At 45.4% G+C, this 129,552-nt stretch overlaps 2 protein-coding genes across 9 annotated transcripts; one reads left to right on the plus strand and one right to left on the minus strand.

The window, feature by feature from the left end:
• Nucleotides 1-18,814: 18,814 nt before the first annotated feature.
• TSC22D3 (TSC22 domain family member 3) lies at nucleotides 18,815-83,005 on the minus strand. 8 transcript variants are annotated; one of them, XM_063660762.1, is made up of 6 exons: nucleotides 82,954-82,983; nucleotides 82,608-82,746; nucleotides 81,975-82,102; nucleotides 80,731-81,156; nucleotides 21,503-21,554; nucleotides 18,815-20,353 (listed from the first exon to the last, which is right to left on the minus strand). In XM_063660762.1, exons 4-6 carry the CDS (start codon nucleotides 81,048-81,050, stop codon nucleotides 20,123-20,125), a joined length of 603 nt encoding a protein of 200 aa, XP_063516832.1. In that variant the 5' UTR covers nucleotides 81,051-81,156; nucleotides 81,975-82,102; nucleotides 82,608-82,746; nucleotides 82,954-82,983; the 3' UTR covers nucleotides 18,815-20,122. The 8 variants fall into 8 exon arrangements, with proteins under 8 accessions (XP_063516832.1, XP_054328105.1, XP_054328103.1 ...); XM_054472130.1 differs by lacking the exon at nucleotides 81,975-82,102 and having other exon boundaries at nucleotides 80,731-81,142; nucleotides 82,954-83,005; XM_054472128.1 differs by lacking the exon at nucleotides 81,975-82,102 and having other exon boundaries at nucleotides 82,954-83,005.
• Nucleotides 83,006-83,410: 405 nt separating this feature from the next.
• On the plus strand, nucleotides 83,411-101,942 carry NCBP2L (nuclear cap binding protein subunit 2 like). Its single transcript, XM_054472851.1, has 2 exons — nucleotides 83,411-83,536; nucleotides 100,246-101,942. Exon 2 carries the CDS (start codon nucleotides 100,318-100,320, stop codon nucleotides 100,777-100,779), a length of 462 nt encoding a protein of 153 aa, XP_054328826.1. The 5' UTR covers nucleotides 83,411-83,536; nucleotides 100,246-100,317; the 3' UTR covers nucleotides 100,780-101,942.
• Nucleotides 101,943-129,552: the final 27,610 nt, after the last annotated feature.

The raw sequence follows: 129,552 nt of genomic DNA on the forward strand, positions 1-129,552 counted from the left end.
TATTTATGTTCTTTTACATTTGTTAAAGATATGTTTTATATTCCAGAATGTGGTCTATCTTGGTGAATGCTCCACGTGATCTTGACAGGAGTGTGCATTCTGCTGTTGTTGGATGAGGCAGTGTAAAGATTTCTATCAGCTGATGGTGTTGTTGAGTTCAACTATGTCTTTACTGATTATTTGCCTGCTGGATCTGTCCATTTCTGATAGAGGGGTGTTGAAGTCTCCAACTATAATAACGAATTTATCTATTTCTTCTTGCAGTTCTCTCAATTTTTACCTCACATATTTTGACCCTCTTTTGTCAGACATGTACACATTAAGGATTATTACGTCTTCTTGGAAAATTGACCCCTTTATCATTATGTAATTCCTTTCTTTATCCCTAATAACTTTCCTTGCTATGAAGTTTGTTCTGTCTGAAAATAATATAGGTACTCCCACTTTCTTTTGACTAGTGTTAGCACGGTACATCTTTCTCCATCCCTTTACTTTTAATATATATGTGTCTTTATAAGGTAAAGCGGGTTTCTTGTAGACAATATATATTTGGGTCTTGGTTTGTGATATACTCTAACAATCTCTCTCTTTTAATTGATGTATTTAGACCAATGATGTTTAAAGTGATTATTGATATAGTTGGATTAATATTTACCACATTTGTTACTGTTTTCTATTTGTTGCCCTTTATCTTTGTTCCTATTTTTGTCTTCCATGCTTTTTCTGACTTTTATGGTTTTAATTAAGCATTTTTATGATTCCATTTTCTCTCCTTTCTTGGCACATCAGTTACACTTTTTTAAAACAGTTTTTAGTGGTTGCCTTAGAGTATGCAATGTTGGGTTAACGACTAATCAAGTCCATTTTCAAATAACACTATACCACTTCAAAGTACTGCAAATATCTTATAATAACTGCATAATCCCAATTCTTCCCTCCTATTCCTTGTATTATTGCTGTTATCCATTTAACTTCTTATATATATAACAGAAGTTAATAATAGAATATGTATATTCTATTAATGTCTTCATATATATAATAGAACTTCATGAACTTCTTTATATATACAATAGAACTTCTATTGTATATAAAATAAAATACATTGTTAGTATTATTATTTTTAACAAACTATTAGATCAATTAAGAATAAGAAAAATAAGAGTATCTTGCTCTACGGACTGAGCTAGCCAGGCACTATGGAATACTACACACTCATAAAAGAGTATGAAATGATGTCCTTTGCAGCAACATGGATGCAGCTGGAGGCCATTATCCTAAGTTAATTAATGCAGAAGCAAAAAATCAAATACCACATGTTCTCACTTATTAGTGGGAGCTAAATATTGGGTACACACAGACATAAAGATGAAAATAACAGACACTAGAAACTCCAAAAGCAGGTTGGGAAGAAGAGGGACAAGGATTGAAAAACAAACTATTGGGTACTTTGTTCTTTACTGGGGTGATAGGTTCAACAGAAGCTGTACTCCCTGAATCTAAAATACAATTTATTAAAAATAATAAGAAAAATAATTTTTTAAAATTTTACCTTCACTTATTCCATTTCTGATCTATATTATTTTCTTGTCTCTGAGGAACTTATTTTAACATTTCTTGCAAGGCAGGTCTACTGGCTACAAATTCCCTCAATGTTTGTTTAAATCTTTATTTTTCCTTTACTTTTGAAAAAAATATTTCACAGGGTACACAATTCTAGGTTAGTTTTTTTTTTTTTTTTTTTTTTGGTCCTCTCAACACTTTAAATATTTCATTCTACTCTCTTTTTCCTAGCTTGGTTTTTGGGAAGTCAGATGTAATTCTTTTATTTATTTTTATTTATTTTTATTTTTTTGAGACAGAGTCTCACTCCGTCGCTCAGGCTGGAGTGCAGTGGCGCACGATCTCGGCTCACTGCAAGCTCTGCCTCCCGGGTTCACGCCATTCTCCTGCCTCAGCCTCCCGAGTAGCTGGGACTACAGGCGCCCGCCACCACACCCTGCTAATTTTTTGTATTTTTAGTAGAGATGGGGTTTCACTGTGTTAGCCAGGAAGGTCTCAATCTCCTGACCTCATGATCTGCCTGCCTTGGCCTCCCAAAGCGCTGGGATTACAGGCGTGAGCCACCGCGCCCGGCCCAGATGTAATTTTTATCTTTGCTTCTCTATAGGTAAGGTGTTTTTTCCACATCTGGCTTCTTTCAGATTTTTTTTCTCTAACTTTGATTTTCTGAAGTTTGAATAAGATATGCTCAGGTGTAGTTTTTTGTGGGGGTTGGGGGTATTTATCTTGCTTGTTATTCTCTGAGGTTCCTGAATCTGTGGTTTGGTGTCTGACGTTAATTTGGGGAAATTCTCAGTCATTCCTTTCTTTCTTCTCATTCAGGTAGTGGCATTACATGTATGTTATATTTTTTGTAGTTATTCCACAGTTCTTGCATATTCTGTTCTCTTTTTTTGTTTTCAGTTTTTTCCTCTGCTTTTCAGATTTGGAAGTTTCTCTTTCTTTCTTTCCTTTCTTTCTTTCTTTCTTTTTCTTTCTTTCTTTCTTTTCTTTCTTTCTTTCCTTCTTTCTTTCTTTCTTTCTTTCCTTCTTTCTTTCTTTCTTCTCTTTTTTTTATGAGATGGAGTTTAGCTCTTGTTGCCCAGGTTGGAGTGCAATGGTGCGATCTCGGCTCACCACAACCTCCTCCTCCCAAGTTCAAGCGATTCTCCTTCCTCAGCCTCCCGAGTAGCTGGGATTCCAGGCATGCACCACCACGCCCGGCTGACTTTGTATTTTTAGTAGAGACAGGGTTTCACCATGTTGGTCAGGCTGGTCTCTAACTCCCGACCTCAGATGATCCACCTGACTCGGCCTCCCAAAGTGCTAGGATTACAGTGATGAGCCACCTGGCACCCGGCCCAGATTTGGACATTTTGAATGACAATCTTCAACTTCAGGGATTCTTCCTCGGTTGGTCTAGTGCAGTGGTTCATGCCTATAATCTCAGCACTTTGGGAGGCTGAGATGGGTAGATCACTTGAGGCCAGGAGTTTGAGACCAGCCTGGGCAACATAGCAAGACCCCATCTCTACAAAAATATATATATATAAAATAGCTGGGCATGCTGGTGTGTGCCTGTGGTCCCAGGTACTCCCGGGAGGTCCAGGCTGCAGTGAACCATAATCAAACCGCTGCACTCCATCCTGGGCGACAGAGTGAGACCCTGTCTGAAAAAAAAGAGATTTTTCCTCAGCCATGTCTAGTCTACTAATGAGCCAATCAAAGGCATTCTTTATTTCTGTTACTGTGTTTTTGATTTTTAGCATTTTTTTATTCTTTCTTAGAATTTTCATCTCTCTGCTTATGTTATCCATCTTTTTAAAAAATTTTTCTTTTTTCTTTTTTTTTCCTTACCAGCAGCTAAACCAATATCCATCTATCTTTGCATGTTGTCTCCTTTTTCCATTAAATCCTTTAGCATATTGGTCATAGTTTTTAAACATCCCTAGTCTGATAATTCCAACATCCCTGCCATATCAGACTTTTGTTGTTGTTGTTTGTTTGTTTGCTTGTTTTTATTTTTGATACAAAGTCTCACTCTGTTACCCAGGCTGGAGTGCCGTGGTGCGATCTCGGCTCACTGCAACCTTCGCCTCCCGGGTTCAAGTGATTCTCCTGCCTCAGCCTCCTGAGTAGCTGGGATTATAGGCCCGTGCCACCACACCTGGCTAATTTTTGTATTTTTTAGTAGAGACGAGATTCACCATGTTGACCAGGCTGGTCTCGAACTCCTGACCTCAAAAGATCCACCCACCTTGGCTTCTGAAAGTGCTAGGATTACAGGCGTGAGCCACCACACCCAGCCCAGACTCCCAGACTCTAGTTGTTATGCTTGTTCAATCTCTTCAAACTATATATTTTTTGTCTTTAAGTATAGCTTGTAATTTTTTTTTTTTTTTTTTGAGATGGAGTCTCGCTCTGTTGCCCAGGTTGGAGTGCAGTGGCCACAATCTTAGCTCATTGCAACCTCTGCCTCCCAGGTTCAAACGATTCTCCTGCCTCAGCCTCCCGAGCAACTGGGATTACAGGTACGCACCAGCATGCTCTGCAAATTTTTGTATTTTTAGTAGAGACAGGGTTTTGCCATGTTGGCCAGGCTGGTCTCAAGCTCCTGACCTCAAGTGATCTGCCCACCTCAGCTTCCCAAAGTGTTGGGATTACAGGCGTGAGCCACTGCACCCGGCCATAATTTTTTGTTGATGAGTGGAAATGATGTACTGGGTAAAAGGAACTGCTGTAAATATTTGGGTTGGTGCAAAAGTAATTGCGGTTTTGACCATTACTTTTAATGGAAAAAAACCACAATTACTTTTGCACCAGTTTAATAGTTCTCTAGTGATGTGGTGGTGAGGTGTGTGAGGAGGAGAAGTGCTCTGTAGTCCTATGATTCGTTCTTAGTCTTTTAGTTAGCCTGTGCCCCTAGGCAGTGAACTTCACCAGTGCTTCTCAATCTCTATCCTCCTTAGGTGGGACAAGATGGCTAGAGAAGGCTGAATTTGTGTATTCCCTTTCCTAACATGGAAGGCTAGGGGAAGCAGCAGTTGGAGATTTCCTTCCCCTGGGTTGGTTAGGCTCTGAGAAAACCCCAAGTTAGGCTTAGTTTTTCCTAAGAGCAGGCTTTTTTTTTAGACAGAGTCTTACTCTGTTACCCAGCATGGAGTGCAGTGGCACCATCATGGCTCACTGCAGCCTTGACCTCCTGTGCTCAAGTGATCCTCCCATTTCTCAGCCTCCTGGGTAGCTGGGACTACAGGTGCACATCACCACATCTGGCTTTTTATTTATGTGTTTATTTATTTGTATTTTTTGCAGAGATGAGGTTTCGCCATGTTGCCTGGGCTGGTCTCGAACTCCTGAGCTCAAACTGTCTACCTGCCTTGGCCCCCCAAAGTGCTGGGGCTACAGGCGTGAGCCACTGTGCCCAGCCTGGGCAGCCCTTTTTAAGAACAGAATGCTCTGGCATATTTCAAAATAGTTCCCTTTCCCCTCCCTCTGCAGGTAGCATGATATTTCTACCTGATACTCACTGTAAGGACATGTAGAGCTTATGGAAGTAAAACTCACAAAAGTGTGGCACCTCCCTTCTCCCCACCATAACTGGTTCCCCCTGGAGTTTTTAACTCTCAGGCTTGTTCACACTGAGCCTCCAGGAATTTGTCAGTTATAATTCAAATTTTCTCTCTGGCACTGTTTCCCACAGAGATTTCTGTTCTTGAAAGTTGTGATTCTCTATGTCAGCCTTTCTCTCTAATTTTTGAGGTAGCAGTTTGCCCTGTGATTCCACTTCTCTGACAGATCTAAGAAAGGTTGTTAATCTTTCAGTTTGTTCAGCTTTTTACTTGTTGTTGGGATGGAGTGGCAACTGCTAACCTCCTTACATGCTGGGCCTGAAACCAGAAGTCTCTCCGTTTTTGGTTTTGTTTTGTTTTGTTTATTCACTTTGTCTCCCTAACTGTACTATAAACTCTGCAGGAACAGGAACCTTGTTTGTCTTATTCGTCCTATAAACTCAATGTCTAGTGCCATGCCTGGCACATGGTAGGTGCTTAATATATGTTCAGAGAAAAAAGGAAGATATTGAGAGTCAGAAGACCTGGACTGTGATCTCACGTGAGTTCCTTCCTCTCTCCCAGCCTCAGCTTCCTTACTATCTGATGTTATTCTTGTTTGTTTCTCTATTGTCTGTCTGCCTCCCTCCACTAGAATGTAACTTCCATGAGATTGGGAACCTCATCTGTCAAAGACCCTGCCATATAATAGGTTCTCTATAAATATTTGTTGAATGAACAAATGAATGAGTGAATGACTTAATCTACAAAAGGAAGGGGTTGACTTTGATAATTTGATGGCAGGGATTTCTGGTAACTTTCCCCTTCCCTACTCAAATGGGTTACCTGTCTGGGCTAGTTTTAAGTACTCCTAAGAGAGATTAATGCCTTTCTGGGAGAGGAACTCAAATAGATCACATGGATTAGAATGATCAGCAGTATATGGAAAATCAACTTGCCAAACTTTGGAACTCAGCAGCTTTTCTTCGTGTTATCCAGGAGAGCACAGGCTGTGCTCCAACATGTGTGTGTGACAACAATTTGAATCTCAGTGTTCAGCCCTTTGAAACCACATAGACTTATGTAATGTGACCCAATCCCTTGGTTTTGCAAAGAAGGGGGGTGTACAACTGGGAGAAGAGAATGCAGTTATTTACCAGTTTCTTCCTAAGAGCAAAAAACAGAATGTTCAGCATTTGTGGGAGGGGCAAGAGTTGTGTTCTGCCTGAGTAATTCTTGCTCACTGGATGGGCAGGGTCAGGTGACAAACGTCCATATCTCTGCCTGGCACCAGCGTGAGCCCTGCCCAGAGGCAGGAAAAAAATGTTTTAAGTCCTAGTTTCCCCAGCGGTTTGTAACAATGCCCTGGTGTCCCATTTCACAGGCTCAATGGGGGAGATTGAAGGTAATCAAGCTATAGGACCTTCAAAAACAACTCGAGGTAGAAGAGTTCAATTGGGAGCCCCCAAGACTGAAGGAGTTCTAAAGGGCCCCTTGCCTTTTGCTAAAGGCAAACAACAACAGCAACAACAACAACAACAACAAAACATATGCTTTGACCTTCTACAGAGAAGACACTGCCAAGATGATATTGATGCCTTTGGAGGGAGAAGGAGAAATAACTTATGGGGAATGATCTGGCCCTCAGTGATACTCAGCTGTCTATGTCATTCTCTGTAAGGTTAGCAACTGCTCTTCAGCAAGGTTGAACACTGTTGAAATGGATCCTGTAATCCTACATTTGAGGAAATGGGTGTTACTGAATAATTTTTATCCACAAAAAAAATCTTTTAGCTCTGCAAAAAGCTACAATCCCATAAAAAATAATTCCCTCAAATTAACATCTACTCAACAGAGCCTGTCTGTCCTGAATGTGAGACTGCAGGGTAGAAGAAAGTGTGATTGGTGGGAAGTGGTTTACTTCCCACCCAGTTCCAGTTCCACCCGCCCTCTCCCAATTCCAAGATTTGAAGATTCTGTGCTGATGTTCCTTTTATAGCCATTAAAAACTAAGAGGATCTTTTCTAGAATTTTGACTTTGGATATCAGGGCCGCAGATTTTGACCTGAGGCTGCCTATTTTAGGGATCACTATCCCCTTTGCCTCCATAAAGACATTTAAGAGGATAGTCTGGGCTCCCAGTTTCTGCAATTTCTTTAGTAAGAGGCCTCTTGGGTCATTTCCTGAGATCCCCCTTGCCTGGGCCATTCTGGCAAAACAGCTCTGTGGCAGCAGGGACACTCCCCCAATCCTCAGGGATTTGCTCTTTTCACTGTGTTCCCAAAGCATACGGCCACACCTGTCAGCCAGCTCTGACCTGCTTGAGTAGGCATAGCCCTCTGTGTAGAAGTCAGTGGTCACAGAGCCTGAGAAGCTCTTTCCTGTGCTGTCTTCCTCATTTCTTCTTCTCCCTCCTTTTCATCTCTCAATATATCCAAACACCCGAAGAAGTAACTGCTAGTTGCCTACTCCAATGTCTGTTCTTCCCTTCCTTAATAACAGAAACCTGAATCTGTTTGGGGCTAGCAATGTACTCAGTTCAAGAAAGCCCTTCTTTTAGTTAGGAGTGGGCACACTAGATTCTGGCTAATGAGCTATAAGCAGAAGTGTTGTGCAGTATGTCTGGGAAGCTTTCTTAAAAGGGAGGAGCCATCTTTCTTCCTCTTCCTCCTTTCTGTGGCCTAGATTGTGGATACAATGACTGGAGCTTGAGCAGCCATCTCAGACAATGAGGCAATATGCTAAATACGGTGGGCAGCAACTAGGAAGAAGTTTGGGTCTGTGGTGACTTTATAGAGCTGCCCTATCAACACTGGACTGTGTACCTTCAGACTTCTCTGATGGGAGAGATGAATAAACTATCTTTTTAAAGCAACTGTTATTATTTTTTCTGTTATTACAGCCAGGGCTAATCCTAACTCATACTATACCACCCCCACCCCGAGAATGAGACTATGGCTTGACAAACAGATCCAGATAATGGTCTAGGTTTTTATGGGTTAAAATATGGATATAGGGAAAAGTAAGCATTTGGAATGTCTTAGGTATGGAGGGAGGGATCCCTAGTCAAGAGGCACAGGAATACTAGTAGACTGTAGGCAATTTCCCTTCATAGTACAATTTCCCTTCATAGTAAGCCCCATGAAGACCAGTACATGTCTCTCAGATTTACCACAGTATCCCCAGTGCTTAGCCTGGTGCCTGGCACATAGGATAGGCTAAATTAAAAATTATTAACAGAGGCTGAGTGTGGTGGCTCACACCTGTAATCCCAGCACTTTGGGAGGCCGAGGCGGGCAGATCACTTGAGGTCAGGAGTTTGAGACCAGTCTGGCCAACATGGTGAAACCCTGTCTCTACTAAAAATACAAAAATTAGCCCAGCATGGTGGTGCACACCTGTAATCCCAGCTACTCGGGAGGCTGAGACACGAGGATCACTTGAACCCAGGAGGCGGAGGTTGCAGTGAGCCAAGACCGCACCAATGCACTCCAGCCTGGGTGACAGAACGAGACTCTGTCTAATTGACAGAATAAACAGTTCAATGTTTTCATAATGGGAATAATCAACAGGCCACCAGTTTACTTACGTGATATGAAAGAATTTGGGAAAGCTTTCCCACCCCACTGTCCCTACCCAAAAATGTCTTCCCCAATCCATGACTACTATAGCATGTGAACCTCCCAGAAATTTTTCTTTTCCTTCCTTCCTTCCTTCCTTCCTTCCTTCCTTTCTTTCTTCTTCCTTCCTTCCTTCTTTCGTGTTTGGTTGGTTTTTTTTTTGAGACGGAGTCTTGCTCTACCACCCAGGCTGGAGTGCAGCGGCACGATCTTGGCTCACTGCCACCTCCACCTTCCAGGATCAAGCGATTCTCCTGCCTCAGCCTCCCAATTAGCTGGGATTACAGGCAACTGCCACCACGCCAGGCTCATTTTTTGTATTTTTAATAGAGACAGGGTTTCACCATGTTAGTCAGGAAGGTCTCGATCTCCTGACCTCGTGATTCGCCCGCCTTGGTCTCCTAAAGTGCTGGGATCACATGCATGAGCCACCGCACCTGGCCTATTTCTTTTTTTTTTTTTTTTTTTTTTTTTGAGACGGAGTCTCACTCTGTCGCCCAGGCTGGAGTACAGTGGCACGATCTCAGCTTACTGCAAGCTCCGCCTCCCGGGTTCAAGCGATTCTTCTGCTCCAGCCTCCTGAGTAGCTGAGATTACAGGCGCCTGCCACCACACCCAGCTAATTTTTGTATTTTTAGTAGAGATGTGGTTTCACAATGTTGGCCAGGCTGGTCTCGAACTCCTGACCTCAGGTGATCCACCCACCTCGGCCTCCCAGTATGCTAGTGTTATAAGCATGAGCCACCACGCCTGGCCCCAGAAATTTATTTTTTGATCAGCAAGTATCAGGCACTGTGTTCAGCTCTGAGGATATAGTGTTGAGCCAAATTGGTAGGGGTCCTGCCCACAGGGATATTCCAGAGCGGTGAGGCAGAAACAGCAAAAATTTGTGAACAAATCATTAGAATCTGGGATAAATGCAACAAAACAAAGGTAATGGAGAAAACTTATTTAGACAGAGTGACAGGCAAAGATGTCTCAGAGAAAAGGAGAGCCCAAGGATTGGAACAAGCAGCCAAGCAAAGTCAGGGGAGGGTGCTGGTGGAAGGTTCTGGGCTGACGGAACCAGACACACAAAGGCTCTGAGGAGTATTTGAGGAATGAAAGCAGCTCAGTGGGCTGGAACTTGGTAAGTGCAGGGAATTGACACGGGAAAAGCCTGGAGAGGTCAGTGGAGGCCAGATCACGCAGGCACTTGTAGGCCATGGGAAGGAGTTTGGACTTTACTAAGTACAATGATAAGCCACCGACAAGCCTAAAGCAAGAGAATGCCATGATCTGATTTTGCATTAAGAAGGAGGTCACTCTAGCTGCCATGTGGAATTGGACAGGGTCCAGTGTGGAGGTAGGGAGACCAACGAGGCTTTTGCCTTTGTGTGAAAGATGAGGGTGACTTAGATCAGGGAGTGGGAAGGGGGCTAGAGAGAAGTGGAGGGATTCGAGGTGTGTTGTGGAAGTTGAGTGGACCAGACTGGGTAATGGATTGGATGTAGGAGCTAAGGGTTGGGTGAGGAATCAGAGTTTCTGGTTTGAGCAGCTATGTAGGTGGTGGTGCCAAACACCAAGGTGGGATACGCTGGGGGAGGTGGGAGTCAGGACTTTGATTTTGGTCATGCAGATATTGACATACTTGTGACACAAACAAATGGAGCTGTCAAGGAGACAGTTGAATATTGGAGTCTGGAGCTCAGGTGAATGCTTAGGACTGGAGATACAAATTTGGGAGTCATTAGCATGGCAAATGTTACTTAAGACCTTGGGAGTAAATGGAACTGACCAGGGAGAGAGTACGGAGAGGACAGAGCTGAGCTCAGAGACACTCCAAATAGGGGAAGAGAAGCCTGCAAAGGTTACTTAGAAGGGGCCTTAGGATTATTTATATGTTGCCCATCTCCAATAGAATGTTCTGGAGTTTGAGGACGCTGATAAATAGCACCTCTTTTCTTCCACCTGAAATCAGAATCAATCAAGACACACACACACACACACACACACACACACACACACACACACACACACACACACAAGCCAGACAGGAAACAAAAATATTACCTTTAGCAATCATAAAGCTATTTGGAGAAAAAGGAGTAGGGGTGCAGCCGAACAGACTTGCTAATATGCACTTCTGTCCAGTTAGAGAGACTTAGCCATACTGTCCCTGCCATAGGTGGACAAGCACACACCTCCCCAGCAGGGGATGAGCCTGCCCCACTAAAGTTACTGCAGGGCTGTAAGAGCAGACCAGAACACAGAATACGTGTGCTCTGCAGGCTGAGAGAAACTACAAGGTCTGGCGAGAGTAGGGGGCAACTCTCAGTGTGCTCTGTTCTGCCTTGCCAACTCCCCATTCTGTCTTTCATCTGCTCTCACCATTGGAAAACATGAAATAAGCTTCGGAAGCACAGAGGCCACGTATGACCTGGTCATTGTTTCACCCCTGTGCCTCACAGGGTACCTGACACACAATAGGTGCCAATGTTTGTTGAATGAATGAATGAACAGATGTGGATGTCAAGACTAGAATAATCCTCACATATCATTCAGGAATCACCTATGCCCAGGCCTCAATCCCAGACCAATTTTTATCAACATTTCTGAGGATGAGGTTCAGCATTCAGGATTGCTCTAAGCTCTCCCCAGGTGATTTCAATGTGCGGCTAAGGTGAAGAACTATTATCGCAGGGCCCTGGTCCAACCCCTCATTTTACAGCAAAGTTATTTGTAGAGGGTGTAACGTCAGAGGGCTTGTCCTGGCCCTGCTGCTGACTGTGTGTGGGGCTGGGACTTGCCTATTTCTCTGTCTGGCCCTCATTGCTCTCAGGTGGGAAGTGAGGGGGTGGGGACAGATGATCTCTAGAGCCCTGTCCAACTCTAATGGTGTATTACTCTCTATTCTGATCCCAGATGTGAACTTAACTCACTAGGACATCAATTGTGCCTCAAGATGCCTTTGCACAGTGGTTAGCTTAGTTTTGCGCTTGAGGTGACAGAGTTCTGGATTGCAGTGGACAGCAAAGTAGAGATGTTTGGAAGAGTTCAGGACCTACAGACTCAGTCTTTGGTGGTTAATTTGTCCTGTTTTTTCCTTACGTGGTGGCAGCAAGTTGACCAGTGGAACAGCAAAGAAACAACAGAGGAGCCCAGCTGAGGAAGCTGCAGTGAGCTAGGGCTGCCCTCTTTGCTCCTGCTCCTCCTCTTCTAGCTCTTGTCTTCCCCTGCCCACCTCCCTCCCAGTCATCTCTTTCTCTTTCCTTTCCTGCCCTCTCCATGTATCTGCATCAATCACAAGTCTTTCAAAGGCAAACCTATTGTTTCTTCCTACCCATGGAATCCACCCACCTCCCTAGTTTGGCACCCCAGAGCTTGTAAGTGTGTTGTCACAATGTGAGCAATCAGAAGTGGCTCATGAAATGAAAAAGGGGGGAAGCTAGGTGCAGTGGCTCATGCCTATAATCCCAGCACTTTGGGATCCACCAAGGCAGGTGGATCATCTGAGGTCAGGAGTTCAAGACCAGCCTGGCCAACATGGTGAAGCCCTTTCTCTATTAAAAATATAAAAATTAGCTGGGCGTGGTGGTGCAGGCCTGTAATCCCAGCTATTGGGGAGGCTGAGGGAAGAGAATGGCTTGAACCTGGGAGGCAGAGGTTGCAGTGAGCTGAGATTGTGCCACTGCACACCAGTCTGGGCGACAGAATGAGACTGTGTTTCAAAGAAAGGAAGAAGGAAGGAAGGAAAGAAAGACAGAAAGAAAGAAAAGGAAGGAAGGAAGGAAGGAAAGAAAGACAGAAAGAAAGAAAGAAAAGGAAGGAAGGATGGAAGGAAGGAAGGAAGGAAGGATGGAAGGAAGGAAGGAAGGAAAGGAAGGAGGCAGGGGTGATAGTTCATGCCTGTAATTCCAGCACTTTGGGAGGCCAAGGCGGACGGATCAGGAGGTCAGTTCGAGACCAGCCTGACCAACATGGTGAAACCCTGTCTCTACTAAAAATACAAAAATTAGCCAGGCGTGGTGGTGCACGCCTGTAATCCCAGCTACTCAGGAGGCTGAGGCAGGAGAATCGCTTGAACCTGGGAGGCAGAGGTTGCAGTGAGCCGATCACACCACTGCACTCCAGCCTAGGTTACAGAGCAAGACTCTGTCGAAAGAAGAAAGAAGAAAGGAAGGAAGGAAAGAAGGAAGGAAGGAAGGAAGAAAGGAAGGAAGGAAGGAAAAGAAGGGGAAATAAAAAGGGAAGAAGTAAGGCTGTAGGTGATTCTCTTCCTCTCCAAAATTGCATGGAGTTTTGTGGGTGCTGGGCCATGTATCCATCTTTAAAAGTGGCTATTTCCTCAGCCTTCTTCAAACAGGGTAACTGGATAAGAGCTAGATATGATGATGAATAGAATTTGGGGGCTAGAAGCAGAGCTGAGGCCTAGAGCAAAGAGGTAACGTGTACTAGTCTCACAGCCAGAGGACTCCTCCTGGCCCCAGTACTCACTAAGCACTTGACTTAGAAACGATCGTGTGTAGCCACCTTGTTTTGCAGATTGGAAAACCGAGGTCTAGAGATGCCAATGACTTGTCCAAGGTCATGTAGTTTGCTAGCCAAAGACTAGGACTACAGCCCAGAACTCCTGACTGCCTTTTCCTGGAATACTTCTGCTCCCTCAGCCTTCCTCAAAGTGACAGTCAGTTTAATTTTATAAGATGGCGGGGCTTGTGGTAAGGACTCTGAAGAGAAAATGTCAAAAGAATAGACCAAATGATGGAAACAGGAGATTATCAAGCCTCAGCGTTCTCTCCGACTTTCCCTAGCCCTTTTGCCAGCTCCACAGCCTGCCTGTCTTCCTACTCCCTGGAACGTAAGGCCGCCCTGGGGACAGCCTCCCCGGGTCGGCTCTGGAGCTCCTGCTCGTCCTCCTCTGTAGCCACTTCTCTGGGGCATCTGTCCGCACATATGTCTTCAGCTCCCATGACACACAGACATGCCTGCATCTCGAGCTCTAGCCCTCGACTTCACCTTCACATTTGTCTTTCTATAGGATATTTCCATATGTAAATATGCCTCGCTCAGCCAGAAATCAAAATTGGAATTCATCTTCCCTATGCAAAGCTACAGACTTTTCCTACCCCCCTGTTTCTTTCAGTGCTTCCATAGTCCACCAATCCTCCTGACTCAAAACTTCCATGTCACCAGAGGCTGGGGGAGGAGGAAATGGGGTTGGGGGGCGGCTAGTGTTTAATGGGTATACAGTGCCAGTTTGGGATGATGACAAAGTTCTTGAGAAGGATGGTGGTGATGGTTACACAACAATGTGACCATTATTAATGGCATTGGACTGTACATTTGTAACAGGTGAAAATGGTAAATTCTATGTTATGTCTATTTCACCACAATTAAAAAAACAAAAACAAAAACCCAAACCCAAAACTCATGTCATCCTTGACTTGTGGCTACCTTGCTGTCTTCTCCCCAGCTTACTTTGCCACCAAGTCATTCTGATTTTTCACCTAGTGGAGATTCCTCAAACTTTCCCATACTCCAGCACCACTAGGGATTTGTTAGAGTTATCAATTCCCCAGTCCTACTCGGCTCTTTGGTGTAGGGGTGGAGCATGGGATCTACATTTTAAACTTCCCAACAAACTTGATGTGGGTGGACTGCAGACTGCACTTGGAGAAATAAATACTGCCTCTCAGTGTCTTTCGGCTTCTACTTCCCTTCCTCTTCCTTCTACTACCCCTATCCTTGCCCCAGCTGGCCCTCATCACCTCACACCTGGATTACAGCAACAGCTGGCCCATCACTAGCGTTTCCCTATTCTAGCCTCTCCAGCTGCCAGGACCCATCTTCTACAAATATCTTTTGCATCACATCACTTCCCTGCTCAGAAGCCTACCATGGCTCCCTGAGACCTCTTAGATTCTATCTAAAGTCACTTGGCTGGGAGCCAGCCAAGTGAGCCTCCCACCCTCCCACTTACCTTCTTCTCTGTTCACTGCCACCCCTCCCGTGCTCATTAGTCATTTATTTTCCTTATGTTAGTCCCTCTGCTAGTTTGGGGTGGACTTTCTTCTACCTCCCCCTTCCCACCATGAGCCCTGGAACACTTCTGGTTACGTTGGAGGAACTATGAAAACTGTTCAGATTCTCTATCCTTCTTCTCAGTGCATTAATCTTGCCTCCCCCCAATGTGGGCTTTGCCATTCACCAGCTGTATGACTTTGGGCAAGTTGCTTAACCTCTCTGTGCCGTAGTGTTTTCATGTTCTCATGTGTAGAATGGTGATCTCAATAGGGCATACCTCATATGTCTGTGGACAGGATTAAGAGTCAACAGATGTAAAAAGTCTTATGACGGTTTCTAGCATAAAGTAAGTGCCATGTAAGTGTTAGCTATTATTAGTAATTAGTATGATCACCTCCTCTTTCAGCCAGCTCATCTCTGGAAACCATGTCTGCTTGGAATACCTAACTGATCGAGTTCTCTGTTAAACCTTGCCTGATCTTGTGGAGGTGGTTAAGTATTAAGTGTTTGGGTTTCAACAAGCTCCTGTACATGAGATAACCTGAGGAACTGGGCTGTCTACAAAGCTGTAATTATGTCCATTAATTTCTAACCAACTAGGAGGAGAGGTGCTGAGAGTTGAAAGCAAGATTTTCCAGAATAAATAAGATTGATGATGTGGATGATGTGAGGGCAACTTTGCAATACTTTTTTTTTTCTTTTCGAGACAGAGTTTCGCTCTTGTTGCCCAGGCTGGAGTGCAATGGCGTCATCTTGACTCACTGCAACCTCCGCCTCCTGGGTTCAAGCAATTCTCCTGCCTCAGCCTCCCGAGTAGCTGGGATTGCAGGCATGCACTACCGCGCTCAGCTAATTTTGTATTTTTAGTAGAGATGGGGTTTCACCATGTTGGCCAGGCTGGTCTTGAACTCGTGACCTCAGATTATCTGCCTGCCTTGGCCTCCCAAAGTGCTGGGATTGCAGGAGTGAGCCACCACACCCAGCCAACTTCACAATACCTTAGGGGACAGTGGATCATGCACCTTTTTTCCTATGGTCTTTCTGGAGTCCTTCTGCTGATACTCCAGGTCCCAGAGGCCCTGCCCCTGGCTTCCTTGTCTGAGCCCTTCTGGAACACCCTCCTCTGTGGCCATCCCCAGCTTGAGATCCTCACACTTTGTGTCCCAAGCAGTCCTTTTCTGGAAATAACCCATCACCCACATTTCTGTTCTAGTCTACTTTTTCTTTAAATTGACAGACACAACTAAAATTGTATGCATTTGTGATGTTTTGAAATATATACACATTGTGGAATGGCTCAATCTAGCTAATTAATATATGCATTGTTATTTTAGCTTTCAAATCCATGTCTTTGATTTTGTAGTGAATATAATTAATTCCTTTAAGGCCCACTGAATTCACAGTCAGTGTTTGTAATTATGTGTCCCGCCGCTGCCCCCCTGCCCCGCCCCCCTGCGTCTCTCTCTCTCTCTCTCTCTATGAATACCAAAAGTTCAAGTACTATAGAGTTGGGGGAGGTTTGAGAATATTTTCGACATAAAAAAAGGGCCCATATTGTCACTAAGGTTGGGAACCACTGCCCCATGGGACATGTGGGAGCCATGGGAGTAGCACTAAGTTCTCTGGCTCTCAGTTTTCTCGTCTGTCAAATGGAGGTAAATCATAACTGCCTCTTTTTCTAAGGGCAGGAAACAGAATGTTCTGTACTCAGAAGCGGGGCCAGGGAGCAGTGCTCTTGTGATCCTTGCTGCTATGCTGGGAAGCCTCCATGAGGATGAGATGAGAGAATAGATGGGAGGGCACATGCAGAGGTGGCAAATGCAGGCAGGGGATGCGTACTGCTTCAAGCCTCATTATTATTTTCCTCGTTCTGGGTCCAGCTGGACCAGCTGAGCCCAGAAGCCTAAAACCCATGGAAGTCTTTCCAGGAACAATGTGTTCTTTTGCCTTTCTGCACCCTTAGTTGCTTTTCTGTGGAGAAACAACAACAGAAAGCTGCTCCTGTATGTGACTAAGAAACATCTACAAACTTCCTCTTATCTAGCCTAGTAACTGCTGTGGCCTCAGAAGTTGCAGTGTTTGTCTCTGTTTAGTCAGCGTTGCCTAGGAAACAAAGTTGTTCTCTCTTTACCACTATGTGACTGTGGGGCCAGTTTTTTCCCCTTTCTTGTAGAGAAAGGCTTGATGACCAGAGAGGTTTGGGGCGTTGTTGGGCTATTTTCTAGGTTTCCTTTTTTCATCTGCTTTTTCTCATTCAGCTGCAAGTCTGGCATGGGAAGTCTAAAGAAGATGAACCAAATAGCCACAAAGTCTCTGAGCTAATTTTGAAAGGGGGGCGGGATTTGGGAGTAAGTGGGGATTGGGAGAGCTGGTCAGGGTGAGGAATGGCTGCCAGGGGGCTTTGAATGCACTCTTTTGAAGTTTGTATCTGTACCAGCAGCTGTAGAATCTGCATGCCATGAACCAGTTGGCAGGTATACATAATGAACCTGGCATTATGAATAGCAAGGTTGGGAGCAGGTGGGGAAATTGGGATTTGAGAGGCCAGCAAGCAGGAGTTTGCAAGGTTTTGAAGGGTTTTGGTGATTAGAAAAGAACAGGTCAGCTGGGTGCAGTGGCGCATGCCTATAATCCCTGCACTCTGGAGGGCCAAGGCAGGCAGGTTGCTTGAGTCCAGGAGCTCGAGACCAGCCTGGGCAACATGGCGAAACCTCCATCTCTACTAAAAATGCAAAAAAATATATATATATTCAGGAGTGGTGGTGCACACCTGTAGCCCCAGCTACTCAGGAGGCTGAGGTGAGGATCATCTGAGCCCAGGGAGTTGAGACTGCAGTGAGCTTTGATGGCCCCACTGCATTCCAGCCTGGGCAACAAGAGTGAGACCCTGTCTCAAAGAAACCAAACCAAACCAAACCAAACAAAACAAAACCCAAAATGTCAACATGTATGACCTTTACAGAGGAAGAAGCATGTCATTTTGATTACATTTAGGCAGTGGTTGATGTAAGGGGCAGGGGGCAAGACACCTTGAGGTTTGTGGCTCAGGAAAATCAGGGAGTTCTGTTTCCCTAATTTCAAGTGGGAAAAGGATAGGTATATATGCTACCAGAAGCTGAGATGGAATGGAGTCACTTGAAGAGAGGTGATAGTTTCCCTTGGGAACATAGTGGGCTTAGAACACAGCTCAGGGTCCAGAGGAAGTTCAGGTTAGGGCGTGGTAAAGGAGACACTAAGCACTCATCAACAACCATTCAGAGAAATGCTAGGACTCTGGATGCTGGGGACATGGAGCTGGGAAAGGGTGATGGGTGATAATGAACCCCAAAGAGAGGTGGAGGAAGGACTCTGGAGCCAGGAGCCTTAGACTTGGCCCTACCCACATGGTTGGTGGGTTTGGTGAGAGAACTTTCAGCAGTGTCCCTGAGAACTTTCAGCAGGGACTGAGGACATCTTTCCTTGGCTGGAAGTAGGGGGAAGAGCAAAGGAAAGGGGGGTGGTTTTGCTACCTCATACAGTCTCCCTCCTTCTGTTACTAGAGCCTTCTTAGCTCCTTTGCCAAGTCAAGTGTCACATGTGGATTGGTATTAAGGAGGATGCATTAAGTGACCCCAGTGATGTTTTCAGAAGAGAGAAGAGGCCCACGCCTGTTGATTTGGTTCCGCTCTTCTTGCTCCCTCCTATGTATACCCTGCCTGTTTCTTTTGGGCCTTCCTGGGGGTATCTTTCCTCCCAAATCACCCCCTCAAGCTATGATTGTGTGTTATGAGTCACCTTGCCACTCACTCCGCAGCTCTCATATGAAAGTGGAGCAGGAGAGAGAGGAAGGATCTGGGCTTGAGTCCTAATTCCCATAATAGCCATGTGACTTTGGGCAAGTCACTTAAACTTACTGAGTCTCAGTTTCTTTATCCAGACAGTGAGGGCAAACAGCATGTCCTTCATATGAGTATTGTGCAGATGACACGAGATCATGGCTGCAGCATAGGCCTGGCACTGACAGGGTGCTCAAGGGATATTCAGGGGGTCAGCAAAACAGCCCCTACCGAGTGAGGGGCCTCTCCCACCCAGTCAGATTATACTCAGTCAGACACCAAGTTTATTTTTAGAAAAACAGAGCAAAGTTTATTGAAATTTCAAGCTACATTTGAAAAATCAAAATCCAAATCCTGGAACCATACATCAGGATAAGGTGTCAAAAAGTGGAAAGTGTTCACCCTCACAAAACCCGCTACAGACAAGCTTTCTGGGCACACCTCCCAGGCTCCATTGGATCAAAGCCATTCCCTTGTTCATCCCTCATCCACAGTAGGACACCATCCTTCTGTTCACTTGAAAGTTTTCCACAATAATTACAAAACAAAACAAAACAAAACAAAAAATGTTTTCAAATGACACTGTGAAGCCCAAACTGATCTTCTGTCAACCCCATTCTATGTAGTCAGCACCAGTGAATGGTGGGTTTGGCATTCAAAACAGGACTTCACGTTTCAGTGGACAGCTGGGGAAAGGGTTGCAGCAGCAAGGCATCCGTGGCCGCATTCAGAAGCTGGCCCCCCTCCTTGCCTTTACTCTCGAGTCTTACTTAACCTAAAGGACAAACTGGGTCAACTTGGTAAATGAACACAGTCAAAGACTTAGCCATAAGAGGTAAGGGACCAGTCAATACTCCCAAGGCTGGTTAGGCCCTTCAACATGTAGGTGGATGTGTATATGTATACATCGCTACACTAAGATACAGATCTAGCCCTATGGGTATATATACGCATTTATGGCTATATAGAAAAACTATGCCAATACTAACCAAACAGAACTTTGTAAGCGGTCATCCCAAAGCTGTAATCCCACACTGGGCTGTGCACAAAGCCATGCATTATACCATATTAACCAACAGAAGGCTGACTTGGCTCAATCTCTCCCATCTGTGTCCCCTGCCTTCACGAAACAGGGGAGAAAAGAGAGGTTGCCTCTGCTTAAAACACAAGTGGCTTCTTCATAGGAACAATCGTTGTCAGGTGAAGCTGTTGAAGATGTCCATGGAGATGAGAAACAGACCCCTTAAACTTTCTGGAGCAAACTGGTGTCACACCTCAAACTACCCTTCTCCTTTGCCAGTTGCAGCTAAGTTGCCCAGGCCCTGGGAGCCCCCAGGGCGCAGTAGCATTAGAGGCTCACTGGCTTGGTGTTACTAGGCCCCATGCAACTCAGCCTCCAGAGACCTGCTCTTGTCAGGGGTCTGTCGCTGGAGTGGACCCAGGTGGCCATGTCCTTAGGACATCTCTTGGCACCAGCTATGCTAGGTGTAAAGTTCTCCTCGTGAGATGACGCTTGGGGAGCCAAAAACAAACTGGAAAGAACTAGGTAAAACAAGTTTAGTGGCTCTGCCCACCCTGAGGACAGAGCCACTTACACCGCAGAACCACCAGGGGCCTCGGGCACTTGTGGGGATTCGGGAGCTGGCTCTTCAGGGCTCAGACAGGACTGGAACTTCTCCAGCTGCTCTGGGCTCGCCAGGGTCTTCAACAGGGTGTTCTCACGCTCTAGCTGGGAGTTCTTCTCCACCAGCTCTCGGATCTGCTCCTTCAGGATCTCCACCTCCTCTCTCACAGCATACATCAGATGATTCTTCACCAGATCCTGCCAATGAGGGAATCATAACAAAGCCATTCCTTAGCCATCGTGGCCCCTCTGCAGCACCTTTGCTCTGTCATTGGTGTGCCTGTGCTGTCCTTAATGCCAGGGCCCTCCAGCCTTCCCTCAGTGAACTGGTCTGGCAAGTCCAATTCCTCATTCACCTTTCTCTGAAGCACTTAAACCCTCATTCAGGAGAGCTACATGATTTGGCTCATGCTGGAGTTGAGAGCCCAGCTTTGAACTAGATAGGTTCTCCCCTGCAAGTTTCTAATGACTTTCAAAGTTGGCTGCTGAGGGGCCTTTGGGGTGACACTTCTGCTGTTTGCCAGTGGTTTGCTATGTCCCCCTTTTTACATAAGCCCCTGCTGCTGCTGATCCAGATCTGGGGGAAGGGGAGACCTGCAATGCATCCCATACTGTTTGTCTGCTGTACAAATCTTAACCAAGAGAATAAAATTGGCTATTTTGGAGTCTCCTCCCCTCCATATGACCCAGCACATTGAATTGCAGCTGTCCTGCAGCCGGCCAGTTAGCACACAGGACATTGGCCTTGGGGAAAGGTACAGAACTGCGGCATCCTCTCTGAATTTGATGACTGCACTGGGGGCAGGGAAGGTGTCCTTAAGCTCCAGGGCACAATTAAGTGGCTCCCAACCGCTGAAGCCCTAACCCTCTGCAGCCATTGTGGCTGCTCCTTGGAGTATGACCTCTACCTGGTAAGGAGAGGGACAGGGGTGGGGTGCTTCGCTTCCTGTTTCCACCCAACTCCTGACCCCAGTCCAGGATCTGCAGAGGCACTGCAGTGCTGTTGCATCCAATGAGCTCTGCCCCTTGCCAGCTGCACGATGCACACAAATGCAAGAGTCTGAGCTCCCTGCCCAACAACAGGCCCAGGAGAGAGTCAGAGCCTGCGGCAAAGACCTGATATGGAGGAGGGAGAAAGAAAGGAGGGAGCCCAGGAAGGGAAGACTGGAAATGCCCTAAAAGGTGCCACTCTAATCAGACTCCACCTCCAGTGGAGATAGGAGGCAGGCTGTCGGCTTCCTCAGGGTTTTGGCTAAGGGCTTTTTCACCCATTCGCTCAATCCTGCCCAGAGTTACATAAGCAGCAGCTAAGTCAGGGGATGAGAATGACGCAGTGATGCCACTCACCATGGCCTGTTCGATCTTGTTGTCTATGGCCACCACGCTGGCTCCGGAGGCACTGCCAAGACAAAAAGCAAGGCGACCCATTACCCACTCGGTTCTACTTTTGAGTACATGGCAGTTGTGGCCAAAGTCCTCCATCTGCCTGGGCTCTTCCTCTCTCTTTCTCGCCTCCCTGGCCCAGAGTTCCGGACAGTTTGTCCCCAGATGCAGGAAGCTGCATCTCCTCATCCAGGCCGGCTCAGCGCTGCCGCCGCCGCCCCGAGTTCCAACCGATCGGAGCTGCTTGCGAGTCCTGGGGCGCGCAGGCCACCGTGGCCTGCTCGGGCAATATGCAAACAATGGGGTTGTGCGACCCGGGGAGTCCCCCACCGCCGGCCTACAAGGTCCCAGGCAAACCTACCCGGCTCTGAAGCTAGCTAGGAATTCCTTCTCGGCTGGTAAGCTTCCGGCCTTCTCCCAAGCGGCGCACGGCGCTCGGCCAGCCCCCTGCCCAGCCCTGTCTGGCCCCTGCCCGCCGCCCCTCTGCCTCCGGCTGCCTCTGCGGCTGCAGCAGCTGGTTTTCACGGCGCAGCGGCCGCAGGGACGCTTCGACGACGGATCCCAGAGCGGCGGTGACCCCCCCCTTCCTGCGTCCCGTCCCCCCCGCCCCTTCCCAGGATGCTGCACCGCAGGGAACGGGGACCGGCGGCACACAGCTCGCTCAGAGATCGGGCTCCTAGCCCAGCTCCGGCCGGCGCCCCGGCTCGGTAGGCGCCGGAGCTGGGGCCAGCGGTTACCTGTTGTCCAGCTTAACGGAAACCACATCCCCTCCAAGCAGAGAAGAGAAGAAGGAGATGGAGAAATTGTGCAGCTGGTAGACCGCCACCTCCATGGGGGTCTGATACATTTCGGTGTTCATGGCTCGGGCTGCTAGGAAGCTCTGGCCGGGTTTCGTGCGGGGCTGGGCGGCTGGGCGGCTGCTGGCAGGCTGCGCTGGGCTGGGCTCTGCGCTGGAGTCCGGCCCTGAGGCTAGGAGCGGGGCGAAGGCTGCAGAACGAACCCAAAGCCAAGCGGGCGCTCCAGCTGGAGTTGAAGGGAAGTGACTCGAGGGGTGTCACCTCGTATGTCACAAACTCCACGGCCGCCAGTCCAACCCAGACTCGGAGATATTTTGGCTCCTGCTTCTTTATATAGGAGGAGCCGGCTGCGTCACATGGCGTCAGGGGCCATGCAAATGAGTCCTGTACCGGGCTTTGTGGCCCAGTTAAACCACATCCCCTCCCTGAACCTTAGGCTGGGACTGTAAACAGTTCAGCGCTTTCTTGTACCAACTGGCATCTCCAAAGAAGGCTCTGGAGATCGATAAAAACCAAACTGGAGCTGATTTCTAGAGAAATAAGAAATACAAATGCCCTAACAAGAGGCAGAGGGCATTCAGTAGAGAACAGCGCTGGTTTGAAAAGCTCTTCTTCAGGTGGCAGCCACCATGCCCCCATGGCTTTGCATGCTCTCCTATGTCATACTCCCTGAACACCCGCCCTCACCATCACGGCCTCACCTTCTTCCCAGTCACTGCCCTCTCAGTCTCTCCCCTGCACACATATTTTGTCACCTGCACATTCACTCTCTAATCAACCCAGCTTTCCCCTCACCAGCCAGCTGCCTGCCGACCTGCCCTGAACCCCAGCACTCATCCACTTGCCCCTTCCTCTGAATGTTCAGGTGTGGGAGTACTTGTCTGTGGACTGGCACATGCACAGATCTGTGACATGCATGTAATGCATGCACAGGTCCATGCAAATCTACAGATGCATATGTATGGCGGAGAGGGTGTCTGGGAGCTGAGGTGAGTGGATGAACATGTATGGGAGAGCAGCTAGGTGGGTGGCAGAGGAGGTGAGGAGGAGACAGCATATTGGAGTGAGCACTGGAGTGACCACAAGATGCCAGCCCTTTTCTCTTTAGTCTCCACATTCTACTCTTTGAAGAAAATACATTCAACATTATCCAGGATCCCGTGTCTCTATTTTTTAGAAACACAACTTTGTTACTTTTCTTTAAAACAGCGAATGACAATAACACTCCAAACCAAAGGTATACATTTATATAAACGATCCCAGGAAAACACCTGCCCTGTGATGGGCCCAGCCATGCACAGCATTAGAGGGTACTTCAGGAAAAACAGACTCCAAACCATAAACAAGATGAGGTCATTGTTCCATAATAAAAGTTACACGTTTCCATTAAAATATATTTTCTTTATATTCAGCCTCAAGCTGAGGGGAAAAAAAAAAGGCACCAGAGACTTGAGGTCCTTTTCTTCTGCTCCTTCCTAAGTGAGGCCACCTGGTGGACAAAAGCAGAATTGCCACCAGAAGGAGCAAGAGCGGCAGGGACAGGTGATGCAACCGCGAATATTATTTACACCAACTCAGGACCAAAGGAGAACATTGGGTTCCACCACATATACAATAGTTTGGATGAAGTTAAGGCCAGTACCCATGAATCAGTGCTCCACAGGCTGTGGTCCAAAGAAAGATCCTAATGCAATCATGCTATTGGAAAAGTACTGGGGCCTCTTATCAGCAAAGAAGGTAATTATTATTTGCTTCAGGACATTTACCTTAACCAGGTGCCTGGCACTAACACCCTGGCCAAGGCCCCAGCCAAACGCAGTCTGAAGGCCTTGATTTCCTCCCGGCTTCCAGGGCAGTTATGCCACTGAACAGCCAACATTTTTGGCTATGGTGTGGTGCTCTATTGGTGGATTCCAGTGGTGATAATATGTGTACAAGAGCCATTATATTGCAAAGTGCTGACCAAAAGAACTAAGTAAACCTGCTACACTAGCCCGGGATGGTGTTTTTCTTCATCTCACTTTAGGTGGGAGACAATAGTGATCTCAGGACATTCTGTTAACTTTAAGACACAACCTCTCTGAACACGGTGTTTGCACTAAGACGTGTAGTAGACAGAACAAAGTGCAGACTATACTTATGGGTCATCAAGAACATTCACTAAAAAAAAAAAAAAAAACCTCTTAAATCAGGAGCTTAACTGGTATCGGAATTCCCTGATATATTAATATTAATTTGCCCTCCGCACCACATAGTTTTCTTGGTCCAGAAAGTCTCCGAGCTGACCTTTCATTGGCTTGTTAATTTTTCCTCAACTATTGCTTTCCCCTCCCCCCGAGATTCCAAGGAAGATGATGAGAAGAAAAGGGGAGAGAGAAATAAGCTGGGCTGGCAGGGGAAAAACACCACCAGGAAAACAGGGCACAGGACAGAAGTAAAAACAGCTCCTTCAACAGGGACTCCCTTATGTGGAGACAGAGGCAGAGAAATCCAGGTGGCATGGGAAGGGAAGGCAAAAGGGTTAAGGTTCCCAGCAAAACTGCATTTGAATTGATCATTAATTTGTCTACGGCCATACCACTCTGAACACACCTGATCTCGTCTGAGTTGTTCATTAGTTATACTTCAATTATAAAAGCAAACTGAGTCTGAGACTCACTGACAATAATAGTTACTATTAATAGAGCATCAGCTATGGGAGACACTGTGCTGGCTGCACCACCAACCCCAAGGTTTAGGCACTGTCACTATCATTTTACAGATGAAGAAACCAAGGGTCTGAGAGGCTACCTTGCCCAAGGCGGCAAAGGTAATAAATTACAGAGCTAGAACTGCAGCCCAGGGTCTTCCTGACCCAGAGATCAAATTTGTTCCCACTGCCCTGATCAGTGGGGCAGGGAATAGGTTTGTTGAATGGTTAGAGGCTTGAATGAGTGAGTTGAGGAAGTTGGTAGGGGGTTTGGAGGTGCCAGAGTGGTAAGGAGGAAGAAAGGGTGAGAAGCAGCAGCCCTACTATTAGAGAGGTCCAGAGACTGCCTTTGAGTTCTGCGAGCCTTGGCTTTTCTGACACGTGAGGCAAAGGAGAGCTGCAATGGGTGACTGGAACAATATCCAACTGTCCAAATGAGCTTTATGAGACGGCCATGCTCACCCACATCATTCCAAAGGGCAGCCAAGCAATCCTCAAAGAAAGCTATCTGTTTGGGAAATAGGAGACATTAATCTAACAGGGTGGCTTCCAGAATGGAACATGTAGGAGAGTGTACAATATTCAAAATCAAGTATGGAGTCTTGGCAGCACAATCACAATCCAGTCAAACTTTGAGTTCCTGGAGCCCCACTCACCGGCACTCTTAATTAACTCCTTTTTCCCCCTATTCCAGCTGTGCTCAGCTTTTAGGAAAATGAAGTCAATAAGAAAACAAGTTCGTATCAAAGATTTAGTTAAAAAAAAAAAAAAAGACTTGGAAAGGAGGTCCCAGGTTCAGCCCAGACTCAGACAAGCTCTCATCCTCTCTACATCTCTGGTTCTGCTGAGTGAGATGTGATCACCCTGAGACCTTATGATCCTCCATTAGGAAAGAATGAATGGATCCCAGGGTCCACTGGCTCCCTAAGGGAAGAATATGGACTTAAATGTCTCTGTAGAAAGATTTTCTGGCCAGGCGCAGCGGCTTATGCCTGTAATCTCAGCACTTTGGGAGGCTGAGGTGGGCAGATCACCTGAGGTCAGGAGTTCGAGACCAGCCTGGCCAACATGGTGAAACCCTGTTTCTATTAAAAATACAAAAAATTAGCTGGGCATGGTGGCGCATGCCTGTAATCCCAGCTACTCGGGAGGCTGAGGCAGAAGAATCGCTTGAACCCGCGAGGCAGAGGTTGCAGTGAGCCGAGATTGTGGCATTGCACTCCACCTTGGGCAACAAGAACAAAACTCTTGTCTAAAGAAAAAAAAGAAAAGAAAAGAAAAAAGATTTTCCAACAACAAGGGCAGGGGAGATAAGGGTGGGTAGGAAGGGTGGGGGTGGGGGAAGGAGGAGGAACCCAAAGAGTTTTCTGCTTAACCCTCAGTACACCAGAAAATTTCTCCACCCAGAATAGCTATGCCAAACCTTTCAGTGAGTGGAAGTTTGTGCTGTACCTATGCATGATCTGATCCAATACTGAGACTCTCAGGGTCCTTGTGTCCCGTGGAAGTGGGCCCCAAACACGAAACAGTGGCCTAGGCATTCAATGGCCCAGCTACCCCAACATTCATAAATGTTGCCAAATTCTCTTTCTGACATCCCACAACTCACAATGTAGGCTGGACCTAGAGCCAACAGGGCAACAGCGCCTTACTGAGGAGCCAAGCCCTTTGCTGGCTCTCAGTTGTAGTCTTAAAGGGACATAGTAACAAAACAGACATGGCTGACCCTACCTTTCTCAGGGGCGACCTTCTAGATGGAGGGTGGCATAATGAGGACAGGGCCAATTCCCTTCATTTCAGGAGGCTTTGGAAACCAGCATATTCCCTTTGAGCTGAAAGAAGTGCCACAGCATTTCCCATTCATCTTTTCCCCTTCAAAAGCCAGACTGGACTCTCTAGGACAAGAGCCCTTCCTACGTCAGGTTCCCATGGGACAGTAGAACAGAGACTGGGCAAAGTCTGGGCGGCATAACCCTGGGCAGGATCTCAGAGCGTTGGACAGCACATTCAGGGTGGGTGCGGTAGGTTGGGGGTGGTGATGAGGGGGAACATCTCACTTCCCTTTTTGTCACACTTGAAGCACTGTGTACCACACAGCCAGAAGGAAACTATTTATAGGCAAGTCTTCCTTATTTTCTACAGGGAATGTTCCACCCAAAGATTCGGCAATGTTGCCAGCAAAACACAGGGTCCTGTGTCAGGAGAAGCGGAAAAAGACATGATGCGAGAGGTGCGGGAGAAGCCACAAAGCAAACACTGGGTTAGGAGCTGGAAAAGGAAATACAAAAAGGATATTGAGCGCTAGAGCGTTAACACAGTGTTAATGGGATGGTTGAAAAACATCCCTCCCCACTTACTCCTCCACTGAGGGCCCCTTCCATCTGAAGTACTGTCTAGTTCTAATTACTTACTTGTCCCTTTTTCTGAAGAGGCTGGAGGAATAAGGAGGCTGAAATGCCATGGTTTAATTTGTCCTTGCTTCTCGCTTATCTTCTCTCTTCCCTTCTGGTTCCACTCCAGTGTGGGAGTCTATAGACAGGAAGGCCACTGCCACTTACATAGTTACTTTGGTTTCATGGAAAATCCCCAAAGTCCAGAAGGAGGGAAGCAAGAAGGAAAGACAGAGAAAGAGAAAGTGCCTTGTTCTCTGTGGATCATGTGAACTGCCCTGCATGGCCAGGGCCCAGAGCTCCGAATTTCAGGGGCAGGAAAATGGGGAGAAGAATGCAGATGCAGATGCAGAAGGCGATGATGAGTGGGAGGGAGCCCAAGGAGAATCTTGGTGGAGAGATGGACACTGTCTTGGAAAAGCAGCTCTAGCGATTGATTTGGGGCAAACTCTGGCACCGAATGATGGCAGGAGCAATGAATTGCGCCTTTCAGCTTCCTCCCGTCCAAAGTCCCATGTGAGCATCACAAACAATCTGTGAGTGACATTAGGGATGATGGGCGCAACCAAACCTTGTTTTAACAAGGCATTCTACCCCTCCTGCCCTCACTCAGAGAAGTAAAAAAACTGCTCTTGTCAAATCACCTTCATCACCTTAACTTTGGTGGCTCACCATGCTGGTGGGTGGTTTGTTCTGCCATGTCAGCAGGACTGGAAGTATTGGCGACTTATCCAGGAATGCAGCTTAGCTCAGTGGATCTTAAATTTCATGAACCTTGTGTCAATATTTATGCTTGTCTCCCTTCCCCTTATGCCTTGCAGCTGGGAAAATTTACCTCCATAATTTTTCCAAGCCCCCCTCTTATTTTCCACCCTCCCCATTGTCCATCTACAAGTAGGAAATAGATATCCCTGAAAAAGGCGGTTGGTAAAACTAACCTTCGTAAATGGAGTGACTGTCCTCCTTTCCCCTGCCCATGCTTTTAATTTAATTTAAATCAGTTCAATTCAAAGTTGAATGCTTATTCAAAGCACAAGGCACATTTCAAGGAAATTAAAAAAAGTAAATTGGCAGTACAAATCCAAAATTGTGCTTCCTTCCAGAATATTCTAGGTCTGTGGCCAATTCAGAAGTCTCCCTACTGGTTAGACCTTAGTGAAATGTTTGCTTCAGAAAAAAGCCTCGGGCTTGGGGGTGCTTGGGTTGGGGGGTGGCCTGGGGTTGGGAAGGACCGTGTCACTACCATCTGGGGCATCATTTCATGGGGCAGAATGAGGCGTGCTTTTCTTCTCCCCACCCTGCCCCTCAACTGGTGCCCACCTAGATACGATAATGCAGCAGCACGAAACCTGGGGTTTCTGTGGGATCTACCACTCCTTTAACATTGTGGCTGACAGTGCCAGGAAAGGTCTCTCACCCTGATTCCCTTCCTTAACTACAGGGCTTTGTAAAGCAAGGGAACAAGGCACAGGTATTTGCTTTCTGAGTTGCCAGTCCCTTTCTTCCAAGAAGGGGATCTTTATTTAGCGTGGGCTCACCTCTCCCTGCCAACTTCTTGATCTTCGTCCTTTAGCCAGCTCCTCTCAGCCTTACACTTATCCCACCTCTTTCAGAGGCGGGTGCCAAGGTTCCTTGCCCTCTCCTACAGACCGGCAAGCATCTTCAGGTAGGCAAACAGGCTCTCTTGTCACAGCCCACCCTCTGGAAATCCCAGTGTCCTGCAGCCTTCCCATGGGCTGAGCAAGAAAGCAGCAAGACTATGGCCACTCTCCACATTTATGTGTCTGCACCAGCCCTCCACCAGCCTATCCAGGCCAGCGGGACACTGGCAAGGCCTCGCTCCATCCACTCTGCTCCATGGAACAGTTCCAAGAGCCGAAATTCCAAGCCATTTTCTCTGGCAGTTGCCAGGGTTACTTTGAGTAGCATGTGAAGGACTTGGGGGCTATTGGCAATGCTTGGAAGACAGCAACCAGGAGGATCTTGTTGGGGATGGGGGTGCAGCAGACGAGGGGCTTGTGAAGAGGGCAGGAGCACCTGCCTCCATTGTGGGCCTCGCTATAGAATGGGTGATCTTTGAAGTGGCACAGGTTCTCTTGGGAACAAAAGGATGGTTAATAATGCTGGGCTCTTTAGTTCCTTGGCTGTGATGGGTAAGCACTGTGAGCCTCCTAGGGCCCTCGCTTACCTCACAGCAGAGCTATTCACCATGAGCTCATTTGAGGTAGCTCCTTGATTCTCAGTTGTGGGACTCTATCACATGTGAAGAGGGGCTCTGCAGATTGCAAAGGGCCTCTGGCTCTCCAGTCATCACCACCCGCTGCCTCCCACCTTCCAGGATGGATAGAAGACAGCTTAGCTGGGGTGGGGGCAGTGGTAGGAGGAGGCAGGGGGCACACTATTGCCAGAACAGAAAGAAAAGGAGAAACAGGGCCAGCTTCTCCCTGGGGAGGGCCCCCAACCGTGGGAACAGCACCAGGGATCTCAAAGGAGTGTTGGAAGGGCTTAAGGAAGGTCTCCTGGCCTGGTTTGAGGATCACTGACAAGGAATACACACAACTTCTCAGGAAGAAAGAGTAGCATGGAAGCACATGCATTTGTGCAAACACCCTCTCCAGCCTTTCACACAGTCTAATAATTCACAGATAGCCAGGCAGAGAGGGGCATCCGCCCCGCTTCCCTGATGTTGTCACCTTCCCCATGACCCCAAAGGGGCAGTAAGGCCACAAGACATAGCAAGATAGCAAGGCAGGACACTCTAGCCCATGCCAGAATGTCAAAAGTCATGGCCTCTGCGCTCTCTGACATCCAGAGCTAGCTGTGTGCTGTGCAAGGGTGACAGGTGACAGGGTCTTAGGGGAAGCCTGAGGTGGTATTCAGGTGGACACGGGGGAACCAATTTGAAGCCTCATACTGCATACTGGGAACAGGAAGTCCTGGCATTGCCAGAAGCACAGTTTTCAAAGATATCAATCATGCATTATAATGGGCTCTTTTAAATGAAGGAGAAATAAAAACAAGTACCATTTGTGCACAATCAATCATATGGACGCCTAAGAAATGATTCCCACAGGCTCCTCTTGAGGACAGTTCTAACTAGAGCCAGTCATGGCATAGAGGCCCTCTGTGACCTGAGAAGTGTGATCTGAAGGGTGGTGAGAAAAAAAAAATCCCTCTCAGTCAGAGCTGTTTTCCAGATCGCTACCGTGGTCCTTACAAATGCCACCATGAGAATCACGCCTTTGGGTCCCAATGATCTCCCCTGGAGTTCTTCATTTATACTTTGAGGAATGAGAACAGCTTCTTTTCCAATGCAAAAAGCCCTGGGAAGGTGCCACATTTGACACTATCAGTTCAAATACTTCACTATGAACTAAATTATATTACTACTTTCAACAGAGTAGTCAGTGGCCAATCAGCGTCAGCAGACAATTGGACACACAGCAGGTAAACCTTGATGGTGGGCTGCAGTGGGCCTAAGGGAGATCGTGGAAAATGCAGGCATCCTGGGCTGCAGCCCTAGCATGTCTAGTGGAATAGGCGTGGGGCGGGAGAAGGGTATTTCTCAGGTGTTTTGGACGCAGCTCTTTTGACATCAGTCCACGGAATTGCTTTTAGGAACTGCTGGCCTAAAGGTAAGAGCCAAGAAACGGTCTATCTGAAGAGCCCCTATGGTGCCAGGGGCACTGAGACCCATTTCGTGTGACACATTCGGACGAGGCTTGGTAAATTCTAGGCCTGCTGTCTGTTCTGCCCTTTCTTTCCCTCTCATTCCTGAAAGTTCGACCAGAATGTGAGTGAGATCTACTATTAGAGAGGTGATCCTGAACATGCTCTGATTTATATTCAAATCTTTGGCAATTTTTGCCTCTCTGTTAAGAGGAACAGATGCCTTTTAAGATACTTCACAGCGGTGAGTGGAAACTCTGAGCCTGGCAGGTCAGGGACATGTGGCGGGGGAGGGGTGGGCATCGTTATGGCAAAGAGAGAACCCAGCATAGAGAAGGGGAAGGGACTGATTTTTCTCTAACAGCACAGTTTGGTCAATGAACCAGCCCAACCTCCCTTCTACAGGAACCAGCTCTTCTCCAGCCCTGTGGCTGTCACTGCCCGGTCAAACCTGGGTCAATTCCCAGGTGAGCTGAAGGGGTGTGACTCATTCCCCCCTCAAAAACCTGCTTGCCAGGATCTCTGCAAACATGCCTGTCCCCACCCTGATCCAAGCCTGGAACTCACCCCTGCCTACCATCCTCACCCCATCCCATTGCTTGTGAGCCCCTCCCTGGCAACAAGGCCATCTCCCCTGCTCACTGACTCCCCTCTCCAAGGGGGAGCAGGAGGGGAATTTACTGTTGTCTGTGGTATGCATCCGGCCTGTCTTTTGGCCTTATTTTATTTTATTTTATTTTATTTTATTTTTATGTTTAATTTACATTGTTTGCTAGGTTTGGGGCTTAAATAAACAAAAGCTATGCTTCTCCCCAAGGCCTAGACTTCCTGGTTGCCTGCCAGCAACAGAGTGACTCTTTTAACCTCTTCTCTTGCTCCTTGAGACATTCAATGTTGGGGGTGGGGTTGAAAGAAAAAGATATTTAGGGTCAAAAACCTGGAAATTCTTAGTGCCAGCCTAAAATACCATCCCCGGCCCTTGCCGGCATTATGAATGTTAAGCACTGAAGCCACCTTACCAAGGACAGGCTTCTTTTAAAGCCCGCAGCAAGATTGTAAAAATAAAGCACAAAAATGGAAAATTCTAAGTATTTGCATTGATTTCTTTTCTTTCTTTTGTCTTCTTTTTTTTAATCTACTCTACAGATGTCTTTGTACCACCAAGCAAAGACAGAAGTGCCCGGGTCTCTGTGGATGGGACCTCTGTGGCACGAGCAACCTTAAAGACCTATAGACACCAGAGCATGGTGGGCCTGACCAAGAAGGCTTCTTGCCAAAGCTCATACACCTTAAAAAATAAAAGGAACACTAGCCCCTATGTCCTAGGGATAGAGCTCTAACAGCAAACTAACGAATCCTGGTCAACAGTTCTGACATCCTGTATTTGCTAAAACTAATAATACCATGGAGTTTGTTGACAGAGTTGCAGAAGAGCTAAAGTAAATATGGAAACCGAGGAACAGCCAAGTATAGACAGTTACTAGCTCAGCAGTTGAGAGGACGAGAGTTTCACAGATACTCCTTGGACATCTTGGGGCACCGGGGACTCAGCACGATTGGGAGATAACCCAGAAGGCATCTGTCATGTCACTGGGTGATTTATCTCCAACAATAGGCTGCTGCAATGATGGGTTTGGCCTACAGAGCTGGTACTGAGCTCTCAGACAGACAGTAATGAGATCAAAAATTGAGAGGGACTCCCTTGATGCATTTGTGAAGGGAGTTATGCCCCAAGAAATGTCACTTTAGCTCCCATTTTAAACGAACGTGTTCAAGTGGAAAGAAAATATGTCAGAAGGCCAGAGTTCTTTTTCTACCTTGGCCACTAGCCAGCTGGGGACTTCATGGAAGACCTCTAAATTCTCTATGCTGCTAGATCCGCATCCCTGAAATGGGAGTAATGCCACACAAGGTATGTATGTTTTATGGATACCTTAATGTCTGGAAACATAAATATATCATTTTATTTTATTTTTTACAGATTAAAGATGTCTTTGATGACTTTATAAATATTTACCTATGGACTTTATGGACACCCTGTAGGTAGCATAGCGGAGCTCTTTGGAGAGCGAAAAAAAGGGCTACGTGAATGTGATAAACTCTATGATAAATAGAAACTCTGGTTCCCAAACACCGCTGGCAAAATGGCTCCCCAAGTGAACAGCCCTTTTCACACTGTTTCAAATTTGTCTTTCTAACCTTCTGTCCGGTTTCAATGTTTGTTCTCATGGTTTCACATATACTGCTATGGGGAGGGGGTAGTTCGAGAAGTTGTTGTTAAAATGGAGTCTATATTTAGATTATTCTCCTGAAGGTCCTAGCAATGTTTCCCTGTATGTAGAACTTCTAACTTGCACAACGTTTTGACTCGAAGAATCACTGTGATAGTACAATCAGTAATCAGTAAGACCTCTATTCTTTCTAGCACGACTGAAGGCACAGTCAGAAAGGACCACGACTGAAAATGGGCCATGCAAGGTCTCAAGTGAGCACTGATTGGCTTTCTAGACTAGAATATAAACCTTGTGAGGGCAGGGGCTTATCTTATTTACTACTGTACACCTAAGGCTTGGACTGGTGCCTGGCACACAGTACAAATGCAGTAAATACATGCTTAGTAAGAAAAAAAAAAAAGTTTGTCTATGTGTTAGGACTTTTGCTAATGGCCTCGTGGAGAACTATAGGCACATTCATGAATTAGTCTTCTGTTAACACTTTAATTTGGGGACAATCATTGTCTGAGAGAAACTGTGCAGTTACAAGCACAAAAGACCTGTGAAAATCAAACTTACTTGGGAAACCCAAACATAGTTTAATTGAGTAAGTGGCCGCTAATGACCTGGAAGCACGGCTCAACCACTTAAATAAAAGGGATAATTCACTCATGTGTGTGCTCCTGGTTCTCCACTAATGCTAGGACTTTGGTCAGTTTCCATCTTTAGCTAAAGGGGCTGGGTCAGTTGGGAACAGGTCACCCACAGTGAGCAGTAGAGGGTGATAAAGCCCAGGAGCAGGGTGGCCAAGTCTCAGCTGGCACCAATATCAAAGAGGGATTTAGGGCTAGGAGGCCTGACGCTCTGAGTGAGTGGCAGCCATATAGCTGGAATGATGGGAGTGGGGGTAGGACAAAAACCAACTGGACTAAAAATACTCACTAAGATAAAGGAAATTCTCACCATTAATGTTACCCTTGGGTTTGAAGTCTTGAGGTGCCCTGTTAAAATGGAAAATCTTTCTCAGAAGGGGAATTGTTTAGTTTTTCTCAGGGAAGGGATGTGATGACCTGCCTCAGCTTGGTCAGACTAGTGGGAGGTGCTTCTGGGAGAAGTAACCCAGGCTGGCTAAGTATAGACTGGTGGGGTGCTGCCTAGGGTGGGGCATCACAATGGGTCCTGCTTATCTGGTGGCCTTAGGATTTCAGGGGACAGGCAAATGTGGCCAAATATTGAAGACTCGCTGGCAAGAAACCAAACTGCCTCTGAGTGGGCAGCTTTAAGAGGAGTGGAGTTTAGGGCAAAGGAGATTGTTTTCTCCTTCTGTTCTTGGTAAATGAAAGCAAGCTGTTATGAAGATGTCGTGAGGAGCAGCAAGGCTGCCTTGGGCATATTGGGGATGTTAATCTTCAGCGCTTCCTGCCTGGGAGACCCCGTTTGCTTGCTCATCAAAACATCCTCCCTGGGTGCATCCTCCCCCAGCTCTACTGCCTCATTTATACGGTGGCATAGCTGAGAAATTAACCCCCAGAAGAGTCTGTGGCTGCTGGGGGTTGATGGATTCTCCTTCCCTGGGGTAATTTCTTTTTACCAAGAGCCTGCTGCAAACCCAAAGGAATGAGTCTAGTGGGAGAAATTTCAGGCAGAAGGGCAGGACGCTGGAGGAGCTTTCTTTGACCATTTTCTGCTACTTTCTGCTGGCAGTGGCCTTCTCTGCCTGTGAACCAGGCAGCCCTGGCAGCAGACACAATACTGACACTAGAGCTGGCGAGGGAAGCCCTTGCCCCTCATCACCACTCCTTCTTGCCCTTGTAAAATTCTGGAAAATCCTCAGCCCTGGAGCTCCCTCTAGTTTGACCAGGTGATAGCCAACTGCCTGACACCAGGCAGAGCTGGGCCCATAGAGGGAGGCAGGGGAGTGGGGCTGGGCATCTTCCCCCTCCACCCCCGGGGCCCTGTTGTGAGGTGTTGACAGCTGGGAGAGGACCTGAAACCAGTTAGCCTGGGGCTCCCAGCCAGCAGTGTATTTTCATCTTGTTTTGACTGGGACCGTCCTCCCCTGTGTAAACACATCCATGTCAGGGGGAAGAAAATGTAGAACAGCTTAAAATAAGTGGGCGGAATGCCTCCCACTCATGAATCACCAGTGCAGGGAATACCCCGCAGGTGGGCCTTGCTTTAAGCAAACCCGACGTTATGAAAATTTTAAGTTAACAAGAGGGCAGGGATGGACAGCTGTTAGGACTTGACCTACCTCTGGGAGATCTCAAAGCCTCATTGGGTCCAAATAATATCAGCAGCTCCCATGTACTGATTGCTTAGTGGGCACTATGCTAAAGACATTAGATACATTAACCTTTTGAATCTTGTCAACGCTGTTAGGAGTTGGGTATTATCTTATCATTAGACCCATTTTGTGGATGAGGAAACTGAGGCTCAGAGAGGTTAAATAACTTGCCTGGGGTTACACAGCAAGCAAATGGCAGAGATCAGATGAAACTCCCTGGTGTGTGATTTTAAAGCACTGGGCTGCCTCTAGCTGGAGTTGTGCTTTGTTTTGAGGAGGGTTCCAGGCCCAGCTGCACTCCAGGCAGCAACTGGAACCTGTACTAGTGTTCCTTCCCACTGAACTCCCTTCATACAGCTGCAGAGGAATTTGAAAAGAGTCCTTATCAGGGTCAGGGTGGGGAAGGCCTTGGGTGGGGGCTGTTTCTTTCAATTGACTAAAGGATTCCCAAGGCAATTAATTCTCTGGAAGAGTAAGCCCCCCTGGAATGCCAGGATGGGATGGGTCATCTCCATTTCAATTCAGGGACTGGCAGATTGTTTATGGGCAGCTGCTTGACCATTCTCAGGACAGGCCACTCAGTAACTGCAAATAAGTACAAACTACCAGACATCAGGCTGGGGAGGGGACAAAAGACCAGTATAATCCAGTATAAGCAAAAACCAAATGTAAACACATATTTTGAAACAAAATGTCACCAATCACGGTCTGTGCAGGGCTGGCCCCCAGGGTAAACTGTGAAGTAGGAGTCTGTCTTCAGAACCTTCCTGCTTCCTTTTCGGGTACCTTCCTCCTGCCTGTTCCTTTATGCCACCTGTGCCCTCCTGCTGCCTGGAGTTTCATGGGGCCTATAGCTTCAGGGGTGCAGCAGGGGACCTGCCTTCCTTAGCAATGCCCTCTTTAAGAGAGACTCCCCAGTCTCCTTCACAAAAATCAAATGTAAATGGCCTTCGGGCCAGCCCTAAAGGACAAATCGAAGAAATTTGTTTGTGTAAATTGTAGATAATGGCTTAACAGGTTTTTCTCAGTCAGATCACAGGGGCTTTAATCCAAAGATTTCAGTCAATGCTATAATTTTAGTCATACGTGGGGGGTGGTGGGGAAAGAACAAGCTGGAGAGATGCAGCATTGAGGGAAAGATTGCTTATCAGTGATGTTCAAATCTTGCCAAGTTGGCCACAATTGACTGTGACTCTAGGTAAGGCTGGCTGCATGAATGTACAGGGATGAATACTACGCTCTTACGCTTGTGCCATATTCTTTCCAGAGCACGGTGGAAAGAGCACTGGAATAGTAGTCAGGAAACCTGGGTTCTGGCCTGAGTTTGCCCCTGACTACCAGAACACAACAACCTTGAAAAGTTCCAGAACCATTCATTCCGGGCCCATTTCCCCTAACTGTAAAACGAGAGGGTTGAGGCTGCAAAATTATATTTATTTAGGTGCTTTTTTGATGAATGATACCTCTATTTAGACTGGGAGCTATATCCAAAGTTTCCTACAACAGTGTCTGGCATATAGTATGTGCTCAATAAATGGATTATGTTGAGTGAAATGAATGAATGAATGGCAAAAGTGACTTCTAAGGTGGCTGCTCAGTTCTGATAGTCTCAGTCTCGATCTCCTCAGATGCAGCTATTTGCAACCATGCTTCTTGAGTCAAGAGGCATTGGCCAAGAGCTGGGTGAGGTCTTCAGGCCCTTGTCCTCAGGACCAGATCATGTCTGCCCCCATGGGGTACAGGGGCAGCCTGCGCTGGGGATAAGCAGATCTGAGACAAAGGCAGCAAGCAAGAGCTTCCAAGAGGTGCGGAAGGCTTGCAGGATGCTAGATGGGGGTGGGGGGAGGGAGACGGCTGTAGGAAGGGCAGGGTAGGTCAGGAGGAGGAGCCACGGGAGTAACTTTTACAACATTTTCTGTAAAACGGGAAACCTATATAACAGAGACCTGACGGGTGTCTGGGCTGAGGTAGGGAAAAGTGCCGAGTCGCATGGTGACTCAAGGTCAGGAGCTGGAATGGGGCCCAGAGCTCTCAAGCCTCTGCTCACCCGCTTGGGACTGGCCCTTGGCTCCAGGCCAGCTCCCTGAATAGTTCCCCCAACCCCCACCCTGCCCCTCCAGGATTTCAGCTTCTTAGGCCAATCTGCTTCCTTGTTCAGCCACTGCCTCCACTGCCCTCCCCTCCCCTCCCTCTGCCAAGGCTACATGGAAGCCCTCCCCCAAACTCCCTCCAAGGACTCAGCACTGGGGCCCAGTACAGTCACCCATTAGAGCTCTCCAAGGCCAGGCCAGCTTCTGGGCAGACTGGCTCCCCTTCCCAGTGTTGCCCACATTCACACTCTGACATAACTCCTCCCCTCCTTATGCAAAAGGAAGGAGGCTTTGCCAGCGCTACCTTCCTCCCCTCCAAACACACCCCCGCCCTACTCCAGCCTCCTCCATCACCCAGGCCTCTAGGGACACTCCCAGACATTATTCTCAGGTGCCAAGATGTTCTCCCTTTCCCTCCCTACTCTTTCCTTGAGCAGCACCCTTTCACATTATAACAGGGGCTACAGTTCCAATCCGAATGAGTGAATCTTCAGGGGTGAAATTTTAAGTATTAGTGAGTTGGGAGAGAGAGAGATTTACGGGGCAGAATTCCTTCCCAGTATTCTTGACATAACACTATGGAGATAGTTACCTACTCTAGATACTCATTAGGCCAATTCTGGACTTTGCTGCCCTGGGAGTCGGAAGGCTAAAGTTCTGGTCCCATCTCTGCCATTAAAATAGTCCGTGTAGGCTGAGTGTGGTGGCTCACACCTGTAATCTCAGAACTTTGGGAAGCCAAGGTGGGAGGATCGCTTGAGGCCAGGAGGTCGAGACCAGCCTGGGCAACATGACGAAATGCCTTCTGTACAAAAGAATTTTTAAAAATTAGCCAGGCGTGGTGGTGCACACCTGTAGTCCCAGCTACTCCCGGCCAAGGTGGGAGGATTCCTCGAGCCCAGGAAGTCGAGGATGCAGTGAGCTGTGATTACACCACTGCACTCCAGCCTGGGTGATAGAGTGAGACCCTGTCTCAAAAAAAAAAAAAAAAAAAAAAAAAATTCTCTGTGTAACCTTGAGCAAATCACTGCATCTCTCTGCATCTGAATTTCATCTGTCAAGTGGGGGTAATTACCCCTGCCCTACCCACCTTGGCAGGGCTGTTATGAAAATTAGAGACAATGTGTGCATGTGTGCATGCACAAGTGCACAGGCATGCATAACACAGAGAGAGAGCATGCGCACTTTCTACATGGCAAGACCCTGGACAAATATTAGGGATTATTATCCCCATTCCCACCTCCACTGCAATGTGCTTGAAGTACTCATTCAGGTTACTTGGTAGAGCTCGCTTCACACACAAAAAAAATGCCAGTGAACCTTAGGCCTGCCCCTTTCTTCTCTCCCAATTTCTGTCCCTCCCACAAGGCTTGGCCCTTAGCTACCTTTGGCCTCCTGCACACCTCCACCTTGCTTTAAGAACATCTCCCGCCCCACCCTCATCCCCCTCACCACCCATCCTGTCCCCTCAAGCCTTCCTCCACCAGCTGAGGGCTTCTTGCCATGCTCTCTCCTTCTCTTGCTGCTGTGCCGAATGACCCCATTTTCCCAGCCCTGACCTCGGGCCCTCTCCATCAAAGCTTTAAAGAGGAAGGGACTCTGGGGGGTAATGACTGAACTTGACAATTTTCTACAGGGGGGTAATGACTGAACTTGACAATTTTCTACAGAGACTGAGCACAATGCGGAACACCCAGCATGTGCTCCAAAAACACACCATTGTTTGGTTACTTGTGCTGGGGAAGATGTTTGGGGTGGAGTCTGCTTTGGGGCCCCTGAAATCTTGCCAGACAGACAACTGCCTGCCCCACCTCTAGGTTCGGCAGGCACTGCCTGTCTGCTCTTCCCACCCATTTTTCCCTTCACCTCTCAACCCGGAGAATGGGCTGGGCTGTTTCATCTCTAGGACCTGCATATTAGAATGTGATTTCAGTCCTCCCTGGCCTAGTGCCACTGAGTTTCTCTGGTCTCACCACTTTTCCCCCAGGGATGAGAAGCTAAGGAGCAGTCTGGGGCACCCTCTAAATTTCCCAGCACAAACAATCAGCTCCCTCTGCAGGGCCACACCCAAGAGTCCTCTCACCTGAAGAAACCTGGGCTTCCCTTCCCAGAATTGAGGGTTTTTGGGCTTTGACCTAGGGGCTGGAAAATCGGGCCCACCATAGTACAGTGTGTATCTAACAGCTCTGCTCCTATACACAGTGATGACATTCTCCTTGGCTGGAACGTCTCTTGCTCTGAAAAATACTGGCGAGAGTGTGTCTCCCAAATTGTGGGGGCAAAGCCCTTGCTTTCATCCAAATATTCCCTCCAGGTTGCATTTCAACCCTCCTCTTTGCAAAGAAGGAAATCATAAGCAAAAGGTGACCTTGCTAGATCTTGCCAGGGAACTGGTGACAGGGTGGCAATGCATGGCCTCATTTTTTGGCCCCTGCCACCTGTCTGTCTCCCTCCCTCTGTCTGTTGCTGGGGTCCCATGTTGGCAGGCAAGTTGGGAGGAGGTGGGACTCTCTGGAGAGGCCATCTGGGGAAGCTGGTCCTGTAATGGAGGTGAAAAAGGTGGTCTTGGGGGACCAAGGCTCAGGCAGGTGAACGTGAAGACTCTGAAGCAAGTGAGGGAAGAGGGAAGTGGGAGGTTGGCAAGAAAGATCATAAATTGTCACATTTTTTTTTTACCAGTAATGGTAAGAGTAATAACAATAATAATAGCTACTACTTATCGAGAGTTTATTATATACCAGGCACTGTGCCAAACACTTTTCACGCATTATTTTATCTATTGTTCACAACTCTACGTAAAAAAAAAAAAAAAAATTGCAGATGACAGATGAGGAAGCAGAACCTCATAGAGGTTGTAACCAGCCCAAGGTCACACAGCTAGAGCTGGGATTTGAGGATCCAGTTGACTCTAGAACCCACACTCTTCTCCCTTACCCGACCCTCACTGTCCTTGCCACAAGCATGGGTCCTGTTGCTGAAGGGCTCACCAGGCACCATCCACCACAGTTTGGCCTCTCAAGGCCCTTGGAGCCTCAGTTACTTGAAACTGTTGCGGTTTTTTTTTTCCACTCCATTTTTTCTCCCTAAGAGGCCAACATTCCAATGAGGGATTTGCTTAATAGCATCCAACGGATGGGGCAGGAGCCACACAAGAGTACTGGGCTCTGAATCAGGAGAAAGACCAACTTTGCCCCCTGGTCCTGCCATAAAATTGTCCTGTGACCCAAGGCAGGTTGAATCCCCTCCCAGGGCCTTGGTTTCCACACCTGTTCAGATGCTATTCTTGGTCCTGGGCAGGGATCAGTGATGTATAAAATTCAAGAGTATCAAAGACTTAGTGATGGGCCCTTGACCTCACTCTCCCCAGTGGAAGAAGGCCTGGCAATTTGAAAGCATTTCAGCTCCCCACCTTCCACTTGAATATCATGAGTTTGCTGTAGCATTCACCACCACCCTCAGCATTTGATTCCAGGACCAAGTAAGACCTCCATGCCAGGCGATGGCTCCTCACTGGCATGCCCTCCAACCAAGCCCTCTCTCACTGAACATGTGTTAATGTCCTTTCCAATCACTCCTCTGAGATGACCTTGCCTTGCTTTTTCTTTCCCCTTCTCCTCTTCCCCTCAGCACCCGCCCCCCGCCCCAGCTGACTATTGCTCTCAGAATGCCATTCTTCTTCACTCCTGACACAAGTAGCTGACCCATACGAACCACTTGGCTTCTTCCCTGAATGCACAATTCTCCCCTTTAGCTTACTTGGCATCCTCTGGCTTCTTTTTGTTGTGTTTTGTTTTTTTACATATTCAAAGAGATGAAAGGAACTCTGAAGATGAACTAGTTCAATTCCCTCCTTTTTTGGGGTGAGGAAACTGAAATTTGGGTAGAGCCAATGACTTGCCCAAGGTCACACAGACAGGTAGGGACAGAGCCAATACTCCAACCAGGCCCGTGTAATTCCAGAGCCTCTGCTCTTTTACTCTGCTCCTTTGCCCTTTAGGCCTTGGCTCGCCAGCCACCATCACCATCCCCTTCTCCAAGTGTACCTCTTTTCCATGACACACCTCTGAGCACTGATTCTATTCTCTAATTGTTTGCTATGTGTATATCTAGTTTTCCCAACAACAAAGCAGCCTGAGTGGTAAGGGGCTATCTCATTCCTCTCACTTGAATGAGGTACAGAGGAGGGAAGTGACCTGCCTAAGGTCACACAGCTCATTAGTGATAGAATAGGGAACAGGATCTTGGTCTCCAAGCCTCCACTTGGGGCCATTCCCACTACACCACAATGCAGTACACCTCTCATTCTCTCCTCATTTTCCCCTTCTGTGCTGTCGCGGAATTTTACAATCTTGTCCCTTTCGCTCTTCTTTATATTCTTCTCCTCATTCCTAACGTCTGCATTTTTCTTAACAAGCCTGCTGGATTTTAGAACTGGAAGGGACCTCTACCTATCACTTAACAGACAAGAAAACTGAGACCAGGAGAGGGAAAACAGAGTGCCTGAAATCACACAGCTAATTAGTGGCACACCTGGGATGCAAGGCCAAGTCACCAGCTCCTAGTTCAGAGCTCTTGAACCATCCTCTTTCGGTCTGTGCTCGATTTTTATGGCCTTTCTTGCTTGAAAAGCCCCCTTCCAGGCATGATCAGATCCAGCAAGATCTGAGAATGCTTGGGCCCAGGGTCATACAATGTCCCTGGGGAAAAGTAGAAGGAGCTGAGAGGCCCGGAACCATCCACATCCTCTCACATCCCACCCCGGGAAGCCCAATTTGGCCTTGCTGAGGGCGGTGACTATCAAGTATGTGTTGAGATAAAGTCATAGCCTCTCCAATTCTCAGTTCATGGCCTAGACAGTGGCGTCAAAGCCCAAATGGGCTGCAAAACGAGGTCAGTTAACTGTCCTCTCAATGGAAAAATCTTGTAAAATCAATAGCACTTATAACGTCAACAGACCCAGAGACCTTTCCTTTGTTTGTTTTTTCCTCCTGGGCTGGTCTCTCTCACCCACCCTGCTGTGAAGGCACAGACAACACAGGAATCCAGCAAGGGAAGTTGCAAAGGCCAGACCACGGCTCCCAGGGCCCCTGGACCAGTGGGGGACAAGGGGCATGCTGAGGTATAAATGACTTGTGAAGATCCTGGCCAAGTCCCTCCTTATTCCCCCAGGCAATATTATTCAGATTCAAGGCCCTCCCTGGCAACTAGCACCTGGTTGGAAATAACCAGGAGCTACTCAAAACTCCAGTAGAGATTCTGGAAGCTCAACCCTGTCCCAGCTTTGCCACACAGGGGTTTCGCTAAGTAAGAGAACAACCAGAAAGCCAATTAGACACCACCATGGGGCCTTCCTGCACTGGGTAGTGTCTGAGGCTCTCAGACCGGAGTGGATGTTGGCCCTTTTCCCAGACATCCTCCCCACTACACACCATGGGTGTATTCTACCTTCCCTCCATGCACAAAGAGGGTGGCTGCCTCCATGCTGTTTTTTTTCTTTTTTCAAACAGGCTTCTTCCTGCTCCCAAACTGGTCCTACTGCACAACCTGTACTTTCTCCCATTAAATGAAGTCCTTCATATGAAAGTACTGTGAGTTGATTCCAACCTGGATTTATTTGACAAAAATTTATTGAGCCCCTACTTTGTGTCAGACACTGGTGGCTTCTCTCAACAGTGTTTTGTGCTATCAAAGACCATTGCACCCCATGAGTTCCCATTGAGAAAACAGGGCCAGATCAATGGCAGATTTTCTCTGCTACCAGGCAGAGAAAGCTCAGCAAAGAGATGTGAATTTAGGTCCTGGGAGTAAGTGGGTGCCAAGGTGCCCGGGTCCTTGGACACTGGGATATTGATGCATGGGTGCCTGGGGTGGTGAGCTGGGAGATGCCCTTTCCATATGAACTCCTAAGACCAGGGACAAACACTACATCCCAGATAAGTTGTCCTGGCTGGCTGCAAGAGACAGAAGTGAGGACAATTCCAGGGCTTTCCATAGCTAAGAAACAACTGTGTCCTCTGGTCTTGGTCCTAGCAGCAGGGATCACTGCCTGTTGGCCTCCCAAGCAAGTCAAGGGACAGGCATTTTGGGAGAAGCAGCCCCCTCTTTTCTGATATGTCCCCTGGGCACCTGAGTTTGGTTCCCTTGCTGGTCAAGACGCATCTAAAGCATTTAAAGGTGATTAGGTAGCTCTTCAGCAGAGAGTTTTCCTGGTTAAACACCCCATCCCTACCTCTTGAATGCATGAACAAAATTTTGCAGCTCATCTTCTCCTAGGCAAGGTCTTGGCCCTGTGCCTGCTCCCCCAACCCTGCCCTCTGGGTGATCTTTCTCAAGGACGCCAAGGGAGTTGGTGGCAGAGGCTGGGAGCACAGCCCAGGTTTCCTGGATCCTGGCCTGGCACTCTTGCCACCAGATCCCACTGCCGCTCCCTCTCCTCTCTTGCCCTTTGTGCCCAATCTGCACCCCCTGGAGGCACATGCCCCACACCCCACTAGTTTTCACGGGCAAGATGTTTCTATTCAACACCAGTTGGCAGTTCAGCCATATGGGGCATAAGGAGTCTGGCCTTCTGCTGCCCATGGGGCCAGACCTGGGTGAAGGGAGGGGGAGAACAGGCTACTCTGCTGGTCTGGGACCAGCAGAGCTGGGTCCTTAAGGCAGTAATTTTTACCAGGGGCTCTAAGTGTGGCCCATGAGCTTGGTTTCCCAGAGCTAGGGCCAGGTCACTGTGGGGTCTCCCCACCCCCAGCCTTGTTGCCATGACACATGGTTCTACAAGTGCTGAGTGGCATTGTCAGAGCCGGATGCAAACGGCACGCAGCAGGGGCTAGCTGTGAGCCAGTTGGCCAGCTGACATTTCAGGGTCCAAAGAGCTTGTGTGTACTGGACAAGCTGTTTATTGTGGTCTTGGCACTGCCCGGCCCTTCAGACAGCAACAAATGCTCCCAAACTGGGAAAGGAGAGGAAATAAGGAACCAGTCGTAGCCAGAGAAGACCTGGACTCTCTTCCCTTACACCATTTGCTCCCTGCAGCTGACATGCTGCCGGTGCCAACCATCGGAAGTGCCCTTGCGAGGGAACTGGAGGGGGCAAGCCCCACAAACCTCCATTCGTGAAGACCTACATCACAAATCGCGGAAATGCCCGCCTCAGCATCCTCCTGACTGCCCGGCGCTCAGAAGCTGCTGCTGAGGGAAGGTGGAGCAATGGGTATATGGACTAGGAATGAGGAATCTTGATGTCACGAGGTTAACTGGCACTTCCATGCTGCAGGCTCCACACACACACACACACGCACACACACATGCACACACAGGCACGTGCACACACACACATGCACCCTTTCAGGGAGATGGTCATAAACGGGCTGTGATAAAAATGGTCCTTTCCAGTCCTGGCCTGATCCTTCCAGATATACTCAAGGTTGACCACACACACGCTGGGGAAAATGTGGCAAGGGCATGCGTGTTGGAGCATAGGTGAGGTTCACAGGTGAGAAAAAGAAGACCCCACACGAGGGAAGCCAGGAAGCCAGAGTTTGGAGAAGTTGTGTGGTAGGTGGAGCTTCCCAGAAGACATTTATTTAGCCCCATGCCCAAGGGCCAGTCTAGTCTGTCCCATGGCCTGAGGGGAAGCCCTACCTGGGAGGGACAAAATCAGGGATAATGCGTTCAGCTCTGCCTCAGGCTCTTGACTTCTGCACCTCGTTCCACCCAGGTTTGTAACTGCCAGGGCTGGACACACATAATTATTGAAGTGTCTTCTTAGTGTCCTGCTTGGGGTCTTTGATCTGTCTATGGTTGATCACATAGTCAGTCCTATCACCCCAGTGGTGTGTGATCGACACGCTTGATCATCACACATACACTGGGCAATGGGAATGAATACCGGCAGCTAACAGTCATTGAGCACCTGCTTTGTGCCAAATGTGGCTCAAAGCACTTCATATACAGTATATATGTTATCTTAATCAACTTTCTCCAGACTCAGGAGGTCAGTATTGTTTGTACCACTTCCAGTTTGCAGAGGGGAAATCTGAGGCTCAGAGAGGCAAAGTAACTTACCCAAAGTCATACCGGGTAGAGAAAGTGGCTGACTAGGGATTCAAATTGAGGTCTGGCTGGCTCCAAAGCCTGAGCTCATTATGCTTCAGGGCCACTTGTGACTAAGCATATGAGCGTGCCCATTTGTAGAAGAAGCCTCAGGGAAGGAAAAAATAGTAAGAGAGATCGTGCTGGGCGTGGTGGCTCATGTCCGTAATCCCAGCACTTTGGGAGGCCGAGGCGGGGGGATCACGAGGTCAAGAGATCGAGACCATCATGGCCAACATGGTGAAACCCCGTCTCTACTAACAATACAAAAATTAGCTGGGCCTGGTGGCACACGCCTGTAGTCCCAGCTGCTCGGGAGGCTGAGGCAGGAGAATCGCTTGAACCCGGGAGGCGGAGGTTGCAGTGAGCCAAGATCGTGCCACTGCACTCCAGCCTGGCGACAGAGCAAGACTCAGTCTAAAAAAAAAAAAAGAGAGAGAGAGAGAGAAGATCCAAGAGCTTGGCTGAGGTTGAAGAATGATGACGGTGAAAGAGTGGGTGTACAAGAGAGGGAGGATGGGCAGCAGAGTGCCCAGCAGATGCGAGAAGCTAAGATTATCTAAGTTTGTGGCCTCTTGGTAACCCCCATAGCAACCAAAACTGGTGTCTGCCATTTCACTGGTATTCATTCAGTCAAACTCTGCTAAAGAATGAATAAGCTCAACATGGCAACCTTGGGAAATACACACAGACCAAGTTACTGCCTCCCACTTGGTAAGACCCAAGCTTTAAAGTGAGTTTCCCCAGGGTCCGGATCACCAGACATTACTTAAGCCCCTAGCACATGACAGGCATTGGGAGTAGGGAGATGAACATCACAAGGATCCTGCCCTTGAGGTGTGGCCAGGCTGGCAGGGGAGATGTTAGGTTTGCCTAAGCCATCTCCAGGGGTCTACTGAGGTGTGGGCTATGGTTGGGGAAGAGAATGAAGCCCCTAAACCTCCTCAGGGATGGGGCTGTTGCCTTCAGCTCCCAGAACTCAGCACTGCCACTAACAGAACTAGGCAGCCCCACTGGCATCTTTCTCCATGGGGTTGCTTCTACAAACGCAGCTCAGAGCTGCCTTTTGGGGCTATGCTGGCCACTTTAGCTGGCAAATTGGGAGCTTGAAATGAGTGAGGACTGGGAGAAGGGGTGAAGCCACCGTAGATCCCCCTTTCCCTTTCTTTCTTAGTGTCTGGCAGTGAAGCCCCCTCAACCACACCCCAGCAAGGGGAGAACAACTTTCCTTAGAGCTCTCCCCCACTCCCACACTGTCTCCTCCCACTCTGGGAAGCCCAAGGCTTAGAGAAATGAATCCAAGTAATTAACTAATTAATGAATATGGATGGCAAAGTTGCTGAGGTTGCTGGAAAACACCCTGTTGCCGCCAACACACACAGCCCAGCCAGGTACCCGCCTCCCACCATGGGCGAAAGGAGGCTAAGGAGAAACTATGGGACTGTATCTTCCTAAGGCTCTAGCTGCAGCAGAAGCATCCACAACGCAGCAGCCCCTTGCTCAGTGCCTGGAGACCAGCTCATGGGTAACACATCCCTTTGCAAGAACGGCCTCCTCCAATCCAGCTGGGGCAGCAATCTGCTCAGTTGCTCAGCATCAAGGGTACTCTCTGTGGTCCAAGGAAGTCTGTCTGTAGGGCTAGCCCAGTGCAAAGTGCAAGGCTGCAGAAGATGGATGGATGGAGATAGGAAAAGGGGATAGAAAAGGAGAAGGAGAGAGTGAGAGGCACACACAGCTGGCAAGAGCCCATCTCCAGCTGTTGGGCGGGCTGTTTCCTTTGATAAAGCACTTGGCAGTACTCCCAGTTCTGTAGTTTCTGGCCTGCGAAAGCACACCCGGAGCACGAGCCTGCCTGTGGGAGGACTTCAGCCTTGCTTTGTTTTCTTTCTTTCCTTTTTTTAAGCTTTAGAAAAGGCCCCTCCCCTCCCAAGGAACCTTGTCCCTCCCCCAACACCTCGGCAAAGTGAAGTTGCACCAGCAGGTGATGTGGGCTGGGCTTCCGGGTGCCTTCACAGAAAGTCAGTACCACAGAGCCATGTTAAAGGGCCTGGGACGGGTGTGCAGTTAAGTCTCAGCATATACTTTCAGGCACATGTATTTGAGAGAGAGAGAGAGAGAGAGAGAGAGAGAGAGTGTGTGTGTGTGTGTGTGTGTGTGTGTGTGTCTGTGTGTGTGTGTCTGTGTGTGTGTGTGTGTGTGTGTGTGTGTGTACGCGCATGCGCGTGTGTGGTGTTCAGGAAGGGAGGAGGGAGCGGAGGAGGGAGGGAGAGAGAGAGAAAGAGAGAGGGAGAGAGACTGAGTTGTGTGTGTCTGAGAGGCTCTGCTTGTTTGTTGTGGCTGATGCTGCCTTCTGTGTGGCACATCACCACTGTTCTCCCCGCCGAGGCTCCTTTCAGCTCACTAATGCTTCCCTGGAAGGCCTGGGAAATAGAGGGAGTCCCCGTGTCACATGATCACGCAGAACAACAAGCCTCTCTGCTCCCTGGTCTTCTGGCTTTGTGGAAGTCCGTCTCTCCCCCTTCCCCCTCCTTCATAAAAGGAGCAAGGGAACTTGAAGGCATCCAAGGTCCCTTGCAGGGACCAGAGCCTGCAATGTGGCAAGTCTGCCTGCCCCTCCCTGTATTTACAGTCCAATGACCCAACGCCCCCAGACCCCAGACAGTTTAACCAGTCCCCGCAGGGCCTCCCTGCGAGTTTCCCAGATTCCTGAGGAGAACCTGATCCCGCCCTGGGATCAGTATGGGCTCTTCACATCATCCCCGAGAGAACCCTGCTCCTCGGGAGCCTGGAGAGCAGCGCCCGTTCCCACAGGCAGCCAGCCCCACAGCACCTGTGGTTGGGAGGCGACCTCCCAGAGTCAGTGGTGAGGCCGCCCAGGGAGAGGGCCCTGTGGCCGGGTGGGAAACACGAGCAGAAGCGACAGAACTTCCCTTTGCCAGCCCAGGCTGCCAGGATAGCCCTGGACACTGCCCCTTCTGACCCACTGCCCCACCACGCCCATCCAAGGCTGGAGCCAGAGTGGCCTTGGCCCTGAGTGACGGGAGAAGCCAGTTCAGAAGAAGCAAATGCGGCACAACGACATACACAGCCTGGGAACTTTGCACCAGCTTCCACACTGGAAGGCCTCAAACGTCCCTTGTTCCAAACAACCCCCCATACCCCCAACAAAAGTATTTACCTCACGAAGAAAGGGAGGGCGCTAGACTCACAGAACAGACAGCAGAGCCAGAAGGGCGATCATCTAGTCTGACCCTTTCATCTTACATATGGGGAAACTGAGGCCCACAGTGAGGAAGAAACTTTGCTGGCTAGCAGAAGAAGTGGCAGTAGAAGTCAAGGTACTTCCCCAAACACTTCCAGGTCCTAGCCATGGTTGAAAGAAGATATACCAACCTGAGGCCCAAGCAGGTATTTCGGGCCCCAGAAACAGTAGTCCTGGCTCCAGAGTTGGATTTGTGAGCTGAGGATGGCCAGGATGCTTGTGTGGTGCAGGGAGCACTCTAGACCCCTTTACTTGTCAATAGACATGCCTGTTGACACTGCTGGGCCAGGTGGGCATCACATGTAGGGCTCGATGTCAAGCCTGAGCTGGATTGAAGACCTTTGCTCTTCCCTGCCCTCATTCTTTCTAGAGTGCTCTTCCTACCCAGGGCTCAAGCTCTGGAAGGGAGGGGAAGCATGGCCCCAGTTTTTCCACTGGTTGTGGGTGAGGGGGGAATCAACAGGGGAACAAACCCAGGTCTGCAGCCTTTACCACTCCTTTGGGATTCAGATCCCACCTTGCTCCTTCCCAGTCCAGATTTAGTAATACTCCAGTTGAGGCCCAAGTGTGTAGCCCGAAATGAGTGCAAGAGAAGTGGGTGGGTGGGAGTGCCCACCAGCTTTGAGAAGGTGATAAGCCATGGGAAACTTTCTTAACATTTAAGCCTGCTCCGTGGCCAGACTGTAGGTAGATGGCAAGGTTCACTAAGCTGACCCAGGTATGCCCAGGCCAAAATTAAATCAATCAGGTTGATCGATTTAATACATGCTCAAGCCATGGGCCAGGGCTGAAGCTGAAGCCACTGGTACTGCTGCCCTGCCCTCTCTGACATGGCCAACCTTCCAATACTGCCAGCCGCTAACCCTTCACTATAGCCAGTGTGGAAATAGCACACTATGTTCCGAGATAGGGTGACCTGGATATCTGGGAGAAAATCCATTAAAATGAAGAGCTCAGGCTGGGTGCAGTGGCTCACACCTGTAATCCCAGCATTTTGGGAGGTTGAGGCGGGCGGATTGCTTGAGCCCAGGAGGCAGAGGTTGCAGTGAGCCGAGACCATGCCACTGCACTCCAGCCTGGGTGACACAGTGAGACTCCGTTTCAAAAAAATTAAAATTAAAATTAAAAAAAAGCTCAGCATTAAAGAAAACGGTGCCTACTACTTTCCATACTTACACACATGCTGTGAAACCTATTCTAACCACTTTTATTCTTGTTCTTGTTGATGACTGTGATACACATGAAACACTTAGAACAAGGTCTTCTTTGGCCTTCCACACATGAAATTCTGCACCAAGGTTCCAGACAGTTGCAACTGCCACCTAATTTCTCCTAAAGCCAGAGCCCATCATTTTATAGGATATTTTGGTTTGTGCTATTTTGCTCCTGTGGATGTATTCCTTTATAATTGTTCTTGAATGATTTTTTCCATGTATATCCCATCTCTCTAACTTGACCCAAAGCTTCTGAAGGGTGGGAAGCAGGCTTTTGGTGTTCTTTTTTTGCTCCCCTCCTCCCTTCTCCTGTGGCACCCAGTACAGTTGTGTGGGCAAGAAGATGGTCTCAATGGTGCTTTTTCAACTCAGTAATAACAATTGGGGAGGCCAGTATAATTTCTGAATTCATCTGCAAAGTGCATCCAGTGATGACGGAAATCTGCAGCTGGATGTATCCGTTGCAGCAAAGAAAGAGCTATTCTTGAAGGGAGGGCCACCCAAAGCCAGCATGTGAGTTGACTTAACCACCCCCTCCCTGTCCCATCTTGATGAAATAACAAATAAGTAGTTGGGACAAGGGTGGGGTGCCTCACATCAAGCAGCCATTAAGCCTAGGAGCTGGATATTCCATTCCATCCCAGCATCCTCTCCTCTGTTTCATCCATCTCTTTGGCAACAGGATTTTAGGCTGATTTCTAGGTTCCTTTCCAGAAGTGGCAGTCTCCCTGAATCTGGCCACTTGACTACATCAGATCCAAAGAGAGTTACTGATAGGAAATCATTTGAAACTGGATATCATGTTTGTTCATTAATGTGTATTAGCATATACCTTGTTTATGGGTTTACCTATGAGAAGATACAAGGGGACTGATTTTGGTGGTGGACACACATTTATGGATGGGAGCCGTGAATAATTAGGAATATTTTACCTAAAATACCCTTCAAATCAGAACTGTCTCTAGTTTGTACTTCTCTCCTGCTTTGCAAGTAGCTTTACAGACTGAGTAGCTTGAAATTTTAAATTTCTAACATGAAGAATACAAAAGTAGCCTGAGACCTATATTGTAGCTAAAGACTGAGAATTTAGCTAATATCTTGAAAGAGAGAACCACTTACTATTAACCAAGTCATTAATTAGGGTCATGTTTGCACTTCAATTGTCAGCTCCAAACATCTGTTTGTCTAAACCAAGGTCACTTTAGTTTATTACAGTTATAGCCACTGGTGAGATAATCTGCTTAGATTTCACAAGTATGTGTGAATTGCCTACCTCAGCCCTTATTTTCACAGAATAAGAGTTCTCTTGAAGGCACAGGGTCAGACTAAAGATAATAAATGATTTTCCTTCTCAATAGAACTAAAAACAAGGCTTTAATTAATTCACCAAAATTCTAGGATTGAATATCTATATTACATTTCTTGACGATGTTAATCTGTCCAAGGGTGACCCACAGGATTCCCATTGATCCAAGAACAATCTTTAGGCAGACATTTCATTGGCTTGGAGATTGTTTCCCAATCATTGAGCCCTGCAATTCTCACTGGCGGAGTCACCCCCGCTTTGTTGGAAGAGACTACAGGTGGCCTGGGAGAGGGGGCACCTCTCTCTGTATCTTGTGAAACAGAGAAAGGAGGGACACATGGTACAAAATGTCTCCCTAAGAAGGAAGAAGCAGAGGCAAAGAACTAAGGAGGTCTGGGAGTGCAGAAAAGGGAAGAGGGGCCAAGATGGTTCTCCCAGGCAGGCCCAAGATTGAGGACAGTCCAGACATATACATTCTCACTAGACAGACAAGACAGACAGACACACACACACAGACATATACACACTCATGCATGCACACACAGGCAGGCACACATACCTCCTTCACATATGACTTCGTCATCCTGACTCTCCAGGAGTACTACTTCCATATACAGGATTTGACTCAGATGGAGTCACACACAGAACACCAACCCTCCCGGATGCTATACTTCCAGCTGTCCCTTCACAAACACAGGTAGGCCCCCATAAGTATATTTACCACACATTTTTCCATACCTTTTTGCATACAGCATAACACATGTTTTTTTACCTACACCCTCATCACTCCTCAAGTCCCTTCCACCCACTCAAGTCCTGACATATGTACGGAGTTACACATTCACACATTCATGTGTGTCCTCCTTCCCAACAAAGGCAAAAGGAGTCTGCGCTCAATACATTCTTTCTTCTTTCTTACTTGGTGGATTACATTTGAAGGAGTGACTGGACAGCTAGGTGAACTGGATAAATACTTTTTCCAATGGTTCCTAGCATGATGGAAAAGTCCATCAAGGACATTTGAAATCCCTCACACAGTTCACTCCCTTGGCCTATAGACAAGACACCAGTGGTAACCTTTAGTGACTGCCAAAAGCTTCTAAGATTCTCTTAGTCCTGCTATGCTAGCTGACCTTTGCAAGGAATCTTGGGTATTCCAAACTAAGAACATTTAGTATAAGAAACAAAACAAAAACAAAATCTTTCCCTGATGGCAATATGAAAGTATCTGTCCAAATTAGCAGGCCTGGCCTGCGGCAAGACGGTGGAGAAAGAAAAGTTGATGTGAAAGCCCACTCTGCTGTGTGTCCTCTTGCAGCTTGCTTAGTCCCCCTTATCACACACGCCCTGGGACCGCATCTTGTCCCCTGCCAGGCTTACTCTGTTCTGGCCAAAGGCGCCTAGAACTGGGAAAAGGACTTTTGGATTTGACTAGAAGGAAGTCATGGGGAAGCTTAGAAAGAGAAGTGGGTCTGCCAGATCTAAGCAGAATGTAGTGTGACATCTAAGTGGTGGGCACTGTGATCTACGCAGTGCAGTGTGCACAGAAAACCTAGCGACCAGTGAGTTTTTACCCAGTCCCGCCAGCCTGCCCATTAAAAAGTTCAAATGTGGCTCGGCTGAAAAGCAATCAGATCTGTTATTGACACTGTTTCATTCTGAATAGCACAGAGGACTAAAGGCTTTCTTTACTTAGTTCATTAGTTAGCTAACAAGCATTTTTCAAGCACCTACTGTGCATGGAGCACTGTCCCAGACACTCGGCTGTTGCCGTTGCTGCTCTGCTATTGAATTTCTAAATACAGGCTGTTGCCAGACATCCAATTTTCTGAGTGCTTGCTCTGACAGGGAACAATGACTAATGAACCAAACATCAGGGAGGGCCCTCTGATCTCCAGCACAGAACATGCCCATAAAGGCAGATTCTAATTTGTTCAGCAAGCAGCTGCCAATTCTGGGATCTTAATTACCTGGAGCAGTTTATGTGGGTGAATCCCCTTGGGAGAGAAACCCTGAACCCTGTCTTTCTCATACCCTATCATACCCCAGGCCCTATAAGTTGCTTTAACTCCCAGCCACTGCATATGAGTCCAAGGTCCAGGCCACAGCAGTTCACCAGACAGGCATTCCAGGCACTGCCCACGGCCTTCTTCACACCCATGCACACACACCCCCGCACACACCCCTTCACACACATGCACACACATGGAGGGAGCTGTATGTAAATAGTGGAAAACTCAATGGGCTGCAAGTCAGGAGACAGGGGTTTCAAATCCAACTCTGTTTCTCCTTCTCAGTGCGACCTTGGGCAAGACTTTTCTGTCTCTGGGCTTCTATTTCCACTTCTGGAAAATGAGGGGCTGGACTAGATGATGTCTATGAGCCTTTCCAATTCTAGCACTTGAAATTCTGCTCCTCAGAATGAAATGAGGCTCAAGTGAGCTGTGTGACAAGATCAGATTTGTGGAGTGGGGATGAGATAAGGTAGGGCCAGTGGTCAGCTCAGAAGCCCCAGAAGCCACCATCATGGAAAAGGAAAAATCGCTGCCTCCCTGGGTCAGCCCTTCCCAAAGTTCCATACTGCTTCTGAAATGGTTCACAAATAAGGCTGCTGGATCTGGGGCACGGTGGGATCTTCCTCCCTTCTGCCTCATCTCCCTCCCCTTTCATTCCTTTTATAACCCTTGTTCCAACTCTTGTTCCCTTTAACCAGCCCATCAGCTCACACTGACTAGTTCTCTTAGCAAACTCTTCAGAAAGGCCAGCGATTAAATGGTCTCAAGAGTCTCCTGAGTCTGTAAAATGTAAATAACAGCCCCTGCCCTGGTGGCCTTCACAGGCTTTCCAGAGGATCAAATAAGATAGAGTCTGTGAAAGTGCTTTAGAAATTGTCAAGTGCTATGCAAATGCGAGGGATTATTATTAATGATGGGTGGGAAGGCAGCCACATGATGTGAGAAGCAGAGTGCCAATCTGCCTGCTTTGCTTACCATCTTAACTGGGTAAAGGCATTGGCATTGCCACCCTATAGCCAGCTTGTAGTAGGGACAGTTATTTGCTTAGGATCCTCCCCCACTGGACCCCGTCTGCTAGCAGAGGGCAGAGCCAGAGGGAAGAGGAGAAAAGGACAGGACAGGTCAGGCGCGGTGGCTCACGCCTGTGATCCCAGCACTTTGGGAGGCCGAAGCAGGTGTATCACCTGAGGTCAGGAGTTCAAGACCAGCCTGGCCAACATGGTGAAACCCCGTCTCTACTAAAAATACACACACACACACACACACACACACACACAAATTAGCCGGGCGTAGTGGTAGGCACCTGTAATCCCAGCTACTCGGGAGCTGAGGCAGGAGATTGATTGAACCTGGGAGGCAGATGTTGCAGTGAGCTGAGATCACACCATTGCACTCCAGCCTGGGCGACAGAGCGAGACTCCGTCTCAAAAAAAGAAAAGAAAAGGACAGGAGGACAGGAGGCGGTTAATTCTGATATGGAGAGAGAAAGGCCTAGAGTAGTGATTTTTTTTTTTTTAGAAACAGTGTCTTGCCAAGTTGCTCAAACTGATCTTGAACTTCTGGCTTCAAGTGACCCTCCCACTTTGGCCTACCAAAGCACTGGGATTACAGGCATGAGCCACCATGCTTGGCAGATTTAAAATAGAATCTCACATAGAAAATCCAATTTATAAAACAGACAAAAGCAGAGCTACTCAGGGTGAAGTTGGGGTGATGGGCATGGGGTCCCACTGGCTGAATCCTCCACTTGTCCTTGAGATCACTCCAGTGGCACACACTGTAATTGGGAGTGTTGAGCAGGAGCCCTTGCTTAACACCTGGTTCTCCCAAGCATCTCCAGGGGGCAGCCACAGCCTCGACACTGGAGGAGTTGGGGTGCAGGGCACAGAGAAGGAGGGAGAGAATGCTATAGAAAGGCAGACAGAGTTACCTACTCAGCAGCTTCATTGAGTCTCCCCACAACAGGCCTACATCCTCCGGTTACCCTAGAATGGGGTTGCAGCTTTAGCAATTGGTACTGGAAGGCGTATTAAAAATGTGGATCCAAGAGGGGCATGGTGGCATGCGCCCGAAGTCCCAGCTATTTGGGAGGCTGAGGCAGGAGGATTGCTTGAGCCCAGGAGTTCGATGCTATTGTATGCTATGACTGCACCTGTGAATAGCCACTGTACTCCAGCCTGGGCAACATAGCAACATAATAATAAAAATGTGGATTCAGAAACGGGTTAAACAAAGCTGTGGGCCAAGTGGACGTGAGCAATACTCCTGCTTTCTCGCTTAGTTTTCTTTTTTTGGTGGTGTGGCGGAGTGGGGAGCAGTTGCTCCCTAGGGTGAGTCTGCTGAAGCAGCACCTTCCACCTGTGGTCCCACCATGCATAAGCATCCCTGCCATGGTGAGAAGGCAGAGGCTAAAAGGAATTGGCCAGACATCTTCAGGTGGGCTCAGTGGCCAGACAGGTAGAAACCTGACACCAGCTCAGAAGCTGAGCAGAGGAGGAATGCTGGAAGTGGCGGGCAAGAAGGCAAAGCAAGGACGGCGAGCAAAACTGCAGACCCAGCATCACAGGCAAGGGGCATTGGGCCTGACCAGGATTAGAGCCCAGAAACAGGAGACAGAACAAGGAGAGAGAGCTGGGGAGATGGGAGAGGGGGCGGCTGAGAACAGCTCCCTCATGAAGCACTTGCCCCATTTTCCCATCCTCCCCACCCAAGGAGGCTCAACAACAGGGCACATCTGACTAAGCAGAAACTGATCAGATACTGCAGGTAGGTACTCATTGCAGGCTCCAAGCTGGATAGGGGTATGCATGCCCAAGACTTTCACATAGCCAGGAGATGGGTAGTAGCTGACTCCCTGAGGCAGACAGCACAGTGTCAGGGATTTTGTTAAAGTCATGGAAACTGGGAGGATAGAATCATAATTCTAAGGTCACCTTAGAGTAAATTATGCTGGCATTCTAGAAACATCTGCTGCTGGTATTTCTATATTATTAAAGCCGTTTACAAAAGCCCAGCATCTTTCTCTAGGAGATTCTTATTCCACATGTGTCTTCCCCTGATTCCTTTTCCACATGTGATGGCCTAGAGCTACTTCTCAAATTACCCTGAGGTAGCTGCTCCAGAGACATGTTTGCTGTGCCAAGGCTGAGCAGGAAATGGGTAACCCAGAGCAGAGGATCAGCAGCAAAAGCCATTTGTGCTCGAAGGAAACAGGAGCATTTGGAATTCCGGTGTGCTTGGGTGGAGGGGAAGAGGTCGTTATGTTGACCCAGACAGTCTTTGTCCCCGTTCTTCTGCAAAGGAGCAATGGGACCATCTCGGAAAATGTGCTGGATGACAGAATCACTTGGCGAGGGGTTACTTCCCCTGCGTAAGCTGTGTGAGTACAGACACCGGGAAGGAGGTGGGGAGAGAGGCTCCTGAGGGGCCTAGAGGGGAACAGAACTCAAGGAGGAAAGAAGAGCAAATGAGCCAAAAATAGCTTTTCAACAGACCATTCGGAAGGACTGTAACCCTTACTCTGTAAGTGGTTGGAGTTCCTCCCTTTAACCGAGAATGGTTTTGCTATTACAAGTAATTGCCTCATGCGTGTGTTCTCAGATATTTAAAAAGTCAACTGAGTCAGGTATGCACGAGGGAGGATTTCCAGTTTCTTCCCTACATCTTCCATAAGTGCCTGCCTGGCTGGTCAGGGGAGGGACCAGAGGCCTAGGTAGAATTCAGCTACTGCTCTGCAGGCTAAACTGGGGACTTCACCTAGACAAGATTTTCTCAGTTCCCTCTACTTAAGTCAACCAGATTTTCAGGGATGGCCCTACACATAGATGGACAGGGTGGCTGCCTGCGTGGTATGATTTGAGGGGATAAAGGTCAAAGGCACCATGACCCAAAAGCTCAACTCTACTTGCCCTGGGCTGAACCTGAAATCCTCACTTTGCTTACTCCTTTTGAAGGCCCAGGTTTAAATAAAATTGCAACTTGGGAAGGGGAGCACATTCAGCTACTACAAGCTGTCTACACCTCAGCTGGAGTCATCATATCACATTCGCATTAGCAGAAAGTAAGGCCTCAAGGCCATGGTTAAGAGGCAGGAGATCAGGAAAGTTTTGGAACATGAGCTATCATCCTATAGTTGAGAGTCCTAAGCACCGGCGGGGGGTAGCATGAAGAGCTTGTGCTAGAAGGGAGAAGGAGCGAGAAAACGGAGTGTGAAAAACAAAGCCTACACTGTTCACCATCTGTTTTCTGAGGGATGAGCTTGATTCCTCTATCCAAGCTGAAAGTGGTTCTGATTTGGCAGCTAGATTTACAACAAGGGAGACACAATCTCCTCTCCAGACTGAGGCATTTACCCAGAATTCATACTAACCTCTTCCCATGTAATACAGGGACCTTGTGCTGGTGAGGAGGAACCAGGTCTGGAGCCTGGGTGGGATTCGCTTTCCCTACTCAACTTCAAAGCCTGGCATGACCCACCCCTTGCTTTCAGAGGAGGGGAATGGTGAAAACAGTCATTAGTTCTTTGTTATGGGTGGTGAGTTGGGGGGTGATCTGCCTCCTTGGCCAAGCTTCCTGCCCTGGAGACAAAGAACAAGGAAGGGAAGCACAAAGAGCTATGCCTGGAGGTGTGGACTTTCTCATAGCCTGTCTCAAACAATGAGTGGGTGCTCCCAAAGAAGGCTGGTTTTGATTTTTCAGCTGGAGTCCCTTTGCATTGGAGAGGTTAGGAGCCACCTGGATGGATGAGAGCCCTAAAGATGGAGCACTACTGCCCAGTTTAGATTCCCCACGGACACCACTGGAGCCTAATGAGGTTGCCAAGGGAGCTGGCCCGGCAGACTTGCAGAGGAGAAGGGGCATGAAGAAAAGACTCCGTCCTAGGCTTAGCAAGAGATCCCATATCCAAGATACGCACAGCAGGCCAGAATGTAAAAATCAATTCACAAAGACAGCAAGAATTAAGTCTAGACAGAAACCAACTGAGTGAACTTGTTGGTCTCTGTGGGCTGCAGGAACCAGAGAAGCCCCATCCACTCAGGTTGCCACTAGCTTCAGCCATGGTGACATGGCATCAGCTGCAAGCCTACTGTGGCTGGCTCAAGGGCCTGGGACTTGTCCCCTGGGCCTCTAACTGCCAGGCCAGGAGCAATACAAGCCTCTCCTATCCTTCCCTTTACCTACTGCCTGGCCACTGGCAGGGTGCATCTGGCTAGCTCAGCTCTGTTTTCTTCAGTGCTTGCTGAGCCAGAGAGGAGAGAGGAGGGAGGATGGACTCAGGGAAGGGAGGAAGGGCCCGGATACTGGCCTCCTGAGGTAGCATAGATTCCCCATGAATACACTGCTGACTATGATAGGTAGCATAGATTCCCCATGAATACACTGCTGACTATGATAGGTAGCAGTGCTGCCTCTTCCAATTCTAGCACGTCTGGGAGTCATTTCTCAGCTCACACTTCCCTCCTGTGACAGATACATAAATCCTTGGCTGAAGAGGCTGCCGTGCCCCTTCCTGTCTCAGATGTGATTTTCCTCAGATGAATTGCGCCACCTCTTTCAGACTCACATGGGGTCAGACGATCAGACCAGGCACTGTGATACAGCCATCAGGTTATAGTTAGGAAGAAGAAGGGAACTATCGATTTCCTGGTAACTCCTTGGATCTGTCTCCCCAAGTCAAACTAGGTACCATTACGCAGGCCCCTTAGGTCTTTATGGACAAATCCACAGAATCCACAACCATATGACATATTCCAAAGGCACACAGAAATGACTTCGGTATGCTTGAAAATCAACTCCCAAGTATTTCTAGGTGGCTTTTCCATTTTGTGAAATAGCAGTGGCAATGCTTGGTCTCAACTTAGCTTCTCCCTACATCCAGTTTCTTCTAGTTTCTGTATACTCCAGGGGTGCAAGCTTATTTTCATATCAGCCCAAATAATTAAGAAGGCAGATCTGCTGAAAAAAGTTAGACCCATGGTGCAATTTCTTTCTTCCTTTTTTTTTTTTTTTTTTTGAGACGGAGTCTCACTCTGTTGCCTAGGCTGGAGTGCAGTAGTGCGATCTTGGCTCACTGCAACCTCCGCCTCCCAGGTTCAAGTGATTCTCCTGTCTCAGCCTCCCAAGTAGCTGGGATTACAGAAGCGTGCCACCACGCCTAGCTAATTTTTTTTTTTTTTGCATTTTTAGTAGAGACGGGGATTTCACTATGTTGGTCATGCTGGTCTCGAACTCTTGACCTCATGATCCACCCGCTTTGGCCTCTCAAATGCTGGGATTACAAGCGTGAGCCACCACGCCTGGCCCACCATGGTGCAATTTCAAAGCTAGCTAGACATGATGTTTCTCCTACATTATCTCTTATTTTGGATTATCCATGCCACATGTCCTATGTTACCCTAGCCATGTGAAACTCAGCCATACTTGGATTTGGAATCCATTTGTGAGTGGGTAATTTATTTTTGAAAAAACTTTCTTTATGCACTACTTGGGCTGGTATCAAAGTGATCCTGCACCCCAGAGTTCCCAGAAACTAGCTAGAAGGTCGGTGGGGGGCAGCCTGGAATTTTGTGATTGCTATAGATAATCCACAAAATGGATAATGAATATAGGAATAATCAAAACTCTACCCAGATACAAGAATGGGGCTATGTGGGTAGGCAGCTAACAGCAGAGGCTGCAATGAGTCGCTAGCACACAATTTACTATCATTAAGGAACAAGCATGATCCTGGATGCTCCAAATAGGAAAGAAGCTTGTAGGAACTATGAGGTCATCTTCCTTCTCTATTCCATGGTCATTGGCCACTGACGAAATCTTACACAGCTACAGTTTCCTGTAAAACAGCTAGCTCAGGGGGTTAGGGCAGGTGATTGCGTCCTCTGCAGTTCAGTTAACCCATTTATGACAGAGATTGCAAATTTTTTTTCGTGAAAAATCAGACCTTGGCGATAACCTTGAGCAGTAGGATATAAATAACTCCCACAAGCTGAGCGTTCCAATAATGGAACACCAGGCATAAACGGGTTAATTTTGCTCCTTTCCTAACCTGCTATCTTGCAAATGTGTGTCACTGATCAGAGGATGGATTTGGGTGACTGGCTAAGGGCAAAGGTTTTCATGCCACAATCTCAGCTGTTATAGACAGAATGAAATCTCTGGTGGATAACTTGGACATTATATAAAAGATGGAGGAATGAAAGTTAGTTCAAAGTTTTTTCTTTAAAAAAAATGGATTTAGCTAATTTGGAAAGTAAGACCAACAAGGGACGGGATAACTACAATTTAAGCATATTAAATTTATTAAGCATAGGAAAGCTGGAGGACAGAATTAGGAGGAATAATGTCAGAGAGCAGAAGTTGTTAAACACTGGAATGTATGACCAAAGGACTTGTGGTATTTCCTTTCTTGGAGGTGTTTGAAGATCAACTGTCTCTGCTTGAGGCTTTTGCTAAAAACTGTTCAAGGGACTGGCCAACATAGGAAAGACACACAAGGCTCCTGAGGTGTAACCCAGACAGAAGGCAGGAGACCAGACCCAGAACCTTCATCGTCTTTTTGCTTCTCTCCAGGGCTCGCCTTCGTGAAATCCACAAGGTGAGCCCTGGGAGGAAGCAGGACTAATAATCATGTTTTGTATCACAGGGAATGGAAAGAAGTGGACCAAACATATTTACACACAGCCTATCATAAACTCCTGGTAGAAGTGGGAACTCTCTTGTATAGTCTGATTTTGTACACATTTCCCACCAAATCTTATCCGAATCTGTCAGGAAATCAGAGCAAGTCCATGTGAAATTGCCACAGTGACATATTTCCTGTCCTTCTACTGTGACTTTGTGCATTCAGAGAAATATTGTAACCTCTTGACTTGCTTCCTGGAAATACCTCCCTTAATTTGGGTTGAATAAAGCCCGTGAACAATGCCAAGAAGAAATCAATGGAGGCTGGTGAGGACAGACCCACCAATTCTCCAGTGCCTATTTCCCCATGTCTGCCAGGAAAGTGGTAGAGACAGTGCCTTCAACCAAGGGAAAGGCCTGCTGCTAATCTGGAGTGTTGAGTGTCATGGGGCAGAGCAGGACACCGGGGACATAAAAATAGCAGGTTGCTCTTACACTTGGAAGAAGGCTGTCAGAGGGGGACTTCAAGCTAGGTATACATGGAAAAGACCATCTCAAACCATACTGTATGGCTCCTGTTACATATCCTCTGGCCCCTCTTGTCACATGTCACACATCTGCTAACACACAGTGTAGCAGCATGTTCTTGACTCCAGTTACTTGTCTACCACTATCAAGATTTTTTGTCATATCTGAGTATTGTTATTTACTTAATATTTACTGTAAATTAACTTTAAGCAGATTCCCTTTTTAAGAAATTGCCTCATCCTTAGAAATAACATTTTTTGAGATCATGGAGTGTATGTGTTAGCTGTATATTCCCCCAATACATGTTAAATAAATAAATAGCTATAAAAACAGAAAAACAAAGTTAGTCCACGTACCACCTAAAATCATCTTGCACACCACCAGTGTATGTTTACCACATTTGGGGAAACAGTGCTCTCTGTATAGTGCACACAGATGGTCCCCACCGCCAACAAGCACTGCTTTATTTCCTTCTCCAATGTAAAGCCGGCCGGGCTTTAGACTGCTGCTAATGGCCAGGATACGGTCCTGAGCCTGCCTCCCTCCCTCCTTCCTCTCAGGGCCAGGGCACCGGCCGTTATTATTTTTCTCCTTTCAGGTGACAGCCCCAGCCAAGGCTGGGGTTTGCAACAGAACACAGGGCCCTTATTCCTGGTCAAGTGTTCCTTCCCTTGAGCTATTTCCCTTGCCGAGAATTCCACACTAGACTTCACTCAAGTCGGCCAGTGCCCTCTGTGGAGTGGACTTCCTCTGCTTTAGCCCCAGGGGCTGCATCAGCTGGAGTGCCCCATGCCCACATCAGTAACCTGCCTGTCCACGCGGAGCTCACATAGGCCCCTTGGAGCATGTGGTGCCCCCAGCTGGGAACTTGTTCTTCCCGGGGAAGCCAGGGGCCACTCCCCTCCTTCTAGAGTCTGCTCCCCAGTGTTCAGGAGACAAAAGAGCCCTTCAGTGGGAACAGGAAAGGAGGGACCAAAGCATTCTGTGGGCAAGATGTGTGCTGATTTTGACTAAACAGACAGACAGTCTAACAATCAGGGCCAACCAACAAGGCAAGTGGCTTGTATGTAGATTGCCTTTGAGCTGAGGCAGCGTGTCCACCCTCTGGGAGTGCTTTAGAAAAGATTCTTGTAGCAGCTGGGAAGTTAACATTCTTCTGTGGCTTACAACTTATTTTGTTGTTGTTGTTTAACAGATAATCATCCCTAATCCCTACGCCACTCCCCGGTCTAATGTGGGAGTTCACAGGGTCTCTGGATACAGAGTCCTTAAAGGAGTGGAACTGCTCTGAGGGAGGCAGGGCTGAGGCCAGGAGCTCCACCCACCCAGCCCACAGGTCTCCCCTGAACATCCATCACCCACTTGGAGATGCCTTCTATTTAGGAGGAACTTAGCTTGAAAATTCTCTGATGAGGAGATACAAGCCAGGTGATGAACAAAACCCTACAAACTTTAAAAGAAACATATAGATTCTTATTTGCAACCTTGTTTCCAGATGTAGCCCATATTTGGTGAGGGCTGTGGCACAATCTACCTCTCCTCTTTTTGTCCTCCACACACTCTCCCCCTCCCCTTCCCTCCCTCATATTCACCCTTGCCTCTGCTCTCCTACCCCAAACGCTCTTCCCTTTCCCCCTTTCCCCTCCCCTTCCCACAGCCCCTAAGGCACCAAGGAGGACCCTAAGGGTTCTTTGAAAACCATTGTCCTGAGGGAATTCTAAGAGCCCCTCTCTTAGGAATCTATAATTGATTAAGATTAACTTCCAGCCTGGGCAACATGGTGAAACTCTGTGTCTACAAAAAATACACACAAAAAAATTAGCCAAGTGTTGTGATGCACAGTCCCAGCTACTGGGGAGGCTGCTTGAGCCCGGGAGGTGGAGGCTGCAGTGATCTGAGATTGCACCACTGCGCTCCAGCCTGGGCGACAAAGCAAGACCCTGTCTCAAACAAACCAAACAACAACAAAAGATTAACTGAGTGGCCAGAAGTCACCCAATAAATTATTGTTGAAAGAATGAACAGAGCCAAGAAGAAGGAGGGCTAGCAGGGAGGGAGGAGACTGTGCAGTAGTGAGCACACTAGGCCTGTGGGCAGGTGTCTGGACAGGGGGAGGGAGGTTCTTCGTCTACTCACTCTCACCATCACACTTTGCCCAGCACTGTAGACACTGGTGGTTATGTGGTTGGCGGAGCACATTGTAGATGATCTGTGATATAGGGAGCCCTGAGATATTATGCCTGGCCTGGAAAGGCACTCTCTGGTTAATGGAACGTCACCTGCTATGGCTTAAGAGACTCTCACCATGTAACACAGAGAGGGATGACTGATTTTGATGGAATTTTAATGCCGTAAAATGTACCAGATATCAGCACCCACCAAGCAGATTGGCTTTTGGTAGCTCATATGTGCATTATTTGGGGGAGAGTAGCTGTATATAGCAGCAGTCAGATTCTCAAAGGGACCTGCACTGAGTCATGCAACAGTAGGCCTGGTGAGAGTGGGGATTTACCAAGAAAGGAGGTTTTCAGAAAGAGGGCCAGACCAGTCTCTCTTTGTAGATTCACTTTTTAGATCTGGACATCACTATCTGAAAATCCCTCACAATTCAATAGAGAATTTCTGCAAACACACACGTAAAGAACTCAAGAAATGCATTGTGCATTCAGTGCTGGCATTTTGGGGCACATGGGATCACTGGGAGACATGTGGTTAAGGAGCTTATTAACAACTGCACATTAATGACACCTCCAAACACCCAGATTCTTGTTACTAATCCGTTCCAAGCCCATCATCCTTGATTTTTTTTTTTCTTTTTTTGACATGGAGTCTCACTCTGTTGCACAGGCTGTGGAGTGCAGTGGCGCAATCTCGGCTCACTGCAACCTCTGCCTCCGGGGTTCAAGTGATTATCTTGCCTCAGCCTCCCGAGTAGCTGGGATTACAGGTACAGGCCACCACGCCTGGCTAGTTGTTGCATTTTCTTTTTTAGTAGAGACAGGTTTCATCAAACTCCTGACCTCAGGTGGTCCACCCGCCTTGGCCTCCTAAAGTGCTGGGATTACAGATGTGAGCCACTGTGCCCGGGCCATCCTTGAGTTTTGAAAATCGACCTTAATGTTCTGTTCAGCCAGGACCCCCTCTTGGAGTTATGACTCTTATCCAGGTACTACCTTCTCATTCTCTTTTTTTTTTTTTTTTTGTCTTATGTGAACTCCCTCTCCCTGCACAACGCCATTCTGACATTCTGGGGTTCAGTGACTTATTCATCCAAGTTTCCATGCATCCCATTCTCACATATCAAGACTTTAGAAACATAGTCTTCCAGAATATCTGCGTTGAAAGAGACCCTAGAGACCATCTTGTCTCTCCCCTCTCCCATTTTGTAAGTAGGCAAAGAAGCCCACAGAAGGGCAGGAGTTACTTACTCAAGCTCAAGCATCAGATTGGTGGCAAAGTCTGGACTCGAACCCAAATCTTCTGGATCCAAATCTGACCCACTTTCTACCACCTCGAGCTGTAGCTCCTCCAGGAACTGTGCCTCCTCCCCAAGCTCTGGGTCCTCCCCGAGTTGGGGTTCCTCCACGAGCTGGGGCTCCTCCAGCCTTTCCACCTTCATCTCACAGCTGCCCAAGCCTTGATTACCTGGCTGGGGATGCTTCTCTCCTTTCTTTTAGTACAGTGCGCTCTCACGCTCTGGCTCTCTCCTCTCTTGCTTGCGTTCTCTCCCTTTCTCTGTAGCTGCCGGGCTAGGGTGGGACAACTGGAAACTCTAGGCTTAGAAGAAAAAGTGCTCAAGGAGCCTCAGGGCCAGCCTGGGCTGGCTCGGCTGTGGGGGCGGGAGGAAATTCACTGTCCTGAGTGTCTTCAGGAGCTCCCAGGTCCTGAGGGAAGGCTGGAGCTCCTGGGGCAAGCGCTGCCCTCGGGATCTTCTGCCGAGACCGGGCCAGCTTCCTAAACTAACTCCCAGACTGAAGGGGAGGGCCGGATCCTCCGGGAGAGCCCAGACGGCGGCTCTGCCAGCCAGCCCCTGTGGTTGGAACTTTCAAAAAGACCAATGTTTCAGCAACTGATTTCTTTTCCAACCCGAACAGCAGGCCTTTCTGTCCCCCTTGCATGACTGTGGCTGTGGCATGCAGCCCCAGCCTAAGCAGAAGCAGGATTCCAGGGCTGGGGCTTCATAACACCCAAACCATTGGTCAATTCTATTAAATAAAATCAAATTTTAAAAAATCACCATTTTTGGCATCAGGTGTACCCAAAGCTGGTCTCTTGGCATGGAGATGTTGTGTACCTACTGGGATGGGATGCTGCACAGCCGTCTAGAGATGAGAAGTCGGAAGATCATTGGATCAGAAAATCAGGAGACATGGTTTCCCTTTGCAGCTGGTCACTAATTGGCTGTTTGGTTTGGGGCAGGTACACACCCCACATTGGGCCTCAGTTTCCTCATCTGTAATGGGAAAGGGTCAGGCAAATGGCTGAGAAAACTCCTACCAGTTCTGAGCCTCTGCGTCTCCAGCTAAGGTGCATGTGGAGGTACAAGGTGTGGTCACCAACCCTGAAAAGGGAGAGGCTCAGGAGCTTGAAGAGAACGTCCCCAGGCCCACTGTCCTCTGAGATCTTCCCCAGTTGCTAGCAATGCCAGTAGGGCAACTTTGTGCTTTCTGTGGGTTTTGATCTCTGGTAAAAATTTCAAAGTTTTCCACAGCTCCCTGCTCTCCCCTTCCTGAAGAAGGGAAACCAGAAGTGTTCTCAGTCATTTATACCTGCGTGTGAATGAAGAAAGTTGAGACAGCAAGCCTTGACAGGGAGAAAGCTTGCCAGGCTGGGTTTCAGGTGTCATCTGGCTCTGAGCAGAAGAGGGTATGTGAGTGACAGAGCAAGAAGAGGACTGGTGAGAGAAGGATTTCGTGAGAGAGGGAGGCAAGGCCAGCCAGATAAGGTTTTGTTCTGGTACCACATTTGACTTGGCTAATGCTAATAAAGAGACACTCAGTGCTTTCTAGGAGCGTCCTCTCACTTCACTTTCCCAACCACATCACCACCAATTTCTAGTAGTGGAAACTGAGGTCTAGAGAGATTGTCACTTGCCAAGGTCACGGTCTGTCAGTGGTATCTATTAGACGCAAAGCATCTGTGCTTCATGATCACATACTGGCTAATGTCCTCTGCTCCTTGGTGGCCTCTCCAGGGCCTTGTGAGGGCAGAGAAGCCCATCCTAGCTCCCCACAAGGGCTAGAACTTCCTGCCCCTCTGAAAGAGGGACAGGGAAAAACATAGTGGGACCCTATCTCTCTAGGATCCTGGCTCCCCAGGACTGGGCTCCTGCTCAAAGGCCCTGTGGCACACCTTGCAGCTAATACTAGAATATACCAGGAAAGCCTCCCACATTTAAAGAGGAGACGGAGGACGTAGAATTCTGGAGACATGGCCACTGCTGGGGGTCAATTTCAAGTGCAATTTTCACGCATTAGTTCTTTCTTCTCTTCACTGACCTCCATCCTATACACCTGGCAAGTGATGAGCTCTTCACAGTCTTCCTGATCCTGATTTTCAGCTGATGAGCCATTATGACCTTTGGAGAGTCACTCGCCTAAATCAAGGCTGCCTGATTTTGGCAGTGAGAAAATTTCTCTGCTCCTAATCTGACAGGGCTTCAATGAGCCGGAGGAGCTTCAAAATCCACATCTTAGGGCATTAGCAGTGACTGGGTTCATTTTGCCTTTCTGCTACTGATTTTTGGGCAAGAACCACTCACAGCGGGGCACTTGCAGTGCCCCATGTCTTTACATAATGAATTTTCTTTTGTGGATTTTCTAATTCTGGGTGAAGTCCCCTTAGCCTGTGTTCTCCTGACTTCCTGCACTTTTCCTTCATTACCATCAATTGTAATGATGTTGCTATTTGTGTAATTACTATTTGATGTCTGTCTCCACCACCAAATTGTAAGTTTCCTGTGGCAGGGATCCTACATGGTTTGTTGTTTGCCACTGTACCCTTTGTATTCAATTTGTATCCCCTATGTCTAATCTTGTTTGTGTGCATGAAGAGGAAAACATTCTCCTCTGCAACAAGTACTTGGGGTGGGCGGCCTTACTCCAATGCCCCCAGCAGAGGAGTGTGCTCTAAAATTGTTAAAATGTAGAAGATGGGGGGCCCCCTTGAGACTAATTTATCCAGGAGACAAGAGAGCTGAAGGATGATAGAAGGGGCCCTACCAGCTCCTCAGTCCATTCTCCCACACTATTCCAGTTACAGGAGAATGTATGCTAGTTTTACTGACTTATCTCCAACGGAAATTTCATTGACATTTTTATTATAAAAGTATTTTCATGAAAACACCTTCACCTTTCACACATACACTTTCTTTTTTCTTATAAGCACCTGGTCTTGACCCCTTTGCTTTCCCCACCTGTCTGTCCACTTCTGACCATGGTCCTTATAAAACCAAGACTCTCACACTTTTATCCAATTCTTTATCGCTACTGTCATCAGCTTCCCCATATGTATAAATTACATACAACATCCCTTGGTAATTTTGTCCAGATCCTCTGAATGCTTGTAGTCAGGAAGTTCTTTCTGCTATCTAATCTCAATTCTTCATGCTACAATGTAGGCCTGTTTCCTCTTGTTCTCTTCCCAGCGTGGTTGGGAAACAGCTAGTCACCATCTCTGAGTTGTGACTTTTCTTATATTTGCTTTAAAAAAAAAAAAAAAAAAAAAAAACCTGCACATGTACTTTTTTTTTTTTTTTTTTTTTTTTTTTTTTTTTTTTTTTTTTCTGAGATGGAGTCTTGCTCTTGTTGCCCAGGCTGGAGTGCAATGGCACGATCTCGGATCACTGCAACCTCCGCCTCCCCGGTTCAAGCGATTCTCCTGCCTCAGCCTCCTGAGTATCTGGGATTACAAGTGCCCACCACCACACCCAGCTAATTTTTGTATTTTTAGTAGAGACGGGGTTTCTCCATGTTGGTCAGGCTGGTCTCGAACTCCTGACCTCGTGATCCACCCGCCTTGGCCTCCCAAAGTGCTGGGATTACAGGCGTGAGCGACTGTGCCCGACCCGTACTTTTCTTATATTTGAAGACTGACCTCTCTTCTTGCTCTCTACCACCTTCCACCCCACCCTTAAACTTCTTGTAGATCAATAATCTTAGTTCCTTTAGCTTTGCACCACAGGTCCCTAGAGTCTCGTGTTTGCCTCCTGTTGGCTAAACAAGTCCTGTTGGCCTTTTCCTGACACTTCACAATCAGATTCCCTTGGATCACACTGGGCTGTTAGCTATCACCTGCCTTGCCATTGTGGAGGGCAGGTGATACTCACCATTTGAGACACGGGCTACCTCAACACTTTCTGGGGCCCCTTGATCAATTTATTTGTCATTCCCAGAAGAAAGTCTAGCCTCCCTCCCCTTCTGCATTCAGGCTGTTTTTCAGCCTGGACAAATATCTGATATTTGCAGCCCAGAAAATTTACACCTTGGGCCCCAGAAAGGAGTGCAGCCTGAAGCTCTGTGCCCCACTGCCTCTGTACAATGAGAAGCATTCCTAACTCAGAAGGAAGCCCGCAAAGGGAAAAGAAAACCCAGACAACCCCCCATTTCTTTTTCCTTTACAGTAAATAATTTACAAAAACAAATTTTCCTTCCCACAGGCTATACCCACTTTATCACTGGTCCCCAGGGCTAGCCTTTACACATTTCCATACTGTCATGGACTATTTTTAGCAAAGGATGACATTAAATACTAGTTACCCCATGAGCTTCAAACTCATCTCTTCCTCTTGTCAGAAAATTGTCAGTCCTCCCCTTTGGGACCTGCTGGCTACTCATGGCCTAGAGATATTTCCAGGGGTGTGAGAACTACCTACATGGTATGGCTTCAGTGGTTCCTCAGAAAGTCTTCTATCTGAAAATATCACCTTCGGCCTGGGTCTGATTATTAGAATTTCAGTGCTAGAGACTCATTTCTTTAGCTCAAATATAACTTCTCCAGGAAGGCTTTTGTGACCTTTTGTTAAACTCTTTGACAGAAGTCTATTCCTTTTGTCTCTTGGCATCTAGTTTGTAACTATACTTCATTAGCGTGACTATCTGGTTAATGCCTGTCTCCCCCACTCCGTTGACTGTTCTATGACAGCTTTCGTGTGTTTCCCATTATATCCCCAGTACCTGCCACCGAGTCTGGCACCTGAAAGTGTGCAATGAATATTTGTTATTGACTGATGCTATTCATGAACTTAAACATGAATTCTCCAGAGTACTGGTGGGAAAGGATGTGGGCACAGGTGTGTCCAAGACACTAACCTGGGGAGAGGGTCCCAGAGAGTGAGGATGGAACGTTGACCATGAACAACACCTTTCTTCCCCAGTTTACCTGAGACTGCTTTCTTTTGCCACCCTGGTTCTGTCTCCCTTCCTGTCAGCTTGAAGCTTCTTACCTTTCTCAACCCTACCCTGAGGTTTCATTTATAGGGTATCTGGGAAATGGGTTTGACCAAGGTGCAAACAAGGTTAAAATGCCACCCTGCAGGGCCATCAGCAACTTTTTTTTCCAGAGAGACTTGGGTGGATTATCTATATATTCTCGTGGTAGCACCTTGACACACCCCTGCTTCTGTTACCCACCTCAGAAGGGACCTCGTGGAGACTGAAGCCAGAGATGCACAGATAGGAAGCCACAGCCCCCAGGCTCCTCTGGTGCCCACCCTCGACTGCACCCCTTGGTTCTACCCTGCTCAACTCTTCTTGTTCTGCTGGGCTTTCTCCAGGATAAGGGGGAGGTGCCTCCCTATTCCCAGGCCCTGAAGGCCTCTGCCTCCCCAGGGCTAGACTAGGTTCCCAAGGAGAGGGTACTAGGGTCCGGCTTGCCCTATGTCAGAGAGGGGCAATGAGGGGAGGGCCAGAGTGGGCCTTTCTCTCTTGATCCTGAATCAATGGTGACTCCAGGTTCCAGCCCGGAAGGAATCAAAAGTGTCCCCACCCCAGGCCATCCCCTTCCTACTCAAGAGCCCTGCTGGACTAGCGAGGTTCTCCTCCCCTCTCCCAATCTGAAAGCCCTGCTGCTTTCCATCGTGCCAAAGCCAACCCATTCTTTCAGGCTCTGCTGGAAGCTGCCGCCATAAAGAGACTCTCCCTTCCTAGTTTGCTTTGGCACCATCCAAACTCTAGACCTGCGGACCCCGGGAGCAGTAAGCTTGAGGCCTTTCCTTTAAGGAGCAGGAGGCTGGACCCGGTTTGCAAAGGCCTGCGGTCATGCCAGTGCTTTGTTCCCCACTGGCCTTGGGTGCAGCTGCTCCACTCCTTCCTGCTATACCCTCAGCTCCTCAGGGCCCTGGTCCTAGCCTCTGACGTCTCCTGTGTCCTCTACAGTGATTAGCAGGATAGGCATTCAATAAATCCTTAGTCGGTACTCAATACATAGCAGGCCCTTGGTCAATAAATGATGGATTGATTAATTGAAGTGCTTGGTCGCTTTGGTACAAGGCCGAATGAGGTGCTGCCATCATTCATCTCTCTGTGCACCTGGGCAGGCAGATTATGTTGCCTTAAAACTGAGCAGTTCTTTTTCTTATTATTTATTATTTCTTTGTTTTGTTTTCTTTGTTTCTTTTTCTTTTTTACTGCTACAGCCTATGAACCAAAAAGGCAGAGGGGATAGGGAGAAGAAAGGGGCTGGAAGCCTGGGAGGAGTCCCACAAAGGAAAATTCTGCATCTCCATCTCAGGTCCCCTAATTTTCACTGGATTTTGTGATCTGGGGGACTAGGGATGCCAAGCTCTTCTGAGCCCTGAGATGGTAGTCTTGAGCTTGTCCAAGAACTTATGAGTCAGCTTTGGATACAAACCATGCCTGCTGGTAATTCCCACACCACCTTTTTGACTTTGTATCCCTGTTTCTCCTCTCTTTCTTGGAGTGGAGAGCAGTGTCCCCACCTACTCACGGCCTGTGAGCCATTTACCTGATGGCAACACATGTGAGACAGGCTGGGGAAAAGACAAAGGAAGAGAAGAAGAGGAGCAATTGGTTCAGTCGCAAACCTTGAGCTAGTGGAATATTAGATTGATGGGGGTATTCTGTGCTGTAGATAGTCACATTTGTTATTAGAGAAACCTGTCATAGAATCTGGCAATACTGACTTCACTGGGGGCTCAGTTCCACTAAGCCGGTAATGTAATTTTCTGAATAGGCCAGGCAGAGAGCTAAGAATCACTGTGAATTCAGGTCAACCTGAGGACTTTGAGACTTCATGGAGCATGGACTGGGAATTGGCTCTTGAAAGGCCTTCCTTTAAACAGCTCCTCCACCTTCCGGTAAACCCCCTCCAGCTTCCGGTAAACCCTTTCACCTGGTGTCAGTCAGCCTGGAGTTTCCGCCCTCCCCAACAACTCCCCCCACCCCAACCCACCCAATAGTTTCTGAACCAACAAGCAGATACAAAAGGAAGAGGGACTTCTGCGACCTGTTCTGGGGCCTATCCATGCACCACACAGTTTCTTTAGCAGTGCATTATCAGATGATAGTAGGTTCCTCCCTGCCACCTCCAAAATGCTTCAAGCCAAACCAAGTCCACTCCAGCTTGCCTGTCTGCTTACATTTACTGCTGAGTGTGGAGGCTGAGTGTGGGACCGGGTCAGGCTTTGCAGCCTGGCATTTGCTTCTGAGCAGACTGCTTGCCTGACACTGGGGAGAGTAGGCTTTTCCTTGGGAAGTATGATGAGCTTGACTTGGACCCCCAGCAGGCTTCCAAATGCCTGCCCCCAGGGAAGCTTACCACTGAGCAAGCAGAAGTGTGATGCCTCAGTAACCTGGCTCTGTTACATAAGACATGCTAGTTATGAGTCAGGGCCCTCAGGCTGGCCTAGGCCCAGCCTAGTCTGGAAGTGAGGCTAAACAGCAGCACCGAAGGAGGGGTGTCTTGGGAGTGGGGTAAGCCAGGAAGGAGCTGCTGGAGTCGCTTCCTTTCCTCTCACTTCTCACCCCCTTCTTCCTTAGGGATAGCTCTAGCCAATCACCAGCCTAGATAGCATGGAGCGGGAATCCTGGCCAGACCCCTAAGCTGTGAACAGCTGCTCTCCATCTCCCCTGAAGAGAAGATTAGAAGAAGTGGGTTGAATACTCAAGCCTATTCTGTGAGTAAAGTCTTCCTTCGAGGAAGGATGGGGAAGGTCCCTGTGTGCTCTGTCCATAGGCAGGGGCCCGATTTCTGGCTGGACCTATTTGAGGAAAGTGGCTCCCAGGAGAGGAGGGCCAATGGTGAGCCTGGATCATCAGTGATCCAGCCTGCTTCCAGCTCTTGTTTTCCCTTGGGCTAGTGTCTGCACAATGGGAAGCTTCCCATTCAGTCTTCTGTGCTGGCTGGGATCTTAATGCCTCTTATGCAGTTTCCAGAAGGGCCACAGCTACTTTGGGGCAGGAATTTTCAGCTGGAAGGTACAAGTGAACTTGCCTTGCCTACTGATAAAATTCCCTCCTGCCTGGAATAGAATCGAGAAAAGCTTGCTTTCTGCTCTCACAGATCGCATCTTAGCCCCACTCCAACTCTAGTTAAGCTGGATTTCAGCATGGTAGACAGTGGCCTCCAAAAGACATTTTCCCTGACCTGACTCTTCATCAAACCTAGCTTGCCCTGAAACTGGGATCTAGCCTTCTGGCCTTCATGGGGCTCCTCCTAGCCCATGGGATTCGATGGAGGGCCTTTTCTGCCAAAGCTGTGGTGCTACAGCAATGCCCTAACCCTTGTCCCATTATTGCAGACTTTGGGACAGCACAGTATGTTCTGGGCCATTATTGCTCTCTTTATTTAAAAGGAAATTTCATCTTTCTGACCCCTGTGGTCATGGACTGCTCTCCCTTGAGTTCACTGAGCACACAAAATACCCCATCAAATGAACCCATGTTTTAATCTCAACTTAGCACATTGGTTTCTCCAGGGCTCAAAAGGCTATTGCACGACACCAACCAATTTGTTATATAAACCCAGCCAGCCATGGCAGATTATGGCTTTACAGTTATCTCTAGGGATGGCTTACATAAGAAGAAGAGAAAGTTCAGGTAGGAGCAGAATCACGATGAGCAAACAGCGCAACAGCCACCACCAGGTGCAGACATGGCCAACCTCATTCCTCCCAACCAACCCACCCACCAGGTGGGGGCAAGAACTCTGCAGGGTTCCATCACCCAGGATGCCTAGAGGTCTTGGCAGTCTTGGCTAGATACATCCATCTCCATTTTACCCAGACTCCCTGGTCTTCAGGACCTGATCTGGAAAGGAGCCAACCCTCTACCCGGAATGGAGAGCTTGTTGGATTATCTGCAAGTGCAAATATAAGAGGAGTGTTAACCTTCTCTTCAGGCAGGGAAGAAAACTAAGGTCACCCTGGAAAGCATTATTTACTGAGGTGTGGACTCAGTAAATAATAGTCCACTCCTGGCAAAAACTGAGGAGTAGATGAAATTCAAGCTCTGTACTTCCCACCTTTCTTTAAGAGCATGAACTTTCCAAACAGATCTTTTGAACTCTCATGCTGTCCAGGCCCTGTGCTATAACAGCCCAAGCTAGGCCTTCCATGGGCTCCAGCCCCATCTCTCTACCTCTCTCCTCCAAAGTTGGCTTTGCCACATTTCAGTCCCATAAGACCCTATTCCCAGTTGGCTATCACCATGACCGGAGGTCTGATAAACAAATTCATACAAAGTAGTTAATGGCAAGTAATGGTGTCACATGTTACTCTTTAAAAAGGTACACTAGACCTTGGCCATTCATGAGAGATACACACTAAAACTTTTGCCAGTCTCCAACTCATGGATGCAATCTCTAAAGCATGCTATTTCCCCCATAAAAAGTCTATTCCCAGGCAGCACCATCACTTTGCGAAACTTTGTAGCTTTCTCTTCATTGTAATCACTAGCACCAGCAGCTGGCTTAGAGAGGGAGCATTCTCCTCAAGGAATGCCCTGAGACATTTGCTCATTTTATGACAGGTTCCTACATATGTGTGGACTATGAGCAGTAGACCACAAAATTGTGTTGAAAAGTAGGCGCTGGACAATGCCACTCCTAGGTATACACCCCAAAGAATTAAAAGCAGGGACTTGAACAGATACTTGTGCACCAGTGTTCATAGCAGCATTCTTCATAATAGCCAAAAGAGGGCAACAACCTAAGTGTCCACTGAAAGATGAATGGATAAGCAAAAGAGGTATATCCGTACAATGGAATTCTGTTCAGCCATAAAAAGAATGAAGTACTGATACGTGCTACAACATGGATGAACTTTAAAACATGTTGAGTGAAAGAAGCCAGACACAAAATATTGTATGATTCCATTTATATGAAATATCTAAATAGGCAAATCCATAGAGACAGAAAGTAGAATAGGGGTTACCAGGGGGTAGTGGGAGGGGAAAATAGGGAAACGGTGAGTTATTCTTTAATGGGTACAGAGTTTTTGTTTGGGATGATAACAAAATTTTCAGAATGATAATGGTTGCACAACATTGTTAATGTACCTAATGCTACTGAATCATACACTTAGAAATGGTTAAAATGGCAAATTTTATGTTATATCTATTTTACCACTATATATATATGTACTATGTACAATATATACATATAATACATCTCTCTCTTTCTCTTTCACACACACACAAACACACACACACACACACACACACTAGTAGATGTGGGGTAGGGCAGCAGGCTCACTCATTGGTGAAAGGACTGGTCCCCACATACTAACCTGCTTGCACATGTGATTCACATCTGTGCCTCAGCAAAAAGACAGTTTCTTACCAGTTGAGTTCTCATGAAGTACCCAAACCATGAATGTTAAGTTTGCAAATGCATTTGTGCTTTTAATGGAGAATGTCCCTTAATCCAAGAATGCCTATTCTTTGTCAGACCACTAGGCACTCAGGAAATAGTTATTTTAAATTACTTTGGGCTATGAAAGGACTTTTGAAGCTTGATACCAAAAGCAAAAATCACAAAGGCAAAGAATGACAGGCTTAACCACACAGAAACCCAAAACCGCTCTACAGCAAGTAACTCCATCCTCAAAATCAAATGGTAAATTAGTTGACAATGGGTTGCAATCTCTAATACAGGGTTTCTCACAGTGTGGTCTACATACCAGCGGTGCTCTGGGAGAGGAATTTTAGATGGTACATGGACAGAGAACTGAATCTTAAATAGTATGAACACAGGCACTGCAGCAGGCAGCCACTCAAATCATGCCGAGAGTGTGGCCACCACCTCAGAAGCCAGGTCCAGGAATATACATTATGAAATTACTTGTTCTGAGACTCACTTAGAGAAGCACAAATAATTTTTTGCACAAATTTTTCTTGTAAACCTGATCTCTGAATCTATATCCTTCCCCTTTGTTACTATATTAATAGGGGATATTAAATGAATTAGCACACATAAAGCAATTAGAAATGTTTGCTATTTTTATCATTTTCTGAGCATTTATGTATGGGAACCAGTTGGGGCCAGGTCAGAAGCTTAAAGGTGGAATCCTAGGGTTTTTAGAGCTGGAAGGGAAATCGGATTCAGAGTATTTCAGACCACACTAGCCAGGTATGCTCTGGGGTCAAAGGTAGAACAGAGCTGATTAAGAGGTTTTGGGTAAAATCTTAGAAAAAAATTTGAGGTTACAGCAACAACAATCACAACAAATACTGCCAAAGCTCCCATTACAGGTTGTTATACTTTACAGGTCAGAAAAATTAAGGAAGGCTCTTCAAATGTCAACTTGGGAAGCTTTTTCATATGCTACGTTTGAATTGGAAACTTCTGCTGTTTGCCCAGAATATTCTATCTCCCTCCTAAGTTTTCCAGTATAAGAAACATATTCAAATGACAAGGGGGAAGTCCCCTAACAACAGGGTGACCAACCATCCCAGTTTCCCTAGGACTGTTCTAGTTTGAGTACAGGCAGTCCAATGTCCCAGGACAGGGATGGTTGGTTTCCCTACCTAATAAGGACATTTTGACCATTTGGAAAGGTTCTGAGCTCACATTTACCTCTGCTTCATAGACAATTCTTAAGTGTTCCAAGAATTTCTTTAGCATTAGTTTAGTTACTGAGTGTTCTTAACAATTCTTTCTTCATAGACAATTCAGGCTCTGCTCTTCATTGTGAGGCATTGGGCAAGATACTTAATTTTTTCCAAGCCTCAATTTCCTTCTTTATAAAATGAAAATGGGTGATAATAGTACCCATTTGGTCGGGTGCAGTGGCTCATGCCTGTAATCCCAGCACTTTGGGAGGCTGAGGCTGGTGGATCATTTGAGATCAGGAGTTCGAGACCAGCCTGACTAATATGGTGAAACCCCGTCTCTGAAAAATACAAAAATTAGCCGAGTGTGGTGGCGTGCGCCTGTAGTCCCAGCTACTGAGGAGGCTGAGACAGGGGAATTGCTTGAACCCAGGAGGTGGAGACTGCAGTGAGCTGAGATCGTGCCACTGCACTCCAGAGCCTGGGCGACAGAGCAAGACTCCGTCTCAAAATAAATAAATAAATAAATAAATAAACAAACCCATTCCAAAGAGTTGATGTAAATATTAAATGAGATTATGCAGATACATTGTGAATGTTCAAGAAGTGTTAGTTATTAATCTATTATGGTTATTAGTTACATAATACAAGATTGAAGGGATGGTGTTTAAAATACACTTCTTCCCCAACCCAATTGTTTACAGGTACCATTTACATACCAACAGGCTGCATGCCCATTCTCACTGATTCGTATGTATATACACAGCACTATCAGGACTTCCATCAGGCTATGAGAGTTACTGCATGTGGTTAAAACGGAAGGAAAACAACTTTTAAACATTAATAAGGATTTTCTAGCACAGCATAAAGTTGTAAAATCTTTACAAGGGACCACGTCAATATTTAAGTAGTCATCCAACTAAAGAAACCTTTATTGAATATTGGCTGTATAACTAAAAGCCAAGGGAAAACCAAGCAAGTAAAACACAGCCCTGCCCTCAAATTGCTTATACTCTTGTGTTCCAAGGAAACCAAGAACGAAGCTGGGAGCCAGGGACAGGTCAAAGCAGACAAACCAGATGTAAATCAAGAATGTGCCCTGCCCTTCTTCCTAAAAATATAGGAGCCCTCTTGGCAGAGGAATGGACTGCAGGAGGAGGGGTGGGAGACTAGCTTCTCCAGCAGGAGAGGCCTTGAAAGTTGACAAAGGAAAAAAGCAGCCAACAGGAACCTGAAATGTCAAATCATTAAATTGAATAGAAGTAAAAACGATGGCTGAAGTATGATGATAGAAACCCAGGGAATTTAATGAAGTAACAAGGGATATGTTCACTTAGGAGAAGGCTGTCTACCCCAGATATTGGAGAAGCCCCATGACCAGCAATAATGGTCTTCTAGTTTGCTAATGAGCGTGTCATACTGGGCAAAACCTAAACCGAATTCAGAATCCCCAGTCTCTAAGGTCCCAATTGTCAAGGAAGACAAGAGGTGATCAGTGGCTCATGCCTGTGATCCTGGCACTTTGGGAGGCTGAGGTGGGCGGATCGCTTGAGCCCAGGAGTTCGAGACCAGCCTGCGCAACATGGCAAGATCCCATCTCTATTAAAAAAAATACAAAAATTAGCTGGGCATGGTGGTGTGTGCCTGTAGTCCCAGCTACTTGGGAGGCTGAAGTGGGAGGATCGATGGAGCCCGGGAGTTTGAGGCTGCAGTGAGCTGTGATCATGCAACTGCACTCCAGCCTGGGTGACAGAGTGAGACTCTGTCTCAGGAAAAAAAATAAAAATAAAAATAAATAAAAGCAAGAGAATGCTTTGTCCTCTTAGAACTATAAGACTGTTACCACAGGACCCTGTTACTCCCCAGCCTTAGCGAAGGCTGAGAGCTTGCTGGTTAGCTCCTCATTGGTTTTGAACGCTGAGAGAGTTGCTCTGATCGAAGGAGGCAGGGTGCTCACATAAACCTTTCCTACAATTTGCGCTTCTCCCTCAACCAATACCTATAACGCCACCCCCCTACATCTCCACCCTGTAGCATTTCCAGGCTTTGCCGAAAACCAAGAGTCAATAAACTCGTATTAGTGGAGTAGATGACAAAGGAGGTATTCCCTTTCCACAAACCCAAACAACCAGGATGCTCCCGAGGTGTGGCAGAAGTAAACACTTTGATCTCAGGCTTTTAGCCTCACACTTCCCTCACCCAGGTTTGACCCTCCTAGGCCCAGAACCAGAGGAAGCACCCCCTCTCACACTTTCCTAAAGCCTGGAGTGGCAGTTTCTCTCCCAGTTGAACAAATGCAAATGCTACAAGCGCTCTTTCCAGGTTTTTCTACTACCCCTCCCCCACTGCCACTCTCCAACAGAGACAGGTGGGATCCTTAGGAGCCTGTTAGGGCTTTCGCTCGGCAGGATTTCAGCGTCTGTGGGCTGAATACACTTGTAGTAATCTTTCACTAGAAATGAAGATTCCCTCGAAACCTTTCTGCTAGCAGCCTGGTTTATTTTATTTTATTATTTTTAAAAATCCAGCCTGGTTTATTTTAGACAATGAGATAATTTGATGCCTAAAGTGAAATAATAGATGAGAAAGGGCTTCAATGGTGTCAAAAATGCCCGAGGAATACGACTTGTTATAATAACACTAACGAGGTTAGCGGCCCTGCTTGTCTTGCCCAGAATCACTGGGGCTGGGCTGAGGGGGAGGCGATGGTGGATTTGTCTTGGGGCAAGGGAGGCAAAACTGCTCTCAGCATTAAGTGAGAATAGCGCCTGCCTTTCTCGATTACTTTTTAAATTTCCTATTTGAGCCTGCTTGCATTCCAAATATTTTGTAGGTGCTCAGAATTTCTTATCACTTTGGGCACATCACCTGCCTACAACCTAGAATCTCAGAGCTAAAAGGAACCTTAGAGAGACTAGAGAGGTCAGGCGACTTGCTCAGGCTCATACAAACAGGTGAAGCCATAACTTGTACCACAACCCAGGTCTCCCACAGTGGCGATGTCTTTCTCTTACATAACCTGTGTTGTTGAGCAAGAATAAATCCTCCCTTATACATTCACACACACATGCTGGTGCCCTATCCTGATGGCGCTAAGGACACTAAATCCATGGCTGGGTTTCCTGATGTTGTCTGCCCTGCCTCTAAATTGCCTCAGTTGTTCCCAGAGACTGGTTCTTGCCAAAGTGTCTCAAACTGAAGGACAGCAGCTGCCTTGGGTCTTCCCATTGTGTTTTTTCCCTCCCTTGTTCTCTCCTTGCCTCCCCAGCAGGATTTCTAGAAAGCTTGACCGGTACTCCAATACACGCCTGCAACGACATGGATTCATCCGCCCTCCTGCCACACATAGTTCTTGAGGCACTCAAGATGTCCTAGGGTGGTCTCTGGGGTTGCGCTTAGCTTACATTTGAAATTTAAGGCTGTGATCCATGGAGGAGGCGAATCCCTCCCATCCAGAGGCTCAAGAAATTCTCACAAGTCTCTGATTTTTAAAAATTTCCCCCTCCCCATCTCCCTCTCCCACCACCAGCAGTTTAATTTGTCTTGACATTTTGCTTGCCCTCACTGTCAGTCAGGGGCACTCAGTAATTTTAAAGCCCTTGTAGTTTCAATCTGATTTTGCACATTTGAGATGGGCTTTTGAGAAGGGTAGAACTTGGAACTCAAGAAGACCCCATGGCAGAATCTCCAAAGGGGCTATGGAAATGTATGCTTTTGAGGAGGGGATACTTTCAGCTACCTCCAAACCATCTGGGGTCTGCCCACCTTCTAGGCCCCAACGTCCCCATCAGAAAGCCTTTGCAGGCACCTTTCAGAATAGGGCTTGCACCTGCCAGGCCTCTCCTCAGCTCCGCGGTACTCCAGGCAACCTCAAGGTCCAGTCACTGCAGCCTGAGTCAGACCTCCCCAGTACCCCTCCTGAACTTCCTAGTTGCCCCTTTTGCCAGAGGCGAGGGTGCAGCAGAGGCTGGTGGGAGCAAGGACCGAGTTGCCGCCGTGTGCCGAGCCACCCACCTGTGGAAGAAGAGCAGGATGGAGAGCATGGTCTGGTCGATGTTGCGGTTGCAGATGCCCTCGTTGATCAGGTAGCAGGGGTCCCGCAGCACCGGCTCTAGCGAATCCTGCCGCATTATGCTGTTGAGCTTGTCGGTATTGAGGTTCTCAAAGACCAGCTTTTCCTGCAGCTGCCGAAAGTTGCTCACTGTAGGGCTGCCCGGGTTGTTGTTCTCCCCGCTGCTGCCTCGCTGGAGCCCGCTCCGATGGGCCAGGTCCAGGCAGCAGTTGCAGCAGTCGAGGCCGACAGGTGAGCGACAGTCGAGCTTGGACTGGGCCATCTTCTCAGGCTCGGAGGTCGCCTGGCCTGCGAGGTCAGGGGCGGCTGGCAGGTGCGCGCCCACCGGGCTGGCCTGAGGGGACTCCAGGGTGCCTGGAAAAGACAAGCTGTGAGGAAAAGAGTTGGAAATTAGCGCCTAAAGCCAGCCACCCTCGGCTCGGCCCCCTTCTGGCTGTACTGCTCCGGGTGCGAATAGAAACAGCTGGACAAACAGCTCCGAGCGGATCCTTCGGGCTCACTTCCTCCTCTTCCTCCTTCTCCTCCCCCTCCTCTTGAGGCCGGGGCCGCCCCCCTGAGGTGCCACACGCGGCCCCAGCGCAGTCCCAAGTTTCCCAAGTGTGAGCGGGGATTGGGGCGGACCTGTGGAGGCAGGAAGGGCGGGCAGCAGGGCAGAGGGAGAGCCAGGGCGCGCCCTTGCTCCCTCCCTCCTTGGCTCCCTCCCTCCCCGGTTTGCAGGCTCTCAGGCTCTCGGGCTCCCCTGGGCTGTGACGGCTGAGCGGTGGCAGGAGCTGAGAGCGAGTGAGCTAGTGAGCGGTCTGCACGCCCGGGAGTCAGCACTGGGATATGACAGCATGTAAATTACCCTAGAGGGGACGGCGGAGGACGCTCCTCCGCCGCTTCTCCGGCTGGCGGGTGGGGGCCCTGAGCGGGCTGGATCCTGCCCCTCCACCCCTCGCCCCACCCCTCCCGCACCCTTGTGCCCTGGCATCCACGCTGCCGCTCGCACCCTCGCCCGCACTCCTGGGAGCCGGCCCGGCTCTCACTCTCTCGGCGAGCCGGACGCTTCGGTTCAGGCTCTTTCAGCGCTCATGGCGCATCCTCCGCCAGAAATACTCACGCAGCCCACCCGGGCTGCCGTGCCCCCTTAGTGGCCCTGTCTCGCGGGGCTCGAGCTTGGCGTGAGGGCAAATGTCTCTAGTCTCACCTCGAATGGGTCCCCCTACAGAAGAGACGACGCCCTCGAGAGTCCCAAGTGTTGTAGCCTTAAACTGCCGCCCTCCAAAACCCCCCTTTTCCTGGGGGGGGGGGGCCGTGCAAGGAGAGCGGTTGCCCCTGCAGAGAGTCAGAGAGTGCCAGGCACACATTAGGAGTACCCAATAAATGCCGTAAGCAAAACTCACAGAAGCACGCTCAAACTCTCCTCAGTTTCTGTCTCTTTCTTCTTACTTAACGATATCGTCACCTCCTTTCCCCAGCTCGCTGTGTCCTCTCTTCCCTGAACCCCTCAGAGGCAGTCTCTGTCCCGGCTTCCCTCTGCCCCTTCACCGTCTCTCCTCAATCCTCCCCTTCCTTCTCTCTGCTCTTCTGCTTCCACTCATTCCACTATTTCCCTTATTTTTTCTCTTTTCTTTACCCATTTCCTCTACTTTCTCCCCCATTTCCATTCTTTTACCTTTCTTTCCTTATTTCTTTTCTCCTTTTCTCTATTTCCTCATTTCCCCTTTCTCCCCTTTCCTCTTTTTCTCTCATTTTTCTCCCACCCCCCCGCCATTTCCCTTATTTTATTTTCCCCTCATTTCTTACTTCAGCACCCCGTCTTTTTCCTCACTTCACTTACCTTCTCCTATTTCTCCAAATTTGTTCTCCTTCTCCTTTTCTGAACCTCACCTGCCACCTTAGTTGATCTCGGTCTGTCGTTACCCTTTCAATAGATGTAGCGATTCCACGTTCACAGGCCTGAGGGGTGTGCCCCAGCTCTGTAAGATGGAGGGATATTCTGGGTGGGCAAGTGGTGGGTTTCCAGGGTGTTTCAGGACTCAGAGACTTAGAATACTTTAAATGTGTAGGATTAAATAATTATTAGTGTCTGAAAAAACTAAACTTTTCATGACGTTCAGTTTTCACGTAAAACTGACTTACATTTCAGTCAGTACTCCCCACCCCCCATCGGCCCCTTCACTCACAAGTCCGGCCTTTGAAATAGAGCGGCATATACTGCCATCTAGTGTCCAAGACATTGAACGTTCTCTGCCTGCGTCACAGAAGTTCGGAGAGGCACCAGAGGTGCCCCCTGGTGGAATCCACAGTGCATTGGTTCTAAGAGTAGCAGGGAAGAAGTGTAGGAGGCGGAGCTGCTACACTAAGAGAGCTCTGTGGCCAAGCTAATAGGCAGGAACACGCTCCTACACTAAGAGAGCTCCAGCTAATAGGCAGGAACACGCTCCTACACTAAGAGAGCTCCAGCTAATAGGCAGGAACACCAATTAGGGCCAGAGCCGCCCTTTTTTCTAGTGGAGCTTCACTTGGCCTGAGTCCCTGTGGATTGGACTTCCATAGATTTGAAACTTCCTCCAGGTACCACAAGCATCAGGCCTGTGATTAAGAGCAAAGAGCGGCCAACTATTGTAACTCTTATTCCCAAGGCCCCGCGGGTCCTATATGTGCCCTGCAACTTGGGGAAAATGGAGGTGGGGTTGTGGTCTCTATGCTGTAGCAGCCGGAAAGCCAAAAACAAGCTGTACCTCTCGCTCTTGACAGGATCCCAAGGCCAGAGGTGAAAGAGGTGCTGGGGGTCACTGACCATACCTGCAAAACTGAGAGTATGGTCCTTTTGTTCTGACAGACTGCTGAGGAGTCTCTATTTCTCCTCTCAACAGCAAACCCTTTAGATGTATTAATTTCCCTTTTTCTTCTTCTTCGCTATTTTTTTTTGAATGTTCTTGGGTAAAAGCCAGAGAAGGTAGTAGAATATGAAATTTCATCTGCATTGTGTAGACTTACAGTCTACTAAATTGTTTTTTAATTACAGTGTTTATGTTTTTCCTCTTGTTTATAATTATTTCATGTTAAACATTATAGCAAAATATATCAGACCCATAAATGTTTATTTAAGTTGTGTTTTGTGAACTGCTGGGACTTTTGTTTCTATATTTGCCTGAGTCCTCTTATCTTTGTGCATAACCTTGGGATGAGGCCCTGGTAGAAGTATTTCCTTCTTGGCATTTGGCACCATTAAACTCAAGATTCTGTCCCCTTGACATTTCCCTTGTTGTAGTCCTTGGTCTCAAGCAGTATTGTTAATAATTCAGTATAGCTTTCCATACTATATCCAGGCTGATCAAGAGTAAATATAATTGAGATATAAAAAAACTACATAGTTCAGAGATAGAGTTCAGGAGCTGGTATGTATTTGCATGCAAGTCCAGCTTGTATTGACATATTGCACACCTCCTCGGGAGAAGGCTGACTGGGCAGGGCCACCTTGGCTCCCTTCTGTGAAGCCTTGCTTTGCTGACATATATTGCATTGGATAGAGAGACTCCAAGCAGCAAAACGTTTTGCATAAACTCAGAAAGCAGAGGGGGGGCCCCCAATTCCAGACAGAGCTGGTAGCTTTCTGGGTGGAGCAGAAAGAGGTATAAGGGGCATCTCTTTCTCAGATGAACTCATTCAACAGTCACTGTGTGCTTGTCCTGTGTCAGGTATAGTGTAAGTGGGGATTCAGAGGTAAACAAAACAGGCCAAGCTCCCAAAGACTTCATGGTCTAGCTGCAGAAACAGAGTTGCAGACAGACAAAAACAGTACAAATACTAAGTGGTAATGGAGGCCTGGTGTGTGTGGGGGGAATAGGGGGTGGCATGTCTTGGGTGTGGAGGAGGGGTTAGCTCTGGCAGAAGAGAAGGACAATCTAGGTAGAGAGACTAGAGATTCTAGTGAACAGAGGCTTGGGGCTGAGAACAGTGTATATGCTGATATCCGGGTGTGGATTACAAAGCAGTTCAGTGTTACTGGAGAATAAAATGTGAGACATGGAAGCTGGTATAGTTGTAGAAGTGCTTGTTATCAATGTAATAAATAACAATATATAGAAGCAACTCTCATAACCATGGCAACTTGAAAGTAATGATAATTGTAAACATATTTAAAGATACCTGTAGTAACAGTAATGTGACATAAAATTGTGATTTCTATTGGGGACAAAGTCACAGGTACTGCTAACACTATTGTGATCTGTTCTCTGCATTTGTAGTTGAAGGAAATCTAAATTTTAGTTAGAGGTTGGTGAAAACAAAGATGTAATATTTTTCCATCTAAGTTAATTTATCCCCTGAATATTTATTTATTTATTTTTTTAGAATGAGTCTTGCTTTTGTTGCCCAGGCCAGGCAATGGCACGATTTTAACTCACTGCAGCCTCCGCCTCCCAGGTTCAAGCAATTCTCCTGCCTCAGCCTCCCAAGTAGCTTGGATTACGGGCATGTGCCACCACACAGGGATAATTTTGTATTTTTAGTAGAGACAGGGTTTCGCCACATTGGCCAGGCTGGTTTGGAACCCCTGACCTCAGGTGATCCACCCGCCTCGGCCTCCTAAAGTGTTGGGATTACAGGCGTGAGCCACCGTTCCCAGCCTATCCCCTGAAATTTTTTTTTTTTTTTTTTTTTTTTTTTGAGATGGAGTCTCGCTCTGTCGCCCAGGCTGGAGTGCAGTGGTGCGATCTCGGCTCACTGCAAGCTCCACCTCCCGGGTTCACGCCATTCTCCTGCCTCAGTCTCCTGAGTAGCTGGGACTACAGGTGCCCGCCACCACGCCTGGCTAATTTTTTTGTATTTTTAGTAGAGACAGGGTTTCACCATGTTAGCCAGGATGGTCTCGATCTCCTGACATCGTGATCCGCCCGTCTCGGCCTCCCAAAGTGTTGGGATTACAGGCGTGAGCCACCGCGCCCAGCCTCCCCTGAATTTTTAGGGGTCCCTGTTCTTTTTTTTTTTTTTTTTTTTCCATCTAAGAAGTGAATATTTTATTATGTTGCATGCTATTTTATATTCTGTATTCTCCACTAGCCCTAAAGTCATTGGAACTTTGACTTCAGGTTTCGTATGTTTCTTTTTTTTTTTTTCTTTTATTATTATTATTATTATTATTATACTTTAGGTTTTATGGTACATGTGCCCAATGTGCAGGTAAGTTACATATGTATACATGTGCCATGCTGGTGCACTGCACCCACCAACTCGTCATCTCGCATTAGGTATATCTCCCAATGCTATCCCTCCCCCCTCCCCCCACCCCACAACAGTCCCCAGAGTGTGATGTTCCCCTTCCTGTGTCCATGTGTTCTCATTGTTCAATTCCCACCTATGAGTGAGAATATGCGGTGTTTGGTTTTTTGTTCTTGCGATAGTTTACTGAGAATGATGATTTCCAATTTCATCCATGTCCCTACAAAGGACGTGAACTCATCATTTTTTATGGCTGCATAGTATTCCATGGTGTATATGTGCCACATTTTCTTAATCCAGTCTATCATTGTTGGACATTTGGGTTGGTTCCAAGTCTTTGCTATTGTGAATAATGCCGCAATAAACATACGTGTGCATGTGTCTTTATAGCAGCATGATTTATAGTCCTTTGGGTATATACCCAGTAATGGGATGGCTGGGTCGAATGGAATTTGTAGTTCTAGATCCCTGAGGAATCGCCACACTGACTTCCACAAGGGTTGAACTAGTTTACAGTCCCACCAACAGTGGGGGTCCCTGTTCTAAGGCCAGGTGCTGTGGCCCATGCCTATAATCCCAGCACTTTGAGAGGCCGGGACGGGCGGATCCCTTGAGGCCAGGATTTCAAGACCAGCCTGGGCCACATGGCAAACACTATCTCTACAAAAGTACAAAAATTCCCTGGGCATGCTAGCGTGCATCTGTAGTCCCAGCTACGCAACGAGGATCACCAGAGCCCAGGTAGGTTGAGGCTGCAGTGAGCCATTATTGCTCCACTGCACTCCAGCCTGGGAGAAGAGTTCTAGACCAACCTCCTTATATATATTAATAACAATATTAGATGAATGAGTCTTTACTATATGCCAAGCACTGTGCTAAAAGCTTTATAGCCATTTTCTACTGATTCATCATCACAAGTCTGTGAGGCAGCCTTGTTTTCATAGCTCTCGGAGACACGGAATTGTTTTCAAAGGTTACACAGTTGGCAAGGGGCAGAAATGGGACTTGACCCTGAGTCAGTGTCACTTAAGCCCCACCCAAACTTCAGGCCTTGGATCTGCACCAGGATGGCTACATTAGAATCACCTGGGAAGTTCACTTTTTTTTTTTTTTGACAGAGTCTTGCTTGGTCACCAAGGCTGGAGTGCAGTGGCACAATCTCGGCTCACTGCAACCTCTGCCTCCCGGGTTCGAGCGATTCTTGTGCTTCAGCCTCCTGAGTAGCTGGGATTACAGACACACGCCGCCACGCAGGGCTCATTTTTGTATTTTTAGTAGAGACGGGGTTGCTCCATGTTGCCCAGGCTGGTCTTGAACTCCTGAGCTTAAGATCCACCCCTCTTGGCCTCCCGAAGTTCTGGGATTACAGGAGCCACCAAGCTCAGCCTTATTATTATTATTATTATTATTATTATTATTATTATTATTATTGAGACAGGGTCTTGCTCTGTTGCCCAGAGCTGGAGTGCAGTGGTACAATCTCAGCTCACTACAGTCTCGACCTCCTGGGCTCCAGGGGTCCTCCCGCCTCAGCCTTCTGAGTAGCTGGGACTGCAAGGGTATGCTACCACTCCCAGCTAAATTTTGTGGAGACGAGGTCTTGCCATTTTGCCCAGGCTGGTCTCAAACTCCTGGCTCAAGCAATCTGCCTGCCTTGGGTTTCCCGTAGTGCTGGGATTACAAGCATGAGCCATGAAGGCTGGCTTTTTTTTTTTTTTTTTTTGGACAGTGTTTGGCTCTGCCACCCAGGCTGAGGTGCAGTGGCACGATCCTGGCTCATTGCAGCCTCGGCCTGCCTGCCTCAAGGGGTCCTCCCAACTCAGCCTTCTGAGTAGCTGGGACTACAGGCGTGCAATCTTTCCTCACTACTACCTCCGCCTCCTGGGTTCAAGCGATCCTCTCATCTCAGTGTCCCGAGTAGCTGGGACTACAGGTGAGTACCACTACGCCCGGCTAATTTTTTTAAATTTTTTTATTTTTGTAGAGATGGGGCTTTACCATGTTGCTCAGGCAGGTTTTGAACTCCTGAGCTCAAGCAATCCACCCGCCTTGGCCTCCCAAGGTGCTGGGATTACAGGCGTGAGCCACCACACCCATCCTGGGATCCAGCTATCATTTGTGTATCTATCTATCTATCTCTCTCTCTCTCTCTCTATATATATATATATATATATATATATATTTCTTTTTTTTTTTTCTTTGAGACAGAGTCTCGCTGTGTCTAATTCTGGTATTTTTAGTAGAGACGGGGTTTCACCATTTGGCCAGGCTGGTCTCAAACTCCTGACCTGAGGTGATCTGCCCACCTTGGCTTCCCAAAGTGCTGGGATTACAGGTGTGAGCCACTGCACTGGGCAGGGATCTATATGTTTAAAAGGTCCCCAGATGATTCTTAAAGGTAGCCAGGTTTGGGAGCTTTAATCTTCTCAAGCACAAACTTTTTGTTTTTATTTTACATTTTAATCGAAATTGTATATATTTAAGGTGTACATCACGGCTATATATATATATATATATATATATACCCACACATATATACACACATAGACTACAGTCAAGCTAACATATCCATCTCTTCACATAGTTATCTTTGTGTGTGTGTGCGTCTGTGTGCAGTGAGATCTACGCTATTAGCAAATTTCAAGTGAACAATACAGTATTGTTAACTATAGTCCCCATGCTGTACATTATATCTCTAGAGCTTATTCATCCCATATAACTGAAGCTTTGAACCCTTTGACCAACATCTCCCAATGTGTTCCCCACTCTACCCCTGGTAACCACCATCTACTCTCTGCTTTGATGAATTCAGTTTTTTTAGATTCCACATAAAAGTGAGATCATGTAGTGTTTTTCTTTCTGTGTTTGGCTTATTTCACTTAGCAAAATATCCTCCAGGATCATTCATGTTATCACAAATGGCAGGATTTCCTTCTAAGGCTAAATAATATTTTATTATATATATACATACATATACATATATACACATAATATACACACATATACACACATAATATACGTGTATACACATATACATATACACTCATATACACATACATATACAAATATGCGCACACATACATGTATATATATACACACACACCACAATTTCTATATTTAGAAATTGAATTTTTTAGAAAAAATTATAAATTAATTTAGAAATTGAAATGAATGGATAAAAACTCATTTTTATCTATCAATGGACACTTAGGTTGTTTCCACAAGCTTTCTTAGCACAGTGCTTGGGCATGGTAGATACCTAATAAATATCTGATTAACCAAGGGGAAATAAAATATGGAGATGGGGAACTGAGGGAAATTGAAAAGCTGTCCTTGAGGGCCAGGCACAGTGGCTCACACCTGTAATTCTAGCACTTTGGGAGGCCGAGGCGGTGGGATCACTTGAGGTCAGGAATTTGAGACAAGCCTGGCCAACAGAGTGAAACCCTGTCTCTACTACAAATATAAAAATTAGCCTGGCATGGTGGCACTTGCCTTTTTTTTTTTTTTTTTTTTTTAGAGGGAGTCTCACTCTGTCGCCCAGGCTGGAATGCAGTGGCGCGATCTCGGCTCACTGCAACTTCTGCCTCCTGGGTTCAGGCGATTCTCCTGCCTCAGCCTCCCGAGTAGCTGAAATTACAGGCACCTGCCACCATGCCCAGCTAGTTTTTGTATTTTTGGTAGAGACAGGGTTTCACCGTGTTGGCCAGGCTGGTCTTGAACTCCTGACTTCAAGTGATCCATCTGCCTCGGCCTCCCAAAGTGCTGGGATTACAGACGTGAGCCACTGCACCCGGCCAAGAATTGTATATATTTAAGGTGTACACCATGATGTTTTGATATACATTGTGAAATGATTACCACAATCAAGCTAATTAATATGTACATCAACCTGTCTTTGTAGAACTGTTTCATGGAGGCCATATATTATTACATCCTAATATCTACAGTGTTTTCTTCTGGAGCTCACAGTCTGGTGTGCGTGTGTGTGTGTGTGTGTGTGTGTGTGTGTGTCCAGGGTGGGAGCACAGGCAAGTAAAGAGACAATCACAGTATATATGATAAGGATTGTCATGGAATGAAGCACAGAATGGTGATGGAAGGAACAAAGAGTGGGCATACCAAACACAGGTTGGAAGGGTAAAGGAAGGCTTCCTAGAGGAGATGATGTCTTGAAGGATGAATTGAGAAGGACAAAGTACTTATCCAAGGCCATTTTTAGTGCCTAGTAGACATTCATCTAATGAGATGGTGGATGTATAACACTTAGTACCTACCACATAGTCACAGCTCAATATGTGGTAGATGTCATTATTGTTACCTGACCTTTTCAAACAAACTTGAATGGCAAGTTATGTTTACTATGAAGAATATGTAAGATAATGCATGGCATGTTAAGTACTTAATATAGTGTCTGGCATATAATAATTGCCCAGCAAATGGTGGCAGTTGATAATGTTATTGTTGCTGCTATCATTATTTTTAGGTTTGGCTGGATTGAGATAGATGGAATCTTCCATCTCTGATCTTTTGGGTCATTCAACTCTGCAATTTGTTACATGTTACATTATTTCATATTACATGAAATTACATATTACATATTTATATATGTAATATGAAATTACATGTTACACGTTACATTTTTTCAGATATAATGTATGCAAGCATGCTTATGTTCAGAACTTTTCCCGATAACAATCTCTGGCCCCAACCATAACAATCTCTGGCCCCAACCACGGCTACCACCATCACCAGCCACATGGTGTTCTCAAGTTGTGGTCTCCACAAAGCATATAGAAAATAGAGGAGCTGGGCAGATGCGGTGGCTCACGCCTGTAATTCCAACACTTTGGGAAGCTGAGGTGGGTGGTCACTTAAGCTCAGGAGTTCAAGACCAGCCTGGGCAACATGGCAAAACCCCATCTCCACACACACACACACACAAACACAAAAATTAGCCAGGTGTGGTGGCATGCACCTGTGGTTTCAGCTACTCAGGAGGCTGAGGTGGGAAGATTGCTTGAGCCTGGGAGGTTGAGGCTGTAGTGAACTGTGATTGTGCCACTGCACTCCAGCCTGGACCACAGAGCGAGACCTTGTCTCAAAAACAAACAAAAGAAAGAAGGAAGGAAAGAAAGAAAGAAGGAAAGAAAGAAAGAAAGAAAGACAGAAAGATAGAAAAAGAAAGGAAGGAAGGAAGGAAGGAAAAAGAAAGAAAGAAAGAGAAAAGAAATAAAATAAAATAGGGGAACTGATGGCAGAAGAAGTGGAACAGAGCTGTTGTTGCCTCTGAAAATATTTTCTTTATAGTAAAGGGATGACATTGGTTTTCTGATCAGCCTCTGTATTTCCAATCTAAGGACAGTTGGTAGGAGTGAATCAAAAGCTTTCCCCAACTTTCTTGGGCACTTTTGCTGTTCTGGATAGGAGGATAGAGTGTATGTAGGTTATAAATATGTTCCTCAGTCCAACCCCATCTTCCCACAACAGCTAGCAGAAATTTCTTCTCCATTAGCAATTAACAGTCCCTTTTCCCCTATTTTCTGTAGCTAGTGCAAGTTTTAGTTTTTTGTTGCAGAGCTTCATGGATATTTTAATGACATTCTTAGATGGTGGGTATCAGACTGTGTTATCTTGCTGCCATGTTAACCCAGAGTTCCCCCAGATACAATTGGTTTTCTTGCTAATGACTTCAGGGAGAAGGCACAAAAGTCCTTTGCTTTTTCATGGTCCTTTCTTACTGTCTTTCCAGCCCTCTCCATCCTGGGGGCCCTGTTTTCACCAGTCATCTTATTTTACCCAATACAGGAGTCCTCATCCTTTTTCTAAGGAAAAACTGTGTTGTATATTCCTGATGCCTTGATCTCCCTGGGAAGACAGAAATTAAAGGTAGAGAGAAGTTGACTGAATCTGGGGGCTGGCTACCAGGGTGTGGGAGTGAAGAGGATTGGGGATATGCTGCTTACTGTCTTCCTCTCTGAGCTGAGAATCCAGGTAAACTGCAGAGAGCAGGGCAGGAGAAGGGCGATCGTGTTGGAGAGTTAGCTTACAAGGCCTTGATATTGTTTGTAGATCCCAAGCTACCGATTAGGGGCCCCTGACCTAATATAGTAAAAAAAAATGGTTTGTGTTGTCATTGTGGCTATTTTTTAATATCCTTCCAGAGGTATATCTCCCTTCCTGTATTAGCTTTCTAAATCTTGATACTGTGCACGCAGATTGATCCATTTGCCCTACTTTCCACTCCTTGTAGCATTCTCAATTGTCTTTCAGCCACCTCTGGATTTCTGGACTTGGTTTACCTAGCCTTTGTGACCACTCCATATATTGACATACAGGGAGCCTCCAAGTTGCAGACAGGCTGAGCTCTCAAAGTTCACTCTCAAGTCAATTGTTTGGAAGGTGACATGCATTTTTCCATAGGAGAAAAAAATTGTTATAAATTGAACTACATTTCCAGACCAGCCCACAAAAGATGTTTTTAGCTTTAATGTACTAAAAATGTGAGCCATTTGCAATGAAAAGTAGGAAATCTTGGTAATTCAGCAAAAACAAGAAGACAATACAAGGGAATAAGAAATATTTTTGCTTGACTGCTGGTACTGGAGTCAAGAAAGCTGAACTGGATGAGATACACAGGGCTTTCCGGAGGCTCTCCAGAAAGACTCATGGGGACTTTGAAAGTCTGTGGAATCATAACGTAGTTCTAAGTTTACTTCAAAACGGATGGCTTTCAATAGTAATGACTACCATATACTGAGCACTTACTGTGTGTCAGGCGCTGTGCTAGGCAGTTTACATACCTTCCCCTCATTTCATTTCATTCTTACAACAACACTATGAGGTAAATACTATAATGACCCTTATTTTACAGACTGAGGCTCAGAAAGGTCAATGAACTTGACAAAAGTTATACAGACAGCACAATTAGAGGCCAAGTCAATGGTTTCCTACTGCCCGAACCTGTGCTTTACAATATATATCTGACCACTCTTTTCTTTTCTTTTCTTTATGTGGGTATATTGGGAACATTACTTTTGGGGCTGTCAGCCATGATTAGAGTTATTTGCCAGATTGCAAGGAAACTAAGATTGGGAAACTAGGAGAGGTGGTACAAGGGAGAGAAGGAAGGAGGGAGGGACAGAGAATTTTGTTAGGCAAAAGTTCAACTAAGAAACCACATACGTCAGTGCTTCTCAAACTGTACTGTGCACTCAAATCACCCAAAACTTGTTAAAATGAAGATTATTATTCAGCAGATCTAGGGAGGGGCCTGAGATCCTGCATTTCTAAAAAGCTCCCAGGTGTGCTGCTCCTGCTGGCCCACGGACAACACTTTGAACAGTAAGGCCATATAGTGCAAATGATAAACAAAAACATTCAAGCGTCCATTAACACCTGCTTCCTAATTTAATCCAGATCAGCTTCTACACTAAACAGTCACTTATTATCCTCTTTTCTCCTGTAGGCTGTCTCAGGCCATTGTCTCCACTTTAGTTCTGCCAGTCTGTTTCAGCTTATGTTTGTTTATTTATTTATTTGTACAAATTTAAGGGGTTCGAGTGCAGTTTTGGTACATGGATATATTGCAGAGTGGTGAAGTCTGGGCTTTTAATGTAACCATCACCCAAACAGTATAGACTGTACCCATTAAGTAATTTCTCATCTCTCACCTCCATGACATGTTTATGTTTAACTATTCATATAAATACAGGTGTTAAATACATATGAACATCTTCTGTCACTCTGAGCACTGGGAAGTCTCAATCAGACATGAGTTTCTCTTGGCACAAAGTAGATATTTGGCCACAGGGTTCCAGTCCTCAACAATGGCTGTCAGCTCTCTCACCCATTAGGAACAGTCTTATAAAGGTAAGGCATGTAGTAACACTACTGTCCCAGCGCTTTCTAATTTCCTTTCTTAGAGCTACTGCCTTCATCTGGAGCAGGAAGTAGCCTGGCTTTTTAAAGAGTCCAGATCCTTGTTCCTTTCACATAGTTGAAACAATCACAGCATTAGTTTAAGGCAACTATTGAAAAGATTCTTTGCAGAGTCCTGCCAACTCTAAAAGCCCAGTGAAATTTGTTTCCTGGAAGATAATTTACTTTATTTTGCCACCTCCTCTCCTCCGTCCTCTTAGGATTTTGACTGATCATTTTGAGCCATTCTTCACATTTTTCTTCTATTTTTAGACTCTCTGACTAATTCTCTCTAGTAGCAAGAGTCAAGGAAAGCTTTCCACTCCAACCAAACTCTACTTTTTAGGTAGGAAATATTCTCTCACAGTGTTTACAGATCAACTTGATGATCTGTGGTCCCTGGCAACTGGATTGCTTTTCTATCTTCTCTTTAACCTTTGGGGATGTTAACCTTGGGGGTGACCCTTCTAACACCTTTAGCAGGTAGGTGTTCATTGCAGCCTCCACATGAATAGATTAGGTAAGTTCACGTTCTGTCACTGGATGAATTAAAAACTCTGCTAAAAAAGAATTGTAATCTTCTGTTTTTAACTTCTATCCATTAATCTTACTTTTATCATATGGAGCAGAAATAGCACTTTCAATGTTTCATGACATTTGTCATATCCTCCTTTAACCATCTCTTTGCTAGACTAAACATCCCCAATTTCTAATCAGTCCTCAGTTACTTCTTGACCCTTCATTCATTCAATAAACATTAGATGCACTATGATTTGTAAATGTTCACTTTAAAATACAGTACCTCGAAATGGAACGTACTGCTCGCTGTGTAGTTTGACCAGCATGGAGCACATTGGGACTGCCACTCCTTGTGATGGTCTGATGCAATGTTATGATCATGTTAGCTTAAAAAAGAGTAACTCACTTCTTCACATCTAGTGAGTACCTACTTTGGGTCAGGTACCTAACATCTACTAGAAACCTCTATTTTCAGTGGTAGAGGTTCTCTGTTCTTTCTTATCCCATGGGGCCTGGAGATGGTACAGCCACCCTCTTCCAAACCTTCCTACTGTCATCTGCTGTACTTTAGTTCTCTCACTTATTGAGGACTTCACCTCCTCACTGATAGTCTTCTTTTCCACCCCAACTCTAGCCACCATCCTGAGTGATCTGAATGTCCTCATAGATGACCCATTTATAAGCTTCATCCTTTCAATTATTTTACCTCCACTCTGCTTCACCAACTATTTTCAATGATCCACTTTATTCTCAGCAGATGATCTCACCTCTTCTTCCATTATGAAAATCTAGGTCATTGGATGCTAACACTCATTTTCCTGTCCTCACCCCACCCTGCCACATAGTTGTGTCCCTACATGTCCTAACTTTTTTTTTTTTTGGTCTTGCAGAAACAGACATAGCTTCTCCAGTTGAAGGCTAATTTCTCTACGTGTGCTTTGGAGCCAATTCTTTCTCACCTCCATGAGGACTTACTTCATCAGTTATCCCTCCTCTCATCTGTGTCTTCAACAACTCCTTCTCTACTTACTGGCTGCTTCCCATCAACCTTCAGACACGATCAACTTTCACTCTAAAAAAAGAAACAAACAAATTTTCCTTCACTTCTATCCCCAACTGGCATTTGCCCTATTTCTCTTCTTTTATTGTTATGGAATCTTTTCTAAAGTGTAGACACTCTCCATTTCCTCACCTCCTGTTAAAAACTCAGCTCCCACTATGGCTTTTCTGTTCCCAGAACACCACTGTTATTTCTCTTTTTAAGTAAACCAATGACATCCTAATTGCCAAATCTAATGAACAATGTTAAGTCTTTATTTTACTGGACCTCTCTCTGATGTATTTAACATAATTGATTGCTCTCACCCTACTTCTGTCCTCATGACTCTCTTGAAAGTGCCTACTTCTTGGCTTTGGTGATGTTTCACATCTTCTGACTGTCCTCATTCCTCTCTGATTACTCCTTCTTATGCTGTTTTGTGGACTTTTCGTCTGCCACTCCTTAAATGCCAGTCTTTCCCAGGTTTTTTCATTCCTCACCTTTCCCCTAGATCATCTCATCCATACCCATGGTTTTATCTACCATCCTATTGAGCCCCAAATCTGTGTCTGTAGTCCCAGACACAGACCTCTCTTGAGAGCTCCAAACTCATATACTAGTTAATACTTGACAGGTATAATATGGCACATCCTACAGGTACCTCAAGACCAAACTCAGTATGTTCCAAATTCATCTTTTTTACTCTAATCTGCCCTTCCTCCTCTATCTGCCCAACTGACGCCATTTTGGTGACTCAGACCTCTATCCACATAGTTGACCTCTATCTACACAGTGCTGAAACTTGGTAGTCATCCTGAATTTCTCATTCAACCAGTCACCAAGACCTGTTCAGTCTGTCTTCTAAGTATCTATCTGAGATGTGTTTCCTTTATGTTACTACAGCATATTATTAGTCCAGGCTTTCCATCATCTTTTCATTTTTTAACTATTCAAATATCTCCTTAACTGGTCTTTCTGCCTCTTGGCCTGCTCCCCCTTAGTCTATCCTTCACATTGTGATAGAATGCATTTTCTCTAATGCAAATCAGATCACATCACTCCTCTGCTTGAAGCCCTATCATGGTTCCCACTGCTTACTGGTACAGTCCAAGCTGCTCCACAAGGCTTACAAGGCCCCTCACAATCTGGCCTTGCCTACCCTTCCAATCTTGTCTCCTATCATCTTTTCCTTATTTTCTTTGCCCAAATAACGTCAGACTGAATACCCCCCACCATGCCTTCATGCCTTCATACACACTGTTCTCTCTCCCTAGAATGATCTCTTGGTCTTCCAGTCAAATCTTCATTCAGCTTTCAAAATTGGACTCAGAGAGTATGTCTGGGTAGATACACAAGAAACTAGTGACAATGATTGGGTGGCTGGGGCACAGGGGTGGGAAGAAGACTTCCTTTTTCCACCTATTTGTACATTCTGCATTTTGTAACACAAATCTGAATTCACTATTCAAAAAAGTAAATACTATGTAAATTTTTTGTTAAAAAAGCTCAGGAATCAGGTCCTTTAGAAAGTTGTTTTCCCCTCCTCATCCTCCTCTGTAATTTTGTACTCTCTTCTTTGTGCTACCTCTGGGCCTACTGTGTGCTCCTGTGATTAGAATAATTACATTGCATTGCAATTTATATGTTAAGTTGTCCATCTCCCCAGATTGTGAGCTACCTGAGGGAAAGGGTTGCATGTTACTTTTTATTGTTTCCCCAGAATTTAACATAGTGCTGTATAAATGTTGATTGAATGGATGGAGAAACAGGTGAAGAGAAGAATAAAGTAGAGGATGCCCCAAATTATAAAACAAAGCTCCCAAGCCAGTTATCTTTCCCAATATCCATCAATCTGTCCTTTTGCCATGTGTTGAGCTTGAAAGTAATACTTTACATTTACACTTTTTTTTCTGAGACAGGGTCTCACTCTGTCACCCAGGCTGGAGTGCACTGGCACAATTATGGCTCACTTCAGCCTTGATCTCCTGGGCTCTAGATCCTCCTACCTCAGCCTTCCAAGTAGCTGGGACTATAGGCACATGCCACCACGCCCTGCTAATAGTTGTAATTTTTTTGTAAAGGTGAGGTTTCACCATGTTGCCCAGGCTGGTCTTGAACTCCTGGGATTAAGCAATCCACCTGCCTTGGCCTCCCAAAGTGCTGGGATTGCAGGCGTGAGCCACTGCACCCGGCCTTACATTTATTCTTAAGTACTGTCCATCAGTTACCTTGTCAATTTGGGCTCAGCATCATGTAAGACTGCCCAGATCATTTCAAAGTCCCTCTTATTTTTGTGTTATGGGTAGATTTGATATGTATTTGTATATCCTATTCTGAATCACTTGATCAGAATATTGATACAATACCTATTGCTTATTGAACACCTACAGTGTGTCAAACACAGTGCTGGGTGTTTTTACATATGACATTGTCGCAGTATTTGTTGCAAGATAGGTATTTTGCTCTCCAGTTTACAGATGAGAAGATTGAAATCAGTATTGTTAAGTGCCCTGCCCAGGGTCATATTGCTAGTAAATGGCGAAGTTGAGATTTGAAACAAGGTCTTTTGACTTCAAAATTCATGCTTGAGTCATAACACTACATTGATGCAAAGGAGCATCTCCACTGCTTGACTACTGGGTGCCTAGCTCAAGGCAGCCCATTGTCTTCGGACTGCTCTGACCATTTTAAAAGCTCTTGTTTGTAGTGAGCCAAGTTATAAATGAGCCAAACAAGACATGGCCAATAACAGGGCCTTTTGGCTCTCTGCTAGAACCTTCCTTCCAGTCTGACACCAAACCATTTGTTCGCTTCTTTGGCTATAGTTGTTCAACTAGTTATAGGCTCATCTCAACAAATGCCTGAAGCATCCAGCTTATATTTTGCCATCTCATCTACAAGGAAATTATGGCAAACTTTGTCCAATGCCTGGATGAAATGAAATCCACTATAGCTATCACATTCTCTGATAGCTTATCTAGTAACCAGATCAAAAAAAAAAAAAAAGGAAATGAAGTCTAGGAGGGATATTTGTTTTTTAACGGGGCAATTTGTCAATGACTTAAAGTAGTGAGTTTCCATGGTATACCTTCAGACATCCTTGACAGGCTGTCAGGAAGATGATTTTTGGCCAGTGGGCTTCCTACTTCTCTTCAAATGACATCTAAATAGGGACTCCCATTTTCATTGTTTTGAATTGCACAGCACTGTTGTTTACATCTGGTTTTATTTAATCTTCCATTTCAGTTTTCTGGGCTTTTATTTTTTCTTTTTGTTCTGCCCTTGCACATGTTCCCTCTGCCTGGTTCATTCCCTAAACTCCTACACCCCCTAGCCCTGCAACACACACATACACATACCTTCCTTGTCCTTTGAGAATCAGTGCATGCAGTCCATTCTCCAGAAGACTTCTCTGTTGTCCCCAGGCTGAGGTAACTGCTTCTCCTCTTGGGTGTTGTAGTGGCAAGTCAGCACAGTGCCTGTCACAAAGTAGATCCCCAATAAATGTTAACTCCCTTCTCCCCTTCCTCCATGAATATCTCTAAAATAGTATTGATTACACCATATTGTATTTTCTTGTTTACTTGTCTGCCTTCATCACTCAATTATGAGCTCATTCATTCATCCAGTCATTAACAAATATTTATTGTGTGTCTAAGGTGTACGAGGCATTGTTCATGTAGGTACTGGGGACACAGTGATTTCTGAAAATTGTATTTTCACTGTGTCTTTTCATTGTTGTGCTTATAGCACCTGTCATAATGTCTGGCAAGTAGAGTGCTTATTAAATGTTTGTTAAGGGAATGCACTTCCTTAGCAGAGTCTCTCCAAGTGTGATCCTTGGACCATTTGCATCTGGATCATTGAGGGATATAGGTTAAAATGTTAATTTTTGGGTCCCTCTCCAAACCTACTGAATCAGAATATCTTAAGAGTGGGCTGCAAGAATCTGTATTTTAATCTCGTTTTGTGGTATTTCTTTCATGCTAAAATTTGGGAACCACTCCGAAACAGAATAGAAATAGGGAGACCTAATGCCTATTATTGAAAAGTGTAGCTAAAACCAACTAAATCGTGTTTAATGCCTCCGAATGCTTTAGTAAATTTTAGTAAAAGAGAAAAAGGAATTAATTAAAATTGTCTAGAAAGGTTAATTACTATTTACCTTTTGAACTAGTGGAATTATTGCCAATAAAATCTAATCTTAATTTAGGTCAAATTTATGATACCAGAGAGTTTTCATTTTTAAAGTGCTACTTGTATATTTGATGGTATATAGGGACCCATTGTGTAACCCAACAATACAATATATTGATTCCATGTTATAGACTTGAATTGCAAATTAAGAAAGAGTATGTCCAAACTGTACTTGTGCTTTAACATTGATTATATATGTGATTTATCTGATGCTTAGTCCTTAATCAGAATTGTTAGTGGTCATTCTCTGTGCAAATTTGATCCATTTAACTGTTTTATGCCATATTTTCCAAGAACATGCTGTTATTAAAAGTGCTCTTTGGTAATAGATTAGGTATATAAGATCTAAGTCTCAACCAAAGACAGCACAACTTCCCTTTCAGGAAGACTTGACAAGTTGGATTTTATGACCATGTTTTGGGGACTGGAGCTGTCTATTTTTAGTGTGCCTTGACATGATCCTTATGGTCAGGAGCTGAAGTGTTCTTGTATCTGAACACAAATATGTTAAATATTCACAGGTTTATACTTCTGTTTCCCTCCTTTTGACTTCCCTCTTTTTTTCAACTCAACTTAGGTTTTCAGTGGTGGTGTCACTGCTGCCAAGCTGGACCGAAAACGGCCATCTGCACGCTGCCCAACCAGCACCATGTCCAAAGACCTGAAAATTCTGTGTAAAGATCCTTCTTTGGAGCTGAGCTGCTACTGGGACCATCAGTTCAGTGGCAGTAAATTTCAGCAGGAAAAATTACTGAAGGAAAGCTCCACACTGAATATGGGGAATCTTTCCTTTTATACAACCGAAGAGAAAATACATGAGCTCTTTAGTAGATCTGATATCAGGAATATCTTTATGGGCCTGGATAAAATAAAGAAAACAGCATGTGGTTTTTGCTTTGTAGAATGCCATAACAGAGCTGATGCTGAAAATGCCATGTGGTTTCTAACTGGGACCTGCCTAGATGAGTGGATTATCCGCACTGATTGGGATATAGGTTTTAGAGAGGGTCAACAGTATGGTCACGGTAAATCTGAGGGTCAGGTAAGGGATGAGTTTCGTGAAGATTTTCATTCTGGTAGAGGAGGCTTTGGAAGACAGACTCAGATCTAGAACAATCCATAGAGAAAAAGTTTTAACTCTAACCCCTTGAAAAGTGTGTTATAGACCAACCTCAAGTCTGCAAATAGCCAATTCCAAGTTTAAATTACCTTACTTGTTGATGTATTTTTTTCTCTGAAAATTTATTAAATAGTAGAAACAAAAAAAAATCCATTTGTTTTTGTCTGAATTTTGAAGATGCTTTTCAGATTACGAGTTTGACTGTTAGGTGGTTCAAAGTGAAGTGTTCTTCGGGAACAAATTAGGTATGTAAGATCAGAGTCAACCAAAGCACAACTTCCCTTTTAAGATTTCTGTTGGATTCTATGGCCATGTTCCTGCAGCCCGAAATTATAATTTTTTTTAGGGCTTGCATAAAATACAGTCAAATAAGTGGAAATTTAAAAAAATTATCAAGAGAAACACAAGCACAATTATTTGAAACCATAGAAAAGTCTGGAAGAATTTGTAATAAAAACAAAAATCCTCCTGCCCCACCTCTTCCTATCCTACGCCTATTCCCTGGACGATAACGCTTAATTATTTTTATTAGTTTTTGGTTTGTTTGTTTCTTGGTAGTTTCCTCCATATCTACAAATAACATGACTACTTACTTTCTTTTTAAACGCTACCTACTGACTTCCTACTTTCAGAGATGAGGATTTAGCTCACTTACACCCCCATTTGCACTTCTCTACTGTCCATCCTCTCAATATAGTTCACAACACTTTACAGAGGGTTCCTGAGTTACAATGGCTTGGCTTACAATGTTTGGACTTTACAATGGTATAAAAGTGATATGCATTCAGTAGAAACCATACTTCAGGTACCCATACAACTATTTTGTTTTTGACTTTCAGTATAGTATTCAACAAATTGCATGAGATACTTAACACTTTATTATAAAATAGGCTTTGGGTTAGATGATTTTGCCCAAGTGTAGGCTAATGTAAAATGTTCTGAGCACGTTTAAGATAGGTTGTGCTATGCTATATTTGAGAGGTTAGACGTATTAAATGCATTTTCAACTTAATATATTCAATTTACAATGAGCTTATCAGGATGTAACCGCATCATAAGTCAATGAGCATCTGTACTTACTTTCTTTATTGTTACATAGCATAACTTAGGTTATACTGTGGTAATAAACAATCAAAAAATTTTAGTGCTTAAAATTACTAAGTTCTGTTCCTCCCACTACATTCCCATTGCTGATTACATGGTGCGGGGGTCTGCTCCATGCCATGAATGTCCTCCTTCTGGGGCCTAGGCTAATAGTATACTCACTATCTGGAATGATGGTGACAGAGGGAAAAACAGAGTGACAAATCATGTCCTGGCTCCTCAAGCTTCCACCCAGAAATGATATCCGTCACTTTTGCTCACATTTCCATTCTCAAAACATGTTGTCAAAACTGATTCTGAGGGAGTGGAGAAGGATCTGCAGGAAGAGATCCTGAATATTAGTGATGAGTTATACAGTTTACTACAGGTTCTCCTATAACTTTAATATATACAAATATAACCCCATTTTTGTTTTGCTCCACCATATAGTACTCCCCACTTTGTAAGATGAAGATGTTAATGTCCTTTTGCCTTTTCTTCACCTTTCTTCCTCCCGCTTCTACTTTCTAGCTTTTTTCATCTATATTTCTGTTTTTACATTGTCAAAATTGATAAAGTTGTCCATGCTCCGTCTTTCAGTTAATTCCAAAAGTTTACAATTAGTAAAGAGTATTTTATTACTGTGACTATATAAATATTGTTCCCTGGCCAGGTGCAGTGGCTCATGCTTGTAATCCCAGAATTTTGGGAGACTGAGGTAGGCAGATCACTTGAGGTCAGGAGTTCAAGACCAGCCAGGACAACATGGTGAAACCCTGTCTTTACCAAAAATACAAAAATTGCTGGGCATGATGGCATGTGCCCGTGGTCCCAGCTACTCAGGAGGCTGAGGTGGTAGGATAGTGATCCCTCCTGAGCCCAGGAGGTGGAGGTCGCAGTGAACTGAGATTGTTCCACTGCACTCCAGCCTGGGTGGCAGAGTGAGACCCTATCTCAAAAATAAGTAAGTAAGTAAGTAAATAAATAAATAAAGTTCCCTGCAAAGCCAGGGAGAGTCCAACAACTATATCTTTTCTTCTGGAATTTTTATTTACCATTCTGTCTTTCTTATATTTGCCTTTATTGCACCGCTTAATTTCCTTCAAACTCTGTAAAAAATTAAGCTTTCCAAGGATATTCTCCTACTTTTTTCTTTTTTGAAGTCTCACTCTGTCGCCCAGGCTGGAGTTCAGTGGAACAATCTTGGCTCACTGCAACCTCCACCTCCTGGGTTCAAGCGATTCTCCTGCCTCAGCCTCCCGAGTAGCTGGGACTACAGGTGTGTGTCACCACACGCAGCTCATTTTTGTATTTTTTTCAGTAGAGACAGGGTTTCACCATATTGGCCAGGCTGGTCTCAAACTCCTGACCTCCTGATCCACCCACCTCAGCCTCCCAAAGTGCTGGGATTACAGGCGTCAGCCACTGCGCCCGACAATTCTTCTACTTTCCTCTCCATGGTCTGTCTGTCCTCCTATTCCAATCTGGATTTGTTACTCTCTAGACCAGGATTTCTCAATCTCAGCCCTACTGATGTTTTGGACCAGAGAATTATTTGTTGTGGAAGGCTGTGTTGTGCATTGTAGAATTCAGTATCCTTAGCCTCATATACCCATTAAATACAGTAACACACATTTGTGCGCGCACACACACTCCAACTTGTGACAACCAAAAATGTCTCCAGATATTACCAGTTGTTTCTGGCAGGCCAGTGGGGAGGCAAAATCACAACTGGCTGCAAACCACTGTCCTAGACAATAGTTTCCATCCAGAGATTTTTCTTCACTATAGTTTTGAATTGGACTATTTCATGGATCCTGTGTTGATCCCTTTTGTGATTTACTTCTATATTAGCCCATTTTCACACTGCTCTAAAGAACCACCTAAGACTGGGTAATTTATGAAGCAAAAAGGTTTAATTGACTCACAATTCTATAGGCTTAACAGGAGGCATGACTGAGAGTCCTCACGAAACTTACAATCATGGCAGAAGGTGAAGGGGAAGTAAGCACATCTTATCATGGTGGGGCAGGAGAGAGAGTGAGAGAGCAAAGGGGGAAGTGCCACACACTTTTAAACCATCAGATCTCATGATAACTCACTATCACAAGAACAGCAAGGGGGAAATCCACCCCCATGATACAGTCACCTCCAACCAGTCCTCTCCTCCAATTAGACATGAGATTTGGACAGGACACAAATCCAAACCATGTCATTCCACCCCTGGCTCCTCCCAAATCTCATGTCCTTCTCACATTGCAAAATACAATCATCCTTTCTGAATAGTCCCCCAGTCTTAACTCACTTCAGTATTAACTCAAAAGTCCACAGTCCAAAATCTCATCTGAGACAAGATAAGTCCCTTCTACCTATGAGCCTGTAAAATAAAAAAAAAAAGTTAATTACCTCCAAGATACAAGGTGGGTACAGGCATCGGATAAATGTTCCCATTCAAAATGGAAGAAATTGGCCAAAACAAAGGGCCTACCGGCCCCATGCAAGCCTGAAACCCAGTAAGACAGTCATTAAATCTTAAAGCCTTGTGTCACTTATTTGTAGTTTCTTCCCTTCCGTTTCCTCTGCTTTTTCTGTAACCCCTATTAGCTGGATACTGGGCATTTTGGATTTATTCCCTAATTTTCATGGCCCTGATTAGTGTAAATCAGTTATGATAATCCTCTCTTTCTTGCTAGTGATTGGTTTAGGAACCTAGGCTTAAGCCAATCAGAAGTGGACAATCCTAAAATTACATTAATAAGCTGAGGGATGGACAGCGACCAATAGAGACCCCAGTGAGATCGAATGAAAGATTTTTAGTTTTAGCTTAAAGGAGAGGCTGTATCTCTCCTTCCTATCGGATATGAATAAGCATGCATATGGTAATTACTGCAGATAGCTTTCTTAAAACCACAAAATAAACTAGCCCTAGGATGAATAGGACATTTTAGATGGCAGAGAGAGGGACCAAAGAACCTGTGTTGTTCATGAGATTATCTAGTTGCTGAGTCAACTAATCTTGCAGCATACACTATGTCTGGATGTTCTGTATGTGAGATAATACATTATATTTTATTGTTTAAGCCAGCTTGTCCAGGATTTTCTGTTAACATACAGTCAAAAGCACTCTGAGGAATCAACCCAAATGCCCATCAATGATAGACTGGATAAAGAAAACGTGATACATATACATCATAGAATACTACGTAGCTATAAAAAAAGAACGAGATTATGTCCTTTGCAGGGACATGGATGGAGCTGGAAGCGATTATCCTCAGCAAACTAATGCAGGAAGAGAAAAACCAAAAATCATATGTTCTCACTTATAAGTGGGAGCTGAACAATAAGAAAACAGGGACTCAGGGAGGGGAACAACATACACTGGGACCTGTTGGTGGGGGTGGGGAGAGAGCATAAGATAAATAGCTAATGCATGTGGGGCTTAATCTGTGCAGCAAACCACCATGGCACACATTTATTTATATAACAAACCTGCACGTCCTGCACGTGTATCCTGGAACTTTAAATTAAATTAAATTGTAAAAAAGCACTCTGATACCAAGACTTACACACTTACCCTTTAGTTTAATCCTTGTATAAAGAAATTAATTAAATTGATACCTCATGAAACCAAGCATGTATCTTCAGGGTTCATGACCTTTTGTCTGGAAAGTTTGAAAAAATAAATGTCTTGCTCCTGAATCGTTTACCCTATGACTTGAATTAATTCTCTCTGATCAGTAACTTTTTTTGTTTTTGTTTTTGTTTTTTTTCTGAATCAGGGAGGAACTGGAATGTCCATTTTTACGGAGTGACTATTATGTGCTAGGCATTTTGCCAGAGGATTTAAAACACAATATCTTATCTTAACCACTCTGTGCCGATTATATAGGTGAGGAAACTGACGATTGAAGAGGTAAAGTAATTCGCTCAAAGTCACTAACTAGGAAGTGGCAGAGTTGGGATTCAAACCAAAGGAGTCTGTGTCAAAGCTGGTGCCCTTAATCAGGGTACTATATTGTCTCTTTCCCTTTCCTTCACTCATGCCATAGGTGCAAACCTCTGTTTGAGTTTCCTTTTTCTCAGGGAATTATCCCACTGACTATATCACATTTGAGCTTTGTCTCCTTCAAGCAAACTTCTCAACTATGCTCTCCTTTCTGCCTTGACATCCAGAATCACTCAGACTCCACAATCTAATGGGGAAGGAAGAACATCCAACATGTATTTCTGGCCAATTTAGCTTATTCTGCATATAGCAATGGAGTTTACTAAAGTTTGAGTGTCTCTCCTCTGCAACTTTCCCAAAATAAAAAAAAAGGGATTTGCAAAGTCATACGACTAAAATTTGTTGTTATCACAGGGTGTTTCTTGAGGGGTATATTGGAGTATCTTTCAACCACTCCTTCTAGTGGCTGTCCACTTGGATTGCTCCCGAAGAGCAATTGTTTTCCTAGGCTCAGAAAAAGCTTTTAACAATGTCTTGTGAAACATATTTTTGGTTAAGTAAAGGGACTTTCCTACTGTGTGGCTAGAAGACTCCTCCAGTAGTTCTTACAATATGTTCTTCAAAATCGTGCTGGGTGCATCAATAGAATAAAGGATAAAAACCACACAGTCATCTCAAAAGACCCAGAAAAATTATTTGAAAAAATTCAATACCCTTTTCATGATAAAAACACTCAACAAACTAGGAATGGAACAGAACTTCCTCACCCTGATAAAGGGCATCTGAAAACCCCACAGCTAACATCATCAGTTGTGAAAGACTGATAGCTTTCCTAGGATCAGGAACAAGACATTTCTATTCAACATTGTACTGAAGGTTCTAGTTAGGACAATTAGGCAAGAAAATGAAATAAAAGGCACCTAGATTGGAAAAAATAAGCAAAATTATCTTTATTTACAGGTGGCATGATCTTGTACATAGAAAATCCTAAGGCATCCACAAAAAAGTCTATTAGAGCTAATAGTTCAGCAATGTTGTAGCATACAAGATTAATATACAAAAATCAACTGTATTTCTATACACTAGCAGTAAATCCAAAATCAAATTAAGAAATCAATTTCATTTACAATAGTATCAAAAAGAACAAAATACTTAAAAACAGGTTTAACAAAAGAAGCGCCAAACATATATTCTGAAAACTACAAAACATTGTCAAAAGTAATTGAAGAAGACCTAAATAAATGGAAAGATATTCCATATTCATGGATTGGAAGACTTAATATTGTTAAGAGGACAATAACCCACAAGTTAATCTATAGATTCAATGCAATTCCTATCAAAAATTTCAGCTGGCTTTTTTTGTAGAAATTGATAAGCTCTTAAGAGTTTTTTCAAACTACTGGGAAAAAAACAAAAAAATTTGACAAGCGGATCCTAAAATTCATATGGAAATGCAATAGTCAGCATAGCCAAAACAATCTTAAAAGAGAAGAACAAAGTTGGAGGACTCACACTTCCTGATTTCGAAACTTACTACAAAGCTACAATACATAAGACAGCATGATACTGGCATAAGAATAGACATGTAGATCGATGGGATAGAATTGATAGTCCAGAGGTAACTCTCACATTTACAGTAAATTGATTTTTGATAACAGTGTTAAAGACCGTTAAATGGGAGAAAGAAGAGCCTTTTAAGCAAATGGTGCACAACTGGGTATACACATGGTGGACAATGGACACACATGTGCAAAAAAATAAATTTGGGTCTATGCCTCATAACGTATACTAAAATTAACCCAAATTGCTGTAATCCCAAATATAACCCAAAATATACCAAAATATAACCCAAAAATATACCAAAATATAACCCAAAAATCCCAAATATAACCCAAATATACCAAAATAACCCAAAGTGCTGTAATCCCAGCACTTTGGGAGGCCAAGGTGGGTGGACTGCTTGAACTCACGAATTCAAGACCAGCCTGGGCAACATGGTAAAACCCTGTCTCTACAAAAATACAAAAATTAGCCAGGCGTGGTGGCACATGCCCGCTACTCAGGAGCTGAGGTGGGAGGATGGCTTGAACTTGGGAGGCAGAGGTTGTAGTGAGCCGAGATCATGGCACTGCACTCCAGCCTGGGTGACAGAACAAGACTCAATCTCAGGAAAAAAAAAAAAAGTAGAAAGACAACCCACAGAATGAGAGAAACAGTTTGCAAATCATACGTGTGATAAGGGACTTGTATCTAGAATATGTAAAGAACTCTTACAACTCAACAATAAAAAGACAAATAACTCAATTTAAAAATGGGCAAAGGGTCTGAATAGACATTTCTTAAAAAAAAAAAAAAGATACACATAGCCAATAAGCATGTAAAAAGATCTTCAACATCATTAACCATCAGGGAAATGCAAATCAAAATCACAATGAGATACCAGTTCACACCCACATGATAAATGTAACTAAAAAGTCAGATAATAATAAGTGTTGATGAGAATGTAGAGAAATTGGAACTCTCATATACTGCTGATGGGAATGTAAAGTGATGCAGCCATTTTGAAAACAGCCTGGCAGTTTCTTGAAATGTTAAACATGGAGGACCATATGACCCAGCAATTCTACTCCTAGTTATATACTCAAGAGAAATGAAAAAAAAAATATGTCCACACAAAAATTTTTTATTTCATTTTTATTTTTATTTTTATTTTTATAACATCAACTTTTATTTTAGATTTGGGGGCTACATGTACAGGTTTGTTACTTGGGTATATTACTTGGGGTTTGGGGTATAACTGGTCCTGTCACCCAGGTACTGAGCATAGTTTCTAAGAGTTTTTCAACTCTTCCCCCCATTGAGAAGTCACCAGTGTCTATTTTTGCCATCTTCATGTCCGTGAGTACCAAATGTTTAGCTCCAACTTATAAGTGAGAACATGTGATGTTTGTTTTTCTGTTTTTACGTTAGTTATACTAGGGTAATGTTCTCTAGCTGCATCCATGTTGCTGCAAAGGACATGATTTCACTTTTTTAAAGGCTGTGTAGTATTCCATGGCTACACAAAAACTTGTACATGAATGTTCATAGTACCATTATCCATAATAGCCAAAAAGTAGAAACAGCCCAAATGCCCATCTACTGATTAATGGATAAATAAATGTGGTATATCAATGCAATAGAATATTATTCAGTCATAAATAGGAATGAAATACTGATACATGCCACAAAATGGATAAACTTTTAAAATATTACCTTAAATGAAAGAAAGTAGTCAAAAAGGACCACAGATTGTATGATTCCACTTATGTGAAATTTCCAGAGTAGGTAAATCTGTAGACAGAAAGCAGGTTAATAGTTGCCAGGAGCCAGGGGTGGGGATGGGGGAGAGAGTGACCACTAATGAGTATAAGGCTTCCTTTTTTTTTTTTTGAGATGGAGTCTCACTCTGTCACCCAGGCTGGAGTGTGCAGTGATGCGATCTCGGCTCAATGCAATCTCTGCCTCCCGGGTTCAAGTGATTCACTGGCCTTACCCTCCCTGGTAGCTGGGACTACAGGTTCCCGCCACCACACCAGCCTAATTTTTATTTTAGTAGAGAGGGGGTTTCATCATGTTGACCAGGGTGGCCTCAAACTCTTGACCTCAAGTGATCCACCCGCCTTGGCCTCCCAAAGTGGTGGGATAACAGGTGTGAGCCACCGTGCCGAAGCTTCCTTTTAGAGTGGCAAAAATGGCATTTAAATCCATGAGAATGGGCTGGGCATGATGGCTCAGGTTTGTAATCCTAGCACTATGGGAGGCAGAGGCAGGCAAATAGCTTGAGCCCAGGAGTTTGAGACCAGCCTGGACAACATGGTGGGACCCCATCTCTACAAAAAAATACAAAAACTAGCTGGATGTGGTGGCATGTGCCTGTAGTCTTAGCTACTCGGGAGGCTAGGGTGAGAGAATCTCTTGAGCCCAGGGGGCAGAGGTTGCAGGGAGCTGGGATGGTGCCACTGCACTCCAGCCTGAGAGACAGAGTAAGATCCTGTCACAAAAATAAATAAATAAATAAATAAATTCATAAATAAATAAATAAATAAATAAATAAATGCATTACATTTGTGAGAATGGAAGTGATCACCCAGTGAAAGAATGTAGAGTGAAAAGAGGAGGGTATAGGGCAAATTACTGAAGAATACTAATATTTAAACATAAGGTAAAGGAAGAACAGGTAGCAAAGGAGAGTGAGGAGTGGCTAAGAAGTTAGGAGGAAAACCAAAACATTATGGTGTCATGAAAGGCAAAAGGAAAGTGTATTTCAAAATGAAAGGAATGGTCAACAGTGCTGAATGCTGCTGAGACTCTGAGTAAAATGAAGACAGATAAGTGCCCATTCGATTTGGCAACATGTAGGTCATTGGTGACAATAACTGTTTTGCTGAAATGGTAGGGGGTGAAGGTCTGACTGAAATGGATTGAGGATTTAATGCGACAGCAGGAAGTGGAGACAACATATGTTGACAACTTTATATATGAGAAGTTGGTAATATAGAGGAATAAATAAATGGGATAGAAGTTGGAGGTAGATTTATCTTGGTCAAGGGAGACTGTTTATTTTTTAAGATTAGCAGTACTAGAGCTTGGTTGAACTCTGATGGAAATGATCCAAAGGAGAGGGAGAGATTGCTATTGCAGAAGAGAAAGAAGATAACTGAAGGAACAGATTCCTTGAGGAGAAAAAGAGGGATGAGATTCAGAGTACAATGGAGGAACTCTTGAGCTTTGTGTTTAATGGACTGTAATGGATACTTTAAGATCCATTCTCATGGATCTAACTTAAAGTGAAACCAATCAGCTCAGTTGTGTGATATTCTCCTGCACTATTCAGCAGTTTGGATGCAGGCTCCAAAAAGACAAATTACAAAGTTCATGTAGGGTTGGAGCTTTGCCAGTAGAGTAAAATGGAGAAGTGGGCAAGAGAGTTGAGTGTGTATTTGCAAAGATGAAACATGGATTCAGAATGGTTAAGTAAAAATACAATCTACTGAATGGGAGAAAATATTTGCAAACTAGGCATCCAACAAAGGTCTAATAACAAGAGTCTATTATATAAACCAGTTAAACAATTCAACATGCCCAGAGCAGTGGCTCCCGCTGTAATCCCAGCACTTTGGGAGGCTGAGGCAGGCATTTGAGAGCCCAGAAGTTTGAGACCAGTCTGAACAACATGGTGAAAACCCGTCTTTACAAGAAATGCAAAAAATTAGCCGGGCGTGGTGGCACTCAGAAGGCTGAGGTGAGAGGATCACTTGAGCCTGGGAGGCTGAAGCTGCAGTGAGCCATGATTATGCCACTGCACTCCAGCCTGGGCGACAGAGTGAGACCCTGTCTCAAAAAAAAAAAAAAAAAAAAAATTCAACAAGCAAAAACCAAGTCACTCCATTTAAAGATGATCAAAGGACATGAAAAGACACTCACTCTCATCACCAACAGCGAGAAACCTGACTCCCGTTATCCACAACACATCATATACACTTCTATGGGTTATTGTTATGTTGCCCCAGCGGGTCTTGAACTCCTGGGCTCAAGCTATCCTCCCACCTCAGCCTCCCTAAATGCTGGGATTACAGGCCTGAGCCACTGCACCTGGCTGCAGTCTCTTCTTAGGTGAATTTATCTGCTCTCGTAATTTCAGTGCGCATGCTCATGACATCCACATCTATGTCTTTAGTTCTTATCTCTCTTCTGAGCAACTCATTCAAATATCCATTTGTCTTCTCAACAATTCTACTTAGTTGTTCCATAGACTACTCAAATGCGACATGTCCAAAACTGATCTCATTATCTTTCCCCACCCCCATTTCTTTTTAAAATTCTATTTATTTTATTTTTATTTTTTCTTATCCCCATTTCTTCTGAAAGTCTGCTCCTCTGTCTGCATTCCCTATCCCAGTTAGTGGCACCACCTCCAGTACCCAATCAGAAAACTGCCTCTTCACTTCTCACTTATTTTATTTATGTATTTATTTTCAGAGTCTCACTCTATCACCCAGGCTGGAGGGCAGTGGCATGATTTCCGCTCACTGCAACTTCCGCCTCCTGGGTTCAAGCGATTCTTGTGCCTCAACCTCCCAAATAGCTGGGATTACAAGCATGTGCCACCATGCCTGGCTAATTGTCGTATTTTTAGTAGAGACAGGGTTTTTGCCATGTTGGCCAGGCCTGTCTCGAACTCCTGGCTTCAAGTGATCCGTCCACCTCAGCCTCCCAAAGTGCTGGCATTACAGGCGTGAGCCACCGTGCCCGGCTTCTCTCACTTATTATGTCACAAAATTCTATTCAACTTTTAAAATTTCTTTTATTTATTTATTTATTTATCTGAGACAGAGTCTCGCTCTGTCGCCCAGGCTGGAGTGCAGTGGCGCGATCTCGGCTCACTGCAAGCTCCGCCTTCCTGGTTCACGCCATTCTCCTGCCTCAGTCTCCCGAGTAGCTGGGACTACAGGCGCCAGCCACCACGCCCGGCTAATTTCTTTTTGTATTTTTAGTAGAGATGGGGTTTCACCGTGTTAGCCAGGATGGCTACGATCTTCTGACCTCGTGAACCGCCCGCCTCGGCTTCCCAAAGTGCTGGGATTACAGGCGTGAGGCACCTCGCCCGGCCATTTCTTTTAAATATATGTTCTCCTTTTTATCTCTTGCTTAACATAGTGCAATTGTTTCTCAACAGCTTTCCTGCTTCATTCTCATTCCCTTCAAATCCACCCTTCCCACAGCTGAGTAATTTTTTAAAAATAAAAATTATATCGTGCCATTCTCTTATTTAAAACCATTCAAAGATTCTGGATAATGTTCATACTCCTTGGAATTTCATAATTCTTTCCATAGTTACTGGATAATGTCCATATTTTTTGGAATAGCATAAAGAACGTTTGTGATCTATTCTCTGACTACTTCATCTACCTTTTCTCTTCATTCCACTCCACACTCAACCTATGTTCGTACAATATTATCAGAAGTTATTAGATTCTCTTTGGCCTTTGTGCTGTTGTGCATGCTGTGCTATCTTTCTGAAATGCCCTTGTTCCCTTGGATAACCGCTACTCTACTTTCAGGACTCATCTTTCCCTGACTACCCTCCTGCTACTTCCGTGGCGTATTATGACACCATCCTACATGCACTGTAGCAGCTTGTATTGATATTTCAGCATTTCATCACATTTTATTGCAATTGTCTGTTTACTTATCTTTTCTCTACTAGAATGTGGGCTCCTTGAGAATAGGGACCCAATATATATTGAACAATTAAACTCCAGAATAACGAGTTTGATTTATGTAAGGCATCCAGGAGAACCAATCAAATTGCTTTGGAGTCACAAGCTTATATCTTGTTTTATTACATATGCATACATTAAAAATTATTTGAAATAAAAGATTCATATATTAATTGTCATATTTTTGGTATACTATATTTCCTAATCCTCTGATTCTGTCCATCTGCACTCCATTTTCACTCCTTGAAACTTTAATTTCCTTAGAAAGAAACTTAAAGTCACTTCTAAATTATTATCTTCAGTGAACAGGTGTTTGTTCATAGTCACACATAACTGAGTTCTTCATCTTCTCCTGAAAATGTGTCAGAAATTAGGGACTCTAAGGGTTGAACACGACCTTTATTGGTCTCATTTTTTAGTGTTTCCCAACCTGATAGTTCATCAGAAGCAGCCTGTAAATATATAGATTCTCAGGCCCCATCACAGAGATACAATACTATGCAACTTAAGACCAGTATTTCTAAATTTCCATTGATAAGTCCAAATGAACAACTGATTTTTAGAAACCTCCAGCCGGTCTAGCCATCCTTCCAGGGCTTACGTACCCTATATAGCAGTACACTCAGCCTTCTATAGCCATAGGTTCCACATCAGTCGATTCAACCAACCACAGATCAAAAATATTTGAGGGCTGGGTATGGTGGCTCATGCCTGTAATCCCAGCACTTTAGGAGGCTGAGGCGGGAGGATAACTTGAGCCCAGGAGTTCAAGACCAGCCTGGGCAACATAGTGAGACCCCCATCTCTATTAAAAAATATATTTGAAAAAAAACTGTGTCTGTGCTGAATATGTACAGACTTTTCTTGTCATTATTCCCTAAACAATGTAGTGTAACAATGATTTACATAGCATTTACATTGTATTAGTTATTATAAGTAATCTAGAGATGATTCAAAGTATACAGGAGGACACATGTAGGTTATATAAAAATACTGCACCATTTTATATCAAAGACTTGAACATCCACAGATTTTGGTACCTGCAGGAGGTCCTGGAACCAATCCTCCATGATACTTGAGGGATAACTGTATAGCATATGCAATTCTTCTGAAACTTTAATGTGGAATTTCATTTAGTAGGTATGAGTAAGGGCCTGATATTCTGCATTTCTGGGAAACTATCCTGTGATAGGATGCTGGTGGTCCTTGGGTCACATTTTGAATAGTAAAGGCATTAAAAGCACACAACAGTGGAGTCAGAGAAACCTGGATTTAAATCCTACTTCCTCCAATTAGATGTTCAACCTTTACTTCATTTGTCTCATCCTCAGTTTCCCCATTTCTTTTGTTGTTTTGTTTTGTAACTTCTTAAAATTTTTTATAGAGACAGGGTCTCCGTATGTTGCCCAGGCTAGTCTCCAATTCCTGGACTCAAGCAATCCTCTCGCCTCAGCCTCCCAAAATGCTGGGATTACAGGCAGCAGCCACCATGCCCAGCTGGTTTCCCCATTTCTAAAAATGATACAATAGTGCCTCATTGAGCTGTCCTGGAGATTGTTTTAAAGTATACAAATTGACACACATATATTCTTTTGAAAATTACAGCAATTCAAACAAAGTGGACTCTCTCTTCATCTTAATTATGCAGACTAGTTTGTAAGAAATATCTTTACGATACTGTGTCTTTTAATACAGGAATATGTCTCTTTTTATTGAGGTCTATTTTATGTGCTATGATTAAATTAAATGAGATAATGCTTTAAAAGCACTTAGTATGGTTCCTAGCACATCACAGGTGCTCAGTACATGGTAGCAGGTAAATTTTTTTTTCTTTTTGAGACAGGTGTTACTCTGCCGCCCAGGTACTGGAGCGCAGTGGCGCGATCTCAGCTCACTACAATCACTCCGGCTCAAGCAATCCTCCCACCTCAGGCTCCAAAGTAGCTGGGACTACAGGTGCTAACCACCACGCCCAGCTAATTTTTTGTATTTTTAGTGGAGACCGAGTTTCACCATGTTGCCCAAGCTGATATTGAACTACTGAGCTTAAGTGGTCTGCCCACCTTGGCCTCCCAAAGTGCTGGGATTACAGACATGAGCCACCAAGCCTGGCTTCAACCCTACGTATGAATCACTTCCCCTGAAAACAGAGGCATGGATGCAGCCACACTCATCAGAAGATGACTTGTAATTGCTGCTCAGGGTCCTGACAACCCGTGTGTAGCAAGTGGCCTATAACATTGGAGTGTGAGTGCAAGCCCACCTGTCCCCTAACCTATCTTCGCTGGTCTGCCCTTGCACCCACATGCCTCTCGGAGGGAGCTAGGGATGAAACAGTATATGTGCATGGAAATTTGTGGGTTGAGCGTTATGTCCAATAAGCAGCCTTCAAAATATGCATGTGCTCCCAGGTGGTCCCCTAATCCTCTACCATCTGCCCATTGTTATGGGACTCCCTGTGCTCCTCCACCTTGGGCCTGAGCCCCCCAGAGTATGTGGCAATGTGCTGGCAGACACAAAAAGCCACAGTTACAATGTGGCCCATACTCCCGACACATTTGAATTTTTCTCCAAGGTTTTGGAGGAAAATATCATTGTGATGACGAATTAAATATTTCTATCTAAAAGTATCATGTGAGGAAGGCAAACACTGAATGCCTTTTAAAGAATACATCTGCCTCAATCTGCCCACCTTGGCCTCCCAAAGTGCTGAGATTACAGGTGTAAACCACAGCGCCTGGCATCCCCTGAATTATTTTAAAGCAATACTAGACATCCATATAATTTTCTCCATGAAAACTTCAGTGTATATCTTTAAAAGATGAGGCCCCTCTCCCTTTTTCTCACTCTCCCTTCTTCTCTCTCATTATAACCATTTTGCTATTATTTTCACCTAAAAATGAACATAAAATCCTTAATATAATCAAATATCCAATCAGCATTCAAAAATTCCCAATTGTCGCCCGGCGCGGTGGCTCACGCCTGTAATCTCAGCACTTTGGGAGGCCGAGGCGGGTGGATCATGAGGTTAGGAGATGGAGACCATCCTGGCTAACACCGTGAAACCCCGTCTCTTACTAAAAATACAAAAAAATTAGCCGGGCGTGGTGGCAGGCGCCTGTAGTCCCAGCTACTCAGAAGCCTGAGGCAGGAGAATGGCTGGAACCCGGGAGGCGGAGCTTGCAGTGAGCCGGTCGCGCCACTGCACTCCAACCTGGGCGACAGAGTGAGACTCTGTCTCAAAAAATAAATAAATAAATAAATAAATAAAAACATAAAATTCCCTAATTGTCGTAAACATCTTTTCAAGGTTGTCTTGAAAAATGTTTATGACAATTAGGGATTTTTGAATCAGGATAAAGATGGTATCTGTATTATTACTGATCATATTATCATTGCAACCCTTGCCAGAGAAACTTCTAGCCTATACATTGACCTCTAGTGACACGGAGCTTGCTAGCTCCCATGGCAGCTCATTTTAATCTTTAGATAGCATGACTATGAGGTTTTCATTCAACATAAAGAAATATTTTTGTCTCCCTATATCTCCCATCCATTGGGTGTCACACAGAACAAATCTGCTCCCTCCACTCCAAGACAGCGTATATTAGTTTCCTGTGACTGCCATAACAAAGTACTACAAACTTGATGGCTTAAAACAACAGACATTAATTATCTCACAGTTCTGGAGGCTGGGCTGGAAGTCTGAAATCAAGGTGTCGGCAGGACTATGTTCCCTCTGAATGCTCTAAAGGAGAATCTTTCCTTACCTCTTCCAGTTTGTGGGGCGGGGGCTCCCATTCCTTGACCTGTGGCAGTGTAATTCCAATTTCTGTCTCCATCTTTTCATGGCTGTCTTCGCTCTATTTCTGTGTCCCAATTTCCCTCTTCTCATGAAGACACCAGTCATATTAGCGTAAAGGACCACCCTATTCCAATATGACCTCATGTTAACTAATTATACCTGCAAAGATCCCATTGTTAAATAAGGTCGCATTCTGAGGTTCTGGGGGTTAGGACATCAACATATTTTGCAGGGGGCACACAATTCCACTCATAACACAGCTCTTCAAATATTTGAAGAAAACCATCAAATACCTCACAGTCTTCCCTTATCCTAGCTAAACCTTCCCTGTTCCTTCAACTTTTTTTTTTTTTTTTGAGACAGGGTCTCACTCTGTCACCCAAGCTGAGTGCAGTGGTGTGATCATGGTTCAATATAGGCTTGAACTCCCAGGCTCAAGTGATTCTCCCACCTCAGCCTCCCAAGTAGCTGGGACTACAAGCATGTGCCACCATGCCCAGTTACTTTTTTTATTATTTGTAGAGCAGCCTCGGTCTCACTATGTTGCCCAGGCTGCTCACAAACTCCTGGGCTCAAGCAATCCTCGCATCTTGGCCTCCAAAAGTGCTGGGATTAGAGGTTTGAGCCACTATACCCAGCCCCTTCAACCATTTCTGAGGTTTAGCTTTATTTTTTCCAAACCATTGCCATTTATTGAATAATCCAACTTACCTGTTATTCAGGTGTAGTTTGGCCATGCAGCATAGATCCACACTATTTCCTCTCTGGATTTGTGTACTCTATTTCTATTACTGCTGCTTAAGTTTGAGTTAGTGTATTTTCTGTATCTCCTCTTCCTTCCATTCCACTCACCTCAGGCCAAGTTAGGTGTCCCTTTTCTGTTCTTTTGCTGTACCTCTATCATTGCACTTACCACACTATGTAATAATTACTTGTGTGAAAAAGAATTAAGGTTGTTATAAGTCAACTAAATGAAGCAGCAATGTATGGTGGTCATAAAATAGCTGACTCATTAAGCATTAATTGAATTCTCTCTATGTGCCAGGCACTGTACATAACACTGTGGGTACAACTTTGGATAAGGTGTAGTTCCTGCTCTGAGGAACTCATAGTCTAATGAGGGATACAGGCATGTGAACAGGCAAGAAAAATACAGAAGAATAAGTGCTGTGATAAAGGCAAATTTAGAATGTCTTGGCTGGGCATGGTGGCTCACGCCTATAATCCCAGTACTTTGGGAGTCTGAGGTAGTAGAATCGCTTGAGCCAGGGAGTTCCAGACCAGCCTGGGCAACATAATGAGACCCTGTCTCTACAAATCATAACTTAAAAAATTAGGTGGGCATGGTGGTGCATGCCTGTAGTTCCACCTCCTCAGGAGGCTGAGGTGGAAGGATCTCCTGAGCCCGGGAGTTTGAGGTGTAGTGAGCTAGATTGCACCACTGCACTTCAGGCTGGGTGACAGAGTGAGACCCCATCCCCCCAGCTCCTCAGAAAAGGATGCCTTGAAAGCATAGAAGATGGACACTTAACCCAGCCCAGGATGGGGCATGTTAAGGGAAGCCTTCTTGGAGGAGATAGTGCCTGGGCTCAATCTGAGAGGATGATAAGAAGTCAGCCAGGCAAAGTGGGAGTAAGTGGTAAGGGTTGGGACGAGCCTCAAGGCAGAAGCTACAGCATAAACAAAGGCAGAGAAGTACCTACATGGAGAATTGCAATGTTCCATGCCGTTTGGAATTGTGGAAACATTAGCTGTGAGTGAGCTAGTGTAACTACCCAACAGATTCTTCCTGCCCACTACACAAACAAAATCAGTTCACAGAACCCATGGCATTACAGTGAAGAAAGTTTAATTGATGAGAGGCCAGCTATGCCACCTGGAAGACAGAGTTATTATTCAAATCAACCTCACCAAAAGCTTAGAGGTTAGGCGTTCTTAAAGGTAGTTTTGGGGAGGGAGTGGGAGTGGCTAGATTATGGGTGCTTGCTCTTGGTTGGTTGGGGATGCAATCATATGGGGGTGGGAAATGGTCCTCTTGCACTTTGAGTCACTCCTCTGTGGGGTCACAGGAGCAGTTGGGGGATCCAAGTGGAGCCATCCGTGGTCAGATCTGCAAAGAACCTGAAAACATATCTCAAAAAACCTATTTTAGGTTCTACAATTGTGATGTTATCTGCAGTAGTAATTAGGTAAGTTGTATATCTTATGACATCTGAAATAATGACTTGTAATTGTTTATGTCTACACCTTAGCAGAATTCAAGCTCCTCTATCCTCCTAAACTGTTGGTCTCTCATTAACTTTACAAAGGCGGTTGGCTGAGTTTTGGGGAAGTGCTTTTATCATTTAAACTATAAACTAAATATTTCCCAATGTTAGCTTGGCCGAAGTCCAGAAAAAATTAAGGGCAGCTTGAAGGTCAAAGGCAAGATGGGGGTTGGCCAGATCAGATCTCCTCCACTACCATAATTTTCACACTGTTATAATTTTTGCAAAGACAGTTTCAATAGTAGCTAGCAAATTTGAGGAGATTTATATGGTCTTGATATAGCTTGGACTCCATCTTGTAGGCAATAAGGTGTTACATGATCATGTTTTCATTTAAAAATTCTGATGGCAGTGTGGAGAATCGGATAGGGTCAAAACAAGAGGCAGAGAGACTGGCGAAGAGTTGGTCATGGCTAGTAGGTGTGTGGAGTTGAGAAATATTTAAGAAGTAAAAGTCATTTAGTTTGGGTCAGTGTTTAGATATGGGGTGAGTGAGAGAGGTGAGGGGGCAAACATGACTTTCAGGTTTCTAGTGTGGGGGGCGACTGAGTGATGCTATTAATAGAGACTGGGAATATAAGAAAAGGAGTAGATTTGAGGAAGAGATCATGAGTTTGGTTTTGGACATGTTAAACTTGAGGTCCCTGTGTGATTTTTTAGGCTTGGAGTAAATTTCTGGCCTGTAGCTATAGATTGAGGTGTCATCAGGATGAGGGTAAAAATGGAAGCATCCACATTTTAGGGGCTGATGATGAAGGAGGATCACACGAAGGACAAAGTAAGAACAGTAAGGTGTTCAGGAAACTAGGAAAGTGTGGTGTCATGGAAATCAATAGAGAAAGCATTAAACATTTAACAGCAATAAATTTAACAGCATTACATGACAAAGAAAGTTCTAGTAAGAAAAGGTTTTGAGAAATGCAAATCAAAACCACAGTGAGACACCATCTCATGCCAATCAGAATGGCGCTTATTAAAAAGTCAAGAAACAACAGATACTGGCAAGGTTGCAGAAAAAAAAGGAATGCTTTTGCACTGTTGGTGGGAATGTAAATTAGTTCCACCACTGTGGTAGACAGAGTGGTGATTCCTCAAAGATCTAGAAGCAGAAATACCATTTGACCCAGAAATCCCATTACTGGGTGTATAGTCAGAGGAATATAAATCATTCTGTTATAAAGATACATGCACATGTATGTTCATTGCAGTGAAAAATAATAGCAAAGGCATGGAATCAACCCAAATTTCCATCAACGTCACACTGGATAAAGAAAATGTGGTACATAGACACCATGGAATACTATGCAGCCATTAAAATGAACAAGATCATATGCTTTGCAGGGACATGGATGGAGCTGGAAGCCATTATCCTCAGCAAACTAATGCAGGAACAGAAAACCAAACACAACATGTTCTCACTTATAAGTGGGAGTGGAACAACGAGAACACATGGTGGTGGGGGGAACAACACACGCTGGGGTCTGTTGGGTAGAGGGCTGGGGGAGGGAGAGCATCAGGAAGAATAGCTAATGGATTCTGGGCTTAATTCCTAGGTGATGGGTTGATCTGTGCAGAAAATCACCATGGCACATGTTTAACCATGTAACAAACCTGCACATCCTGCACATGTACCCTAGAACTTAAAATAAAAGTTGAAAAAAAAAAAAGATTTCAGGAAAGATCTTGTTTAATGCTTTGCTAAAATCCAAAGAAATGCGATTCTATTCCCATTTCCTTGTTTCCTCTATTAGCCTCATCAAAGAAGGAAATTAGGTTAGTCTGACTCATTCTTAGTAAATACTGTCTCCCTTTAGTAATCTGAGTGTCTTAGAATTTTTATTAAATTGGCAAATATTTATTGACCACTTATTATACGTCAAACATTCTTCTAGGCTCTGTTCTAGGGTCATCAGTAAACAAGACAAAATCTCTGCTCTTGTGGAGCTTATAATTGAGTTGTAGTATAGCACAATGCTTATGAGCCTGGACCTAAATCCTGAAATCACCACTGGCTAACATATGTGGTTGTGAATAAAATAGTTAATCTCTCAGCCTTTGTTTCTTCACCTATAAAATGGGGAGATTAAGGATTATTGTCAGGAGGTTATTATTAAGATGAAAAGAGTTAATATATATAAAGGGCTTAGAACAATGCCAGGTACATAATAAGAGCTTAATAAATGTTACTTATTATTCTGGTTTGTGTGTGGGGAGGAAACAAGTCAATAAACAAGAAAATATCAGTTAGTGATATGTGCAGTGGAGATAATTAAAATTGGAATATTCGAAAGCAACTAAATGTGTAATTACTTTAGATTGGGTGACGTAATCTGAGAAAATGATGTTTGAGCTGAATTCTGAACATAAAAGATTATTCATGTGAGGGTCCTGGCAAAGTACACTCCAGATGGAACAGCTATGGCCTTGAGCCAGATCTGGTTCACGGCCTGTTTTTGAAAATAAAGTTTCATTGTTTATGTATTGTCTATGGCTGCTTTTGCACTCAACAGCAGAGCTAAGTAGTTGGGCCAGAGATCATATGGCCCACAAAACCAAAAATATTTACCATTGGCTTATTACAGAAAAAGTGTGCTGATCCCTGCTCTATGTAAAGAGAACAGCAAATGCAAAATCCTTAGGCAAGGATGAGCACAGAGGGATCAAGGAAGAGAAAGAAACCCTGGAATGAGTAAGAGGAAGAGTGGTATGAATCTTGTCTCAAATCAACATTAAGCCCACTGCACTGGTCTTTAGTTTGTAGAATCCACCTTTCCCCTTTTGAAAGTTGGTCATCTGTAGTCTTTGGGGATCTGATACTGATACTTCTCCCAGTTGTATATTTCCCCAGAAATCACTGACAGGGATTCATCAATCTTATTTACAGGTTCTCAGTGGCCTAGGGGTAATTCATTCAGGCCAGAATATTTGAACTAATTTAGAGCAATGCTCATAACTAATTTTAAGCCAATATCCTACTAAAAGGTTATTAATTGAATGCACTATCTCCAATTGTTGCCTTACTGTAAACTTGAATTCCCTCCATCTCATCTCATGGACATCTTTGAGTTGGAATTTATTGCCACGAATCTTAAGTTCACTTTGATTAATATCCATAATATAGACACACACACATGCACACATGCAAACACACACACACACACATACATACATACACATCTCCATCTTTATATTATATATCTAGGCAGTGTTTCCAGAACTATAGTTTGAGAGACACTACTGACCTGTGAGATATTAATAAGTGAGTAGAATATAAATGTTCCATGGTCAAATATGTTTGGGAAATGCTAAACAAACCTAAAATGCATTTTATTTGTGACAGGACTCCTTGGAGCCTTAATATGCGAATGTGTATTGTGAGTCTCCGAGAGAAAGATTCAGTCTGCAGCATTCCCTAAATATGTTAGATCAGGTCATTTTTTTTCCCTCAGAACACCAGTTAATATCTTGAGGGACTCTAGCGTTTCTTGAGTAAGTTTGAGAATTGCTGGCATATAGGCAGTTGAGGCCCTGAGTAATGTGTCTGGCCTCCCAGCATGAACCTGCTGTAAATGCACTCGTTCTGCCAAAAGGACATCTCCGAGTGTGATATTTTTATTGCAGATTGAAGATTGGTGTAAGTCTATGTCAGGGTTGTGAAAGTCATCTCTGAACCATACTTTTCCCTCTGTTTACTGCTGTTCATCCAGCAAATATCAGCACCTACTATGAGCCAGGTACTGTTTTAGGTGTTGGAGATATACCAGTGATAGAGACAGACAAGGTTGTTGCTCTCATGATATGTATATTTAGTGTGTGTGTGTGTGTGTGCATGTGCACACGTGCATGGGCACACATACAATAATTTTAGCTAGTGATAAGTGATCTGTAGGAAAGGAATGGAGTACTATATTAGAGAATAATGCAGAAGGGTTACTTTATATAGGGTGGTTAGGGAAGACTTCTCTGAGAAAGCGATGTATATAACCTGAGAGAATGCACTAGATAGCCATGAGAAGATTAGAAGGAAGAGCACTCCAGCAGAAGGAAAAGAACATGTAAAGTTCTTGGGGTAGCCAGGATCATGACATGATTCAAGGGATGTTAGAAGGCTAGTGTTTGGATTGTAGTGAGCAAGGGTGAGAGTGGAATAGGATGAGTTCAGAGAGGGAGGCAAGGACCAGCTAATGCCTGGTCTTATAGACCACATTAAATAATTTGAATTTTACTCTAACTGCAGTGAGAAGAGACTGAAGGGTTTCAAACAGGGGATGAGGATAAAATGATCAGATTTCCATTTGAAAAGATTACTTTGGCTCCATTACTGATTGGAAGTGGAAGTGGCGAGACCAAAATAAGACTTGATGATGGATTGGATGTTGGACACTGGGGAGAGCAAGGTGTCAAGGACAACTTCCCAGTGTCTGGCTTACACAGTTGGATGGTGTCATTTACTGAAATGGGGAGGAATAAAAACCAAGAGTTCTGTTTTGGTTGCATTAAGTTAGTACTGTCTGTGTGATAGTCAGGTGGAGATGTAAAATAGGTAGATATGCAAGTCTGGACCCAAAGGGAGAAATCTGAGCTAAAAAGGTAAAATTGGGATCCATAAGCTTATGGATTATACTTAAAACCATGGGACTAGAGGAGGTCACCTAGGAAGTGAGTGTAGATGGAGAAGAGAGTCAAGGACTAAGCCCTGAGGCACATTAATCTTCAGGGGTACAATAGAAGAGCAGGAGGAGGAATCAACAGAACCAGAGGAATAGGCAGTGAGATGAGAGGAAAACCAGCAGGATGTAGAATCATGAAAGCCAGACTCTAAGTGACCAGGTGCTGCTGGTTAAGAAGGCATGGCCAGCAGTAAGGTTTAGGTTGAAGACACAGTAAAACTCCAGAATAATATTTACCAATGTAATATAGTTATCCAACATACATGTTTATTGTAACAAACATAATTCAGGTACGTTCAAAATAGATAAAGGCAATAGCAAAATATAGATCAAAGAAGACTAAAATTAGCAGGGTGATATGGTTTGAATCTGTGGCCCTACCAAATCTCATGTCAAAATGTAATCCGCAGTGTTGGAGGTGGAGCCTGGTGGGAGGTGATTGGATAATGAGGGTGGATCCTTCATGAATAGTTTAGCACCATCTCCTCCATTGTACTGTCCTCACAATAGTGAGCTCTCATGAAATCTGGTCCTTTAAAAGTGTATGGCACTTCCCTGTTTGCTCTCTCTTCCTTCTGCTCCCACCATATGAGATGTCTGGTTTCCCCAGTCTTAGGTATTTCTTTATAGTGACGCAACAATAGCCTGATACAGAAAGTTGGTAACAAAGAGTGGGGCATTTCAACAAAGACACCTGAAAATATGGAAGAGACTTTGGAACTGGGTAACAGGAAGAGGTTGGAAGACTGTGGAGGGCTCAGTAGAAGACAGGAAGATGAGGGAAAATTTGGAACTTCCTAGAGACTTGTTGAATGGTTGTGACCCAAATGCTGATAGTGATATGGACAGAAGTGGCCAGGCTGGTGAGGTCTCAGATGGAGATGAAGAACTTATTGGGAACTAGAGCAAAGATCACCTTTGTTATGCCTCAGCAAAGCAATTGGCTGTATTGCGCTCCTGCCCTAGGGATCTGTGGAACTTTGAACTTGAAAGAGATGATTTAGGGTATCTGGCAGAAGAAATTTCTAAGGAGCAAAGTGTTCAAGATGTGGCCTGGCTGCTTCTAACAACCAGCAAATAAATGACCTGGAACTGGAACTTATATTTAAAAGGGAAGCAGAGCATAAATTTTGGAAAATTTGCAGCCGGGCCATGTGGTAGAAAAGTAAAACCCATTTCCAAGGGAAGAATTCAAGCAAGCTGCAGAAATTTGCATAACTAAAAAGAAGGCAACTGCCCATAGCCAAGATAAAGGGAAGAAGGCCTTGAAGTTATTTCAGAGAACTTAACAGCAGTCACTCCCATCACAGGCCCAGAGGCCTAGGAGGACTAAATGGTTTCCTGGGCCAGGGCCAGGGCCCCCACTGCCCTGCACAGCCTTGGGACCCTGCTCCCTGCATCTTAGCTGCTCCGTCTCCAGCTGTGGCTCAGAGGGGCCCAAGTACAGCTCAGGTCACTCCTTCAGAGGGTGAAAACTGTAAGCCCTGGTGGCTTCCACATGGTGTTAAGCTTGTGGTGCACAGAATGCAAGAGTTGAGGCTTGGGCACCTCTCCCTAGATTTCAGAGGCTGTATGAAAAAGTCTAGATGTCCAGGCAGAAGCATGATACAGAGGCAGAGCCCTCATGGAAAACTTCTCCTAGGGCAGTGAAATGTGGGATTGGATCTCCAACACAGATTCCCCACTGGGGTACTCCCTAATGGAGCTGTGAGAACAGGGCCACCATCCCCCAGCCCCCAGAATCATAGATTCACTGACGGCTTGCACCCTGTTCCTGGAAAAGCCACAGGCACTCAATGCCAACCCTTGAGAGAAGTCATGGGGACTGAACCCTGCAAAGCCACAGGGGTGGGGCTGCCCAAGTCCTTGGAAGCCCACCCCATGCATCAGCATGCACTGGATGTAAGATGTAGAGTCCAAGGTGATTATTTTGGAGCTTCAAGATTTAATGAGAACCCTGCTGGGTTTCAGACTTGCATGGAGCCTGTAGCCCCTTTCTTTTGACTAATTTTTCCCTTTTGGAATGGGAGCATTTACCCAATGCTTGTAACTCCATTGTATCTTCGAAGTAACTAACTACTTTTTGATTTTACAGGCTCATAGGTGAAAGGGACTAGCCTTATCCCAGATGAGACTTTGGACTTTGGACTTTTGAGTAAATGCTGGAATGAGTTAAGACTTTGGGGGGCTGTTGGGAAGGCATAATTGATTGCATTTTGTAATGTGAGAAGGACATGAGATTTGGGTGGGGCCGGGGCAGAATCATACAGTTTGAATCTGTGCCCCACTCAAATCTTGTATCAAATTGTAATCCCCAATGTTGGCAGTGGGGCCTGGTAAAAGGTGATTGGATAATGGGAGTGGATCCTTCATGAATACTTTATCACCATCCCTTGCATTGTACTGCCTTTACGATAATGAGTTCTCATGAGACCTGGTGCTTTAAAAGTGTGCAGTATCTCCCTCTTCACTCTGTCTTCCTCCTGCTTCCAACCATGTGAGATGCCTCTCTTCCCTTTTGCCTTTTGCCATGATTGTAAGTTTTCTGAGGCCAAGCAGATGCCAGCATCATGCTTCCTGTACAGCCTGTGGAACTGAAGCCAATTAAACCTCATTTCTTTATAAATTACCCAGTTTTGGGTATTTCTTTGTAGCAATGCCAAAATAGCCTAATACACAGGGGCATGCCATTTCTTCATACTGGGGACATATTTATTTTAAACCACTCTCTCTTAAGCAGCCTGTAGGGCTTGTTCACAACTAGTTTTGGAACAATGTCCTATTGATGAGTCCATGGCAAAAGTGCTTTTCTTCTCACCATCCTGTTAAAAGCCCCTGGTTAGAAAAGCCTTTGGTCAACCTCTGGATTTCAGACAACTAGCTTATTCTTTTGAGAGCAGTATGAAGGTCCCCTTCTGCAGAATCTCTTACACAACAAAACCATCCTTCTGTGGTTTTCCTTCTGGAACAGACTGGGCTCTGTGCTGCTCTCTGTAGAAAGTATCTGGAGCCATTCCTCCAACACCCTCCCAACATTCTTAGCAGGAAAAAGCAGCCCATGAGCTGTCCCTTTCATACTGTAGGTCTGTGGTCCAATTAGCCTGCTTCAGATTAATTCAGTTAAAACACCTCAAGTTGAACCTGTCAAATGTCTTTTTTTTTTTCCATGGGCCAGATGTATTTTGTTAATAGGATCAACATATGTTATATACAAAGGTAACCATTAAATAACTATAAACAAATAATTTCATGACATATTCCCAGCCAATTTTGCATCTCCTGCCAGATACAAAACATTTACTTTTCATAAATTTACAGTGAGTAATTTGCATAAAACCAGTGAAAGTGGGGATATTTCCAAAGCAGCTGCTTATGTGATGTGATTAGCAAAATCTCCCCTCCCCACCCCATCATCCCCACCCACACATGCTATTAGTCATTCCTTTGAATTAATACGTTGAAGGCCTGTGTTAAAATTAAAATATTATCTACTAATAGGGAGACAAATGAAGCTATTAAGAGTTAGCTAAAATTGGTTGATTGAATTCCTTAATCATTTAGTGAGGTCTTTTGTGAAAAGGAGCCAGAAGCAGTTAAGTTTTGACAAGGGAAAGGAAATGTCCAGGACATGGGCTGATGCTTGGAGAGGGAAGATGGGGTTCGGGAGCTCAGTATAGAGTTCTGGTAAGCCAGAGACTAGTTTGAAAGCATTGGCAGCTCAGGTGAAAGGGAGACTGCTAACAAGTGAAGGCTAAGATGATTTCTAATGGACGGTAAAGGTCATTAAAAGCAAATCTTCTTTACTGCCTGTTTTGCTAAGAGCTAGCTTGCTTTGTTCAGGTATGTCCATAATGAAAGAGATCAATTCTTCATATTTTTAGAAAACTCTCCAGCTCTCTGTGGGGATCACACAAAGTGAGATTGAAGAATTTTTAGAGATCAGTTGACTTCTGACTCAACTTTGGGTTCAACTTCTTTTTGGAGACATACCTTAATTTTTTTTTTCAAACTACAAAAGAAATTCAAACAGTTATAAAATAAGTAGAATCAAAATGGAAACATCCTTTCAAACACCCACCCCAATTCCAGGCCCACACTGTTTACAGGATGCTCCTTACAGGTTCTTTTCTTTTCTTTTCTTTTTTTGAGGCGGAATCTCACTCTCTTGCCCAGGCTGGAGTGCAATGGTGCAATGGTGTGATCTCAGCTCACTGCAACCTCCGTCTCCCGGGTTCAAATGATTCTCGTGCCTCAGCCTCCCAAATAGCTGGGATTACAGGAGCCCACCACCATGCCCAGCTAGTTTTTGTATTTTTAGTACAGACAAAGTTTTGCTGTGTTGGCCAGGCTGGTCTGGAACTTCTGGTTAAAAAAGCCTTTGGTCAACCTCTGGATTTCAGACAACTAGCTTCTTCTTTTGAGAGCAGTATGAAGGTCCCCTCCTGCAGAATCTCTTACACAACAAAACCATCCTTCTGTGGCTTTCCTTCTGGAACAGAATGGGCTCTGTGCTGCTCTCAGCCTCCCAAAGTGCTGGGATTACAGGAGTGAACCACCATGCCTGGCCCCTTACAGGTTCTTTTCTATGCATTTGCCAGCATATAGATATGTCTGTTTTCTTTTTTTAATTTTTTGTTTTTCGTAAAAGTAAAAAGATCCACGTTCTTGTACTATGTTGCCCAGGCTGGTCTTGAACTTCTGCACTCAAGTGATCCTCCCATCTTGGCTTCTCAACGTGCTAGGATTACAGGCAGGGGCCACTGTGTCCAGACTATATGTGTTTTCTTACACAATAGAATAATCTGTACTTGTTCTGTAGACCTCTTCCTTTTATTTTTTTGATTTGTTTTATGGTGGTAAATATACATAAAATAAGATTTACCTTTTTTTTTTTTTTTTGAGACAGAGTCTCACTCTGTCACCAGGCTGGAATGCAGTGGCACGATCTTGGCTCACTGCAACCTCCACCTCCCTGGTTCAAGCAATTCTCCTGCCTCAGCTTCCCTAGTAGCTGGGATTACAGGCACACACCACCACGCCCAGCTAATTTTTGTATTTTTAGTAGAGATGGGGTTTCACCATGTTGGCCAGAATGGTCTCGATCTCCTGACCTCGTGATCCGCCTGCCTTGGACTCCCAAAGTGCTGGGATTACAGGAGTGAGCCATTGCACCCAGCCGAGATTTGCCATTTTAACCATTTTTGAGTGTAAAATTCAGTGGCATTATGTACATTCACAATGTTGCATAACACTATTTTCAGAATTTTTTTCATCATCCCAAACAGAAATTCTGTATTCTTTAAATAATAATTCCTCATTTCCTCTCCCTTCAGTTCCTGGTAACCTCCACTTTACTTTCTGTCTCTAGGCTCCTTGCTCATAATTGTTTTTGAAAAGGTAATACATGAACATTATAAAAAACTTAAACAATACAAAAGAGCATATGCAATGTTAAATACTTCCTCCTATGCTTGACCCCCAGGCAACCAGTGTAACCAGTTTCTTAGGTATCTTTCAGAAGAGTCTATGCTCATACAAGCATTCATAGACATATACCTGCCTGCTTCTGTACGCGAATAGTAGGAAATCATACACAGTTCTGCACTTTGCTTTTTTCATTTCATAATATCTGAGATTGTTTTATATATGTATATGTATTATCATATAAATGCATATATATAATTATTTTAATGACTACATATCTTATTTATCCCCTCTTCTATCAGACTGG

This window comes from Pongo pygmaeus, chromosome X, assembly GCF_028885625.2.
Source record: "Pongo pygmaeus isolate AG05252 chromosome X, NHGRI_mPonPyg2-v2.0_pri, whole genome shotgun sequence".
Classification (NCBI taxonomy): domain Eukaryota; kingdom Metazoa; phylum Chordata; class Mammalia; order Primates; family Hominidae; genus Pongo; species Pongo pygmaeus.

Excerpts from the sequence above, each read along its gene's own strand:
- TSC22D3 (XM_054472130.1), bottom strand. The coding sequence starts at position 81,050 with ATGGCCCAGTCCAAGCTCGACTGTCGCTCACCTGTCGGCCTCGACTGC. Across the intron at positions 21,555-80,730 it reads ATCCTGCTCTTCTTCCACAG|TGCCTCCGGAGCCAGCGTGG; the intron begins GTGGGTGGCTCG and ends TTGTCTTGGCAG. Across the intron at positions 20,354-21,502 it reads ACAAGATCGAACAGGCCATG|GATCTGGTGAAGAATCATCT; the intron begins GTGAGTGGCATC and ends CCTCATTGGCAG.
- NCBP2L (XM_054472851.1), top strand. The coding sequence starts at position 100,318 with ATGTCCAAAGACCTGAAAATTCTGTGTAAAGATCCTTCTTTGGAGCTG.